Source organism: Aplidium turbinatum, chromosome 18 (assembly GCF_918807975.1).
Source record: "Aplidium turbinatum chromosome 18, kaAplTurb1.1, whole genome shotgun sequence".
In the NCBI taxonomy this organism is placed as follows: domain Eukaryota; kingdom Metazoa; phylum Chordata; class Ascidiacea; order Aplousobranchia; family Polyclinidae; genus Aplidium; species Aplidium turbinatum.
In genome coordinates, this window is record NC_137489.1 from 2027008 (window position 1) to 2171186 (window position 144179).

At 38.5% G+C, this 144179-nt stretch overlaps 9 protein-coding genes and 1 pseudogene across 10 annotated transcripts in view; 7 read left to right on the forward strand and 3 right to left on the reverse strand.

Annotated features, from left to right (window-relative positions):
- Nucleotides 1-6706, reverse strand: part of LOC145787619 (histone-lysine N-methyltransferase Smyd1-like) — a 6783-nt gene extending 77 nt beyond the window's left edge. The window contains exons 1-10 of the mRNA XM_082599392.1: nucleotides 6548-6706; nucleotides 4850-5077; nucleotides 4462-4619; nucleotides 3925-4042; nucleotides 3545-3683; nucleotides 2943-3061; nucleotides 2240-2339; nucleotides 1655-1785; nucleotides 653-730; nucleotides 1-73 (exon numbers count right to left, since the gene is read on the reverse strand). The exon at nucleotides 1-73 is cut by the window's left edge and continues 77 nt beyond it. Of these exons, the coding sequence (XP_082455518.1) occupies nucleotides 1-73; nucleotides 653-730; nucleotides 1655-1785; nucleotides 2240-2339; nucleotides 2943-3061; nucleotides 3545-3683; nucleotides 3925-4042; nucleotides 4462-4619; nucleotides 4850-5077; nucleotides 6548-6601 (1198 nt within the window). The 5' untranslated portion in view covers nucleotides 6602-6706. The remainder of the gene's footprint in view (nucleotides 74-652; nucleotides 731-1654; nucleotides 1786-2239; nucleotides 2340-2942; nucleotides 3062-3544; nucleotides 3684-3924; nucleotides 4043-4461; nucleotides 4620-4849; nucleotides 5078-6547) is intronic.
- Nucleotides 6707-10992: 4286 nt separating this feature from the next.
- LOC145787994 (uncharacterized) lies at nucleotides 10993-13007 on the forward strand. The gene is made up of 4 exons (XM_082599834.1): nucleotides 10993-11175; nucleotides 11507-11713; nucleotides 12048-12174; nucleotides 12775-13007. Exons 2-4 carry the CDS (start codon nucleotides 11570-11572, stop codon nucleotides 12807-12809), a joined length of 306 nt encoding a protein of 101 aa, XP_082455960.1. The 5' UTR covers nucleotides 10993-11175; nucleotides 11507-11569; the 3' UTR covers nucleotides 12810-13007.
- A 9885-nt stretch (nucleotides 13008-22892) lies between these two features.
- Nucleotides 22893-24982, forward strand: LOC145787662 (transmembrane protein 8B-like). Its single transcript, XM_082599455.1, has one exon. The coding sequence runs from the start codon at nucleotides 22920-22922 to the stop codon at nucleotides 24885-24887; it is 1968 nt and encodes a 655-aa protein (XP_082455581.1). The 5' UTR covers nucleotides 22893-22919; the 3' UTR covers nucleotides 24888-24982.
- Nucleotides 24983-40071: 15089 nt separating this feature from the next.
- On the forward strand, nucleotides 40072-43670 carry LOC145787106 (ubiquitin carboxyl-terminal hydrolase 30-like). Its single transcript, XM_082598830.1, has one exon. The coding sequence runs from the start codon at nucleotides 40126-40128 to the stop codon at nucleotides 41677-41679; it is 1554 nt and encodes a 517-aa protein (XP_082454956.1). The 5' UTR covers nucleotides 40072-40125; the 3' UTR covers nucleotides 41680-43670.
- Nucleotides 43671-43675: 5 nt separating this feature from the next.
- On the forward strand, nucleotides 43676-46046 carry LOC145787108 (uncharacterized). The gene is made up of 3 exons (XM_082598833.1): nucleotides 43676-43754; nucleotides 44271-44392; nucleotides 45917-46046. The coding sequence occupies exons 1-3, from the start codon at nucleotides 43737-43739 to the stop codon at nucleotides 46044-46046; spliced, it is 270 nt and encodes an 89-aa protein (XP_082454959.1). The 5' UTR covers nucleotides 43676-43736.
- Nucleotides 45930-53145, forward strand: LOC145787107 (molybdopterin synthase catalytic subunit-like). The gene is made up of 3 exons (XM_082598832.1): nucleotides 45930-46164; nucleotides 47701-47854; nucleotides 50623-53145. Exons 1-3 carry the CDS (start codon nucleotides 46059-46061, stop codon nucleotides 50867-50869), a joined length of 507 nt encoding a protein of 168 aa, XP_082454958.1. The 5' UTR covers nucleotides 45930-46058; the 3' UTR covers nucleotides 50870-53145.
- Nucleotides 53146-63217: 10072 nt separating this feature from the next.
- On the reverse strand, nucleotides 63218-63538 carry LOC145787908 (large ribosomal subunit protein P1 pseudogene; annotated as a pseudogene).
- Nucleotides 63539-74968: 11430 nt separating this feature from the next.
- Nucleotides 74969-101484, forward strand: LOC145787974 (structural maintenance of chromosomes protein 1A-like). Of its 2 annotated transcripts, XM_082599813.1 has the most exons (26): nucleotides 74969-75199; nucleotides 77974-78151; nucleotides 78465-78588; nucleotides 82269-82428; nucleotides 82610-82767; nucleotides 83156-83326; nucleotides 83733-83891; nucleotides 84214-84371; nucleotides 84834-85002; nucleotides 86769-86924; nucleotides 87392-87612; nucleotides 88018-88174; nucleotides 88574-88606; nucleotides 89923-90073; nucleotides 90913-91046; nucleotides 91284-91400; nucleotides 91983-92089; nucleotides 92497-92653; nucleotides 93425-93550; nucleotides 93852-94001; nucleotides 94804-94917; nucleotides 95562-95756; nucleotides 97816-97972; nucleotides 98367-98525; nucleotides 98837-98964; nucleotides 101257-101484. In XM_082599813.1, the coding sequence occupies exons 1-26, from the start codon at nucleotides 75091-75093 to the stop codon at nucleotides 101341-101343; spliced, it is 3735 nt and encodes a 1244-aa protein (XP_082455939.1). In that variant the 5' UTR covers nucleotides 74969-75090; the 3' UTR covers nucleotides 101344-101484. The 2 variants fall into 2 exon arrangements, with proteins under 2 accessions (XP_082455939.1, XP_082455940.1); XM_082599814.1 differs by lacking the exon at nucleotides 88574-88606.
- Nucleotides 101454-112705, reverse strand: LOC145787975 (adenylate kinase 8-like). Its single transcript, XM_082599815.1, has 12 exons — nucleotides 112544-112705; nucleotides 110573-110657; nucleotides 109870-109919; nucleotides 108218-108352; nucleotides 107649-107778; nucleotides 106718-106890; nucleotides 106155-106253; nucleotides 105391-105523; nucleotides 104659-104858; nucleotides 103300-103412; nucleotides 102332-102482; nucleotides 101454-101756 (listed from the first exon to the last, which is right to left on the reverse strand). The coding sequence occupies exons 1-12, from the start codon at nucleotides 112625-112627 to the stop codon at nucleotides 101658-101660; spliced, it is 1452 nt and encodes a 483-aa protein (XP_082455941.1). The 5' UTR covers nucleotides 112628-112705; the 3' UTR covers nucleotides 101454-101657.
- A 7365-nt stretch (nucleotides 112706-120070) lies between these two features.
- LOC145787094 (speckle-type POZ protein-like) lies at nucleotides 120071-130390 on the forward strand. Its single transcript, XM_082598815.1, has 8 exons — nucleotides 120071-120338; nucleotides 120690-120811; nucleotides 121295-121446; nucleotides 122533-122660; nucleotides 123679-123856; nucleotides 124627-124805; nucleotides 125864-126006; nucleotides 128273-130390. Exons 1-8 carry the CDS (start codon nucleotides 120225-120227, stop codon nucleotides 128418-128420), a joined length of 1164 nt encoding a protein of 387 aa, XP_082454941.1. The 5' UTR covers nucleotides 120071-120224; the 3' UTR covers nucleotides 128421-130390.
- Nucleotides 130391-144179: the final 13789 nt, after the last annotated feature.

Here is a 144179-nt window from a genome sequence, read left to right on the forward strand (position 1 = left end):
GCGCTTCTATGCGGCACTGTCGGATCAATCCAAGCAGCTCCTTGAAGATGGGGTGGTCTTCTCCGAATGTTTTCTGTCATAGACATCATTTACGTTGTTAGAGCAACCAATCGTGTCAAATTTGTTAATATTAACCCATTTAGTGTTCAACAATTGTTGTAATTTTAAGAACCTGAACATACTCGACACTTTACGTGCACAATTAAAGCCGTCAGAAAGTTTAGATTTTTTATTTTTATTTTTTTTCAGTCACGGCTCAAACCATGGCTCAAACCATGGCTCAAAATATCTATTGCTGCGATATTACCACTTCATTACTTCACAATGTAGATATTAACGACTTGTTTTAGCCTGATGCTGCTAGTTTGCTGTGGTAATAGCGAATTGCACTAGCTTTCGAAACACGGTTCCCTAGTCATGTGCTATGACGAATGGTCGTTAATATCTACATTGTGAAGTAAGGAACGAACATGCTGCTAAAAGCGAAACTCAATCTATTGCACCACCCCTTGATACCTGGTTCAGGTGAGGCAAGTTGCTGTCATTGATACCGGAAGCTCAACCAAACTGCATTCACAATAGGAATCTTCATTGTAAACAACAATTAGTATTTAGTAATAATAATATTTAATTATCAAACTAGGAATCTTACCGCCATAATGTTAGCGGATCGACCCAGTGTCTCAGTGGCTGCTTCATTCTTCTGTAATTGCCATTGCAGGATTCCAAGCTGATAACAAAGCACACATTCTTACTATGAGTTTCCTAAGTGGAAAATGTTGTTGTGATGTTAGTTTAGAGATCAATTCAACCGGCGTTCCAACTTACAAATTCGTCCTTTTTTGTATTGATTCAACTTCTCCAGACGTTGAATCAATGCAAAAAGGCTGATGGTAGGCTACTGGCTGAGGTTGGTGAGGGGCAAGCGTTTTGCTTCGCTGAGAAGTGATTTGATGAATTGCTGGCACTTTTCATTGGAGTTGATTTGATTTTACAATCCAGGCTTGATCACGTGCCAGGGCTTTCAAAGGTCTGGCAGTGTCAGTGCGAATTGTCAACGATAGTGAGGACAAGATAAAATGATAGATGAGCTGCAGGCCGTTTGTATTGTCTACTTTACCATGTCAACGTTAGCTAACTAATGTTGATGCTTTATTGAATGTATTGTAGATTCAAGCTTCTGGAAGTTGAATGAGCTGCTATAAGATGAACAAGAGTTTTTATTAAAATTTAAGGTTAATTCTCATCTTTGAAACCGTGTTAGTTTGATAATAATATTCTAACAGTTAGTGCTCTTCTTTTTGAGTTTGAAAATTTTCAAAGAAACTTTTATGCCAAAATGTATTTATTTTTTTAGGATCAACATCATTTGTGGCAGATTGTTATCTCAACATAAATTAAGCACCCAACTCAGGTCTTGCAAGTTTCGCTTTGCGCTTACTTTTACGTACGATAGTCTTGTGAGTTAAGTGGCCGCATAAATTAACGATTCTGATTTCTGGATACTGTTTTTTCGACGAATATTTGAACTTTTGATGCAACTTTTAGTTTTGCCGCCTTTTGGCAGTGTCAAATTGTATGGTGTACTATTTCATTTTCTTCATACTCAGAAAAGCCCAACAAAGCTTTCACATATAAAACCATACTTTCTTACTCTCATGAGATACATCCCTAAGGTTGGATGAACAGCAGGGAGGAGCAATTCATATGCGTTGGCTACTCTTTGGGCAAGCTCCAGAGCGCTCTCTTGCCTCTTCAGATAAGATTGGACTTCCACTGCTTGGTCTGCCGAGAAGAAAGTAAAACTTGTAGAAAAAGTGCTTGTAAGATTAATACAGCAAATGAGTATAGCTGACTGAACGAGATCACTGGTCTATGGGTAGAACAATGCTTCAGAGTTGGTAGATTAAAGTTCGATATTCTGTTGAGTCATGCTAAAGATTTTAAAAACATGACGCAACAATTTGGCACTGACATGTGCTTAGCAATAACTTTGGAAATTTTATCTTCCTAACTGCACCGAAACTGTCTGCGTTGAACCATCATCGGAGCGTTTGCTCGCTCAATAGTTACTTAATTAGCTACATGCTGTCATTTAACGCCCATAAGAAACATAACAATTTGCGCGTTTCAAGAATATTAAAACATAAAGGAAGTAGTAGAGCTGAAATTAAACTAAAAAATGTAAAATGTAGGTGCAAGGCAGAGACAAACTCATTATGACCTCATAAATACTCACTCAAAACTGAAATTTTGAGCACATTAGTGTCTGAGAGGAGGCAATCCTGTTGGGCTAAGGTTCCTAAAGCTTGGTTTGACATTCTTTCCCAGTTTTGCTTCTGCAAAATTTTTTTTCTAATTTTTGTTGAGTGTCAGTGAAGTTAAACAAAGTAGGCTACTAGTCACAGCATGCGATATATCATGAGTGTTAATGAACGAGAAAGTGACAAGGTTTTGGAGTGTTCTAAACACCCCTGAAGAAAGTTTAAATTAAGATACAGCCACAGGTCTACCAACACCCGTGGCTCAGTGGTTATCGGCTCTGGTGCTGGTAGCCCTGGGTTCGATTCCAGGTCGGGTCATACCGAAGACTTTAAAAGGGGTACCGATTGTGTTCTTTCTTGCATAACGCAGTGAGGATAAATCGGATAATAATCTGGTGACATATCACCCTCTTCCAATCTGCCTTGAGCCAGCATAGAGCAGTACGGCTCATTAAATCACATGGAACCCTGTCAAGTAACCCATGTTGATGCGCAATCTGCTGCAAGCGGAGATAGCGAATGATTATTAACAGGTCTATATCTAGGAAGATCACAAAGCTCTTTTAATATATGCACGGGGCAGATTAAACCGCAGGATGTAAAAGTATGAATTTGCTGTTTAAGTTTAATGAATGAATGATTTCAAATGCAAAGTTTGATTTCATTAAACAAACTGACATCTTTTGACGATTGAATTCGCTTGAGCATGTCTTTGCTGAACTGGTTGATGTATTTCAGACTCTCTTCTTTTGTATCTTCTTTCAAGAGTCCGTGCTTTAAAAACTCCAAGTCCTCTCCTGCAAACAAAACAATTTATAAACTTTATGATTTCTTAGACGAGATGCACATTCACATCGAACACACAAAACTGTCTTCAGAATACAAAAACGTCGCACGACAAATGGCGCGTGTTTGTTTCCTTTTACCATTCACACCAGAAATTGTATTCCTGGTAAAAGGAAACAAAAGAAATGATAAAAGGAAACAAAACATACGCATTTTTAGTGGGACGTTTTTGTATGCTAAAGACAGTTTTGTATGTTCGGTGTGCATCTCGCCAAGCTAAAGTTAGGCCATGTTATAATAATAATAATAACAACATTTATATAGCAAATATAATAAATATGAACCCTATTTCTGTCCAAGAAAAAATAAAATCAATTTATAATGAACAACGATTAGGCCTACTTGTTAATTAAAATCCTAAACAATGACACTTTGCGATATTGCTCGTGACTTCAGTGAAAATACTGTCACAAGAAACAATTAATTTGTCATACCGTTTTCGCAAGTGTTGCAATGACAATCGAAGTAATATTGCGTCATAAGTTTTTCTTTTCTCTTTTCTGTAGTCTCCAAGCAGTCGACATAACTGATACAAAGTTCCTCTTCCTTTTCTATTTTCCTCATCGCCCGAACCTGGAAATTGAAGTCATTGATATAAATTCTTCAGAAACAAGACATAAAGACAAGAATATTAAGCAATCATTGCTATTTTGTGGAATTAACTGTTTGTCAGTGGAATGCAGCCAAGATTTGGACATCAACGAAAACATGCTGATCCTACTCCAGAGGATGGTACAATGGAATTTCATTGTTTAAGCGATACCAACTGATGTTATTTATAACCAAGTTTTATAGGTTGGTACAACATTCGTACCTCCAGTTTATACCCGTTATTTGTGGCCACACAGTTTGGGCTACAGTCATGGTTAAGCAGGGCTGCCAGCGGGAAGATTGCAACTCCTGTCGTCTGCAAACCTTTGTCGTCGTTCAAGCTGCGATAAAAAGTTGCTTGTCATGAAGCAATTAGCACAATCTTGACACGGTGAAAGCTCATGACGTAACAATCGAGGAAACAAAATAGAGTTGCCAAGTGTTTTTATCAGTGATGTTGTTGCTACACCTCGCAGATATCAACGTAAAATAACGTTGTGTCTGAATCAAAAGTGTTTATTCTAAAAAACTACGCATGGCAATAATCATATAATTTATCAGAATCTTTCGCTGAAATACACGACAAAAAGTGCCGCAAAACAAGGGCAATATGGTGTAGATAAGACTTTTATGAAATTTCAAACTAGAATTAAAACATGTTCGAGATATTTGGGCAAAAGACTTAAGCATGTCGGTGGTGGTTGAAGATAATCGTTAAGTGTACTACCTAGCATTTTGAAGGAGTCATATAAGTTCTCACCCAATGGCGTTACAGTCTATGGTCGCGAACAGATGGATCATTTCATCATCGCTCTCTGGCATGTCACCATAAGTGAAATAGTCGCCAAAAGAAAAGACTTTCTCATCAAGAGCATCTTTCTCTTCTTTGGAACGCTTTTCAAGGTGGTCTTCCAGGCTCTGTGATGTCATAGTAGGATTAGTAGACAAACAGCAATGCTGTAGTGCAATAGTCTTATGAAGCCCATTTTAAGCCAAACCATTTGCCGTCAACTCGTTGGACAGGCTTCTAAAACTGGTTCACTGGTTTCTATAGTCATTTTTGGCCTTTGTTGGGTGTAGCTAGGTAACTAGCCCTACTAAAAGCGGAACAATATTAAGTCTAACCACGCTGACGTTTTGGCAGTTACCTCGATTTCCACCAACTCTTTAACCCTGTTTGCCTGATTCCTTTTACGTTTCCATAGCAACCTGGCCACCAATCGTGTTTGGTCTTCCGGCTGACCGGGGAATACCCTCTGAATGGCAGCGCATTCTGACTTGTGGTCCACCCAAACTTTCTTCTGGCATTCCTTGCTACAGTACCGAGCGTACTTGCAACCTGTGCACTTCGCAAGTGTCGGAGACGATTTTGCGAGCTGCAATGTTAAAGTAAATATCTTTTGTGTTATGGCTGCAAATAAATCAGAAAGGCTACTAGAGAGAAAATAATCTGGTCTCCACATCCAAGACACGCAGATCGTATGCTTCTTTTGATGGATGAAAGGTAGTAGAGTCCATTTGATTAATTTTTGGATTGATTGCTTGATTGTGAAAATCTTTATCCTCGGACTGAGACATCTTCTTTGAGAGCTTGATCCTGGTAGTTTCGCATTCTTGTGGAGGCTTTGAACCACTGACGCAGGCCTGGTCACCAAAAGTGACAGAGTAAAGTTTTCGATAGTTAAAGTTTGTTTTCTGCAAATTATTCTATCTACTTGGTGCCGCTGAATGGGGCACCAAGGGGTGCTGAATGGGGAACAGTCTTTGAAATGCGTTGCTCAAGCGCACACCCTGAGAGTTGAACCAGCTCCGCTTGATTAAGTCGAAAGCTTAAACAACTGAGCTATCGGGGCGGACAATTTATGTCATTGATGATGTGGTCCCCCATGTATTTCTCTGAGCCACACTAGAAGGAAGAAAAGATACTTTTTGATTGTTTGATAGTTGGTGAAAGCTTACTTGGTGATCTCGTAGTGTCTTTTACTTTCTTACTCTCTCGGTTTAATATGTAATGCACAGCACCAATGTATTATCGTGATATTTTGAGAAAAAATAAACCAGTGATTGACTGATTTCTTTGGAAACGTTGCAGCTTTTTCTAGCGATTGGAGGAAGCTGCTGGTGCATTGTACAGTCGGTGCCAAGCATTTCTCAAGACTATGTTCTTGGAACAAAACAAGGGAAAACGGAAACTCCAATTCGGTTTTATGTCTAGCGAACTATTTTATCTCTAATTGCCCTTGGGAAGAAAGTAGAAATTATGCTCAACCCATGAGGCAAATTGTTCTCTTTTTATTTTCTTCCAACGTGAACAGTTTTTTTTATATTGTTTGCTGTCCCTCCGTGATCCCGAAGCATTTGTGTAACTTGGCGAATTTGTTTTTGCAAAGTTTTCCTTTGTAGGATATGCATCTCGCTGACAGCTTGATTGATCCAGGCAGCAAATCAATCGTTTTTTTACGTCTGCAGACATTGAATTAATGTAAAAACGATTGATGTGCTGTCTAGGGAAGCATACAACAGCTGACGGGTCAATGATGATCAGACAAAAAAGACATCGCGTTTACAAATGCAAACGTCAGAAAGACGTAAAACAACGTTTGGCAAAACATTTTCAAAATCGTTTGGGAACTGTATTGTCAAGTTGGGAAAAGTCACCATAAGGGAATACAAATAAATGGAAATCTCGTTGTATTTCCATATATTCCCCTAAAATAACATTATTTTCATATGTAAGCTATTGATAAAGTTTACCTAATAGTAAATAGGCCTACTAACGATTTTAAGGCCAACATAGTTCAATAAAATTCGACTAAACCAATAAATTTGACTTTCCTTCTACTCACAGGATTACAGGATGACAAGCAGCAATGACAAACAGTTTCAACATGCTGAGTCATCACTACATAAGCGTGAGCTTCTTGCCTCAACACCAGTTGTCCAGGATCGAATTTCCTCGCCGCGATTAGGCCTCTACCTTTTGTTGCTATGTCCACTATTTCGACGCCGTCCGTACTCGAACTCATGTTCTCAGTTAAATATGCTTTGTTGGAATCTTGAGAGTTATGTCTCGTTAATATACAAAGAAACAACAATTCTGCAGTTAATATTTTTAGCAATGGCTACAAAATCTAAAAGTCAATCAAAAAAAATTAAAAAATGAAAAATACCAGTTTTATGTTCTCATTATACAAGGTGTAAAAGACAAATTTTCTTGACCAATTAAAAGCCCGTTGAGCATTACGTCGTTGCCAAAAGAAACTTCCCTGAAATCCTCAAATTGTAAATCTCCTTGAATGAGCTGAGCTTAACCTTTCTCTTTTCATACTTCAAAAAAACAACTTTTGGTACAAAAATATCTGCCGAAAGTTCCCTGAACAACATTAACCCCTTCGCTTTCTAGAAGTCTGGTTATTGCTGAGACCTGACGCTTATATCGCGCCACTGAAGTAACGACTTCATCACAGCTGCCGTCGAGAAACTTCGATAAGGTGGCGTTCAGATAACAGCTATCGACGGCGACGTCGGTTCAACGTGTCATCGACATCATAATTGTGACGCACACAAAGAACCAGAAGAACCACTCCATCCTATCCACTACTCATTCCCAATCAGCAGAAAACTTTACAAAGTACAGATGTTCAATTCAAGTCAGTTAAATTTGTTTTTATTTTTGACCATCACAACGAAAAACAATATAGTATTCCACATGTAGCAAAGGTCTAGAAAAAGGTAGAAACGACAAAACCGGACGCTATAGTGCAGTGGTTCCCAACCTGGGGGTAAATTACCCCCGGAGGGTAATTTGCCTGTTTTTGAGGGGTAACGAGACCCGATTTAGAAACAGTGAAGGTTGTGAACTTTATAAAAGCGAAGGAATTGAACAGCTGTCTTTTCAAGGAACTGTGCAAGAAGATGGAAGAAAGATACGAAGCATCACTGCACCACACAGATCGCCTTACCGATTACTGTACCACAAGTACGATGACTGTCTCGTGACAAAAGTGATAACCCGTCTGGTCGAACTTCGTGAGGCTGCCCATGTTTTTCGGATAAAAAAGAAGTCCGACTTGGCTGAATACTTCTCTAACCAACAATGGATTTCCCAGCTGTGCTATCTGCCTGGTATCTTTGGTGAATTGAACAAAGGCAATCTTTTAATTCAAGGCAAGAATGTAGCTAATTGTGATCGACACCAAAGTAACCGTAGCAGCATTTATCTCAAAGGTTAAATTGTGGAACAAGTGAGTTGGCAGAGGCACAGTGGCGCAGTTTCAGACGCTTGACATGTAGCCTACTTCGAAGGCAATGGACTTGATTTGACAGTGGCGTTGAAGGAGGACATAGCGCTGACCAGACCACTTAGGCCAGATAGCCAAGAAGATGGACAACTACTTTCCGAATTTGGACACGGCTAGTCTCCAATGGTGCACTGAGCCCTTCACATGTGATGACAGCCAGGTGGATGATGACGACTTTCCGACTACAGAAGAATTTATCACACTCCGAATGAACGAGGAGTTGAAACTTGATTTCAAGGGGAAAGGTTGGAACCCTTCTGGGTTAGCAGACTCAAGGACATACCAACATTAGCGACACAGGCATTAAATATTCTAACATCTTTTTCAACAACGTATGGTTATGAACAAAGATTTTCGACTATCTTGGGAATGAAGACAAAGAAGCGCAATCGCCTGGATGTCGAAAGCGACACAAGAATCGCCCTCAGTACCACAAAGCCCAGGATCACAAAGCTGGCATCTGAAGTCCAGGCCCAACCTTCCCATTGAATGTTTACCACGCATTTTTATCTTGTATTCAGTATTGTATTGCATTTTGATTGTCATAGTTAACCCTTTGAAACACATAGCAAATCCCTGATGACAATAAACACTTTTGTTTTTGAAAATTGATCATGAGGGTAATTGGCTCACTTCAGGGTGGAGATTAGGGTAACAGCCAAAAAAAGGTTGGGAACCATTGCTATAGTGTTTGTAAGAGTCAATGTCTGTAAAATCTATAGAATGCGAGTTTTAAATGTTGAATCATTGTAAAAAAAGGAGCCAATTTGCAAATTGAAAAAGCACACAAAGGGTATGCACTGTAAATGAAAAAGGTTCGTTTAGGGTTCTTTTAGGGTTCTTTTTTCAAGAAAAACCCTAGGCTTAGGGTTCTTTTAACAAAAAAGGTTCTTTATTGCAAAAAGAACCCTTTGCTTGCCAAAAGAACCCTAAGCCTAGGGTTCTTTTTCGGAACTTGTTTCGAAAAAGGTTCGTTTAGGGTTCTTTTTTCGAGAAAAACCCTAGGCTTAAGGTTCTTTTAACAAAAAAGGTTCTTTATTGCAAAAAGAACCCTTTGCTTGCCAAAAGAACCCTAAGCCTAGGGTTCTTTTTCGGAACTTGTTTCGAAAAAGGTTCGTTTAGGGTTCTTTTTTCGAGAAAAACCCTAGGCATAGGGTTCTTTTAACAACAAAGGTTCTTTATTGCAAAAAGAACCCTTTGCTTGCCAAAAGAACCCTAAGCCTAGGGTTCTTTTTCGGAACTTGTTTCGAAAAAGGTTTGTTTAGGGTTCTTTTTTCGAGAAAAACCCTAGGCTTAGGGTTCTTTTAACAAAAAAGGTTCTTTATTGCAAAAAGAACCCTTTGCTTGCCAAAAGAACCCTAAGCCTAGGGTTCTTTTAGGGTTCTTTTTTCGAGAAAAACCCTAGGCTTAGGGTTCTTTTAACAACAAAGGTTCTTTATTGCAAAAAGAACCCTTTGCTTGCCAAAAGAACCCTAAGCCTAGGGTTCTTTTTCGGAACTTGTTTCGAAAAGAACCCTGCAGAAAGGTTCTTTTCGAAACGTTTTTTTTAACCTTTTTTTGAGATTCTTTTAGCAACAACACTGTAAAGGAAGAAGGCTCGAAAAAGAACCTACTAGAGAGCTACTGGGAATGGGGGTTCTTTTTAAGAAAAAAAAACCTTTGGGGGTTCTTGAAAGAACCAATACAGGGTTCTTTCAATAACTTTTTGAGGTACTATTATGAACATTCGATAAAATACCTTTCAGGTTTTTTCTTATTTAATACCTTTTTGAGGTACTATTATGAACCTTCCGAACGTTCGATAAAATACCTTTCAGCATTTTTTTCTTATTTAATACCTTTTTGAGGTACCAACCTTAGAAAACGAAAAACGATGAAGCATCTTTATTCTTTACATAGGACGATAAAAAAATACAGACCACAACAACTACAAAAATTACATAGGATGATCGATAGCGTTTAAGGAGCACAGAAAACATGCTTGTAACAACGAGATACCGGTACACGTTTTCTGATCTCCTAAAAATCTTCCGAGCATCCTGTATAATCACTGCCCATTACAATTTATTCACAAAACGCAATACCTTGCTTGTTACCTCCACATCTAAATGTAAAATGTGGGTAGAGAAAAAAGACAAGGTATGCTTAGTGGATTTGGGGTACTGGATGTTAAACACCCAGTAAGTACTCAACAGCACGGCCACAGCATCCACTAAATTATCCATGCCAATTACTTGACACCCGTCAACCATGACAGTGAAGCCATCTTCTTCTTCAAACTGTATAACCGGATATGTTGATTCTGATATTGGTGCATTACATTTTGGTAAAGGCAAGACTGTACAGTTTGTGCATGGGCAATCCGATATTGATGCAGTAAGGTTTGATAAACGCAAAACTGTACAGCTGTGAAGAGAGAAGGCATATTGCGTGACCGACAATTCCAATTGACTGAACGAATGATGATGATGATTAAAACATAGTCTACAACATTTGTAAAATGAGATGAAACGACACACGATTTTTGATTTGGTTTTTGTTTGTGCTTTTAATATGCTTGATGTGCATTAATTTAGGCTACTTTAATGTGCGTGTTAGACAATTTCACTTGCGCTGTAACTTTTGAGCTTTCGATTTGTGACTGTCTTTGAAATTATGAAATAGGCTATTGAAATAAGCAATTTTAGAACGAATGCAATACAAACCGATTTGCCAATTACGAATCCTTTTTTCTTTTGGCGATCAGTGCGAGAGAGTGCAAAACAATAAAGAACGCATGACGAAATAAAGGAACACAAGTAGGCGAAACAAAAAACTAACGTAAAATTATCAAAACAACCTTGTGTTTTTATCGTTTTGTGTCGCTGTTCAGTCAAGCTTGAAGTCGTCGTTTAGAAAACTTTTTTTTCGTTTTCGTAAGCTGAAGGAAGCATTTGTGCGTCTCTTGACGTAATTTCTACTAGTTATCGTACGTTTACGGGTCAGACCAGTTTACCGGTCAAGCCAGTGTATGTGGTGACTACAACGCATTTCACAGTTTACGATAGTTAGATTAGTGTATAGACATAGAGTCAAGACATCTGCTGCTGCATATATAAGATAGTATCAGTAATTATGCCAACTATCGAAGTGCAGAAATCAACTCGTGAAGATCTGTATGCTACAATTAGTTGGTAAGATACTGTTCTTTATATTATTAATTATGTCGTACTTTGGCGATATACTGGTTAAAAGTTTGTATTCTAAGGATCCTCTCATGTCAGATTAATGTTTTCGTCTGTTGTTTTGTGATTACGCAACGTGGTCTTCTTTATACAATAGCAACAACTTTATACTTTGTAAAACAACAGTTAATCCTCTGTTTCTATTTACAATTTATAATATTGTCTTCAGAAACCGTCGCATCTGGATACCGTCAACTGTCAATGTCTACTCTACTATAAACCTTATTACTGCAAACCTTGTATCTATGGTTGTGTGCGTGCTAATTGTTGTGTTTTACAGTTGGTTGGCGAGGTAGAAGATGCTTTCAACATTGAGCGTCATTTGAAACAATTGAGAGGGGAGATGGCGAAGGGGGAGAGCTGTCGCAACAACGGCTTGATTCGCGACCGAATGTTGTGCACTCGATCCACGCGTTTGCACAATGGGAACGAAATGTCGGTTGCGGATCTGCAAGCGAAATATCTGTCGTTGGGAACCGCTGTTTGGGTATGTTGAACATTACGTTCATTTTTATATATATACGGCACTATTTAAAGACTAAAGCCAGTGTGACGTACTGGTTAGTAAGGTGACTGGGATCTAGCTGACATCAGATATATCAGGCGACAACTATCAGGCGATCGCTGCTGGAACTTGTTAGCTCAGTGCAGTAAACTCACAGTATAAACACAGAAGCCTGATTAATTGACAAATATATTTCGCCTTTAAGGATTATTATCCAACTGACCCTGTGTTTATACTATGAGTTTTAAAATATCCTATATAGTGACAGAAATCGTGGATGTATGTGAAGGTTTATTTGAGGTTTTTGTCTTTGCAGATGATCGAAGAAATGAACAGTCTGGTGCAAAAAGATTGTGTTGAACTGCTCTCAGAAACTAGCCACCACCGTTTTTATCAGGACGTTAAAAAGCAGAAATTGCCGGCGGACATTCTGAACTTAACAGGTAACATAACTAAACTTGCATTCTCATTATATCAAGTTAAGTTTAAACTATCTTTTTTTGCTTGAGGAGAAGGGTTTACAATTGACGTCACCCAGCTTTTCACCCCCTCCTCCAATATCAACTTTCAGGTACCCTCCCCAGTTACCGGTTGACGTTGAACGCTCCCTAATTTGTAGTTCGTACAGTATGTATAGCAACTATTAATTAATAGATAATAATAGATCATTTTTTAGAGAAGAACTAGTTTAATCCAATCTAGCTATACTCACGGTACCGTCACTCTTTCATGAGAGTTATCATGGCTACATCACAACCAATGCTATAAGCATCAATTTTCAATGCATGCTTTGTTACGGAAATTGGTGGTTATAATTAAGCTAATTAAGAATGTAAAAGTTGATTAAGAACATTACTGATGTCCTGCATGGCGAGCCATCGCACTTGATTGATAATCGCTAAATGTGATACCAAGTAAAAGGCTCTTGGTTGTGTGTCTCCCACCCATTGTAGGCTATTTGTTTGGTGAAGTGAATGTTGCTCAATGCCCGCACTTGTGCTGGCCATCGAGTTGATATATAATATGCTCATTGTTTGTTATAGAATCCAGAATCAACATATCCGGTTATACAGTTTGAAGAAGAAGATGGCTTCAATGTCATGGTTGACGGGTGTCAAGTAATTGGCATGGATAATTTAGTGGATGCTGTGGCCGTGCTGATGAGTACTTACTGGGTGTTTAACATCCAGTACCCCAAATCCATTAAGCATACCTTGTCTTTTTTCTCTACCCACATTTTACATTTAGATGTGGAGGTAACAAGCAAGGTATTGCGTTTTGTAAATAAATTGTAATGGGCAGTGATTATACAGGATGCTCGGAAGGTATTTAGGAGATCAGAAAACGTGTACCGGTATCTCGTTGTTGCAAGTACGTTTTCTGCGCTCTTTAAAAGCTATCGATCATCCTATATAATTTTTGTAGTTGTTGTGGTCTGTATTTTTTTATCGTCCTATATGTAAAGAATAAAGATGCTTCATTGTTTTTCGTTTTCTTTACACTTGTTCATTTCTACAAAACACGATTTCTTGATAATCGTGTTTTGTGAAGGTATTTGCTTTGTAACCGTCTTTTTCAATAAAACCTTAAGCATCAGTTATAGCACTGTAAGTTTATCTAAAGGTGTCTATTGGAACCATAGGAAGGTTGGTACCTCAAAAAAGTATTAAATACGAAAAAAACCGTGAAAGGTATTTTATCGAACCTTCAGAAGGTTCATAATAATACCTCAAAAAGGTACTAAATAAGAAAAAACCTAAAAGGTATTTTATCGAGAGTTCATAATAGTACCTCAAAAAGGTACTAAATAAAAAAAAAACCCTGAAAGATATTTTATCGAACGTTCAGAAGGTTCAGAATAGTACCTCAAAAAGGTACTAAATAAGAAAAAAACTCTGAAAGGTATTTTATCGAACGTTCAGAATAGTACCTCAAAAAGGTACTAAATAAAAAAAAACCCTGAAAGGTATTTTATCAAAGGTTCATAATAGTACCTCAAAAAGGTACTAAATAAGAAAAAAACCTGAAAGGTATTTTATCGAACGTTCAGAAGGTTCATAATAGTACCTCAAAAAGGTTCTTTTTAAGAAAAAAAACCGTTGGGGGTTATTGAAAGAACCCTGTATTGGTTCTTTCAAGAACCCCCTAAAGGGTTCTTTTCTTAAAAAGAACCCCATTCGCAGTAGCTTCCTTATAGGTTCTTTCAAGAACCCCCTAAAGGGTTCTTTTCTTAAAAAGAACCCCATTCGCAGTAGCTCCCTTATAGGTTCTTTCAAGAACCCCCTAAAAGGTTCTTTTCTTAAAAAGAATCCCATTCGCAGTAGCTCCCTTATAGGTTCTTTCAAGAACCCCCTAAAGGGTTCTTTTCTTAAAAAGAACCCCATTCGCAGTAGCTCCCTTATAGGTTCTTTTTCGAGCCTTTTTCGTTTACAGTGTGGCCTATGGAGAATTGTTGCAGAAGTCGAAAATAATTTAAATAGCGACAAACTTGTGAAAAGATGAATATAGCAAAGTTATTAGTTTATTTAATTTTTATTCTCGATCATCATGTGAGCATCGCTAGACGTTAAAACGATGTAAAAATGTAGGATCTAGTTCAGGGGTCGAGAACGCATGGCTCGAGATTCATATATGGCTCTTTTGATGACGCATCTGGCTCGCAGATAATTTTATAACTTTCTAAAGTTAAAAACGCGAGAGTTTTAAAAGTTTCATTTTAACTTTTCATCACAATTTTCAATTGAAAATACGCTCAGAATTCATCAAATTAAATGCAATTTTTCAATTTCTTGGGGGAGTTCCCCCACACATCACGCTACTTTTCTCGTCTTCAGCAAAGATGCCTTTCACTTTCATAACTCACCAGCTACAACTTAACTGTTAAAGCACTTCATGATCCTCAAGGAGATGTAGCTTTCATGACTCTCTTCCCTAAAAACATCCCCAACCCCTGATTCTATTTGAATAAGGCACTAATGATGCTCTACACCAGGGCTTCCCAGACTTTTTTGCTAGCGACCCCTTTTAATCTACTGAAATTTTTCGCGACCCCTTAGCCTACGATTAAAACGACGAACAGTGCGAAATATACATTTGTGATATTTATTGAAAAGCTTAAATCTAACGAAAACCAAAAACAATTTACCGGCACTCAGTTCAGCTTGTTTTTATTTATTTCGGACCATCACAACGAAGCCTATGGGTAACCTACACTGGAAACAAAACAAAAAGCAAACACAAAAAACATATTCAGTGTGATCGGTGTGACTGCTTTCTGGCACAAAGCAAGTCCAGTCGTGGCTCAGTGTTAGTTAACGCAGGTCTCAAGGCGGTTTCGATGTTGGTTAGGCTGGAACTGTTGGCGAAGTGAGAACATTTCAGATAAATCATATTGAAATTTTGGTTTCCAGATGTTCAATTTTTTGATGAACACATCAATTTTAGATTTCAATGCAAAATATTGATGTTTTCCCCTGGGAGGGCCAAATTAAATTCGTTTAGTTTTTCAAGCAAATCTGACATTTGACATAATTTCAAAAGCTAGATGTTATTGCGAAAATGGTGGACCAAGACTGAATTTTATTCTGTTGGAAAAATCACGATTTCGGTTTTAAACATTAATTGGCTGTAGCCAGGCCCGCAACCAGCAAATATTTTCGGGGGGGCATTTAATTTTTATCAAAGAACAAACATTAAAATGATGCATTGTGACATTTTTATGTTAATATCCACGCCCATTGATAGAGTGTGTATAGCACTACCATGTTACGGTTCAGTGGTCATAACTTATGTCAATCACGTTTTTGTTTAGTACAGCATTAAAGGAAACTAGCCTTTGTAACCTTTTCTCATTTAGCTATGACTACCCAAGGAAGAAAATTACGATAATACAGTAATGTGTTCAGTCGATTACAAATAAAATACAACATCTGTAACTGTAGGCTACAAACTGCATTGGCACCCACGACTGTGGTCATAAATTAATCAATAACATATATATTTACATCAACATAAACAAACAGATGCATAAACTCCATAATACATAAACTACATAAACATAAACTAAATTACAATCCTGAAACATTTTGTTGGCTCAACAAGTTTTATGTTTGTAGGCCCAAAGAAGTTGACTTTGCAAATGCAAAATGACAGTTCAGTTCAGTTGTTTTTATTTCTGACCATCATATCAAAACAATACACGTCAACATAGCAAAGGTCGAGAAAAGGGTAGAAGCGACAAAACGCGAACGTTAAAACGTGCTTGAGACCGAAGTAAGTTATTGATTTGAAAGAAATTTGGCACGGTCGCAACATCTTCAGAAAAATTTAAGATATAAAGAGAAAATAAAAAAGAATAGCTCAATAGCTCAATTGGTTAGCGCGTCACTTCTGGAACGAAGAAGCTTCAAGACCAAGCGGCGCTGGTTCGACTCTCGGGGTGTGCGCTTGAGCAACGCACGTTAAGGACTGCTCTCCATTCAGCGGCATCTAATGGATGGAATAGTTCCCCGGCAACAAGACTTCAACAATCGGAAACTTCACTCTGTCCATCTCGGTGACCGGGCCTGCGTCAGTGATTCAAAGCCTCTACAAGTAGGCTATGCGAAACTGCCAGGATTAAGCTCTGCAAGAAGCTTTCCCAGTCCGAGGATAAAAATTCAATCAATCAATCAAAATGTTACAAAAAAACAAACAAATAAACAACATATATTTAGGCTATAGCTTTATTAGCCCACATAGCTTTAGCTGATATATTTAAGATTTGTATGGACAGTTGCTATGATTCTACTTGTTTCGGCAAGTTCGTTTAACACCAATTCCGCGCTTGGAATTTGAGTACCGGTACGATGGATTTGCATGAGAGCTAGTCCAGAAATCCTGTCCTGCCCCATAGTGCTTCTAAGGTAACTTTTCAAGCGTCGTAGACAGCTAAATGTTCTTTCTGCAGAAGCAGTTGTGACTGGAAGTGTAGCCAAAATTATCAAGAGTTTGTAAATGTTTGGATAAAACTCTTTTTGGGATTCTATTGCTGACACCGCATCAATCACACTTGCTGGCCTTTCACTTTCAAGAATTCGTTCCCACTTAATTATCCACCTGGCAAGTTCATCTATCATGGCTTCGCAGTCAATGTCTCCTTTGTAAAATTGTACTGTATTGTCAATGTCACTATACCTCGTTGAAGCGACATTTCTAGACACAATGGGTTGAATTTGGGCAGCTGTTTTAAAATGCTCATGAAATCTTCCTTGCAGTTCTTGTAGAAGGCCATCTACATACGGTATGTATAGCCTACAGATTGACGATAGAAATCTTCCGAATCATTTGTCTCATAGTTTGCTCTCATTGATTGGCGACCAGCTTTCCTAGGTATTGTTATTGCATCTAGAGACAGCTCTTGGGCCTTAGAATATATTGTTTTTAAATCAGCAACTGCATTTTCTCTGCAATCAAGTACAACTGCTTAAACCTCCTGCGTAGCCTACTTTCGGTTTCGATAGTCTACACTCTACAGCAGGGGTCCGCAAATAGTGGGTCGCGACCCAAATTTGGGTCGCGAGACCATTCACAGTGGGTCGCAAAACGGTTTAAAATTACCATAAATATAACTTGTATGGCAAAAATAAATACAATCATATAGTCTTTGATGTGCTGAGTTTCGTACAATTTGGTAGGCTACAAGAAAATTTATACTTTCGATTGTAGTACAGTAGTTAAGCCCACGGTTATATATATAGCCTGGAAGACAGCTTGAGCCAGGGCATGAAAACTCTCTCAGCTTATCTCCAGAACTGGCGACTGAAACTTAGCGAAAACAAAACTTTGGCGGCAGCTTTCCACTTATACAATCGGGAAGCTGATCGTGAGCTACATGTTCAGAACAATGGAAAATCTCTGACCTTCTGCCCCGAACCAGAATATCTTGGGGGAGGACACTAGACAGATCGTACACATACCGCCACCATTTGGTGTCACTGCGCAAGAAAATGACAACCCACGCTGCACTACTCAAGCGCCTGGCAGGCCACAGCTGGGGGGCGAGGGCTGACACTTTGCGTATAGCAGCCTTAGCCCTTGTCTACTCTTCAGCAGAGCACTGTGCACCTGTTTGGTGCTGCAGTGCACACTGCCATAACATCGGCACTGCCATAAACAGCGCCCTGCGCACAGTTACCGGATGCCTGCGTCCCACACCATTGAATAATTTTGCCATTCTCGCTGGCATCCAACCTTCTGAGCTTCGTCAGGAAGAAGCTACTCTGTTTCTTGGCCGACGGGCACTAAAGCCTAACCATCTTCTCCACCACAAGATCTCTGCTTCCCCAAACCAGTACCCCAGTCGACTGAAGTCAAGACAACCATTCGTGCCAGCCGCTCAACTTCTGATCAACGCAGCAGATGAACTTCATCTCTGCGGCTACTTGGGCGGACTATAAATTAAATTCTGAAAGGAAGTCAAGTACCACCGGACTTCATTCGTTCATCCCCAACGCCGACACATGCCCCATCGGCCTGACACTACAAAGACAAGCATGGGTGTGCCTCTACTGTCTTCGTACGGGCGTCGGGCTTTTCCGGTCAACCATGCGCCATTGGGGAATTGGCCTCTTTCTCCTCCTGTGAATGTGGTGCCGAGGAACAGACTGCAGACCACATCATCAATAACTGTACCATCTTTAAGCCACCTAACGGAGTGGAAGGTCTGCGTGTCATGGATGATGAAACTAAATACTGGCTGCTCTCTAATAGCCTTTCAGTGTAGTCTGGGAACATCTTGAGTCTGGGCTGGTAACAGGATAGAGTAGACCCTCGGCCCCAGAGGCTTGCATGACGACGAAGCGCACGGTTAATAGGTCCATCCGCTTATGAAGCCCAATTTGGTCCATTCCGTAATTACTGAAGGTATAGGAGTGGTAGAAAATTGTCTCCCGCAGCCAAAATCGTCTGGTCCCGATGTGGCCTTAATAAGTGGGGACGACCGTATTGGAATTGATATTAATTTGCAAAGTGTTTTGCGCAAAATTATATGCTTCCGAAACGTTTGGGTCGCGAAGACTTCGAACGATTGCTTTTTGGGTCGCACCAAAAAGTATTTGCGGACCCCTGCTCTACAGTATGGCTGTACGTCTATTTCATACTGCATAGAACGCTTAAAAAATTTTCAAAAAATTTCGGGGGGGGCAAATGCCCCCAATGCCCCCCCCCTGGTTGCGGACTTGGCTATAGCCATTCACGATGCAGTAAAAGATTTTTTAACTCCGATTCCATTTCACCTCATAAATTTTCAAAAATATGGGCAGCCTAATGTGTGCGCGACTCTTTAATAAAGTTAATAACTGTCACAGCATCTCGCACAGAAGTGTTAATATGCAGTACCTTGTGCAAATTGGTACACTTTCTGCGACCCCTGAAGTTCGTTATGCGACCCCTTGGGGGGTCGCAACCCCCAGTTTGGGAAACCCTGAGTCTACACTACAGTATAGTAGAGAGAAATGCATATGCCATAAATAGGACTCGGCTGCTTCGCTATGCATTTTTAATAAGAACTACTGAACTGATAGTTGATGGAAAATCGCTGGTCTGCTGCTTCGCAGTCAAGAGATTCCCTATCTTTGGAAGGAACTCAATAAATGAAGTGGTAGACCTACATTGTACCGTCGGCTTTTATTTTCTAGTTTTGCAGCTGGAAGCAGCTGACTCGATGACTGATAGTCATTCGCTGCTTCCTGTCTGTTGTGGAATCTAGATTGTTATAGTGCTATTTTATTCATATTGTTTATAATTGTACCATACTACTCTTGCAACAGACAAAATAAAAGTTTTCTTTCTCACTCTCCAACTCATTTGGCAACTTAGCATAAAGGTTTGCGTTTGAAGCGTCATCAATTGTAACCTTGTGACGTAACATTTACTGGTTTATCATTGTATTTGGACAAATCCAGATGAATAAATTGCCAGCTTTTCAATATTAGAATAATAGAAAGCATCATTTCTTGTTTTTCTATGTTTTTCAGCAATTTGCAGAAGAAAAGTGAACAAGTTGTTGTCGACGAGGGAGTATGGCAAAACTTTTTAGGTTGAGGAGACTAAAGGATGTTTTCTTTTTTGTATTTAAGTTTTATTGGGCTGTTTGAGTTTTTCATGAAAAATCTTCTTTTGAGTTGAAAGTCTGATTAACTTTTACGATCCCAACTTGAAAGGCCACCAACAAATCTATAAATGTTGGTCTAACTTACCAATTGTCAGTAAGTTTATACACAATTGTAAGTGTGTAACTTAGAGCTATTTATAGCAGTAGGTTAACCCTACTGTAGGCGGTAGGCCTAATCTAGAGTCTAGACAGGCGTAGCAAGATTTTCTTCACATTACTGAAGAATTTTAAGAATTTGAGTAGGCTATTTCGTTTTTACGCAGTTGGACAAGTGATTGCTGACACGATTTAAAAGGTACGGTAATCTGCTCTTTCTTATGCAAGTATTCACTCATTTCTAAAAATTAAAACGTTAATTTCAAGGTTTTGTTCTTTGACTAAGAATCTTTGTTCTTTGACTCAGAAGCCTCACTTGGAAGCTTAATCTCGTTGCAGTTCCGCATACTTGTAGAGACCTACAGCGATTTCCAGAGTGAAGTCTCCGCTTACTGAAGTATTGTTGCCTGTAAACTGCTTCGTTGACAAGGTGCCGCTGCCTGGAGATCTGTCTTTAAAAGTGCGTTGCTCACACGCACCCCCCCCCCCCCCCCCCCGATAGTTAAACCAGCGTTGCTTGATTTTGTAATTTCTCTTTTCACGTCGTCAAGAGCCTACGGTATATATTGTTCCAATAAGCTATTAGAACGGTGTTCAGAGTTTTTGTTTTCCGAGTTTAGCAGTAAAAAATCTTGACTTCAGATTCGAAGTGGAAATTAAAACTATTAAAAGGTCCCGATCGAACGAAAATGGAAGACGCCATCTTCGAGTTTCACCCTTGTTTGAGATCACCAGTGATCACTACTGATGATCTCAAACAAGGGTGAAATTTAAATAAGCCTATGGCGTCTTCCATTTTCGTTTGATCGGAGTCTTAATAATTTTACAAATCCTCGCATCTCCATTATTACAACTAGGCTATACTGTATACTACTACTACAGTATCATAGCTGATGTGGCCTTTGATGAACTAGATCAGTGGTTCCCAACCTTTTTTATCCGGTGGACCCTTTTAGTCAATATTCAAATGTAAATTCCCCCCCTATAAATTTAGTTTGTTAAAAACTCGTTTACATTAATATTTTAATTTAAGCCTTGTAAGATAAACTAAACTTTCACTAGTTATAACCTTTTTAGCCTGTAATATTTCTTTTTATACTAAAATAATTTAATTAATGAAGAACGTTGCTAAAAAGTATTTTATTCAAAGAAAAAAAATGAGATACAAAGACCAGCTGAAAGTCTCCCTCAACCATGCAAACATTGATCTGGATTCATGGGAACAACTTGCTAGTGACAGATCCACTCTAGAGAAAAAGAACTAGGGAAGGCACGAAAATTTTCGAAGCAAAACCGGATGCAAAAAGCCCATGAAAAATGAAACACTAGAAAAGAAAATCTAAAACTACCACATCCCCCACCATCCATACAATGTGATTTTTTCCCACGTCCTTCCCATCATAGACTGGGCCTTCAAAGCCACATATGACATCACCATCCAAAGCCAAATTCGATCGGACACCAGCTGGAACCAACGACATTCAGTCTGTGTGAAGCTTGTGATTTTTTTGTTTCGACAACTCATGAATGTGGTGGAAGAGCATAACAAATATCATTCTCCACGTCTAATCTGTTTCTCTGCTTTCTTTTCATCTGGAAGAGTTGAAAAACCTGGTTTTCATAGATAAGTGGAAGCAAACGGAAGGATACTTTCAATAGCTTTCTCTGCCACTTTGGGATAGGAATTACACGTTAATGGCCAAAATCCAGTAATTGAGTTTTTCTCTGAATAAGTCTCTTTTGCATCCGTTTTGAGTTCTAAAAATTCATTCTGCAATTTATCGGGAAGTTTTTCCATCAACAATGTGAATGAATTTCGTATTAAATCAAGCTTCGTCATAAATTTCAGGAAAATATCGAATGAATTCTAGTTCTAATGCTGTGAGATGTTGCAAAATCAATCCTTTTTCCAACTCTGGAAGAATTTGTTCTTTTCCGTCAACAACCAGCACCGATGATAATTCTTTAAATATGGTGACATGTTTAATTGTTCATTCTAACTTTTCTCTTTCAATTATCAAGCTTGCTAGTGAAAGCTTCCAAAGCATCTTTAAATGCTGAGTGGTACTGGCATCTGCTCCTGGAAGGGCCACCCAAGCCAGACTGTTCGAAAGGTAAAGGCCAGACAAAACGTAGTCCCCCCGCAATCAGGTAAGCAGAGCCTTCTAGTAGGCTACCTTAAGACAATCTCCTAATGACAGTGATATAAATCAATCACTCTCTTTCAACCTGTCTTGAGCCAGCATGGAAGCAATACAGTTTGTAAATTCACATGGTATCAATATGTCAATGGCGCATGGATACAGATAACCCTTGTAGATGCGCAATCTGCTTCAAACGGAGATGGCGATTGAATATATACCGTATATTAGTGCTTTTCCCTTGCATTTTCAGATTCAGTTTGTTCAATGGACCAAACATATCAACCAAATAAGCAAGGAATCTAATCCATCTGTCATCATTTAGCAATGAAACAAATTCCAATTTTAATTCAAAGTCAAAAAATAATTTAAGCTTGTCTCTAAACTCAAACACTCGCTTAGTTACGTTTTCTCTTGAAAGCCATCGAGTATTAGGCTAGAATGAAAAAAGAAGTAAGCCTACGTGATGGTTTGCATCCATGTCAGTGCACGGTTTCTTAAATAATCGGGAGTTAAAGGCTCCTTCTTAACGTTTTAAAGCTCTGGTCTAGGCCAACTTACTAGGCTTAAAAAGCTTTACAATCCTAAAATCAAATTCCCCCCTGAAAATTGCAAAATTCCCCCCTAGTGGGGAATTCCCCCCCGGTTGGGAACCACTGATCTAGATGCTCAGTTCGTAAATTTTTCCAATGTTCGCTTTGTCGTGCAGTGTCCCAAAGTGTTCTTGGTTGGCTGATTGGTATAACAAAATACTTAATGTATCTGCAGTGTAAGGTATTTTCTATGTTATCTTGCTGAAATGTTTTGTAAAACATTATTCACGGGTCTGCACATTTGGAATTTGGTTCATTACGCCGCTGCTTTGGACGTCAATGGCAGTGAATTACTTGTGGAATTGGGACCCAAGCTGGTATCACCATTTAACAGCGTCGGAAACCAAGTCATTCTACATTGGCCAGCATCTCCATCAAGTTCTAAGTTTATATTACGCTTTAGTGGGACTGTCAACCAGTCAGGCGGTGGGATTTCAGTTCATTGTCCAGATCGTAATGTTTCCGCATTGGTCCGTCGACAAGCAATTCCTTTAGCTAACCCCCTTGGGGCTGCCGCACCTAACAACACCTTTATAAGTAACGATGGTGTGGTTTTTAATAGAAGTTTTACTGTGTCGGAACTGGTCCAGGGTTTACCGCACGACGTTGAAATCTTCGTAAATTCAAACAAAAATGAGCAATACTTTGCTGGTCTTTTTTTACCGTATGGCTCAGGACGTCTCGTAGTCGACGGGTTGACAAAAATATGTCTTTATTATGTCACGTTGAAAGTGTATGCCTTCCATGCAGCTAATTCGTCAGTCAGTTTTGGCACTGACTGTCAATCGCCTAACGTCAGTCGGAATGCCAGTAGGCCTATTGCAACAAAGTTAACAAGACAACAATCCAACATCTTTGTTGGAAATTACATGCCCTTGATCAATAGGTTTAACTTATCCGTTGACAATATGACGCGATTGACTTGGGATGTTTACGCAATCACTGACTCTGGTGGAACGCTGGAAATACAAATGATCGCTTTGAAGAATGACACGCTCGACCCTGACAGGGGGTTGACTATGAATGCAACCGTTTATGGTTGTTTAAAAAATGAATTTTCGCCCAAGCATTCTAACTGCTCGGGAGGATACTTGCTAAAACTGAATAATTCTCATTTTGGGAAAAATACACTGTGGAACATACCATTCCCTGTGGCAGGAGCTTGGACTTTAGATGTTTGGTTCAATTGCACATCTGCCAGTGGCAACTGCAGCGAGATTGTGCTACAGGTTGAAGCATCTGTTCGTATTGGAACTTGTATAGAAAACTGCCAGAGCCATTTAAGCCACGGTGGTTGTGGTTTGTACAGGACCATCGATGTTTTGTTGGTTGCTTGCGGTTGCACTATGGGATGGATAGGCCTTGCTTGCAACGATGGCCGGTTTGCTACTAACTATTCAACGCAGTTGTTGCGCAGTTTGCTGTTGACATTAAGCAACCTTATGTTTGTGCCTTGTGTTGCATTGGCATGTTACAGAAAATACTACACTGAGGCTTTGGTGTATTTCTCCGTTGCTTTTATGTCACTGTTTTACCACGCGTGCGACCAGCCAGGTGACGTGGCCTTTTGTCTCTTGCCGTTTGACATATTGCAATTCTGTGACTTTCTCAGTTCAATTTCAGCTATTTGGTTCACTTTGATAGCTCTCGCTGACTTACCAATTCACATGGAGTCATGGCTGCATGTTTTTGGATGTCTCAGTATTTCCGTCGCTGTTTCGTATAAAAGATTCAATTTATGGACAACAGTTGCACCTGCACTTGTAGGAATAGGAGTTGTGGTGTCAAGATGGGGAATTGAGCACCGTGAAAGAAATAAGTATTGTTACCCTGACCGCAAAAAGATTGTTTTTTCTATTGTGCCAGGACTGCTATGTGCAAGCGTAGGGTTGCTATTGTACGCTTTTGTGCAAACCAGCGAAAACTACTACATTGTTCACAGCATCTGGCACATTCTTATTGCAACTTCTGTTCTTTTTCTTCTTCCTGCAAACCAAAAGGATTATCTCAAGCAATCACGGCAACTTCTGAACAGTGGTATCAATGATGGGGGTGCATATGAAGTTCGTTCAGGAAACAAGGTGGACGTATTAAGCCCACCACAGCATCCGGGCAGTGGCTGTTATGCAAACCCAACTCTTATTCATGAAAGTGAACAATCTGTATGCCAATAATTGTATAGGCCTTATCCGCTGTGTGGGCGTTGTAAATCATGTAATGTAACTTTGTTTCGTTGATATTGTGTTAATATTTCTTGCTACCATAACGAAAACAATGTATGTCGTCATAGCAGAGGTCTAGAGAAGGGTAGAACAGTTCAATCGACAAAATACGAAATTTAAGTAGCTTACTCCCGGCCGAAACAAGGAAGTTAGTTGTCCGCCCCGTTAGCTCAGTGGTTACGCGTCCGGCTTAAGATCCCACGGCGCAAGTTCGACTCTTGGGGTGTGCGCTTGAGCAACACATTTCAGGACTGCTCTCCATTCAGCGGCAGCTAGTGAATGGAATAATTCCCCGGCAAGAACACTTTAACAATCGAAAAACTTCACTCTGCCAATCTCGGTAACCGACCCTGCGTCAAGAGCCTCTTCAAGTATGCGAATCTACCAGGAATAACCTATCAAGGCTTTGTCAGTCCGAGGATAAAGATTCAAAAACCAGGTAAACGATTTAATACAATCTAAATACTGTATCTTTGCTATCATAGATTTAGTTCATAAGTTTATTAGTGTAGCAATGTTGTGCGAAATAGATTATGGAGCAGGCTTCCATTCGATAAGCTAATTCCGCTACTACTTTGTCGATTAAATAGCCTATTGATTTGCTGTGATAAAATGAAAGTTGCGTCTGTACAAAATTGCGCACAATGGCGGAGTATAGCCTACGTGTTTTTTTTTTGTTTCTACCATAAATTGTTCTATAGTCACAACAAGAGAAAAGTTTAGACCGACATTTCTTTTTAATTAAAAAAAAAACTTTGTTATCGATTTAAAACTCTTGGCCAAGGTAAGCTATATGCTTTGTTTTATTTTCTAACAATTAGCCTACATTTTGCAAGCCGTGCTTTGAGAAACCTCTATTTTTATACCAAAGGTGAATTAGTCTATTGGGCTGCCGTACAAAAACCTCATCATGTTTGAATACGTTTTGATAAAATCATTGTGATTTTATCACTTTCTTTTTGTTGCATTTGCTCCAGCATTATTGTTCAGTTGTACTAGTAGGCTATTTGCATTTTTATTATTTTTGTGTTGTTTTTGAGTTTAGGGAAGTAGGGTGCGGTATTAATTGAAAACAGGTAAAAGCGATATATAATACTTAATTATATCGACAAATGAGCAACATAATTCAATAATAGGCTATGTAGATAGCCAATAGTGGCACGAAATCAACTATCGTGATTCGTGACTGCGTTCACTGATCATCCAATCACGTCTTTCAATCGCAAAACGCCAGTGATCTCAAACAAAACAAGCTTGTTAAAGATAGAGGAAAAATTGTTCAGAGAAGGATAGTTTCCAAACAGATTGCGCAAGATACCCCCGAGAACATAATAAAAGTACTAACACATATTTTTAACTTATCTTTTGGTACATGGTGAATTCATAAAAGCATTTAAAATCGGTAAAGTAGTACCAATCCATAAAAAAGGAGACCCAAGCAATTGCAGTAACTATAGACCAGTTAGTCTTTTGTCTTGCTTCTCAAAAATCTTAGAAAAAGTCATGTACCGGTTACTCAAGATTATAGCCTACTACTTCCTTGATCAGCGTAATTTCTTTTACACCCAGCAGTTTGGTTTTAGACATAACCACTCCACGAACCAGGCTACTACACTACTAACCAACAAGATCTACAAAGCAATGGAAAATAAAGAAGCAACCCTTGGCATCTTTCTAGATTTATCAAAGGCTTTTGACACAGTAAATGATGAAATACTTCTGACAAAACTTTATCACTATGGTAGCAGAGGAACACCCCTCCAGTGGTTTTGAAGCTACATAAATAATCGTTTTCAGACAGTAGAAATTTCTGGTAGTGTTTCAACTCCATTAGAGACAAAGTGTGGTGTGCCCCAAGGTTCTATTTTAGGCCCCCTATTATTTATAATTTACATTAACGACTTCCCAAATTGTTTAAATTGTTGCCTACTGATTCTATCATTTTTGCGGATGACACAAATCTTCTGATGTCAGGTAAGAGTGTGGATAAATTGCATGAAGCGGCCAATAGGCTACAGAAATGCACGAATTAAGTTGTCAAATGGCTTGTAGCAAATAAGTTATCACTCAATGTAAACAAAACAAAATACATGGTACGGCATTTGATACTAACAGTTTACGTGCGAATAAGTGTAAGCAAATCTTAAATATAAATGATCAACCAATTATGAGACTACAAAATATCAGTTTCCTTGGCCTGACTTTGAATAAAAATCTTTCATGGAAACCACACATGCAGTAGCGCACCCAGAAAAAAGTTAGGGGTGGGCTAATTCAGAAATGTCAGCCGAGTATTTGCGACAATAGTGACAGTGACAATAGACCAATTCCCATCCCTTTGATTAATATTTAAAGGCACTCACAGTCCACAACCCACCGGTTGCCGATACACCAGGATTCGTTCTCTCAATCAGATTATAGATGTTGGCCTATAATGAACCCCATGCTTTCTGCACCATCAGCATCTGCATCCTCATCCCTACGTCCACTCTTGCAATCTTCTATAGATTTAGACTTTTTCGTCATGTATAACAAAATAGAATTAGCTTTCCGTTTGTCAACACAAATAATTCAATTCAATTTATTTTTCTTTGTCGGAAAACAACAGCAATGATAAAGTTACAAATAGTGAACGGGAACAAAACCAGCAAAAGGAAAAGGTGGCAAAACTACAAAAGTTTAAAACGTGCATACGATGCAAATTTAAAGGTTAGGCTACGTACACGAAAGTAAATTAAGCACGGCCACCAAACCTAACAGTTTAAAGTAGATGAATTAGTTGGAAGAACCAGTTGGCTCCACATACCTAAAGCAACTGGCTGGAGGTGTGCCAATTGATGAAACCATGCGGGGACGACTGAACCTTTCAACCAATATAAAAAAGAAAAATCAACAACACGAGCATTCAAGAATAAACAATGAACATACGGCATATTATTACATACTAAACATATTACATATTATTTACATATTAAACATATTAGCCTACATATACAAAACACTATGTACAGTGCATCGTTTTAAGTAAAATGGAGTGTTTGCAGCAACGACAGTGGTGTGATATTGAATAGGAATTGATAACTGATGGGTACAGGAATTTAAATTAATTAACTTATTATTTGAGCATGATATTACACTGATGATCATGAATGATGAAAAATGTAGTGAAGATGATAATTAAAACAACAACTAGCACGAAAACAGTTTCAAACAAAACACTAATTTTGTAAACAATGAATTTGATGTGGACGTTTTTCCTACTTACAAAACATTCAAATTTAGTTTGTTTTTTTTTCAACTAAAGTCCCAGACGCCTTCGTCTTTCTGCTCAAATGTCGTAGCTTAGGCTATAAGCTTACAGTTTTACATGTCCGTGTGATTCGGCATTGACATACGGAACATCGGTATGTCCACCAGACATTTGACCACGAGAGTAGCCTACGTCTGGAATATCTGAACTTTATGGAGTTAAAGAAAAGTGCCTTCAAAGACCATATCATGGAGTGTTCTTTTTGCTCTGATCGAAAATTCTCTGCCGACTCATTTAAAATTTTACGCAAAGGCAAATCCCTATTTGACACCAAAATTCAGGAAGCGCTGTTAATGAAACGCTATAGCCTAACTCAAATTAGGGATATTAGACTAGTTAGTGTCTAGGTGTTAGTGTCGGGATGTTAGGGATGTCTAGGGATTCAATTCAATTCAATTTATTTTTCTTTGTCAGAATACAAAAGAAATGATATTGTGAAAAAGAAATACAGTAACAAAACCAACAAAAGGAAAAGGTGGCAAAACCATAATGGTTTAAGACGTGCATAAAAAGGTAAAAGGGTAGGGATGTTAGTGTCTAGGTATCCCTGCAAGAAACAATAACTTAAACTGGATATCAAACCTCAATCGTCTTAGGCTACTGTGTGATGTGCAGTCTGACCATAGAAAAAGCTCAACACCTGCTCTCCTGGGCCACATCGAAACGGGCTTTTGCCTGAGGATGGGTTTCTTTTATGTCCGGTTTTCTTTCTCCATCCTATTATTATTATTATGACTGCTCATCCACAGTCTCAGACTGTGGCTCATCCACATCAATATTGGAACTGGCAAATTCAATCCACGACACTTTTCATTAGGCTGTCATTCATTACTAGGCTACATGTGTGCTTCTCTCTGTTTTTGTTTTATTTTTTGCTACAGTAGGCTATTTGTTTTTTTGGGTTTTGTGGCCGTGCTAACTACTGATATAAAGCCTAGGCTACTACATAATTTTTCATTCAGCCACGTTTAAAACCTTTCAAGGTTTTGCCACCTTTTTCCGTTCATTAACGTGCTGGTAGGTCTATATCGATTTTTGTAGTCAGTATCTTTTTCGTCCCGGACGCGTTAATGACGAAAAATAAAATGATTGATTGATATACGGCAGCACAACACGAGATAATTGCACAAAACAAATTGGTGTCTCAAGGATCTATTTGGCTCCGGAACCAAATTATCTTTTCAACAGCCATGGGTGTCGCCGTTCTGCTGACGGCTATTGTATGAGCGGAGAGTTTACACTGCGCAGCACCCGCTACACCAACATTAAAATGGGGGGGGGGGACATCGACATGCTGACTATTTATTTTCATATGATTGTCACTTTCAATTTTTGATCCTGCAATTCCGCTATGAAAGTGATGCCAGTATTGTGAGATGGAAAATTTAAGATATTTCCGAATTAGAATATTAAAATTTTTCATGTCCTAAGATTAGGAATGCTGTATTTAGCTTAAGATCTGCGCAGAAAACCCAGTCAAACCGACGTCTCAAGCAAAAAGGAATGTTTTTTCAAGAATTTTTTAAAACTATATGGAAAAACTTTTGGAATCGATTTGTAATAAAAAAGTCTGGTGAAATGAGGTTACTTTTTGGTCTTTGCTTGGGCTGTTATAAAAATCACATTTTGCGGTGTTTGGCAACACTTCGAGATGCCAGTTGCCATCGATCATACTTTCACTGTGACCAGGGTTACCAGATTGGCCTTTTTAAGGCCAAATTTCTCGAATTTGGCTTTTTTTAAAGCCGTTTGGCCTTAGAAATTATACGTTTGGCCTTTTTCTAGATTTGGCCTTAAATTTGGCCTTTTTTAAATTTAATCTTTAAAATGTATAATAATCAATATTTCTTATATATCGTAACTTTACCAGATGAAAACCTAGTCACCATTGTTCAATACATGTTCTATACTTGTTAAACACTTGTAATGTGACGCCGAGTCAGACTGCGCTCCCCTCTAAGCCAGCCAGTGGTGCCAGATGTCACCACTGTAGCGGATTAAAACTCATCTGCTACAGTGCTACAGTCCTTTTATTATATACATATACTTGCTACTTTCAGAATTATTTTTGCTATAATTTATTAAAATCCGCTACAAGTCATAAGATATCGATAAATATGAATGTTATAGACATTATTTTGGAATTATAATGTTAACGCTCAAAAGTAGGTGGCCTACACAGAAATGTAACGACTAACGTGTTCACTTTTCAGAAGTTCAATTTATTTTTGTTTTGTTGGCAAAAGAGAAAGAAAAAAACAAAAATGTACAAAAACACAATAAACACAAATAATTCGCACAACAAGGATGGCAGCGAAAGACCAAAAGGTCATTAAAGTCAGCTGCATTTTCGATCGATCGGTAGTCCAACACAACCGCTGGCTTGCAAGCAGAGCATGCTTTCAGAAATTCAGTTGTTGAGCAATACAAGTGATTCGTGGTTGTGCAATTAAGTGCGTTTCAAATTACCATTATTGTGATGTTATAAATAAATTTGTGATGAGCAAATATATTATTGATCATAGACTTGTTACAAAAGAATCTTTTTTTAATAATTACTGTAGTAATGTTCACTTAAATGATACATACATCATTCATTCATTTATTTTTAGTCATTAACGCGTCCGGGACGAAAAAGATACTAACTAAGTATAGTAACTACAATAGTCGATATAGGCCTACCAGGACGTTAATGAACGGGAAATGGTGGCAAAACCTTGAAAGGTTTAAAACGTGCCTGAATAGTAAATCATGTAGTAGCCTGTATGTCTGTATAGTTAGCACGGCCACAAAACCCAAAAAACAAACAGAAGCACACATGTAGCAATAAATGATAGCCTAATAAAAAGTGTTGTGGTTCGCATTTGCCAGTTCCAATATTAATGTGGATGAGCACTGAGCAGTCATCATAATAAAAATAGGATGGAGAAAGAAAACCAGGCATAAAAGAAACCCATCCTTAGGCAAAAGCCCGTTTCGATGCGGCCCAGGAGAGCAAAGTGTTGAGCTCTTCCCATGGTCAGACTGCACATCACGCAGTAGCCTACGACGATTGAGGAATTTAGACGACATGAACATAAATTATTCAATTATGACGATATGAATTTAGCTTTATTCACTGACGACATTTTAATATTGATTGCCTTCATATTTGACCTTCTTATAAAAAGTGTTTAGGTCTGTTCGACACTACAGTAAGACTCTTTCCTGTTGGACCATTCCTTTCATACCTTGCTAAGGTATTGCCTTTGTAGCGGACGTCGAGTGGTCTGAACATCCTCCCATGCCTAGCTGTAGCTGCTACAACAACATCCCGGGTACTAGCGTGTAGTGGGGATGATCTTGAGAACAATACCTTGCTTCTTTTGCGAGTAGGAGTTTATTACAAAGAAATGAATGAACTTCCACGTCGGAACGTTGTAGCCAAATAATGCCTTGAATTCAAATAGAACGAGCTAAACTAATTCAGAACATGAAAAACTACACTACAACCATAATTAAACTAACACCGTGACTTCCGAGAAAGGCATCCGTGACAAACTGACTGAGAAAATAAGGCACCACACAACTGGCAGACAGAAACCATACTGGAAACTCACAAACTGACTGTGTTTATTTAACGCTGAACGATTGATTTAAAGGGGCTTATTGCTTCAAGCAATGCAGCATGCAGGGCCGTAGCCAGACCGCAGAGCAAGGGGGTCCAACTGTTTTTAGGGAGAGCCGAAAAATTTTAAATGGGCAAAATCATTATAATTGTGGCTGTTGCTCGAGAATGTTGGGATTTTGCCAGGGGGGGGGGAATTTTTTTTCAGGGGGGCGAGGTCTCCCTGGCCCCCGGCTGGCTACGGGCCTGGCAGCATGTGTCAAACGCGCAACACCTACAACAACGTAAAACTACGTATGTAAAATCAAACCCTGATAAGTGGTGAAAATTCCGAGGAAACGCCCTAATTTTCAGCCAGCGTTTCAAATTCCTACCAAGCACAAATTTTACAACGGCAATTAGACTGTCTAAAGCAAACATGAAAAAGACCGCAGGCGCTAGGCCTACACCTCCTAAGAAAATTTTCCATGGATTTTTCTTGTATTATTTTGGCATTGAGATCTTTTCACGGTCTGACAACCCTGATTACAATGCTTATTTTATCTTGTTTAAGTTTGGCTTATTTTTGGCCTTTTTTCTACCTATTTGGCCTCAATTTGGCCTTTTTTCTTGTTGAGTTTGGCCTTTTTTTCAAATTTCAGTCTGGCAACCCTGACTGTGACTTTGCTTTAAAGTTGCAAAACAACAGAATGTGTAGACGGGGTTTCTAGAGTGGTCACTGCAAAAATTTTTTGTCAGTCAAAAAGTATTGAATGATAAATCATCTGAAGTCTAAACTATGGATAGGTACCGGTATAAAAGATTGGTTCACATAACCTCACGTATTGTACTAACATGCGGCAGTTCAGTTGTTTCTATTTCTGATCATCGCAGTAAAAACAATAAACGTGAACCTAGCTATTCTGTAACACTTGATGGATAGAATAGTTCAGACAAAAACAATTGAAAGCTTCACTCTGTCAAACTCGGTAACCGGGTCAGTGGTTCAAAACTTTACAAGTATGCGAAACTGCCAGGATTAAACTTTTTCAGTCGGAAAATAGAGATTTTAATGAGTCAAAACGCATAGCCCACCATTAACATGGTTGGCGGTGCTGGATGAATGATGAGAGTCCTTGAATGACACTTCAAAGGACACTGGTTTAACACTGGTCAAGAGTACATCGTACCATTGGCAGGACACTTGCTTGGAGATTGGCTTTCTTGCCTTGCTGTATACATTTAGTTTCAATCTTCAACCTCCATCTGTGAGGTTGGATACAACACATAAAAAAGGTTGTTAAAAAATAAGCTATAATATGTATAAAGTGTGCATGATTTTTCAAAGATGTCTAAAACTTTTTGAAATTGACTTACTCGGACAGCACATAGAAGGTTTATTAGCCTACACTATTTTTCGTTGTGAACACTGTTTCTACTAAATCTCTATCTTGTTGATTTTGAGACTTGTATATTTTAAACCAACTAGGTCTAAAAAAGAGACAATAAGAAAAAAAGTTATCTCAGAGAGTTATAAAGGCCTAGGCCTAAAAACAGGCATGTTCATTGCAATAAATCAATTCATTACCCGGTATATAACATATGAGATGAGGGTTATGCAACCCAGAAGGGGCATGCTTCACTGAACACAGGCCCGTAGCCAGCCGGGGGCCAGGGGGGGCCTCGCCCCCCCTGAAAAAAATTTCGCCCCCCCTGGCAAAATCCCAACATTCTTGAGCAACAGCTGCAATTATAATGATTTTGCCCATTTTCCCGTTGCACAGCTCCAACTGGCCCAATTAACTACAATTGTTTTGTTTAGTTAACAGCTATGATGATTAAACAATTTTGCCCCCCCCCCCCCCCCTAACTCCTCCTTTGGCAACCTCAACAGGTTCAATTCAACCAAGGCCAACACGTGTTAGGTTGGTAAAAAAATTGTCAGAAACTGTGTAAAATAAAAATGTTTTGGGAAAGAATGATAACCTAACAAAGAGGAAATGGATTTCCAGCAGGCCTACAAACCGGTACAAATTAGGCTATACTTAATTCTTACCATTCTTAAATACTTACCATACTTAATTCATACCCATTACTTACCATACTTAATTCTAAGGGTCAGTGATAACCAATCTGTGCAGTGATAAACCAAATTTGTGCAGTTAAGCAGTGTTTATTTTTTTTCTTCAATCCAATCAGTGTAAATAAATTTTGTTTCTAGTTTTCTGATCTGTGAAGTGTTCAACCTTGCAGCAGATATTGCTACATTTGAATCTAGCACTGCCGTTTGTGAGTGTGGATTCTCAGTGTTAACAAGGGCTGACGCTCCCACTAGACGGAGCATGTTACAACCAAGACAGGCAAACTTAGTGCTTATGGCCTTTGAACATTCTGTATCGAAATCTATCGATTTAGACTTGTTTGTGAGACGGCTTGCATCCAAACATCCGCGACAGCAATTGCAATAGACTAGCTCATGGTTGTATAGGCGGAATGTAATCATATATATCAAAATCCTCGGCACTAGCTTCTTCGAGCCAGTTAAAGTTTTTGCTCGTAACGAGTACCGCTATTTATACAACAAGTCAACAATTGCTTTGTTATGTTGGTCATTGTAATATGGTTGTCGTGATAAGAGACCAGTGTTGGTCTTAACCAGTGGCGTAGCCAAGGGGGGGGGTTACAACCCCCCCCCCTTTGGCACGCGTGTGACGTCACGATATTGAGAATGATGCTTTCAGTCTCTGTATGCTTGAGCATGATGCTTTCAGTCTAAAAAAATTTGCCTAATTTTAAACAAAACTGCATTAAAAGAGCGAGTTGTGCCAATACCTAACATTCAAACATCTCAGCCAGGAATTAGCAACAAGAAAACATAGAGACTTAGCTTTATTTCCGAAAAATGCTGAAGAAAACATGATCTTATCCTTTTGCTATGCCACCTGACAGCACCATTTTACAGGAATATTCATACCCACATTTTTGTTGAAAATGCTCTCAGAATGCACCAAATTCAAATAGTGTTGGGCGATATTGAAAAAAACAAAACGATACGATATTTGAAAAAATACTCGATATTTCGATACTTTTCGATATTTTTGTTCTAATTAAGAAAAGAGTTTCCCAGTCTTCAAAATTAATATCGGCAATTGCCGAGATGATTGCCGACGCAGATGCATGAATGGCGCATTAGCGTCGGCAATAAAAATACCGAGGCCACACGAGCGCTTGTAAGGTTAGGGTTATAAATTCCTCCCAGGCAGGCCCGTAGCCAGCCGGAGGCCAGGGGGTCTTGCCCCCCCGAAAAAAATTTTGCCCCCCCCCCTGGCAAAATCCCAACATTCTCAAGCAACAGCTACAATTATAATGAATTAATTTTTTGGCCCTCCCTAAAAAAAGTTTGCCCCCCTTGCTCTGCGGTCTGGCTACGGCCCTGCTCCTAGTCGTTATGCCACAGATTTGCTCTTTATAGTCAACACCCGATGGAGCTCTGCGAAAGAGGCGTGTGGGTGGGTATCAAAGCACGAAAGCCACAAAACGTGGACACTTCATTGCGAACGGCAAAGACGGTGTAGATTTACAGCCAAGCGATGAGCCTCTTGATGTGTCCGATTCCAGTGATGACGCGACAACCTCATCCTCCGGTACAACATCTGATGATTCCGATTTTGACATCTAGTTCTTCATCAAACAGACTTTGTGTTGCTCGCAGTATCCCAATTGTGCCGAAATTATGTTAGTGCATACGTAAATCGAGGCAATCTTCTCGCAGGGAGCTATTAATTTGTTACCGGTACTTAGTTGAGCAATTCACGTTATTTTATGATAATTCAACGTCGCTAGATGTCCAATTAATGTAAAACAAACGTAAAATTCTTATTGGGCATTGTTGTTACGCAATACACCCGCCGGGAAAATTAAATCGATTTGTGCTGACTCTAACATTAAATCAACCCAAAATTAACGTACTTTTCCTCCCCATGAGTTATTCAACGTGAATTACCGCAACAGCGTGCGTAATCGTGTTGTTCGCTTTATTGCTACTTTCACAGCAATTGCCGAAACGTTCACAGCAATTGCCGAGGCAATTTCAACTTTTGCCGTTTGGCCTCGGCAACATTTTTGTAGGGGTTTGCAGTTACGAGTTAGGGCTGTAATAGTTAAAATATCGAACGATATTGAAATAAATATCGATATTGAAAAGATATCGTATCGTATCGAAAATTCGATATATCGCCCAACACTAAATTCAAAGTAATTTTTCAAAATTTTCTGGGGGAGGCCCCCCAGACCCCCGTCGCTGGGTGTCGTCTTAGGCGAACACGCCGTCGGGCTTCGCCTGCCGGTCGTCAAAACCTCTCCTTTCAAAATTCCTGGCTAAGCTACTGGTCTTAACACTAAACTGACATATTGCAAATTTTGTGGATACCGGTGTTTAAGAGGTTAAAATGCCAAAATCATTCAAATTTTTTCGGCCCCCCCTAACGAAAAGTTGCCCCCCCCCTTGCTCTGCGGTCTGGCTACGGCCCTGACTGAACAGCACTAGGAAGTTTATAAAACAAACTTACTGACTACATTTATAGCCTAGTGCCATGCTAGGTATATATATATATATAGAGCCGTTCCATAGCCTACAACATTTTTGTGTTCATCTCTCATTGCACTTTTGCGTAGATGAAGATATGCACACAATTGAAGAAGTGAGAACAAAAAATACTTAAGTCACGTTAGAAAAAAAAACAAATTCAGACCTCTGTGAGGAATTATATATATACTATTAAACTATAAATATCCTTACAAGATATCTACACCAGAAAAAGTGCCTTTGGAAACTTAGCTAGGGCCTACCAGTTTTAGGAACAGATATCTCAGCAACATGTTCATGGTACAGGCATTGGCGTAATTTTTTTAAAAAATTTGACGAAATTAGGGGTGCTCTAAGTTATCTTATGAAAATTGTCAATATAAGCTAATCAATTGAAAACCTGACCAATGGAAAATGTTAAAACAAATGACTCAATCTAATAGTAAATTCAACCATGTTTAACCTACGTCATGAAACGTCGAATCAACATAAAAGATAATTTTGTCGTATGTGTAATGGAATAGACTGCAGCGGTATGTCAAACGATCAGATAGAAATGAAAACAAGTATTACATGCGAGGGCAGCGAGGCGAAAGTGATCTTACATTGAATATTGAAATATATTCGACTTTAATTTGTTCACGTCTGCCTTATAATGCGGCTTGCTATAAATTAATCACATCCAAATTTGTTTCTGCGGGTCGTTGTCTTGGAAACAAACTCCGTGACAAGTTCTTCCATGTTTAATTTCTCCGCCAATTCGTGATGACTACCTATAATTGCCAAATACCTATAAGATGCCAAATTGTTCAGTCGTTGTTGCGTTTAAGTGCTGCGAAGGTAGGTCTTCAAGCGTCGTAATAACAAAAAGGAACGTTCGGCTTCACAGGAAGAAGTCGGCATAACATGTAAGTTACCAAAGCTGCATATATATTTGGTATTATTATCGACCATTGACGGCTGTGCAATGAATTTCTGACGTAGCGTATTCACTGTCACAATATCACCGTCACGTTTGCAACAAGCAAACCATTGTTTGCGTTCACGCAGCAAATCCTTGCGTTCCCAGTCACCATCATAAAATTTGCTTACTTTCGTAACATCGACTTCTTTCATTGTGGGATTCTCTAGCACAGTGGTTCCCAACCTTTTTGTTGTCACGGACCCCTTTAGACAAATTATTAATTCTGCGGACCCCTACCTAAATTTTGCCTGAAACTCAATTAACATACTATTGATTAATGCAAAGAAATTTATTTTCACGCGAGTCAGTTCAATCACAGTACTATTGACTATTGTAATTATGCTACTCAATTACTGTAGGTGACGGTGTCATATTGCATTGCCGCTGTGACTCCTGCGGCAAATATCAGGTTAAACAGTTGCTCAAATAAGAAAATGAATGGATTGTTCAAGAAATGTCAGCAGTAGGCTATTTGAATATTAAGGTGACCCAAAGTGCCATGCCGAAACTTTCAACGTAAGCAAATTTAATGAGAGGGCTGTTGTTGCCTTTCCTGAACTGAACTGCGGTTGAGTTTTTGACAATGCAACACGCATGTCATCTTGAACGTCCACTGTCCAGGCGATTTCGATGTTGTTTTTATTGTAACAAGAGCTGAGAATCCTACCTCGCAAATGTTAAGTGGTTTTGAATGGTAACAAAACAATAATCGCTTGCTTTGCCAAGAATGGGTAGGTTTGCAGTTGTGAGCACCAAAATTCTTTCACAGTTTTTGAATGAAACTCAATGCGTATTAACTCTTTTGATCTCAAATCAATTAGGTCATCTTTACTGAGATCGTCATCGCTAATGTTGTTCAAGTCAAAAAGAAAAGGATTTCGAATCCATGTTTCAACTTCGTTCGGCAGGTGTTCTAAATTAAAATAACGTTGAAATGAGATTTGCAGGGTTTCAAGTGTGCGCAAAATTTTTCTCTCATAGAGATCAAAAGAGTGCATTCTCTTTGAGTTTCATCCATCAAGATAAGATCTTCTAACATTGGAAAGTTAGCGTAGGCTAATTACCTGCTTCCAATCTGCGTTTCCAAACCGGCAACTTGGCTGAAAACGCTTTTTCAGTTGCATCAATTATTGTCACACCTGGTCCTTGAATGCCACGATTAACATTGTTAATATGACCGAAAATATCGGCTAAGTAGGTCATGCCGTATAGAAAACTTTTACTCTCGAACAATTTTGAGAGGGGATTTCCTTTTGCTTTTAAAAGAGTTGATGCCTCATTTTTTAGCTGCAGTCGTTTTAAAACTTCTCTAGATAACCAACGTACCTCAGAATGATACAAAAGTACTCCGTAATCTGACCCTACTTCTTGACAGAGCGCTTTAAAAGTACGGTGGTTTACAGCTCTGCTTTTGATGAAATTAACGATTTTCACGCAATTCGTCAGAATTTCTTTGAGACTTGCTAGTAAAGTTTTTGATGCTTTGCTAAGGCGTACCTGTGCAAGAAGCAATGGGTAACAACCACGCGAGGAGCTTCGTTTTTTACTAAACAACAAATCCGAATTTGTTCCCGAGCATAGCTGGTGCTCCATCCGTGCATATAGAACAAAGTTTTTTTTCCCCAAAATTCATCAAGGTAATCACGGACCCCCAAATGCTTTCTCACGGACCCCTAAGGGGTCCGCAAACCCCAGGTTGGGAACCACTGCTCTAGCAGCTCTCGTAGCAAGTCTGCCATTCGGTATGATGAAGAAGGGAAACGGCTAACGATTGCATCTGACGCCGTTTGCCGAATGTTTTTGTAGACGTTTGAGTAGAAAATAGCAATTTTCTTCGAGCCAGACAAATTGTTTTCTCTCGAACGGCACTTCTTGACGCAGTGCGCGTGTTTGTGCTTAATTGTTACGCAATAGTACAATCATGTCTGCCTTTGATATGTGTGGCGCTACTACGTGCCACACGCAAATGTAAAACACTGAAAATATTGCGCTTTGGTGAAACGACTTTCAAGAAAGAAAAAAAAACGATATTTAGGAATGCAAATTTCCATTTGAATCGGTGTATTTTGTATGCAAACCAGGGCCCAGGGGTGCTCTCGCATTTATGTTGTTACCTCAGATTTTCATTTTGGGGTGCTCAAGCACCCTTCGCACCCCTGAAATGACGCCTATGGGTACAGGTAAACGAAGTGCTCTGAGTTTATTTTATTCAAATAGGATTGTGTACTTTTTGTTCTCATCTCTTCAATTGTAACAAAGACTTTTCAGAGTTTAGCTTTAAAATGTAAATCGGAAAAGAAAAATTTTGCCTCTTGGCAATGTGTTTGCAAGTTTTAGTGTAGAGGAAAGTGATGGTTTTAATGTGTTCTAATCTAACTGATAGCTGAGAACGGGACTTTTATATATTATATGCTATCTTAAAGCATGAAATAGCCGAGAAATTTGTATATTTTTAAGTGTTATGCCTTTACACAATGCGTATCTTCTTGTATTTAGCATCTCCATTCAATATATCAATAGGTTTGGCCGCCATAGATTAAAAAGACTAGTATAGTCAATTACAAGATGACATTACAAAAATAATGCACACTATAAATTGCAATGTAGTAATTATGTAATTGTTTTATAATAGTGAAAGTTTTGTGTTGAAAATTTGAATTTATTGTTTTTTATGTTGCTTTAGGTTTGCAAATTATCTTTGTATGCTGCCTGCTGAGAATATATAATAATTATCAGTTGTGTATTATGTTACTTCAACAACTTCGTGCTCATAAATTATCATTGTGTTTAACTTCTGCTCTGCCTCTTGCTGGTTATATTGTTTGGAAGTTGTATAACTACAATAAAGGAACTGCTTCAAAGAAGTATAGAAAAAAGCTAAAACATTCCATCCCTGGTCTTGTGAATGATGGAAACGTGTGTTTTATGAACTCTCTTCTACAATGCATGGCTAGCCAGCCATCTTTTACAAAGTGGCTTGAATGTATTCGCGGAGCTTCGTATGTCAAAGGCCATGTATTGTTAGCTGAAACTCTTCATTGCCTGATGCAAGCATTATCTTCTGGTGAAGACATTAGTTATTTTGATTCAACCTATTTGTTGAAAGAATTGATGTTGAAAGGATGGCACATATCTCACGAAGAGCATGACTCTCATGAGTTTTTCCATTGCATCATGACTACACTTGATGAAGAATTGAGCTCAAGTAAATTGGATGTATCTTTGTCTTCTATTTCTGACCTAACTCAAAAATTGTCCTTTTCAAACAATGCAAGTGGTGAACACCTGTTTAGATTTCAGCCAAAAACAACAAACTATGATGCAGGCGACAAAGTGCCTAACCACTCAAAAAAGCAAAGTTTTCATGGAATGTTCTCTGTTAGATTACGTTGCTCTAAATGTGGGAACCAAAATCCAATAACTTACGAAAGCTTTGACAGCTTAAGTGTGTCACTTAATGTTTACCATCAGCATACCTTATTGAACTGTTTACAAAAATTTTTTTCTTGTGAGGTTCTTAACGATGTGAGATGTAACTCTTGTGCATCAAAAAAGATAAATGGAGACGGCAAAGGCTTTTTAAATAACAACCTGAAAAAATCAAAACAAGTAGCTAGGGGTAGACTAGGTGCTCATTCCTTATTTCCCACATTGACAACTATACAATTTGTAAGCAAGTTATCAAGCCTTGGTTTTAGTTTACCTAGAAAACAAAACTCGCCAGCTTCTCAAAGTTCACACATTGAAACAAGGTCATTTTATAAGCTTACTCATATTTCAAAGTATCCACCGTGTTTATGTATCCATTTACAAAGACTGGTTTGGAAACATGGTCACCCAACAAAGTTATCTCATCACATTGCTTTTTCAGAAGTTTTAGATATGGGAAAATTTTCATACAATTATGAAGACAAAAAACCAACTCAACCATTTATGTCATCAATTAATCCAATAATTAGTTCAATAATAACTAACCGACCTTACACCAATGCTAAGTTAAGGATGAATTTTGTTGCAAAATTTCGAGACCGCAACGGTTTGCGTGGTGGAAATTTTAAACGCAACTTGAGTAATGTTGCCAGTAAGAATTGCTTGTACCAACTAACAGGTGTCATTGTTCACATTGGAAACTGGAGTTTTAATGGTCATTTTGTAGCTTATCGAAGACATGTTTTAAAGGATAGTGATGGTAAAGCATCTGTTCAATGGTTTTATGCATCTGATACAACTATCCAAAAAGTATCAATTAAAAATGTTTTGAAAAGTCCAGCGTATATGTTGTTTTATGAAAGAATTTAAAAAGTTTTTTGATATGAAAATGATTCCATACTTTGACTTTAGATGTATACTTTTGTTCTTTTTTTTTAGAAGTGCTGCTGTTTCCCATTCAATAAACTTTTTTTGACTGTATCATATAAAAGCAGTGTGCATGACTTATTTCTTGTATGTCTTGCACAAAGATATTTTTTGTTAATGAACTCTGAGTGTTTGTATGTACATTGTACAAGTTGTTGCAAGCAAAACCCTCAGTTTTTTTTGTGTTATTAGTACATGGTTTCAAAGTGTTTCGTCAACGTTTGTGCTAAGATTACTCTTTTGTTCTTTACTCTGATAAACTGTGCTCAGTTTGTTAATTTAAAATGATTAGGCTATATTTTTTAATGTCAAACTATCGCGACCTTTATACACAGGCCATGTCAACATGCTGCTTCAATTTTGACTGGCTGATCTGTTAGTATCCAAAATCGCTAGTATAAGTTAATAGTGTGAGTAGTAGTTAATAAATATAGTCTTTGTGTGATGTGTAGCTATTTTTTCTGCTATTGTTACCATACAAATAATAGACTAGATTTTAGTACTTGTGCTCGAAATCAAAAAAAGCGTCTGGCAACACTAATATTAGGGATAGATTTGTCCCTCATGTAACATAATGTTAGGAGTTTTGCAGTGCTTTGAGCTTCAGTGATCACACTTTGGCAATTTGGATTCTCAAAGCTATGATTTTGAAGGGATATATTAGCCTATAAACTAAAGTAAGTAACTGAGAGTTCGAATTTACATGATCGGTCTTCAGTCCGCAGTTGTCTAGGCCTGTGTGTATAGATCACTATGTGTCGAACAGTGTAACTGTATCACTCATTGTAAAGCTCACGATTTCAGAAGCATTTCCCAAAAGTACTATTTATTTTACTTATACATGTATAATTGTATTGCTTGACTTTTTTTTGTGTGAACCAATTGACACATCATTTGTTTAGTGATACATTTCAGCTCAATAACATTGTGCGGTTGTGCCTTTTACTTATCTCTTCACTGATGAAACTTGTTGGTCACTTAATAGTCTTTGACTAATTGTTGTAATTCTGAAATGCAGATTATGTGCACTGGAGCATGGAAATTTCTTATTTGTTACCTGTCAGTCACTTCAAAGACTTTAATCTTCTTTCAAAAAACAAAGGAGTGATTTTCACTATTTTTTAGCAAATTGCTTGTAAAATGTCTAAACTACAGATAAAAAAATGGACACAAATTTGTTTGCTGTTTTTAAGTGACATAAGTGCAAACATTATTACTATGTTCAGTATGCTGGGTGGGTAAAACATTTCCCACAGACTTTACACAGATTGTGAGATCCCTGACAAGTTAAGTGATTGATTACTCTGTTGTTATTCATAAAAACAAATGGATAAATGAAGTGAAACGTTCATGATTATATCCCAGACAGCAAGTCAGTCGTTTTTACATTGATTCAACATCAACAGACATAGAATCAATGTAAAAAGCAACTGATTTTCTGTCTGGGTAGGTACCATTCTCAGTAAAAATCTAAGTTTGCAATCTTTATGAGGATAGAACTTCTTGTCACATCAAACTGATAAAGTTGAGACAGAGAAAAATTGCTTTAACTGTTATGTTAAAATTTTACAACAAAAGCATTGTAGAAGTACCACCATGACTTTGCTCAAGGTGTCATTGTTACAGCATTTAGAGACAGCCGTATGCCTAATTTGCTTGATATGGTAACCAGAATGATTGGTATTATAGCACTGTGGTAAATGTTACATCATATTCTAGTTGCTTCAAGGATCGTAACTCAGCGCTTATCAAGGCAATGCTCAGTGAATATAGTTTTAACATTGACTTAACTTGGCCATAAAATGGAATAGTTTCTGATAGAAAAAGCTATTTAGAAAATACAGCATAGCCTATTGGAAGTGTGTTGTTATTTGTTCAACGGCTTAAAATGTGTGATTTATTTATGTGAATTATGTTTTGTCATCTATCATAAGGCTGTTGGTAACAATACATAAATATAAATATATGGAACCGAACAACTGTTGTGCACTTGTTGGAGCATGGGAAGCATTGTGAATGTAAGTGCTATTATTAACCTTAGTTTGTAACAATTACCTAACTTCAAAATGGTTAGTGTGATAGAGATAGCAACTTGCTATGTTACCTTTAGATCAATTGTTGGTCTTGAAGCTCAACACCTTTTTCAGTGAACATTTAAATTATTTTCAGCTCTGGTATTTTCTAAGCTTTCTGAGAAACTATAGCTGTGACAATGGAAATTGATTGATTAAAACTCGACTTCTCTCAATTGCAGTATTTTAATCATCTGCTCAATAGAGCATATTAAGTTCCAATCAATCAAAATCAATTTTTGTAACTGCATTGAAATTATATACTTTAGATGTTTTTTTATAAGATTCAATTCTAATACAGTAGCCCCGTTTATTTAATCCACCTTGGGACCGGACGATTTCGGGCTTAAATGGGCGGGCCTATTAAGCGAGGGACGATTTTCTGCCGCTCGTATCCAGTCATTCCAGACCGGACCAAATTGGGCTTGATGCGATTGGTGACAGTAGTTTTTGTTTTTGCAGGTAACAATTTATTTCTTTGCTAAAAGTCGTGATTTATTGGGTGAAAGCAAAAGTACACTTGAAGTTCCCCAGGAAACAACCACCGTGAACTTGTTCTCCTTGGTACACTCTGCGTTTCCTAGGTAAGAACTAACATACTATTGTCAACCGCATTGCTTATGTAACCCGATTTTGAATTTATATGCACCTTTAAACCTTTATAAATTGTCACCTTAAAATTATTTCTGAATTGAGTTCTTTGAAAGTGCGGTAGATTAACTTTCTATTCTTCGATTGAAATCCAGTGTTACAGTAAACAGAACTCTTCTTGCTCCCGCGAGGTTTGCAAGGCTGACTATAGTAATCTCTTCTTGGAAGCAATATTTGTGGTACACGAAGCGATTTGTTTATACTTTATCGACCGGTTTCAACTTGTGTACATTCTGGCAATAACAAATCCGTTCACTCCTGAATCCCCAAACTGAAAATAAGTCCACCAACGTGAAGTTAAACATCAGTCTGTTAAGTTTTATACCTGCATCTTTACACGTTTATTATGACGTTGCCCGAGTACAACCGTTCGAAAATTTGTCGCGTCATTGCGGAGTTTACTTCTGTGAAGACCAACCCATCTACCTTCTCAGAAGTGTCGAGTGGAAGGAGTGCTAATGTATGGTCGCTGCTTTATCAAGACCGTTACTTAAACTAATGTGTTCATTGAGATATTCATTTAACTTTAAATTGTTGTTCAAAAATGTATTTTTTGAGAAATGAATTTATCTGACTTGTCGACGGCGACTATGTCAAATATTTCAATTTTTATGAAGTAATTGAACTTTTAATTAAATGTAGTTTTGGAACACTAATTTTGTAATTATCTCCTGCAGTCTTACCCCGGGTAAAGTGGCTGCCATCTTTTCATGTTATTCATCCAATCATGTTACACAGCATTTTGGATAACCAGCTTGATGCTTTTGAAACTTTTATTAATGTTTTATTTTGATTAACATTCCTTTAATCTACGTGTTAGTAAACTGGGTATTGTTGCTGCTTCCTGTTATTCGTACTGGCCACGTTTGTGACAATGAATGAAGCGACTTGATGTATTATAACAGCACTAAAAGGTGATTTCTATTGAGAAAATACATGAAATACTTGTTAGATCATTACTTACGATTTCAAATAAAGCCGGTTATAGTCGGTGCGAAATATCGAGATAAAAATGTTTTATCTTACACAAGAAGAGGTATAAAAAGTTGAAATTCGCTGGTAAGCGTATGTCTAAATTCAGACAAAATATTTGGATACATAAGGTTTCTAGTGATTAGTTAAGACAAGAACTTGCTGAAATAACAAAGAAGTCATTTCAAGTATGATACATTAGTACCAATCCAATCTGCAAATCAATCTTATTGTCCATTGATTGAGCGTGTTCAGAGTTAATGCAAGAACTGATTTGCCGGTTGAAGCCACGTTGTGTTTGCTTCGTTATCCAAACAACGTTTCCACCGACGCCATGGCACAGTGGTTTGGTTTGTTGGCTCCTTTCATTCAAGCTTTGTGCACTTGGTTTAGCAAGAAATATGCCGGGTCGCATGAAAGACAAACAAACGTTTGTCTATTCTTTATTTTATATACCTCGTAGTTTTGAACAACTGTTTTTGTAGATTAAAGGAACTTCGAGGCTGCTTTGCGCTGTCTGTGAATGAAGAATACGTCAACTTCGGTGAAAGCGTCAATCTAAAGTTGTCAAACAACGACGAGATAGCCGTCATACCTCCTCTGAGTGGTGGCTAATTGGATTCAGAGATGGATAAAATAACCGACATTGTGTTCACTCATGATGAGCTTCGAGTCCAGGACGCCGCTGATAAAGTATCCTCAGAATATTGCGGGGCAACCTCTATGTTCATTGGTAAGTTAAACTTTAAAACTGTTAAGCTCGTCCACCAACTAAGTATGCTGCGATTTCTCTCAGCTTAACTTGAGTTCATGGAACTTCGCTGAAACGACCATAGTCGTCTTGATCGTGTTGCTGTCATGCATGGTAATCATGAGGGGGTTTGGGGTTAGGGGTTTTAATTAGGCTACGGTACCCGATAATTTTCAAACAAAAATTCAAAAAAAAAACACAAAAACCCCCAACCCCAAAAACCCCCTAACCCCTATCCCCCAACCCCTATCCCCTAACCCTATAACGGCAATGATAATTAGGCTACGGCGCGCAATAATTAAAAAAAAAACTCACCGAATAGGGCTCTCACCGAAAAAGGCTCTCACCGAAAAAGGCTCTCACCGAATCGGACTCACCGAATCGGACTCACCGAATAGTAGCAGACCCGAATTGACAGTGATAGACACCGTGTTTCGCCCATGAAGCTGGACTTGTCAGTATCGCACCACTAACGACACGAGTATTCACATGAGCTATCATGTTAGAATCATAACAACAATTTATATTTGTGTCCAGTCCTGCAATACGCACTAAAGCAATTTAATAGATATAATACCTGCTGAATTTTACTTTATGTGTTGAATTTTATTTGTCATCATTGCATTCGCTGGAGCATACTGCAGTGCAGTGGTCTTATGCTGTTGATATCATAGTCTGGTGATAAGCTACTACTTTAAGATGGCGTTTATTTTATACGCATTTTGTTTGTTTTGGTTATTACCTTTTAAGATGCTGGTAAACAAGCGTGATGACTTGCATTAGTGTTACACGCAAAAGGATTGCTGGGTTGGTTTACTGGAAAAAATGTTTCTAGTAGGCTCATGGCTTGTTGATTATTTTAAAACTTGCTTTGCTATTGGCAGGCTGCTTTTAAATCATTTATCAACCCTGCCAGAAAGATGAATCATAAATGCATCCAAAAAGTGTTTTAATATTTAATAAACGAAAAATTCTTATTAATTGTCTGTTTTAAACGTGGCTCTTGATTCTACAAATAGAATCGTTATATGGTGATCATATGCTGCGCCGATTAAGCCGCCCACGTCCGTAACCTGATCATTAAACAATAAACATTCATTTTTTATATAGAAATAGCTTGTGAACCGCTAGAGCCCCAGCTAGAAAATGTCGGTGGCCTATTAGGGGACCAAAAACGAAGTTTCCTTGTGTTGAGGCGAAGTTGCTCTTTCCATGGATTTGTTAAAATTTACATGTTTGGTCTAAAAAACGTTTCCTGCTACAAACAGCAAATCATATTTATGGAAAGTTGGTGGTTTCCTTCATTTGGATCCTTTCTTATGATTTGCACTGAATGGATTTGTCAGGTTAATGTTAATACAATATTGATTGTAGGAGTATTGATTGAATTGCACAAGGTCATCTCGTATAGGGATGCTTTATTTTTCAGTGGAAAAATGCATCTTCAGTGATAATCTTGACAGAAATTTGTTTCTTTGTTTTATTTTTCTGATAATGGATTTCGTTTGTTCTTTCCAGGCACCACCAGGGACATAAAGAACGGTCGTCATATAGTGAAGTTAGAATACGAATGCTACATTGAAATGGCCAAGAAAGAAGTTGCAAAGATATGCAAACAAGTCCGCTCCGAATTGGAAGATATAAAGCATGTCGTCATCTGGCACCGTCTGGGGTGAGTTGTCACAAGTATTGTGATGTCAGAGCTGTCTGACTGAGGTTTACATCTCGCGTAAAGGAAGCTTGTGGTTGCAATGTTAAATTTAATTTTACATAGAATTGCTGAGAATCGACTTAAATTCAATCACTGACATCTTTATCCCCATTCTCTCGCTATAATTGATATGAAAGTTTTAGTCACACACTTCACGACAGTTTTTGCCACTGTATGATTCAATTTTGCTTAAACAAGTGCTTGATTCGAGGAATAAAGAAAAGTGGGTAACGGAAAGTTCTTTCACTTGTTACAGTTTATTCCTTGTGCTACTGCTCGTTGTGGCAGTGCTATAGTTTATGTCGTTATAATGTTGCTATTCTAGTTCAGTCACGCTGTTAGTGAAACGATTCGAGGTGATGTAGCACAGCTGGTTTCAGTGATTCAGGGAGAAGAAGACAAGACAAATGCCAAAAGAAGGAAGCCTACAGTAACTAGATAGTGATATTGAGAAGTACTTGCGTGGTGATCGTCTGAGATAGGTTGGACATCTCGAACCAATGGATGAGAATAATTTGACCGAGCGAGCTAGAATCAAGTGGTGATGGAAAAAGTTAGATAAGAAGAACCAAAGAAAACATGGGCGGACACCGTAACACCAGGGACCAGGGTGATCTCTGACTAAAAAGAGCCTAAAAATTGAGGACGTCATCACTCATCAATGAAGGGAAGGGAGGTGGGGAATCACTGCAGACAACTGGTCGACCTATGATTTCGAGACAAGGAAACAGGAATAATAGCCAATAGACTACTTAGTGAACAGCACGTACCAGTGCACAAGCATTGCATGTAAGAGGGCTCTACGCAGCAATAGATGCCCACACTGTGGATCAACTATTCAATGTATTGATCATTTAATTGTGAGTTTAAAATAATTGTGCTTGATCTAGTAGCGTTACTTTGCTTATTTAATGAACCAATGGCGGCTACGGATCGGTCTGCACATGCTTTTCTTTCAAACCCTGACTGAAACATTTAAGAGACCATGAGATGAATAAATAATAGGAGATGTTCTACTGGTGCAAATTGAGCTAAACTATCACAAGATGTATACAGTGACAATTTGCTTTTATTCCGACGTTTCGTCAATCAGACACGACTGACTTCTTCAGGGGCTAGACCAGGTAGTGACTACCTGTCTAGCATGGCAAAACACAGGACCATGTTGTTGAAACCAACTAAACACGCAAAATGAAAATTTAACTCTAGACAAAATTATCGCGCGCAAAGTTTGAATTAAGTTAGAAAAAAGGAAAGATTTAAATTTTAACAATAAACAACCCAGACAAAAATCTGTCATTTTTACATCTACCCAACGTCCGCAGACGTTGAATCAATGTAAAAATGATGGATTCTGCTGTCAGGGAAAAAACTGAAATACTGACAAGAGAGGAGAATGAACGGCATGAGTCATGATGAAACGAGTTTAAAAAACAAATATCAACGCCCGGAACATTCTGCTCCTTGCATGCATGCCATAACTTCAGACCATAGAATAACTTGGAGCAATTCTAAAATTCTAAAAGTTGAAAGTGATTATAGAAAGCGAATGTTTTCTGAAAGTTGGTTCATCAATCAAAAGCCTCATGTAATGAATCGCAATGATGGCATCTCTTTTTCTGCTATCTACAAAAAACTATTGTAAGTGGTTATTTTACGTTTTTTAAATTGGTTTCACGCTGATTGTAAAACTGTGCAGTGTCGTATGTGGTGACAGAGTGGAGGTGAAGAATTCATCGCCGGATTGTTGCATCGAAAGTTGCTTATTATCATTGCCTCGGGTGGGATTTGTCACAAGTAACGAGTTTAATTTGATCTTTTCAAATCAACATGTTCTTTGTTTAACCACGTTTAACTTTTGACTCTGTTCTATGGTTGTGGTTTTGGCTTACGCAGCTTCGAAATTTTAATGCGGAGTCATAATGTTGCGTTTTATTTATATAACAATGATCACTGCAAAAAGAAAAATCTAAGCATCTGTTTTGTCACTTCGCCAAACTTCTCTTCGTCATTATCATCCGTCTTCGAAGTAAAAAAAAGAAAATTTGAGCTCACGCCCCGCTGCTCGCTAGCTGCCCTACAGCCACCAAAAACAAATGGCCAAACAAGCTGAGAAGCACAATTGAAGACCTGAGTTGCAGAACTACTGACTGAAGTCACGTTTTGTTGAAATCAAGTTATCACCAAAAGCATATTTTATGATGGTCAATGCATGTCTTTGTGCAAAATCTGCTCTAAAAACGGTTTATTTTCTATTGTTTGCATAGAAATAAAAGGTCTTAAAAGTTGTATTTTGGACTTCATCAAAAGTTTTCAATTCTAAACCACACTTGGCAACACAGTCGCCGCCACGTGCTTCCGTGTTCCCAAGAGGCTCTGCATCGCTGTCTGCATATTCTGCAACCAACCTGCGAATTCCGTTTATTTTACATTGAATCAATGTGAAAGGAACGGATTGATGAGATTAGGAAAATATACGCTGACAACATTATTCTTATTGGGTGATGTATTTTGTGGGGTGGAGTTAGTTGAACTAGTTTAAAGTTAGAATATGAAATCATGAGTTGCTGATTTCAATTTTGTTAAACTTTGTGCTTGGACAATGTCTAAACGAGAGCAGTCTCAACAATGTTAACATTTCTCTGTGTTTTGCAATTGTAAGTACTTGAACAATGTATAATTGTACATGCTCTTGATCCCACAAAGTAACAAGTGTTCCAACCCCGCAGGGCTGTCCCGGTGAAAGAGATAAGCGTCATAATCGCCGTATCTGCCCCTCACCGCGTCGACGCGATGAACGCCACGCAACAATGCATAGACAGGCTCAAAGCTTTCGTGCCAATATGGAAGAAAGAAATCTACAACGATGGCTCCTCTGAATGGATGGAGAACAAGGAATGCTCGTGGAATGAACGAAACAGCCAGAAAGCGACCACTTCATCCCAACACCCCCCTGGCAATGACGTCACCACGTAGTCGGCCATATTTGGACCAAGCGATTGTTACGCCACGGTCTTGTTATTGTTCAAACATGTCTTGTCTTTTTATTTAAGTCGTCGCAACGGGCAACCATCGCGATTTGGTTGACCATTGGTTAATTTGCATTCAGCTGGAAGCATTGTTTTGTTGGCTCTTCCAACATTGCTATCCATATCATACCTTTTATGTTGATGTGGTGTTCCAGCATCGCTGTATTGCCAATGATTTGTGTACCCTCCCTCCTAGGGACGCTTTGGAAAGAATTCGTTGTTTCTTTGCCATGGTGCCGAGTAGGAACTATTTTTTGAACTGAATTAATGGGCGCCTCTGGTGTGTTGAGTCTGATATGAACGGAAGATGTAAACGGCCGTGGTAGTTTGGTACAGGATGGTGTTTCAACTCTGCAGCACAACACAGCGTTTGTTCGCTAACCTTCACCTGTTTGATACGGCTATATATGAAGTGAGTAAGCTTAAAGAGAAGTACTGGGTTCGCCGGTAAACGCATTACTTTAATTATACACTATGTTTGCTCAATCCTCACCATGAATAGCGCAAAAGATTTGCGAATTATATTTACACTGATATCTTCATGATAGTCGAAATGTCAGTAGAGTGTATTTAAACAATTGGAAATCTTTTGCTTTTACTGTTACTACAACAGTTAACTCGCTTTTCTTGAAAAGTGAAAAGCATGGCCGTGGTTCAATGTTCTTCTTCTGCTTCTTGACCGTCATGTTACTTGATTGCGATGCCGACATTTGTTCATTCAAATCTTATTGTCTTGGGGCAATATTTCTATTTATAACTGAAGACATTAGAATGTTGACATTGGTTTGTGATATATTTAGTGTGGTTGCCTTATGCCACGAACTTTGACTTTTGCGGTCCAATTCTTTTGTAGAGCGATGCTACTCGTGGCGATGGGATAGCGCAGCGGATAAGGCGCTGGCTTTCCTATCATGCAATCCAGGTTCGACTCCCCGCTTAAGCTGGTTGACATTGACAAACATCGCTCACCTCTACCCAGGGTGTAATAAATTGGGTGGGCAACTGGGCGTAGTTGCCACAGGAAAGGCGGCCGAGAGAAAGGAACTGGCCACCCTACTCTCGTTGGTGCCGATTGCTTAATATAATGAGAACTTTATCGTCTCATTCCTTAAATCTCAGTAACTGAGTAAGGGACCTTTACTTCTACTAGTCTACTACTGCGTGGGATAACGATATGCAGCAAGCTAACACAGCAACGTATGCTTGCCTGTCGCGGCTGTGCTGCTTTTCTGAAGCTATGTACGGGCGCGGAAGCGCAGCAGTTGCAACAATGTCGCTCCTAATCCCACAAGGAGTGTTTATGGGAACGATTTTCAATTCTTCTTAGCTTGTCAGTGGTGATACTCTTGTAGAGTGTGAAGAATGTCATCGCTTTAGACAGGACACTCATTTCCTCTTATGTAAGGGAAGAACATAAGCGTACCCTAGTACTGTCCGGCATCAACTAACTTGGGGCTTCTGAAGCTTTTTATTGTGCGACCCCATTTCAGAAAAGAATTCTCTATGCGACCTCTTGGTGGGCAGTTGACAGTGTAAACTACCCACTGTAGGCCCGTTTTTAATATGTTTGGCGACCCTAAAATTACGATTTGTGACCTCATTTGGGGTCTTGGCCCATAATTTTAGAAGCCCTGTACTAACTGCCGACTAATGGTCGCGTGTGTATTTTGTGTACTTCATCGCTCAACGCACACCTCAATCTAAGAAGTGACATTATTGTTATTTTGATGAAATCATGCACACTTTTAAGTATGCCGTGGCAACAGCAGTGATTAACTTTCATTCTTTCGCATTTCTCTGTGTTGCAACGTGCTGCAGGGGACACGTGCAATGGTATTTGCATATTAGTTTATTTCTTCCTCTCTTTAATAAGAGGGTTCAATCTTTGGTTGGCTACATGCTGATAGAGTAAAATTAAGATTGTACCCAAAGTACTCTCATCCAACTCGCCTTAGAAGTACTTTAACCCTATTTCCTGTGGGGGGGGGGTCGGTGGGGACTTGCTCCTTTTCAAAGCAATATCATTAAAGAACTACGCGATCCACAGCTTTAAAATTTCTTGACTTTTCCTAAAAATTATTCAAGTATTTATTCCGCTTTAAATGACGTTGCTATTGTCTATAGTTTTAGAGATATGGCATGATTTTCATAACATACTCTGATATTTTAGCTAGCTACTAGCTAGCCCTTTTGTTTTCAAATTATACGGATTAATAGGATTACTGAGCGCCGCCGTGCGTGGAACTGCGACGCAGATATCTCATGAATTGGCTTTGTTGTAAAGCATTCAACCGTAATGAGTCCGCCTTTTGTTTGCAAACTCGAGTTTTGAGTTGCTTTGATTAATCTTTTAATTACATCTGAGTTGCTTTGAAATTATCAGAGAGCATCCGATCAGCTATACTGAAAAAATGTAATTTTACGTTGTTTTCTATGGCGAATACATTTTGTTTCTAACTTATAACAAGAAGCAATAGGAAAATTCTTGCCAAAACTCTGTTTATCTCATAAAACAAACAGACTGATGTGGTAAGTTTCTTGATTTCTTGTCGGAAAGCAAGGAGTGCGTTCTTGACCAGCCAATAAACTTTTCCATGTACCTGTACACTTATATTCACATGAATGTTGTGAAAATGTTTTATGAAAACGAGAGATTGATGGATATTGAAAAGAACTTGACACAGACTATCTAAACTGCTTGGCTTTTGTGGAAAAACACGCGCAGCTAAATTATTGTGTTTTGACAAGCATTGTGCATATTGTATCATCACTGAATCTTTACCTAAATGGTAATTTTGCAGTTGCTTGAGAGATTACAAAATTATTTTTTTATACAAGGATTGAAAACTTTTGATATATCTCAGCAGAAACACTATTAGGACCAACTCAATAATTTCAAACTTTTCATTCAAATGTTGGTCTTCAAAAGCTTATTTTCACAAAACGGTGTAGGCCTATATCTTTTTCTCCATAAATTTGGACGTTTGTGTCATTTGGAGCAAAGTTGTTTGTTGGGTTGAAAGAATCTGAAATCAATGCCTCGTTTTTGTAACGTATCGTAACGTAATCTATCAGTCAGCGCTTTTGTGCCTTTTTGTTTTCGAATACATTTCCGTGACAAAAGATTGGCTTTTGTAATAACGCCATCAACCACAGAGTTGTAGCCTATTCTCTGACTGCATCTCAAACGCTATGCCATACTCAGCAATTTTTCTAAAGCATTGTTACACAAAATGCATATCTGACAAAAGAAGGGAAATATGTTGAATTGAATTATATTTTATACGGATCGTTTTCCTTGTCCTTGAAAAAATGAAAGAACGATTTTTATCGTTTGGCATAAAAATATGTATATTGAGGTTCACCTTGGTTTGCATAATGAAAATCACCCCAAAGAATTGCTTGAAGTGATTTTTGCAGCTATTTGATCCTTCGCGATGATATCAATTATAGTTTCTATCAGATGAAACCTGTTCAAACTATTTTTTTAAAACTATGGTTCATTCAAGAATATAATACTTTGTAAATATAGCTTACTTCATTTTTGCGTTTTTACTTCGATTTTTTCACAAGCAAGACTTTACACAAAACAAGTTATTTGCAACGTGCGTTGATTGACCATAGTAGCCTAAATGGACCAAAATGCTGTGGCCAAAACTTGATTACTTTTTATCAAAATGTTTGCACATTGGAAACAGCAATCACTTTGTTTCAAATCAGCAAATCACTTTTTGTCATTGGTTCAACGTCTGCAGACGTCTAATCTAATATACGACAAAATTGGTTTTCTGGGTCTTCGGTTCGAAAAACATCATTATGATGTATTGTGACGTGGTCTATCAGCCAGCAGTAGTTTATGCGTCTTTTGTTTTTGGATGTGTGTCAATTACAAAAGAAGGTTTTTGCAGTAACGCCATCAACCGCAAACTGCATCTAAAATGCTATTTCAAAATTTGAACAGAAAGAAATCTTCTAATGCGTAATAAATAACTTGACACAAAATGCATGTCCAACAAATCAGAAAAAAAATGTAGAAAACGTTATTTTGCAAATCTAGTTAACAACATGAAAAAAAACACTTCAATCATATTGACACAAACGTGCATTTTTAAAATATCAATAACCTTCAATTTTTCCCAAGGAAAAAGTCAACACTTTAGTGATTTTTTGTTTTTTTGCGACAATAGCACTCGGCCTGAAAAATAATTTTTTTCTATTTTTCGTATCGTTATGCCACGACTTTGAGTTTGTCACGCAGAACGGGAGTTCCATTTGGCAAACGACCTGTTCTATAGCCTACCAACACGATTTGACTAAACGATTACTATCACTACATTTTGTCACAACTGTTTGCAAAATTGTTTCATTCAAAGTGATCATTGTTGGTAAGTATTGAAACATTTCACTTTGGAATGCATCGTGACATAGTTTATCAGTAAGGAGTTTTAGACGCTCTTTGTTTTTGGAGTGCATGATATCCTAAAATGGAACAAGCTCCTATCGAAGCAAGTCACTACCTTTGGATAGGTTGTTGTTCAAATACCACGTGACACCACAGGCTACCTTACTTTTCTGTATTCAACCGCTACCCAGACAGCAAATCAGACACTTTTTACATCGATTCAACGTCTTTAGACGTTGAAATAATGTTAAAAACGAATAAATAGCTTCCTGAGATGTGCTGTGAAATACAAAGTGCTTCTTGATCATGCATAACCAAATTCGACAGTGTGAATGTGAAAAAAAATTTGCTTGATTTAGTTCCAATATCAAGTAATGACAGTACGGTTGAAAAAGTGTAGACTATAAACATGTGACTCAAAAAGAACTTGAAATAGTTTTTTTGTGGTGATTTTGTCTCATTCTCTGCAAATGTTGAAACAAAGCAAATTGTTTTTACAATGCCTCCGGCAAAACAACAAGCAAACGCGAGTCGGACGCCAATTACGATTTCATTGAAGCGTGGACGACGTCTCCGCGTAAGAGATTAAAATCTACACAATGGAATTAACCCGTCACACTCAATTATAAGTTAATTACGAAGCAATTTCTCAAGTCAAATAAAAAAATATGACCAACCATCAAATTATTTGATTTTTTAAGTTGCGCTGTTGAACAAATTGCAAAAGAGTTTCGATGTTATGTTGTCAGATAAATTATCTACACCATGTGAAAATTTGATTGATCTATCTTGCGTAGTTTTTGAGTTACACGAGCTCAAAGTGATAGTGTCGAACCGACCCCCCCGTCCGCAAGTCAACTGGCCGAAATACGTCACAGGATAAAGGGTTAACGTTTTTGTGAAATCTATTTCTTTTTTGCTCAAAGCGTCGAGCTTTTCAAAATGATGAAACTGAAATACCAGACTATTCCAAGTGTTCAAAATAAATATATGACAAAGTCCAATTTGAATTTCTTCTGTTACAGATCGCGATTTTGGGTATTGAACCTTCTTCAGTACAACTTTATAAACAGCATAGTACAGTAAAATTATCAGAAGAATTTCAAATTAGATTTTGTCATACATTTATTTTGAACATTGAATTTCCAGGCAATGTATCTTTTGATCCGTAATTGGGCTTCTCTCTTGCACCAGCTTGACTGGGCGTGTAGTTCTTCTCTAATATTTATGTTAAATTGCCTACCCCATTTTTTGCTTAATTTAACCCAAAAACACGTATTTTTTGATTTTTTTGTGGTGAAAGCTTGGGAGGTTGTGTTGCATCGTGGCGGTTGAGGGGCATTTGGGGTTGGGGACATTGGGGGGTAAGAAGGATTACAACGACTCGTAACTTGACCCCAACCGTCCGGGATTTTCATCGAATTTTTTGATTGGCGTTTTAATTTATCTGCTGAACGTAACTTAATTATCCCAGATAGTAAAATCCGTCATTTTTACATTGATTCAACGTCAGCAGACGTTGAATCAATGTAAAAATGACGGATTGTGCTATCTGGGTATGCTTTGTGCTACCCTACTTGAACATTCCGAATCGTATTTTGTGTTCATTTTTGCGCCTTAATTTACGCCTTTGTCTTTCGTGAATTCATCAGGTACTTTTACAGTCGTCAAACTTCACTTTTCTGTGTTTTGCCAAAAGTTTGAATTCTGCGTAGCTTTCATGACTTCAACGTTATAGCCTCACACATCCAAAAAGTTATGAAGTTTATTTTAAGACAATTCACGCATAATCAGCAGAATTGTCGAGCCCCTGACAGCAAATCCGTTGTAACGGTCCAGGAGTTACTGCGGTTCACAAGTTACCGTGCTGCTGCAGCGTGGCAGTCTAGAAGTGACGTCAGACCACAAATAACCAGAGCTGCCTCTCAGACCACAAATGACCAGAGCTCCATGGAATGGCGTCCTTGCCAATGGAAGCAAAATTCTAAGCCCTTCTGCCCATATCATATCCCATTCAGCAGATTCTGGGTGGCACTATGGGTCTTTTTCTCATGGTTCTTAATGCGCTTGGTTCCATAGTAAATTCCATTCAGCTCGTATTTGGTCGCACCAATTAATGTGGGCGACACCATTGAATCGTATGTTTGGGATGTATGATATACGTTGTTGAGATGTAAATTAATGCAATGTGCGCTGAATAAAATAATGTTGATGGCAAAACGTCGTCAAATTCCGTTTATTTTATTTATTACATTTCGGATGGTAATTTTCTGCTTAAGAAAAAAAGTCTCCAACTTTTCATTATGACGCACAAATCCATTGTTTGGTCTTCAGTGTGGTTGCAAGAATGCAAGGTCAACTATTTCTTGAGATTAAGCCGCTAACATTTCAAGCAAACAACTTCAAGCCAGCTTGACCTGCCTGGGGTTATATAAGCAGGCGCGCGTCACGCTTGGCTGGTCGAAGGGTTTGAATAGTCTACCGCTATCATTTGCATATTGTGACATCAGCAAAGAAATAGCGTTGACAACTCCCAATGACACACGATACCTGCAGGAAAGATTGTTGGTCTTGATTCCACACCGATATATTTTCCTTTCAAAGTGAAAACGGAATAAACTAAAAGTTGCAGAGAAAATCAACCAAAGGATGTCTAAAGTGTTTTAACCTACCCCCCGTCTAGCCTTAGCTGGACATCGATGGCCTCGTGTGGTGGACACTTAGGCTACTCCACGTTACTGTTAAATTTGAATTAGGGGTAATCGTTTCCAGTAGCGTTGACGGGGTTCAGGGAGTAGCTACTTTTAGATTCGGGCTCTGATGAGTTTGAGGCCCGTAGGCTAACCTTTCTAAGGAGCCAGGAAACCATAGCGTTTCTCTAAAAGGTGTCTTAATTTAGAGTCCAAAGATCTTATTGGTCGGCTACCGGGCCTAAAATATCCTCTCAACGGCCCTGTTCGTTTCTCGAATTTATTCAGATATGTTTACCGGCGTTTGCAATCATCCCATCAGTTTATCCCGTGAAACACGTTTGCTTCCTTGTCAGATGACCTAGAAAAGAAGGTGTTTTCACTTAATTTGAGAGTCATGCTAACATAATGAAAGCGAAATTTCTCGAACACTCTTCCGTTTGTGCATGTCGGGCATTCCCACAGCCGGAAGATCCTTCTAATTAAAATCAGGATTAGAATTTGCAGAGAACCATGTTTAAAGTTAGCCGCTGAATTCGTGACTGCAACTCGGCTGTGCGTTGACATCTAAGTCGAAAATATTCTGACATTAATATTTATGCGAGTGCTGTCGAGAAAAGTTGTATTGTCTTCTAAATTCTTTTCTTAATTTTATGCCAGTTGGTTGATCAGGCTAGGGACGGTACATTACGGGACGCACAACTCCGTTGTTCCTTCAACATTAGAAGGGTCAAGTGCCAATTTGACATTTTTTTTACGCTTTACTGCAGGCTTGCTTTCAACTAAAAACCTTAAATTACTTTAAAACCAACTTCACTTTTCTTATATAACCCATAAAAAGAAAAATATTTTGTAAATTACAAAAAAACGTAACCCTTCTAGTGTTGCGGATAAGCCATAATCAGATGAAGTTTCGCATCCCTATGATCTACAATCCCTAGATCAGGCCCATAATTGATGTCGTAAATGTATACCTGGGCATTAGTTTCGGATTGCCACTCATTTAAAAAAAGCAATTCAATGTTCACCGACTCAAAGTTTTCTGACGATGGTTCAATGTAAATTGCACTGATGGTGTCAACTTAATTGTTTGTGTTCATAGCACAACTTTTGTATCGAAGATTTATTAATTTATGATTATACCTGGGAGGTGTAGCCTAATTTTAATCTTCTATGCTCAGGTGACTGATCACAGAGACTTTTTGTAATATATTATTCAAACTACAAAGAAAATAAGTTCAAGTAATACTTGTTGAAGTGACTTTCACTTACTAATTCACATCATATGCTGATAAGAATAGGGATGGAAAATCTCAGTAAAATGTTGCATGTTAAGAAGTGTAACCTGCATTTATCGCCTCACGCATGGTCTCAATTTTGTGTTGGTGTCTGAGAACCAACTAGGTTTTGGATTAGATCTCTACCTTCCAAGCTGGTAGTTGGTTTAAGTTTAAGGGTTATTCGAAAGCAGAGTGGCATATCGTAAATAGTTTAGCTTTTCATTCGCAAAGTCGGTATAATAAACAACGGTAGGCCTATATGACGGGATTATCTTCCTTGCTAGAATAAGACTTGTAGTAAGCAGATTAGTGGCGAAAACTCTTCACGTTTTTCTGCGTTGAATTTACAAAAAATAGTCAGATTTTTCACCTCAAGCTTGTTATTTTGCTAAACCGTAAATGTGACCTTTTCTTACAAAGGTCACATAGAGTTATGTATAATTTAAAGATATGAGCATCCAGCAAACTTCAAAATGCTTGTGCCTGTGTCTGATGGAAAGATGAAAGATTGTTTTTGGATTGTTTCGAAAAGTTTGATCTGTAAGTGATCGTAGCTTGTGTGATAAAAAGTAATTAATCTCTGTAGAAACGTTCAAAACCTTAATTGCTAGATTCGCATTTGTCGTGAAACGTGGTTACTATGACTTTCGTCAATGTATAGCGAGATGGGCAACCCCTGAGGCGATCGAGTCACCGCTATGCTGGCAGCTCGATAGAAGCATTTTTATAAATGCGTTAAAATTATTAGAAGAATGCCGTTCATAGTGTCTTTCCGTTATCAAAACCTGCTACGTTCAACTGTCACACCACTTTAAACGTGGCCTTCTCTTGGATAAAAAGTGAAAATTTGCTCATCAGATAAACCCACATTAATTTTCTCTGACCTTCAAACTACACCTCACAATAAAATTTTGCTGCTCTTTGTAAAACCTAGTGAAGATTACGTCATCGTGTTCTTATGCAACTTATTTTCGCGGTTATGTGACCTAGTGACGCACTTCATTCACTGAGTAGTCTTGATAAAATCGATCATTTATGCCTGAGGAATGTCAACAACCTTCGAAAAAAAGCAAATTAAACCTGATAACTTGAGCCGTTACTGTTGGCTATTTAGCCAACGTCAAGTGCATCATGGTAACCAACATGTGCAATGCGTTAAATGCAGTTATTCCGTTAGTCCGACCCGTTAGCTCAGTGGTTACGCGCCCGGTTCAAGATCACGCGGCGCTGGTTCGACTCTTGGGGATCGCGCTTAAGCAACGCATTTCAGGACTGCTCTCCATTCAGCGGCACCTAGTGAATGGAATAAATTCCCGACAAGAACACTTCAACAATCGGAAAACTTCACTGTTAATCTCGGTAACCGGCCCTGCGTCAAGAGCCTCTACAAGTATGCGAAACTACCAGGAATAACCAATCAAGGCTTTGTCAGTCCGAGGATAAAGATTCAAAACCAACCAACTAACCAGCTATTCATGACGCAACGTTTCAAAATTAGATTTGTCGTTTAATTAGTCTAATTCTAAAAGTGACAAATAAAAAATAGCTAAATAATTGCAAGCAATTCATTTAAGTCTATCCTACGAAAATGATTTGTAGCCTATGCTTATTTTACGTTTAGGCTATACTTAGAAAGAATTTATCCCAATCAAAGTTGACGTTTCAAGCTTTTGACGTGACAGAAACTTAGTTTTGATGCTCAGGCCAATCGGCAAGCCCAAGGTTTGGATAAATTGTGGTCTTACCGTACTTTAAGTTGCGATTCAAAAAGATGTATTTTTTGATACAGCATTTAGACTTGCGTTAGAAGCATCCCACACTTACAGTTACAGGCTAAACGAAACGGCCTATCTCTGTTAATTGAAAGTATTTAAAAGTAAAAGCAGTGCTGCTTGCCAAATAATACGGTCTATTGATGCAGCTTAAAAGCCCAATGAGCTGAGCTGAGGTCGCTTGGTCATTTGGCTGCCACACCAAAACGACAGAAAATTAAGCTATAGGCCTAGGCCCCAATTATGATTTCAAAACAAAAATGCGTTAAATTAGGCTTTCACCACAATCAATAGAGAGATATGAAAGCTGTCTTTATAAAGCAGGAGGCGATGTTGTTGAAAATTACACTCCGGCAGTCAAACCATTGGTCTTGCTGTGTCGATAAGGTCGGGCACTTGTTCAACTGATCGAGCAAATGGAAATTGACCGAGCAATCGGTCTGTTGACTTATAATTGATTATGGGAATCTTAGGCTACCGTATCCTCTGTCTGATGAAGTTTCTTTGAAAGCTCCTGGCAGTTTCACATAGCTTACTAGTTGAGGTTTTCAAACACTGACGCAGAGTCGGGTGGCAAGTTTGACAGAATGAGACTGTTGAGGTATAGGCTATGGTTGTCTGTGAATTATTTTATTCACTAGTAGCCGCTCAATAAAGAGTCGAAATGCATTGCGCAAGCGACCACCCCCCAGAGTCGAACCAGCGCGGCTTGATGTTGCAATTTCTTTGTTTGATAAATAAGGGGGTTGACCAACTAAACAATCGGGCTTATAGGGAGAGTTAGTTTAGGCCTATTAATTATAAATGCTCGGCTCTTGTTAGGTAGATTGTTCTGCATGCTTACTGACATTGGCAAGATCAAGCAATGCTAATTAGGTTTTGGGAGTTTGCACTTGAGCTACACATTTGGTTTGGTTTTAAATCTTTATCCTCGGACTGAAAAAGCCTTAATAGGTTATTCCTGGTAGTTTCGCATAGGCTACTTGTAAAGGCTTTTGACGCACGGCTGGTTACCGAGATTGACAGAGTGAAGTTTCCGATTGTGGAAGTGCTGTCGCAGGGAAATTATTCCATTCATTAGGTGCCGCGGAATGGAGAGCAGTCCTTAACGTACGTTACTCAAGCGCACACCCCAGCACACCCGAGGTGCGAGCCAGCGCCGCTTGATCTTGAAGCTTCTTCCATGGACTTCTAAATAGTAGAATCTGGACTGGAAACGCAGTGGGCAACAGTAGGCCAAACAGTTGGTACAACAGTTGGCCAACTAACTAACCCTGTTGGCCAACTGTTTGGCCTACTGCGTTTCCAGTCCAGATGCTACTATTTAGAAGTCCATGCTTCTTTGTTCACAAAATCACGCGCTAACCAACTGAGCTATCGGGGCAGCAATTAACTCCTCTCCATTTAGAGGCACTTAGTGGATGGAATAATTCGCAGACAACAACACTTAACAAGCAAAAACTTAGCAGTTTTGGGTCTATGTAGGCTAAGTGGTGGATTGATTGAAGCTTTATCTTCGGCACGCACGCCCTGAGAGTCGAACCAGCGCCTCTTGATCTTGAAGCTTCTTCGTTCCAGAAGTGATGCGCTAACCAATTGAGCTATCGGGGCGGAGTTTAAAGCCTCTTTGATTGAAAAAGTGTCATGATTATTGATTACGCTCTCAGAAAACTTTCTTAGTCCGAAGATGAAGATTTCCATCATCAATTATTTAGCATTAAAGAAATAAATTTGGGGTAGCCTAATGGCGAAAACAGTTACGTCTTCATATAGCTGTGCTTAATAGGCTATACACTGTGACTGTCTCATGAAGTCTGAGAGCAACGCATATGTGTGATTAAACACACTAGGCTAATAGCCTGCATGTTACATGGCTATCCCAAAATGCGCGCATCAGTAGCCTAACAATATTATGAAACATTTATTTAGTTTTTCACCTCATGTTTTATCAAAGACGTACAAAATATCTATCAAGTTGGAAGTTCGATACTCGCCCAAGACACATGGTTGTGCACCACTGAGTGATGATCCCAAACAAGGGCGAAACTCGAGTTTGGCGTCTTCCATTTTCATTCAATCGGGGTCATAATTTTTTTTTAAGCGAAATCCATTTATTTGCTTAAAACTTCATCAAAAGTGACAGTTTGAACTTTAATCAAAAAGACCAAAACCTATGTCATCATCAGATTCTTCCTCGGATTCCTCTTTCACCTCTTCATTGGCTTCGTCTTTTGCTTCTTCAACAGCTCCGACACCACCACCAGCTGGGGCACCGCTTCTTACACCAACGTTGCAAAGAAGGCTCTTGATCTCAACTCCTTCTAGAGCTTTACCAAAAAAAACAGGCCAGTAAGAGTCAACTTCAACCTTGGCAGCAGACAGGAGAGTCTTAATCTTTTCTGCCGTAATTTCAACTTGATCGTCGTGCAAGATAAAGGCTGCGTAAACACAAGCAACTTCGTTGGATGCCATGACTATAGATTTAGAGGGAAAATAAAGTGCAAGTCGCCGAAATAGGCCTTAGCAATATTGAACAATGCACTTTTTTCGCCCGTTGAAATATTTTCTTTATGAAGTTGTCTGGCGCCATCTTCAGACGAAAATAATCATTATACACAAGGTTACCAGATTAGCCTTTTTACGGCCAAATATGTCAAATTTGGCCTCTTTTGAAGTGTTTGGTCGACAAGTTTTTGTTTGGCCTTTTGGCTTTTTTTGGCCTTTTTTAAATTTCCTGATTGCCACAATCAATTTGTTTAGATATTCTGTGAAAACTGCAAGAAAAATACAGTTCAGTTCAGTTGTTTTTATTTCTGACCATCATATCAAAACAATACACGTCAACATAGCAAAGGTCGAGAAAAGGGTAGAAGCGACAAAACGCGAACGTTAAAACGTGCTTGAGACCGAAGTAAGTTATTGATTTGAAAGAAATTTCCCAGCTAGAAAGCTACGTATATTACACGTTGATTTTTGGTTGATTTTAAGTAGTATGGTATCTTAGGTAGAATTCAGGTGTTATTAAGGAGTTTGTGTACACCAACAAAAATTCACTTGTTTAAAAAACATTTTTTTAGAGACATATTTTAGCTATCATTTAGTATGACTAGTGTGTAAATATGATTCTAGAAGTTTTATCAGGGATTATTTTGTGAATATAACTCTTGCAAAAATAACACGTGTTTTCCACGTATATTACACGTGTTCAAAATCCTATGATTATTTGACTAATTTTTAAGGTATATAAGGTAAAATCACACCCAGAAGAGGGCATACAAAAGAGAAAAAATGTTTACCCCAGCAGAAGGATGTTTTACCGGAATTTTTTGTATGTTGATTATATGTTGTTTCCACGTGTATTGCACGTTTCCATCTGTTGAAAAGTAACACGTGTTTTCCACGTATATTAAACGTTTTGAAGTTCTTTCGTTCATTTGGGCAATTTTTAATCTGTGTTGATTGATTGATTGATTGATTGAATCTTTATCCTCGGACTGGGAAAGCTTCTTGCAGAGCTTAATCCTGGCAGTTTCGCATACTTGTAGAGGCTTTGAATCACTGACGCAGGCCCGGTCACCGAGATTGACAGAGTGAAGTTTCCGATTGTTGAAGTCTTGTTGCCGGGGAACTATTCCATCCATTAGATGCCGCTGAATGGAGAGCAGTCCTTAACGTGCGTTGCTCAAGCGCACACCCCGAGAGTCGAACCAGCGCCGCTTGATCTTGAAGCTTCTTCGTTCCAGAAGTGACGCGCTAACCAATTGAACTACCTCCCAAGGACGGTATAAACAGAAAGAATTCTCCACTCAAGTGGATTGGTGTCAACCACGCTCCTCCGCATTTTTTAGGATATAAGTTAGATTATGTGTTTTTGTAGGTGTCTTTACACGTTTTTATTACGTTATGTAAAAAGGAAATTTCATGACATTTTTTAGTCGCAAATTAATGTGATCTTTTAACGATAGTTCTTAGTGTAAATTTAAGTGGTCTCGCTTACTGATATTAAACAATTACAGTACTTACTAAGGTTTGGTACGGCAGCCACTTTAACAAGTCGAAATTCTGCCACTAAAAATGACTAGAATGAAACCGCCAACCAATCATAAGCTCCGGTTTAAGTGACGTAAAAATGGCGAAAAGAAGATGATAGAAAGCAAATTAAGTGATGGATTTTTTGTCAGCTGGTTGGCTTAGGGGTTAAGGTTAGGGCTAGAAAGTAGTCATTTCATTGACGCGGGTTCGATTCCCACCACTGCTATTTCTCTTTTTCTTCTCTAATTAAAAACAAGCATTAACTCTCCGAATGAGTGCTAGAAGGGTCACAATTGGACAGTAGCCTCTTATAACAATATGTGTTATACAAATGTGTTAAATAAATACAAATGTGTCAAATTGTTGATTTCAGATACGGTACGCGGAAATTAGGTAGAGTGTGGGTGTAAAAACACGTAAAATCCACCACCAAATATACGTGTAATACACGTGAAATAGTGTCGACACTTATACGTGTATTATACGTGAAAATTAACCTATAATACACGACCCAAGGAACGTAGAATCTACGTGTCAGATACGAGGAAATTAGGTGTAATGTGGGTGTAAAACACGTAAAATCCACCACCAAATATACGTGAAATAGTGTCGACACTTATACGTGTATTATACGTGAAAATTAACCTATAACACACGACCCAAGGAACGTAGAATCTACGTGTCAGATACGAGGAAATTAGGTGCAATGCGGGTGTAAACCACGTAAAATCCACCACCAAATATACGTGTAATTCACGTGAAATAGTGTCGACACATATGCGTGTATTATACGTGAAAATTAACGTATAATGCACGACCCAAGGAACGTAGAATCTACGTGTCAGATACGAGGAAATTAGGTGTAATGTGGGTGTAAAACACGTAAAATCCACCACCAAATATACGTGTAATACACGTGAAATAGTGTCGACACATATGCGTGTATTATACGTAAAAATTAACGTATAATACACGACCCAAGGAACGTAGAATCTACGTGTCAGATACGAGGAAATTAGGTGTAATGTGGGTGTAAAACACGTAAAATCCACCACCAAATATACGTGTAATACACGTGAAATAGTGTCGACACATATGCGTGTATTATACGTGAAAATTAACGTATAATACACGACCCAAGGAACGTAGAATCTACGTGTCAAATACGAGGAAATTAGGTGTAATGCGGGTGTAAAACACGTAAAATCCACCACCAAATATACGTGTAATACAAGTGAAATAGTGTCGACACATATGCGTGTATTATACGTGAAAATTAACGTATAATACACGACCCAAGGTACATAGAATCTATGTGTCAGATACGAGGAAATTAGGTGTAATGCGGGTGTAAAACACGTAAAATCCACCACCAAATATAAGTGGAAAATACGTGTATTAGTGTTGTCAGATACGAGGAAATTAGGTGTAATGCGGGCGTAAAACACGTAAAATCCACCACCAAATATACGTGTAATACACGTGAAATAGTGTCGACACATATGCGTGTATTATACGTGAAAATTAACGTATAATATACGACCCAAGGTACGTAGAATCTACGTGTAATACACGTGAAATTTCTAGCTGGGTTGGCACGGTCGCCACACCTTCAGAAAAATTTAAGATATAACGGGAAAATAAAAAAAGAAAATGTTACAAAAAAACAAAAAACAAATAAACAACATATATTTAGGCTATAGCTTTATTAGCCCACATAGCTTTAGCTGATATATTTAAGAATTGTATGGACAGTTGCTATGAAGATCGGCCATGGTGCGTTATCAAGAGTGCTGATGGTCGTAAGGGGAACACGTCTTGATGCGTTTAGCTCATAGCAAAGAAGAGCAAGGCAGGCAAAGAAAACCCCACAAAGAAATCCTACCACGGGCAAAGCCATTTCAAGCGCAACGCACCATAGGCTTTGCACGACTCACAAAATAGATAGGCTATAACTTGACGACAGGAAAACAATGACAAAAACAAATAAAACAAACTTGCAAAAACAACATCATCATCTTGCAGAAATTCAATTATACCCAGGGAAGTTATATCTTTAAGATATCAAGCGTGCTTTGATAAAACTTGCGTTGATAAAGCGATAATTTTAGACATAATTTTAGATAATTTTATACACAGGCAATAGGTGTGCTAGAGAGAGTTAGCACTTAGCAGCCCGCTGTGGTGCCATGACATAAAAATGATAACAAATAGGACCCTAACAGGTTCTATTTGATAGGAATAATGGCAAAAAAACTATATTATTGCAGTTTGAAATAGATTAGCACATTTGTCTTATACTTTGGTAGATCTGTACTTCAGCTAAACTTTTATACAGTATAAGATGCCGCCTAAAAAGTGGAAGACCAGTTATGACAGTGGCCGTATGCAGGGGCGCCGGAACGATTTTTGACTAGGGAGCAGGATTATGAAAAAGGGCACTTTTGTAGCTGAAAGGCCAATTTTTTTTTAAGTTATAAGATAAGCTATTGCAATAATGTTCATCTATCAGCTCATTATAACTACGGCCAGGGGCATCGAAAAGGGAAGCCTGAGGATGGGCGGGGGGGGGGGGGGGGGGCAGAGAAGGCAGTAGTGCCCTTTTAAGGTCATGTAAGCTAACTTTTTGTCCCGCGGACGCTTTGATGACGAAAAATAAAATGATTGATTGATTATTATCGACTATCGAGTAATGTTACAAGTGTCTGGTATACAAAGAACAATGGCACGGGAGGGCATCATGCTATGTTATAATGGTGTAACCTACTGTGGTACAGAATTTTGTGTCGTGAATATTATTTTGAGACAAAAAAGAAAGATTATAATTAGGCTAATAGAGAATAGCAGAAATTGTTATATTGCAAAATGTTCTGTAGCTTACATGACCTTAAAAGGGCATTATTGCCTTCTCTGTTCTGCAAATGATCTGATAACTTTTGTAAAATTTTGCCAAAAATCTTTGTTGATGATGTTACTGGATCTTTTCTTGTGCATGTTTGCAAGTCTTTGATAGTATGTGATAATACTGTTTTCAAATTGGGTCATTTATAGACCTACCATACGTCCCGGTTTGGCCGGGACAGTCCCGGTTTAAACGTCTGTCCCGGTGTCCCGTCCCGGTTAGCAAAATGTCCCGGAATTTTTCTTTAGTGAAGTTTTCAAAATTAACTCCAACCTGATGCAAAATTATGAAATAATTCCGTCCCAAAAGGCATAACTTTGCTTTAACTCGAGGCTTATTTTAATATCTTAATTTTTTAGCTTATTAGGTTGAGTGAAATATCGCGCATAGCTTGAGAAATCCTTTAGTTAGGGAATAATGAGGACGTTTATTGCGTCATTATTTTATTGACTTCAATGAAACGATGAAGCCAATGGTTTCTGAATGCATCCCCCTATAAATGTTTGATTTGTGAGTTAGTTAGTGTTATTTCTTTGTTCTCAGTGTTTTTTTTTTTTTTTTTTTTTATAAATGTCTGATTAGTGACTTAGTGTTGCTTAAATTAACATGTATTTTCCTTTAAATAAAGTAATAAAAATTTTTATTCAATCTAAGTAGAATACTTTATTATGCAATATTAAAGCTTATAAATATAAACATGGAATAAAAATTTGCCAAGTTCAGGCCTTCGGCCTTTCGTCCAGTTATTTCATTCATAGTTTTGAGTTTGTCCCGGATTATGCCCAAGAAATTATGGCAAGTCTAGTTATTTACTTCACAAATACTGTTACAATGCTTATGTTATCTTGTTTGAGTTTGTTTTGTTTTTTTGGCCTTTTTTCTAACTAGGCTTATTTGGCTTCAAGTTGGCCTATTTTTTACTGAGTTGGCCTTTTTTGCAAATTTTAGTCTGGCAACCCTGATTATACATTGTCTTGTCAGCTTCTTCTCAAAGATTGGAGTTGGCGGGAAGGCGCTGTTTGTCACTTGCTGAAAAAAGTTTTTAGGTTAAAGAGTAGGAAAAAAGGTGTTAGCAAGTAGCAACAACGTAAATTACAATGCAACTTAAAGCAATAACATGTCAGGTTCATTGGGGCACTTGTTAGGGTCGTCTGCTGACTGCCAGGCTGATACATTTTGGATTCCTAGAAGGTTGTGTTCAACCAGTGGCAGATCAAATTATCAACAGTGCCGCTACACTATCCATTGCTGAGAATTAATTCTGCCTTTAATAAGTCAAGTGTTTTCGTATCCAGGCTTGCACCTGGTGGTTAAAGATTTAGATTAAGTGGACGGGAAGGCAAGGAAGCCAATCTTCATGTCCACCTTCAGGCATGCCTTTAAGTGTCCTGCCACAGACACAGCCGCATGCTCTTGAGCGGTGTCGAACCGGCGCCCTTTCGAGTGCTGTTCCAGTGTTCTCACCACTCGGCTATGCAGCCGAATAGTAGTAGCCTAAATCAAGTGATCAGCCTCAAAGGTGAAATCGTTGTTTGCAGTCTAGCAGTATGAATTTGTTATGTTTAGCTTGAAGTAACAGTTTTGGGTGCTGGTTTAGGATCGGCCGCCTTGGTTAGTGACGTCACAAAAATCTGTGACGTCATGCAAAAAAACGCAACTACTTTTAGGAAGGGTGCAAAAACGCGGAATAGAAGTAAAAGCGGAATGCCTATTGATTTTTAAATATTTGTAGGCATTATTATTGATCTAGCGCTAACTTAAACTGTTACTATTTTGTACCAATTCTCAGCAATTCATTTTTGCAATAAAAATACTTGCTTTATTAAGGTAACAACTTTCACGTTATATGTTATCTACACAGTGGCGTAGCCAAGGGGGGGTTTTGGGGGTTACAACCCCCCCCTTTGGCACGCGTGTGACGTCACGATATTGAGAATGATGCTTTCAGTCTAAAAAAAATTTGCCTAATTTTAAACAAAATTGCATTAAAAGAGCGAGTTTAGCCAATACCAAACATTCAAACATCTCAGCCAGGAATTAGCAACAAGAAAACACAGAGACTTAGCTTTTTTTTTGACAAATGCCGAAGAAAACATGATCTTATCCTTTGCTATGCTACCGGACAGCACCATTTTACAGGAATATTCGTACCCACATTTTTGTTGAAAATGCTCTCAGAATGCACTAAATTCAAAGTAATTTTTTAAAATTTTCTGGGGGAGGCCCCCCAGACCCCCCGCCGTTGGGTGGTTAAAACCCCCCCCCTTTCAAAATTCCTGGCTACGCTACTGTATCTACAAAACGAGCAATCGTGGTTCAGTATAAGCCGCCCACAGTTTGCTGTGATCGATGAATACTGCCTCCACCAAATATGCTGTAGCTTTCTCATTTCTGCTTGGATTTTAACAATTTTACTATCGTTGGATGGCATTATGCTTCATCTACCCGAATGGATTAATTGCCAATCTAAAGTAGGCACTATATTTATGTAGCGCTAACTTAAACTTTATTATTTTGTAACAATTCTCAGCAATTCAATTTTTACAATAAAAATACCAAACCAACACAAATTAAAAGAGTATGTCTTGTTTTATTAACCTAACAACTTTCACGTTTATATGTTATCTACAAAACGAGAAATCGTTGTTCAAACGTAACCGCTCGACGAAGCTTTTTTCCAATGCATTTTTCAAGGCGATTCGATCGTGGTTCAGTATAAGCCGCCCACAGTTTGCTGTGATCGATGAATACTGCCTCCACCAAATATGCTGTAGCTTTCTCATTTCTGCTCGGATTCTAACAATTTTACTATCGTTGGATGGCATTATGCTTCATCTACTCGAATGGATTAATTGCCAATCTAAAGTAGGCATTATATTTATGTAGCGCTAACTTAAACTTTACTATTTTGTACCAATTCTCAGCAATTCATTTTTTACAATAAAAATACCAAACCAACACAAATTAAAAGAGTATGTCATGCTTTAGTCAAATGTTAACTTTCACATTTATATCTAATCCACAAAACGAGCAATCGTTGTTCAAACGTAACCGCTCGAAGAAGCTTTTCACCAAAACAATGCAAACACAAAGCGATCAGTTTTCAGTGTTCATTACAAGCCGCCCACAGTTTGCTGTGATCGATGAATACTGCCTCCACCAAATGTGCTGTAGCTTTCTCATTTCTGCTCGGATTTGAGAAATTTTACCATCGTTGGAAAGCACGATACTGCATCTATCCGAATAGATTAATTGCCAATCTAAAGTAGGCATTACATTGATCTAGCGCTAACTTAAACTTTACTATTTTGTACCAATTCTCAGCAATTCATTTATTACAATAAAAATACCAAACCAACACAAATTAAAAGAGTATGTCTTGCTTTATTTACCTAACAACTTTCACATTTATATCTAATCCACAAAGCGAGCAATCGTTGTTCAAACGTAACCGCTCGACGAAGCTTTTTACCAAAACAATGCAAACACAAAGCGATCAGTTTCGAGTGTTCAATACAAGCCGCCCACAGTTTGATGCGATCGGTGAATAGTGCCTCCACCAAATATGCTGTAGCTTTCTCATTTCTGCTCGGATTTTAACAATTTTCCTATCGTTGGATGGCATTATGCTTCATCTACCCGAATGGATTAATTGCCAATCTAAAGTAGGGATTATATTTATGTAGCGGGTAACTTAAACTTTACTATTTTGTACCAATTCTCAGCAATTCAATTTTTACAATAAAAATACCAAACCAACACAAATTAAAAGAGTATGTCTTATTGTCTTGTTTTATTAACCTAACAACTTTCACGTTTATATGTTATCTACAAAACGAGAAATCGTTGTTCAAACGTAACCGCTCGACGAAGCTTTTTTCCAATGCATTTTTCAAGGCGATTCGATCGTGGTTCAGTATAAGCCGCCCACAGTTTGCTGTGATCGATGAATACTGCCTCCACCAAATATGCTGTAGCTTTCTCATTTCTGCTCGGATTCTAACAATTTTACTATCGTTGGATGGCATTATGCTTCATCTACTCGAATGGATTAATTGCCAATCTAAAGTAGGCATTACATTTATGTAGCGCTAACTTAAACTTTACTATTTTGTACCAATTCTCAGCAATTCATTTTTTACAATAAAAATACCAAACCAACACAAATTAAAAGAGTATATCTTGCTTTAGTCAAATGTTAACTTTCACATTTATATCTAATCCACAAAACGAGCAATCGTTGTTCAAACGTAACCGCTCGAAGAAGCTTTTTACCAAAACAATGCAAACACAAAGCGATCAGTTTCCAGTGTTCATTACAAGCCGCCCACAGTTTGCTGTGATCGATGAATACTGCCTCCACCAAATATGCTGTAGCTTTCTCATTTCTGCTCGGATTTTAACAATTTTCCTATCGTTGGATGGCATTATGTTTCATCTACCCGAATGGATTAATTGCCAGTCTAAAGTATGCATTATATTTATGTAGCGCTAACTTAAACTTTATTATTTTGTAACAATTCTCAGCAATTCAATTTTTACAATAAAAATACCAAATCAACACAAATTAAAAGAGTATGTCTTGCTTTATTCACCTAACAACTTTCACGTTGATATGTTATCTAAAAAACGAGAAATCGTTGTTCAAACGTAACCGCTCGATGAATGAACCTTTTTTGACAATTTTACTGACGTTGTTAGCGCTAGATCAATATAATGCATACTTTAAACTTGCAACTAATGAATTCGGATAGATGCAGTATCGTGCATTCCAACGATGGTAAAATTTCTCAAATCCGAGCAGAAATGAGAAAACTACAGCACATTTGGTGGAAGCAGTATTCACTGATCACAGCAAACTGTGGGCGGCTTGTAATGAACACTGGAAACTGATCGCTTTGTGTTTGCATTGTTTTGGTAAAAAGCTTCGTCGAGCGGTTACGTTTGAACAACGATTGCTCGTTTTGTGGATTAGATATAAATGTGAAAGTTAACATTTGAATAAACCAAGACATACTCTTTTAATTTGTGTTGGTTTGGTATTTTTATTGTAAAAAATGAATTGCTGAGAATTGGTACAAAATAGTAAAGTTTAAACCATCAGTTAATGGCTCCAGTACTGATTTGTATAGATGAAGCATAATGCCATCCAACGATAGTAAAATTGTTAGAATCCGAGCAGAAATGAGAAAGCTACAGCATATTTGGTGGAGGCAGTATTCATCGATCACAGCAAACTGTGGGCGGCTTATACTGAACCACGATTGAATCGCCTTGAAAAATGCATTGGAAAAAAGCTTCGTCGAGCGGTTACGTTTGAACAACGATTTCTCGTTTTGTAGATAACATATAAACGTGAAAGTTGTTAGGTTAATAAAGCAAAACATACTCTTTTAATTTGTGTTGGCTTGGTATTTTTATTGTAAAAATTGAATTGCTGAGAATTGGTACAAAATAGTAAAGTTTAAGTTAGCGCTACATAAATATAATGCCTACTTAAGATTGGCAATTAATCCATTCGGGTAGATGAAGCATAATGCCATCCAACGATATTAAAATTGTTAAAATCCGAGCAGAAATGAGAAAGCTACAGCATATTTGGTGGAGGCACTATTCACCGATCGCGTGAAACTGTGGGCGGCTTGTAATAAACACTCGAAACTGATGGCTTTGTGTTTGCATTGTTTTGGTAATAAGCTTCGTCGAGCGGTTACGTTTGAACAACGATTGCTCGTTTTGTGGATTAGATATAAATGTGAAAGTTAACATATGAATAAAGCAAGACATACTCTTTTAATTTGTGTTGGTTTGGTATTTTTATTGTAAAAAATGAATTGCTGAGAATTGGTACAAAATAGTAAAGTTTAAGTCTATTTAGCCACTTCTGTTACAAATGTAATGCCTACTTTAGACTGGCAATTAATCCATTCGAGTAGATGAATCATAATGCCATCCAACGATAGTAAAATTGTTAGAATCCGAGCAGAAATGAGAAAGCTACAGCATATTTGGTGGAGGCAGTATTCATCGATCACAGCAAACTGTGGGCGGCTTATACTGAACCACGATTGCTCGTTTTGTAGATAACATATAACGTGAAAGTTGTTACGTTAATAAAGCAAGTATTTTTATTGTAAAAATTCAAATTGGTACAAAATAGTAACAGTTTAAGTTAGCTCTAGATCACTAATAATGCCTACAAATATTTAAAAATCAATAGGCTTTCCGCTTTTACTTCTATTCCGCGTTTTTGCACCCTTCCTACAAGTAGTTGCGTTTTTTTGCATGACGTCACAGATTTTTGTGACGTCACTAACCAAGGCGGCCGATCCTAAACCAGCACCCAGTTTTGGTGTCTTAGTAGGCCAAAATTTGTAAGTAGTTAGCCTAAAACTAGAGGTAATCTCGGCCTATATACGGTAGGTAGGTTACAGTACTGGTATTCTACTGCACTAACCTACCAGTATAACTTAATTTATCAATGTGGTGTTGCAACCGGGGTCTGCTACTATTCGGTGAGTCCGATTCGGTGAGTCCGATTCGGTGAGTCCGATTCGGTGAGTCTGATTTGGTGAGTTCCTAACCTCTAACCCCTAACCCTAAAACGGCAATGATAATAAGGCTACGGTACCCGATAATTTAAAAAAAAAATTAAAAAAATTCCCCGTTAAGGGATCGGACTCACCAAAACGGGCCATTCCGTTGCAACCGTGCCTTATTTTGAACTTATTGTCCTGCTTTGGTATCATGCACGTTATAACGTCTGCGTTTTGTCACTTCTACCTTTTTCTAGACCCCTGCCATGCTTGGCATGTATTGTTTTTTGGTGTGATAGTCAGGAATAAAAACAAACTGAACTTATCTGATGCACCATAATAGGTATGACATGGTTGATAAATGACATCAAGTTAAGCAGGATGGTGATTCCATTAGGCTACTGTATAATTTATCAATTTTTGTGTAGTTGACATGAGGTAGGATAGTTACCGTACTGTTAAAACACACTGTTGTGCTTTGTGTGGAAGCTTTCCACACTTTTCTGTTGTGAAGTGGTTTAAATTCATCTTGTGGTTTGAAGTAAAAGGCAATCATGAGTGGATACTTGGAAAGCATTGAAGTGGAAAACTTTAAATCTTATCGCGGAAAGATTCTTATTCCTTTTAAAAGGTTCACTGCCATTATCGGACCTAATGGATCAGGTTGTACTTTTTTTGTTCTCAAGTTTACTTAACTGTTTATACGGTGGCCTATTGCTTTTTAGAATTTTAGATTTCACTAGATTATAATAATTTTTAGTTTATTAATTTTCAAGGGTGATGTGGGGATTTGCAAAGTCATTGAAGCTCTAATCGAATGGAAATAGAAGACATCATACTCCATTTTCACCCTTGTTTGGAATCATCAACGATTAGTTAAAAGATCAACGATGATTCCAAACAAGGGTAAAACTCGAGTATGGCATCTTCCATTTTCATTCTGTCGGGGCTTCAATGACTGTATTTTTTCCCCTAAAACAATATGTTTCTATATGACTGCAATTGTTAGCATAGTCTACATAGACTTTGTACAGTGGAACATATTTGACCATCACTTTTCACCAGTGTGCTAAAAAATAGGGGTGCAACTTAATTCGTATCATGAACAATTCGTACTGTCAGTTCGTACCTTGAAAAGATCGAGAAAAAAAAGAAAAAAAAGCCGAAGTCGTTGATCGCAGTTTCCGCAAACATTTAAAAAAGGTTAGGGTATCGGAGTGTCGGTCAGAGAAGATCGAGAGAAAAAATAGAACATCACTGATCGCAGTTTTCGTTTTTCCGCAGTTTCCGCAAACATTTTAAAATTTCTGGTAATGATCCTAAGAGTTTGCCGAAGTCGCTGATCACAGTTTCCGCAAACAGTTTGAAAGGGTTAAGGTTGATCGGAGTTTCCGCAAGCAATTTAAAAGGGTTAGGGTGTTTTCGCAAACAATCAAACTAAAAAGATCGAGAGAAAAAAATAGAACAAAGCCGAAGTCGCTGACCGCAGTTTCCGTTTTTCCGCAGTTTCCGCAAACATTTTAAAATTTTCGGTAATGATTCTAAGAGTTTGCCGAAGTTGCAGATTGCAGTTTCGGCAAACATTTTAAAAGGTTTAGGGTTGATCGGAGTTTCCGCAAACATTTTAAAAGGGTTAGGGTTGATCAGAGTTACCGCAAACATTTTAAAATTTCTGGTAATGATCCTAAGAGTTTTTGTTGTTTGCGGAAAATTTTAAAATGTTAGCGGAAAATGCAATTAGCGACTTCGGCTTTTTTTAATTTTTTCTCTCGATCTTTACAAGGTACGAACTAACGGTACGAATTGTTCATGGTACGAATTAGGTTGCATCCAAAAAATAGTCTTTTTCTTTATTGTTCTACATATAGTAGTTGTGTTTGTTCCTTTCATTCTGTCAAGTTTCAACTGATGAATGTATCAGCATCTATATATAAGGCGATATGATATTGAGTTTAGTTTTACAGCAATGTCTCAACACAATTTTTTGTAACTAGACGGAGCAATCTACCTGGCAATCAGTCAGTCAGCACAAGGCTGGGTAGTGGGTTAGTGGGTACTCATTAAAACAGTGAGCATTGCATTTCGCTAACCGTAATGACGTAGTGTTCATGTGTGCCAAGCTAATCCAATCTACAAAATCCTTTGTTGAAGCCGATTGTACATTGATACATAGCCAAAATTACCATTGATAAGCACTGCTACGTAGATCACTTCTGCTATATAATGTATAATTGTATATTCCTAGGCCTTAACACTTGCTGGTTTAGTTATTTGCTTTTCACAATGATAAGAATTCAATTGACTGGCCAAAAGCTTATAGCTTGAGAGTGATAATTAAGGCGATTTTTTGTCACTAAAGTTACTTTTTTTTCTGTTGTAATATACCAATTAACAAAAGAAAGGTAGAACCAAAATTTCATGGTTGTGGGGTCAATATTTAAGAAGTTAGAAAGTTACCAAAAGTCACTTTTTGTGCTTTTAGGTTACTTTTCATTTTTAGGTCACTTTATTTTGCATACTTTTTTGCCTAATACCCCTATTTATTTATCTTTCATTGCTACTGGAGAGATGAATTTACATTCTATGTAATTGTAGGCCCATGGTAGGCCTAATGCCAAGACTTTTAATATATCTTGTATGATATCATACTATGGCACGGATTTTAGGTATGCACAAGCCCATGCTTGTTCATATCGCGTGTATTTCCAAAAACTCGTAAACGTAAAGTAATTTTTTCGATGAAACAAATTGTGTTAAATGTTAATTATATTTAACCACTTGTTTTTCCTGCAACAGCTAAAGTGTTTGATTGACAGAGACTTCCTGCCAGAGAATGTAAAACATTACATAAAAACAATTAAAACTATTAATACTACAAAAAGTGCTCAATGCTAAGCAAAAAGGCAAAGCAGAGCGAATTAAATCAAATATAGTTATTACTATCTGAAGCCTTTACAAATTGTTTCACCTAACGGATCATCAGAAGGTCTTATTCAAATAGATTCTATTACTGAGAATTCAAATAGATTCTATTTGAATAAGACCTTCTGATGATCCGTTAGGTGAAACAATTTGTAAAGGCTTCAGATAATATATAATAACTATATTTGATTTAAAACATTACATACGGTATGCGTAATTTGAATGTGGAATTATGATTCGAGTACAAATTAAAACTAATTTAGAAGCTTTTTTATGTTGAATTGCTGCCATTTCTTTCACTTTCTTGGTTTTGTTAAATAAAGTTACTACTTACTTTTTGGTTACTTTTTCACAAAATTAAAGTTACCGTACTTTTTTGTGTTTTTTAGGTTACATAAAAATCACCCTAGTGATAATGCAATACTGAAAAGCCCTGACTCATAAAGAAAACATGCGTCTGTCACCATCAATTTTTGCTCTCGTACTGAGAATTAATTTTTGTTTGAAAAATTTAGGAAAATCCAACCTGATGGATGCCATCAGTTTTGTCCTTGGAGAGAAAACAAGCAGCCTTCGTGTCAAAAAGCTTTCAGATCTCATCCACGGTGCTCCAATTGGGCGGCCTATTGCCAATCGCGCAAGAGTTTCTGCAACCTATTGCCATGAGAATGGAGAAAAAACAGAATTTTCAAGGTTTGTTAGGTTGCTGTGTGATCATGGACTTTATATTTTGCTGTTGCTGCTTTACTTAACAAATTAGGTGATTTGGTGTTTGCAATGTTTTGCCAAAACTATCAAGGTGTAAACCATTTGAGAACTAATTATGAGCTTGGCTCTGTTGTATATACTAACCCATACACAAACCTAAGAGAAATGTCTCTTTTAATTTAATTTAACTCAACTTTATAGTGGCTTCGCTAGGGAAAAACTACAATTTTAGTGTTGGTGGATAAAAACTTTGCTATCCTGAATGATTTTTAATCAATTGAATATTGTTGCATCTTAGAATCATCAAAGGTTCATCTGCTGAACATCGGATCAATGATAAAGTTGTTTCACATGCAGATTACAATAAAGAAATGGAAAAAATTAATATTTTTATCAAGGTCAAGAATTTCTTGGTTTTCCAGGTACAGCTTAATCGAATCAGAAAAATGCATTATTATTTTTCCTAATTTTTATGTGTTCTTTGAAGTGATGATTCAGTTAATCCAGAAATACAGAGCACAACTTATAAAATCAGACAATGGGGTATTCACAGCACATTTAAGCTAGTTATTCACCCTGTGGTGTCGAACGATTTAAACGTTATTCTGAGTAAAGTGTATTACCAACACCTCACCTCGGACTATTTTACTTGCTGTGAGCACTCACGCAGTCTTCAAAATTAGCATATTTTTACTTCGCGAAAACGTTGACAAGGCCAAACGGCAAAAGTTGAAATTGCCTCGGCAATTGCTGTGAACGTTTATTACGAAAAAATTGTACCAAAACATGTAAAACGAGAAGAGAAAAATATAATCCAAAAATCTATCACGACCGCACTGTTTGATTTGTTGTGATGTAATAATACCAAAAGTAGCGAGATACGCGATACGCACGCTGTTACGGTGATTCACGTGAAATAACTCATTGGGGGAAAAAAAGTAAGTTAATTTTGGGTTGATTAAACGTTCGGGCCAGCACAAATCGATTTAATTTTCCCGGCGGGTTATATCGCGTAACAACAATGCCAATAAGAAATTTACGTTTGTTTTACATTGATTCAACATCTAGCGACGTTGAATTATCATGAAATAACGTTAATTGCTCAATCAGGTAACGGTCCAGGAGTTACTGCGGTCTGAAAGTTACCGTAACTTCTGGACCGCGTATACGCGGTCTGAAAGTTACTGCCAGTCCAGAAGTTACTAAAACAGGTTTGTCAGATTTGACGCTTGCAGGAGATTTGTATAAATGATTTCAACATTGGAAACATGTTGAACTTGAAGACTTATCCACCATTGCATCTTAACAACATGGTTTACAGCAGAAACGTAATTGGGAATGAAGCGAAAATAAGATGAAAGTTAAAAGATGAGTTTTGTACCAGAAATTGTTGCTGTGTTGGAATGAAATTTTAATTTGTAACCCAACAATTTGCGTAGGCTATCATTTTGACCTGATTTGTTTGTATTATCATTTGCGGTTGTGTCCGTGCCTTACGTGCGTTGGCAAATAAACTTGCATGGGGAGGTGATTGACTAGATGACCACTTGGCCTATAGTCTTTTGCTTTCATCCTGATTGTGCTATAATGCAACCTACGATTCACAATTTAGTGTTATGAGTGTTATATTGACTCATTGTAGGCTATATGGCGCTGTTGAAACAAATAATTAAATTGATTATCGCTCCAAACATTTCAAAGTTTGAATCTTGGCTATACGTGAATCGGTGGCATTTAATAAGCTACAGGCCTTAATATATCGTACAAAGTTTGCATTTGAACGCTGACTTGTTATAGCCGCTGGTCTTGAGTTGTAGTTGACGAACATAGTTTGTGACTATAGTATACATATATTTAATATATTTCATGAAAGTTGAAACCAAAATTTTCTAGTGAATGAAGCACTGAGCCTATTTTTGGTCTGGTTTTTCATAACTACCGTTTTGAAGAAATATAAAGTAACTTAGGCTACATGTAGGCCAACCGGTAGTCGACACGCCATCAACCTTCAGTGAGTAGGCTATCACAGTCTCACACGCGGGGGAGGCTTTAACTTTTACGAAATTGTTGAACACTTTGACATTCCAATGAATTTCCGTTGGACTCCCATCGAAAACACGTGGCACGAAACTTAAAGTCAAGAATAATGGTTTCGTGGTGAGATTATTTATCGTTGGGATTCATCTTTCGCATACTTGCAGAGGGTTTAATCTACTGACCAAGTGAAGTTTCAGTCCATTTACAAGTTTTCCCAAACGAATTACGAAAAAGCACACCCACTTACAATAGCAGTAACTTTTGGACTGCTTCTGCGGCGTTGCAGTCTGAAAGTTCCTGTCAGTCCAAAAGTTACCAGGGGTGCCCAGCGTTTTCGCAATCGATAGAAAAGCGAAAATTGTTTTAACTAAGTGTAATGAATTCATTGCTCTCAAACTAATGCAAGCTTTTCGGTTAACATTACAAAATACTTATAATTATTAATCTGACCTTTTGAGAGGTTAAAAATTTAATTATTTTTCAAAACAAAATTAAATAAAATTTAAATGAAATATTTGGCAACCCTTGTAACTTTTGGCCTGTAGTAACTTTTGGACTGCTACACCGGTAACAAATCAATAGAAGATTGCCTCGATTTACGTATACAGTACACTAACATAATTTCGGCACAATTAGGATACTGCGAGCAACACAAAGTTTGTTGGATAAAGAACTAGTCGGAATCGGAATCATCGGATGCTGTATCGGAGGAAGAGGTTGTCGCGTCGTCACTGGAATACTTGTAGACGCAAAACTGCCTGTTCATGAACGCGCGATGCCATATGATCGGAAGCATTACTTTACTGCCAAAGAACCATTTATACAATTTTGTACCACTTTTTATATTCGCAACGACACCGGTAAAAAATAAGCACTCGATGAAAGAATAACTTTTGCGTAACAATCCAGCCAGTAGCCTATTTATAAGGTTGCAAACTTTTTACACTTCACAAGAGCATTGTCAGCGCATAAAATAGCTTGCGTGATGCTCTGGGCTACCGCCGTGTGACACACGATGAAGAAGAAGCGCATAAAATTTCGTTTGATTAAAGCATACGGCAATTGCCGCCGCAATCCAACGTTTGTTGATTTGGCGACGGCAATGTTTTTGCCGTCGTAGATGGAAGCTAATTTCGAGGGCTGTATTTCATTGAGTGCTTGATGGTTATTATAACGTATATTTTGTAGATTTTAACACTAACTGCTATTTTGTCCAAAATATCAATTTTGTTTTTCAGCCTAATAGGTCAATGCCTTCCAATTGGCAGTTTGTATTAAGCAGTAAAAAAATATAAAGTTGTCCTGCAATCATAAATTGCAATTAAAAGAGTAAAAAAGTTTATATAAGTAGTTGTGCAGCACCTAAACCACTCTGCACCATGTGCCCACCAGTTGCAAGTTGCACCACACTATGCCAATTGTGGACTACAGAAATGAACATAAAATCCACATAGTCAATTCATCAAGCTTTTTAATGCTTTGCTGAACTAATGTAACAAATTGTAACATGTTATTATTTGAGTACGATAAGCATTTTACCATGTAAATTGTTTTAAAAATTAAAGCAAATAACTTCTAGTTCAGCAATTACCCCCATTTGCAGTTTGAGAACAGTAGTGTTGACAAGTGACACAGCTTGCCCTCTAAGAGGTTTGAGGTCTGCTTTTCACGGTCATAAAAGGAATTATCCAGAAAAAGATAAATTTGTTTGATAGCCTATCGTAACAAAAATTGATTGTAACATAATGCACATAGCACACTACATTCTTTTCATGCAGCATGAGTCCTCTATTCTGCATTACAAGTCTACAATAACATTTCTCTGTGAACAGCTTGGAAAGAAAGTTTTACAGCTGTTTTTGTTTTCTTTGTTGTGATAAAACTCAACCAAGATTTACTGTAATTGAAAACATTAACCGATTTGTTGATTCTCCGATTTCGTTTTTAATTTTTCTTTTAGAGTTTGGCAGAACTGGGCGTATTTTAGTTTAAAGATGTACAGTCAGACACTGTTGTGAACTAATTAGTTCAAACCATGCTTGTGCTTAATGCCACGTTGCCACAGGGGCAAGTCGAATCAATTGCCATGAAAAACCCAAAGGAAAGGACGTCCCTATTTGAGGAGATAAGCGGTTCCAATGAGTTCAAGGAGGACTATGATAAAGCTAAAACTGAAATGACAAAAGCTGAACAGGAAACGCAGTATTCCTACCATAGAAAAAAGGGTTTGTACATATTGTTTTTTTGTAGAGAAGTTTCAAACTTTTAATTTAAAGGTTAGCTCCTCTAATTTTTTTTTATGGTTTTGAGGAAGAGATGTGAGTCTATATTTGCTTGGATATTAACATCTGTGGAAATCTAGCTCTAGGGCCAATTAATTTTATTTTTGTAAATCGTTTTCACCAGGAATTGCTGCTGAAAGAAAAGAAGCAAAGCAAGAAAAAGACGAAGCTGAAAAGTACAAGAAACTCCGAGAAGATTTTAGTTCCTACCGACTTCAGTCAATGCTTTTCAAGCTTTTCCACAATGACAGAGAGATAGACGAGATCAAAGCTGAAACAGAGGTATCAAATAGAGATTTACTGGTTTCTAAACAACACAATCCTTTACGCATCATCTGCATTTGTCAAACACATTGGGCGGCAGTTTGGTGCGTTTATAAACTTTGTACTCCACAAAATTCTTCATTTCGTTTAATATGCTCCTATGTTGTACCATTTGCTGCTAAACAGGTAGTTTTACCTGTTTCAGCCCCTTTGATGAAGTTAGTCGTACTGACTGACGAAACGTCTAAAATAAAAAGCTGGTTATCATTTCAACATCTTGTGATAGTCTAACTCTAGTCTACAGTCGACGGAAGAGCAATTTTCACAACATTAATCTATAATGAATTCAAAGTTTGAATGTCAGTTTGCATTGTTTATTTGTTTATTTCGGGAGTTGTTTTGAAAGGGGAAGAACAAAGAGATCCGACATCACACCAAGAAGAAGGAAAGATATGAGGAGGAAGTTAAAAAGAAGAAACAGGAGCAGGGAAAGATCATGAGAGAACTCTCTTCTATGGAAAAGAAAATCCAGGAAAAAGAAACGGAGCTAAATAAGAAGCGCCCGATGTACATCAAGGTAATGAATTGTTGCGTCATCGGTTACGCATATCATCGGATGCTCACGTCATTTGCTGCGTGTAACCTTTAAATTTGTAGCAGTTTTAACCAGTAGCTACACGGTGGTTACGTTTGTAAAATTGTGAAGCTTCCGTTATCTTGAGGTCTTCTGTCATTGAGTGAACGCAATACAACCAGTATTGCTCGGCTCGGGTGTGGCAAGCTTTGCTTCGCCTATCTTTTTTTCTAGAAGATATGGTACTGGCGGGAGAGACCACGAGAAGGTGCTTGTTCTTCCCCCCCTCATACGCCGATGATGAACCAGTCTTCTGTCATTGTGTGAACGCAATAGTATTTGCCAGTGCAATGAAGTAAAGTTTTGTGAATTAGTTTCTGAATTGGAATTTTGTGTATGAAAATTTAAGGCGAAAGAGAACACCAACTTCGTGATGAAGAAGCTAGAATCCGCCAAAAAGTCGCTCCGGACATCGGAGAACCGCCATGAGAGCCACATGCATGTGATCAGAGATCTGGAGAAACAATTGGAAGAGATCGAACAAAAGCGGCGTGAATTCGATGGGCAGGTGAAAACTGTTGATGGGATGGAATCACATTTTAAAAAACATCTTTAAATAAACATTTATTTATATAAATAAACATGAAAAACCTTAATTGACTGTTATTTAAACAAAACCGAAAAATCAATATAAAATTAAGAAATTTTGTTTTTGCAAACATAAAACAAAATTATTTGCTAAACTCGTTTACTTTTGTCACATCCACGCTTATGCCCAATTGTTAAGATTTAGAATCAGCGATCGGGAAGGCTGGATGGGAATACAAGAAAATTATTTTTGTTTGACGTGCTGTCCAAAGCTTCTATATATAATTTGTAATACTCGTTAGGTGGAGATAGAGAGTCAGAGCGAAGGTCGTGATCTGGAGCTTGAAGAGTCGCAAATCCACGAATATAATCGTCTCAAGGAGGAAGCTGCTAAGCGATCCGCGGCTTTGAACACGGAGATCGAGAAGCTGCAGCGGGAGCAGCAGAATGATCAAGAGAAGTGAGCAGAGATTCATTTGTCTGCAGTTTGTCAATAATGTTAGAGTGGTTAGACCAACTAAAATTGAGCTGGGTAATTTTTTTATAGATCCACAAAGAATGAAACAAATTTTTTTTTTTTAAATGTTAGTTTGAAGTTTGGTTGTTTTTGAAAGAGTAGCATCGTTGTGTTGTAACTTCATAGCACTAATCTCATCAGAACATGCATTTTCATCATCAGATTGTGTTGTTTCATGCATAAATTCAAAGCAAAATGTTCGGTAACATTGAGTAATTGAGATTCGTATTGTGCAAATGTAGGACGATTACTATCTTGTAATAAGATGTTTTAATTTATTTCTACTTAAAAGTTGTCCCTGCATGATTTGTAGTTTGTCGTTTTGCAGTTCTATAAAATCTCCATTTAGTCACGAAACATTAAGGCATTCTTTCATCACAATGAAGTCGCTGTTCAAACTTTCAGACTCGATGCCGAGCGTCGGAAGAAAAACGAATTGTGGGCGCAGCAACGTCAGAAGAGCAAAGAACTCGAAGAATCTACGGGGAGGGTTGATAAACTGAGGGATTATATTGAAACCAGCAGGAAGACCTTGGCAGAGCACAAGAAGCTGAAGCAAGATCTTGAAAGACAGGTACAGAGGACTGTGGCGGGGGTCTACGTCTTTTAGGCGCTGACAGTTAGGCGCTGGTCTAATAGGCGCGCACACTGTGGCGTCTGGATATTTAGGTGCGGAGCACTGTGGTGCCCGGTCATTTAGGTGCTATTCCTAGTAAAGTCTGTAGATTGTATCAGCTTGGCAGGTAGGGGCGTAGGGCAATGCATTTCACACAAAATATTATATTGAACAGAAAAATACGTTGTTTTGTTAATGCGTGTGCGTTGTTGGTCATGGCTTCAGTGAGTGAAGCTGCTTAAACCGGCAATGCTTTTTCACACAAAATGTTATATTAAACATCTCATGTGATCGACGTAGACGCACAATCTTGACATCAAATGAAAGCATACATCTTCAGCTATCCGAAGATGCAAAGCTTTGCAATAAAATTTAAAATATTCAATGTACAACTAGCAACTTTCCATACGGTATTTTTTCTAATTTCTAAAAAAATTAAAAATTGGCAGAAAAGTGTACTTCATTATAATCTTTACTACCCAAGCATGATACAATAATATGAAAATATATGTAGTTTAATCGAATGCCAAAACAATTCTGCACATGAGAAAAATTTTACTTTGTTTCTGCGCGCAATGCTTTAGGAGGTACAGCAGAATGATTATAGAGAAACTTGGAAAATTTTAATCAAAAAGTTTACGTAATTTAGCCTACAGTCTTTTTGATCGAGAAAGTCCAAAGTAAGGGGTTGCCTAGCCAGTTTTGACTGCCAATTCCAATGAGTGAAGGAAAAAAAATCCACTGTGTCCACATCTTTAAGAAGTCCTCATCTGATAACTGCACCGCCAAAATATTTTTTTTTTAATTAGCCAAAAAAGGACCGGCAAAGACTATGGATCTGTCATCATTTAAGTAACATTTTTTTGCTTGAAATAGGCTACCTTTTAACCTTGGACGTAGGGATACTTCCTTGGTCATCATGGCAAAAATCCAAAGGCGTGTGTATACGTCCGTGGTCGCGAAAGAGTTAACTAATAATGAACTCAATAATGTTCGGAAGCTTGAATAATTTATTGATAAAGCTTTCACCAATGCAAACCTGGACTAACAACAAATAAAACAATAATAAATCAATAAAACAACAATATATTTTTCTGTTCAATATAACATTTTGTGTGAAAAGCATTGCCGATTTAAGCAGCTTCACTCACGGAAGCCATGATATAATTTTCTGGCAAGCTGCCAAGCTGAAACAATCTACAGACTTTACTAGGAATAGCACCTAAATGACCGGGCGCCACAGTGCTCCGCACCTAAATATCCAGACGCCACAGTGTACGCGCCTATTAGACCAGCGCCTAACTGTCAGCGCCTAAAAGACTTGCTCCCTGTGGCGGTGATTTGATTGCATCTTGAATCTTCATGTTCAACAATGCTTATTGGCTGTCATTAGCTATCGTGTAATTCAATGGTTCTCAACCAGGGGTAAATGACTAAAGAAAAGTCAGGTCACGTAATCAATACCGGTACCCAAATTCTTTTCTGAAAAAAGCTTATGGGTTAATATATCCTTAATCTGTCAGCAAGGGGTGAACTAAACTAAAAACAGTTTTTGCCACCCCATTATGCAATTCATTGTTTTTTGAGTATTAGCTAATTGGAACGTTTTTTTTGGTAGAATCGCGCTGTCTGAAGTTTTCAGTTTTGTTAAGTTTTCTATAATTTTAAATACTTTTTTACATGATATTATCTTGGTATAGTTTGAATGCAAATTCCAATTTTAGGTTCAAAGCTCGTTTGAGCGAATTCGTGAGATTAATATCGAGCTGGAGGAAGTGATGCGGAAGCAGGGAGACGCTAAGGTGGATCGGACAGAGAGCTCTCGTCAGAAGAGGAGGATGGAACTTCTGGAAACTTTGAAAAGACTTTTCCCTGGAGTGGTGAGCATCTCAAGGTTTATCTCACCCATCAATCGATTGATGATTTGACTGGAGATAGCAGCAATTGGAAAGATCATTATTCCAAGCAAAACAGTAGAGTCCGCTTAATAAATCTATTTCGGTCTTAAAGCAAATGTGGTTTTAATAAGCGATGAATAACATATTTTAAATTATTAAAAATTTCATTCCAAAGCAAATAGGATTTAATACGCAGATGGGTTGATTATCCGTAGACGTATATTTTTCTTTATCTCTAGTCAAAGCATCTTAACCATTTGCTTTCTTGAGTGATAATCACTAATCAGCCATTACTTAACAACTTACTAACTTCGTATGCCTATGGTTCAACTCACTAACTTCTGGATAAATTGACAAAATGGCTCCGAGACGTCCTACCAATTGCAAACTTCCTTCTTCAACCGGCGAAGCGAGTGGATAAAGTACATTGGCTTTGTTCTATCACGCAGCATGGCAGGGTGTTGGACTTGTGCGAGCCCGTACACAACCGGTACAAGATAGCGATCACCAAGGTACTGGGGAAATACATGTACGCCATGATATGCGACACTGAGAAGACCGCCAGGGATTGCATCCAGTACATGAAGGAGCAGTGCGCCGAACCAGAGACGTTCCTACCTCTTGATTACATAGATGCCAAGCCAGTAAACGAGCAATTGAGGGAAATCAAGTGAGTTAATTTGTCTGAATTTCACACTTTGGCTTATATATCTTTGTCAATGATACATTTCCTGAGTAGCTGCATTAATGGGTCAATACTTTGTTGAACCAAAAATTGAGCTTCTTGTTTAGTGTGTGATCCAAGGCAACGATTGGTAAATTACAAATGAACTTGAATCTCTGCCACATTGTTTCTTTGTGCCACGGCCTTGAGACATTTAATCATTTGACCAACATACGACAGTTAATTCCTGTGTGACTGATGATATTCATCTAAAAGTTTAACATACGAAGTTCGATGTTTCACGTGGCTTTGTTACTTCGATTATTATCAAAAATTGTCTGAGTGGCCCACTGTGATAAATTGTCACGTGATAACTACCGAGTTTGCTTTATCTCGATTGTTCCCGCGTAGAGAGCCGCGCGGTGTCAAGCTGGTGATTGACGTCATAAAGTACGAGCTGCCCACGATAAAGCGCGCCCTCCAATTCACGTGCGGCAACTCGTTGGTCTGTGAATCGGCTGACGACGCGAGGAAGGTCGCCTTCGGACAAGTGCAGACCAGGAGGAAGGTGTGCCAGCGTTTCCATTAATTTTATTCAAAACAGTTAGTACCGTAGGTTTATATCTTTCTGAAATTAAGGATTGGGAATCTCTTGGAATTGTTTTTCGGGCAAAAAATAATGACTTTAAGTGAGTGTTTTTTAATCAAATTTGAAGCTTAATGTTGAGTATGACGAAACGAAAAAAAGTCTGGAGAGTTGCTCCAAACAATGTTGGAAAATTTTGTTTTGTTGTGATCGCTATTTGTGCATTTTGTGGCCCCGTAGTGTTTTATTATTCAAAACGCACATTTAGTATTTGCCAAAACTTAATCCAGCTATAACTGGAGTTCTGTAAAAGATGTAGTTACCCTACAAAAATAAGTTTCCATCATTACATTACATTTCATATTGTATGAAATTGCTCAGGATTTTCAAGACTCTGCTGCAAGGAGAAATCAGGTTAAACTAATCGTGTGGTGTTGCATGCTGCTTGGGCTTGTCATTGCATGCGCAAACTGAAAGTGTCCAACGTACATTGTGCAAGCTTAACTAACGATTCTTTAAGCAGTGGTTCTTACCCTTGGGTGCTCATGGACCCTTGTCGGATTTGTGGACACTTTTAAGGGGGTCTGCAAATGCATTAATTTTAAGAAAAAATACTAAATGTAAGCACTAAATTTCATTACGTCAGAATAGCTTAGGGGAGTTATCACTGATATTTATTACGCATAGAAGTTAAGTAACCGCATGCTTGATCATACTTTGACAAGGGTCTATGGCCTCGAAGAGGTTGAGAACTGCTGAATGCCAGAACGCTGAACACGGTATCGGCCGTAATTACGGTTTGTTGGTTTCCAAAGCACCATTCAATGCGGCTACTAGTTGAAATACCAACGCACAAGACTATTTGAATTGCCGGCTTTCTCTGCAAACGGAGTATGGCGAATGTCCCAAACTTATGCTACAAGTTATCCACAACACGACAAGCCAACAATAATTTTCTTCTATGTTCAATTGTTCATTCACCTCATACTTTTATCTAATCCAGTGATGCTGTGGTTATCGCAAGTAATCGCATGAATTAATTATCTTTGTCCTCCTCATCGTTTCACTTCTGCATGCTCGTCACCATATAATCCAATCCCAAATAGCAAAATCCGTTTGATTCTGCAGACGTAGAATCAATGTAAAAAGAACGGATTTTGTTGGATAAGAATTAAGATACTTGCTTGTAACATAGCATACGCAATTGCATTGCAAGTAGTGGTAGACTAGAGGGATTTCAATGTTGTATTAGTTAAAGTAGTTGGCTACTCTTACCTCCGATACATGACTTGCTTTGCGTGGTAGAACCGTGCACTTGTCATCATGTTCACTTGCTTATTATCTCGTGTGTTGAGTTGAAACATTAATTCAAAATATGACCTTGCACGCGCGTGGTGAAATGCCACATTACATTGTTTCTAGCTATCGCTTTCTTTTTGTTCCTATGAAGTTAAAATGCCACAAAAGGTTATTGAATGCTGATGTCATGGTGCAGCAATTGATGAAAGTTGGTAGATGTGACGTGTGATCGCTTTTATTCGCGCGGTGTGTCATAAAAGTTGGCACGTCATGGCGATCATAACCACCGAAATGTGAACGACACTGATTGATAGCTGCTTGTTTGTGACGGAAAAGTGTCCGCCTCGTGCAATGTTTATTGATTCTTCAAGCGCTTATAAAGACACAATCATCATCATCATAGTCATTATCATCATCATCATCACTTTCAGGCAGTGGCATTGGACGGAACTCTCTTCCAGAAGTCCGGTGTGATTTCTGGAGGAACCATGGATTTGAAAAAGAAGGCGCAAAGATGGGATGAAAAGGTCCTGGATCAGCTTCAGTCGCGGAAGGAGAAACTTACAGAGGAATTAAAGCAAGGTGACATTATCTGAAGACGTTTCAAACCATCAGACTCAAGTCTAAAAAATTATAATTTTGTATTTTCTGGTTCATGAATCCATGTCCTTCAATGACCTCCATGTCCTTCAATTCAACAACGACTTCCTAGATTTTTTTTCGTTCTATTCCAATTGCCAACCCAATAGCGGTGCTGCGTGAGTTACATGCAGAAGTTGGGTTTGTTGCCATAGCTTGCCACTTGCTACAATTCGTCGAGCGGTGTTCTCGTCTATATTCTAAGGTAGATGTGCAAATGTAAGTCTTCAATGTATCACAGTGTCTCCCTCTCTCCATTTCACTTCAAAGAAGCCTGGGGTTTATTCTGAAACATTAAGGTCGACCAGTTGTCTGCAGCGACTCTTTCATCTCTTTCTATTGTTGATATATTCCATTTTTAAGTTTCTCTTTGTCAAATCATCCTTCACTGTGTCCTTTTTTGGCCTTTTCTGATTTTTTGTTACTACCATGTTCCAAACTCGCTTTTGTTACACAGAGGTACACGTAATAACAATGTGAGCTATCCTTCGCCACGAGTAAGGACTTATTCAAATATAATGTGAGAAAGCTTGGACTTTGTTGGATTCTATTTGAATAAGTGTGCAATAGTTGCGCAACCTAAAACCTTCTGGATAACACCAACTTCAGTGGGTTAGTTTTTGAATAATTTTACACCTGTACAAAATCTTTCTGTGACTCTGCTAATTTGGATTGATCGCAACAGTTTGGGATGATTGCATTTGCATAAGGATCTAGTCTCTGCTTGTTGTATAATTTTGACGTTTTCTCGCTCAACTTGCTCTAAAAGTGTTCATCATCAGAAATGAAGAAGAAAAGAAAGGAATCAGACTTAAAGAACATCATCAGTCAGATTGGAGGATTGGAGAACAGGATCAAATACTCCCAGAGTGACCTCGACAACACTGAGAAGAGGAGTATGAACGATCACAAAGAGGTAAATGTTGTACTTCACATTGTTCCTGGTGCTAATTTCATCTTGTTAAACAGTTGCTTTGAATCTTGCTGTTGAGCATTGCGTCTTGTCAAATAGTCTCCTCTGGAGTACATTCAAATGGCTGTCATGGGTTTGGTGTTTGTTTGTAAACAATTGGTCACAATCAAGCATTGATCTCTTTAAAACCCCGCGCGAGCTTGCCTCCATCACGTTGCGAACAATATGCTTGTGACGTAGAAAATCGAGGAGCTGGAGCTGGTTCTTCAAAACTTTGAGCCGCGATTCATGGAGATTGAGGAAAGGATGCGCTCGCGTGAGGCCGAAATCGGGAACTACAAGTCTTCTATGAACGAGGTGGGTGGAGAACCAACGTCTTGACGTTGTGCGTCAATGCGTATAATTTTCATTGATGACGCGTATTTTATGATTGCGTAAATGCCAGTACGCACGTAACGTGCTTGTACGTTGGCATCCCATATGTCAAGTTGCAGCAGACCACTTGTCCACAACTTATAGATGAAATGCACGGTTGGTAATCTCACAGCACTAGCAGTCAATACGATCACAGCCAATCTGATGTTTTCTGTAATGTGCTTTGTCTCTTTTGGCTGTCACCACTGCACAAAAGAACCTAGATTTGTATTGTTGATATTTCTTCTAGATTTGATTCTAGAATTTAGAATAAAGTTTCTATACCTTTCGTAGTCTACCACTCCCTAATTATCGTTAGCATCCGACTACTACCTGCAGTGCATGTGTTTCAATAAATTCATTTATGGCATTAGACTTCCAGCACTTTTCAACATCCCTTGAATGTGATTCAAGTACCTCTGGTTGAGAATCTCTGATCCGGATTAGTTCTGCCCATGTTTTCATCCTAATAATTGATTTGTTCACAACGAGAATTTATGTTTTTCTTCCGTCACGCTTGCGTAGGTAGAGGATGACGTATTTCGCACGTTCTGCGTTCAAATTGGTGTTCCCAACATCCGGGTCTATGAGGAGCGGGAGCTTAGGAGGCAGCAGGAGACCCTGAAGAAGAGGTAGGTTGGAACATGAGTCTTTGTTTCAGCTGATCAAACATTGCTAGAATATTCTATTATTCAGCGTTATCATGTTTCACTTGTTTTTGTTTATTTTGTGTGTGGGTTTACCATTTCAACTAGAAGTGGAAGCTTTAAACTGTCACCCTCGGTGACCGCCCAGCCAGCAAAACTGGTTCTTTTTACATTGATTCATCGTCTGCAGACATTGAATCAATGTAAAATGGACCAGCTTTGCTGACTGGGCGGCATGCGTTGATGGTTCAAAGCAACTGAATGCAACGAAAAAAATTTAAATAAATTTTAGATGCTTTGGTTTCAAATTGGCTTGTCTGGTGTAATCGTGATCTCTCTCGCTCATTGTCACCGAAGATTGGTTTCGAGAAGAGTTGTTTGTAACTTTGCAGATTAGACTTCGACAATCAAAAGTCACGCTTGAGTAATCAGCTGGAGTACGAGAACTCCTTGGACACTCATCAGAACGTGATGAAGTGGAAAGAAATGATCAAGAATGATGAAAACAACATCAAGAACCACAGGGATGAGGAGAAGAGAGCGATCAAGGTATAGAAGATGAGGAAAGCTTTAATAGTATCCAACCATGTAGGAGCTTTGACGTAGAGGTTACTTAGCTGAGCTACAAGGAATTCGTTCATGTCGATATGTTGCTATGATGAAATGTCGCGAAGTGTTTTGAGATGTTATTCTTTGCGTGATTGAAAGTCTTGCTGCTACCATTGCGGCCTTATGACCGAGACACTGTTTCGACCACTTTTCTTGTCTCATACACTCGATTGCCGAACAAATTGTAATAAAATCAGTAAATAAAACAATCAGGTTTAGCTTTCGCCGCCGTAAAAAAGGAAAAATCTCTACTAATAAATCTCGCTTGGTTGCCAAACCTGATTGTTTTATTTACCGATTTTATCCTTCAACATGGATCGTAATAAGATTTAAATCTGCAATTCTCCCAACAACGAGAAACCAGAACGGAGGCTTAAGAGACACCAGAACCACTTTATTACTCAAATTGTCATAGGCCGCTTATGGGGTGATGTGAGTGACGTGCCATCAGCTGCTTATTACATGTGGTGGTCACAGGTTCGAATCTCACCGCAAACATGTTTGATGACCTAAAGCAAGTCTCTAAGGTTTAGTCAACGAGTTTATGATACATGGATAGCAAAAATTGTCATTTTTACATTGATTCAGCGGTTACAGACGTCTGTAGACATTGAATCAATGTAAAAATGAGAGATTTTGCTGTTTGAAAAGTTTCACTTTCCGTGAATAGCTGTCAATTCGGAACAAATAATCCATCTATTGCTCCTCCAGATGATACAAGAGACTGAGGATGAGCTCCAAGATCTGAAGACTCAAAAGATTCAGAAGCGAAGAGAGACGGATGACAAGACATCAGAGGTGGAGGAGATTCGAAAGGAGCTTGGGAAGATAAATAAGGTGAGAGAGGCTTCCATCTTGAGCATGAGGAAGGTTGAATGAAGAATATTATTCTTCATTGCGACGACTCACTCTCTACGTGTGGTTTTCAATTCCGTGCTGATTGAATTGGAATTCAAAATATATTTAACGTTAATGCTATTCTGTCTGAAGAGTTCAGTGCTGCTAGCTGACAAAACGTTAAAAATTCTGCATTTACTTTCAGTCTTTTGTGACAGCATATTCAGGTGTCACCATGGAAACCATTATGACTTCACATGAAGTCTTCTATTTATCGGTTGATTTTTAATCTCTTGTGCAGGAAATATCACACTTCCAGAAGTCAATCACCGCCCATGAGTTAAAACTCGAACAGAAGAAAGAGCAGAAGCACTCGCTGCTGCAGCAATGCAAGATGGAGGACATACCGTTACCGTTCAAAAGGGGAGCTATATCCGATATTGAACAGTCGGTGGGTCGTGTGTCTTGAAAACATCAAATCATTAATAGGAACAGAGGAACATCTGTAGATAGAATGGTAAAGGTGGCCCCCTACACCTGATGCCAGCAACGGGGGATGAAACAATAAAGTTCTCATTGTACTAGAATCGACTCACCCATTTTGTTACACCCGGGGTAAAGATGACCTGTGTTTTTCCACAACCCTCTTAAGCCGGGAGTCGAATGATTGGGAATTAAACGCTTTATCCGCTGCCCCAACCCATCACCGAGGCATCCTTTGCATTAACACTGCTTTAAGGCATCGGATCACATCATCCTGTCGTGTTCTTCAAGGGGCTTTCCTTACTTCAGGCATGTTTCCAACTTGCCCTTCCCACATTATACCCTCATTAGGCCTGCTACCCTAACACGTAAGAAAAAATGCATATGGTTTTTGCAACATTACATTAGAAAAACGTGGTTTTACATTGAAATAATGCTGACTACCGATTTACCTAACGGAGCAAAGAAATTATGATTTCATTCGCTTTGTTTGACTGTACTTGGATTGAGCATTTTTTTGTTGTGCTGATAATATTGAACTACAATGAAATGCTTGTTGTGGTGCAGTCCTTATGAACAAGGTAGATGCTCACCGGGGTGGCGAGCTCGCTGTCTTTCAACGATACCGACATGAACGTCACACAGCTCACTTCGTCACTTGGGATGCTGGTTTGTTTCATTATGCCTGAGACGTAACACTGACCCACCCCTGCCTCGAAGACGATAATGGTGGTTCCCAGATCTTACATAAATTCTTGTCCATCCCACAGGACACCGGCATGTCGGAGGTATCCAGCCAAGGACAGAGCCAGAACACGAGCGCTATCTATGAGCGGGAGGCCAGGATGGAAGTCGATTATAAGAAGCTGCCCTCCGACCTCAGGGTAACGTATAATCAACTGATTTCAACGTTGATTCAACGACCATTTGTTGCTATCATACTGTTTTTAATTTGTTGAGTAAAGTGCTTCGAATGAGCTGATTTTGAATCGTTCTCTCGAACTTGAAAAGGCTCTTTCGGAGCTTGATCCTTCTGTTACTTATTCTTGTAAAGGCTTTGAACTAATGACACAGACTCGGTTTCAGGGATTAAAAACTTTGTTAAAATGTTGCCGCAGAAGTATCTGACTGGGATGATCAAGGCTTGAATAAATTTCTGTTTTATGTTTGTAATGCATTTCATAATCTAAATCTTTTTTGTAATTTCTGGGCTGTTCGTTTCTTAAAACGTTAATTGTTTGCAATGGTAAAATCTAGGGTTGCTCTGCCTGAAGACGACTGAGTCTCATTGTTGGCTTTGCTTGAAGAATGGGTCAAAACCACATCTGGGAAATATACAGTAGACGTATGACGTAATAAATTGACTTTCAATTGCAATCCAGAGGATCGCTTCCTCATTAGCGTCGCAGTTCGGTGTTGACTTGTGAACAACCTTCAACGACTTTTGAAGCATTTTGCTTTTGTTGCCCGTTTGTGATGTCATTGTACGCATTGTCACAAATCCAACCAATCGACTGACGGTTTTCAGCACCTCGACTCGGATGAAGTGAAGCGTGAAGGAGAGAGACTCCAGTCACGCTTGAACGAGCTCTCTTCAACCATCCAGAGGATAGCAGCCCCCAACATGAAAGCGGTCTCCCACCTTGATGAAGTGAAGAACAGATATCACGAATCGAAGGATCAGTTCGATAGCGTACGTAAGAGGGCGAAGAAAGCAAAGCAGGTTGGTTGTCCTGTCCAGACGTATGCTCCGTATCCTCGGTTAATAAGGGGTTTAATTTTTACTTTGTGTGAAGCTTCATCTTCTTCAGAGGTTGCTGGTCTTTTTTTTCACTCTTACCCAGTAGTTGAAGATGCCATTCATTTATTTCGTCTTTGGTTGTTAGTCTTTTCCATCAATTTTTTACCGTAGCAAGAGTGAAACGTTTTTCATTCTTTCGCATCTTCATCATTTGATTTTTGTGCTGTTTCCTTTCAGCTCAACTGAAGATGATCTATCTTCTAGTTCAGTGGTTCCCAACTCATGGGTCGCGACCCAAAGTTGGGTTGCCTGATAATTTTTTTGGGTCGCTTGTTTTTCAGGCATATTGTATCTTGGGCTACAAAAATAACAATAAAAAAAAAATTTAAAACGTGATGAGATCGATCACAAAACTGGAAAATATAAACACAAGTCATGATGCGTTTCATGTCGAGACATCGGAAAGCTTTGTAGCATGATCGTAGTGCAAGAAGTTTTAACAATTTTCGCTTTTATTATTGTTATTATTATTATTAAATGTAAACCCAACAAAAATTCCAGTCTCAAACATAAATTAACTTGACAAAGTTACGGGATATATATTGTAACGTGCACTATATGTCACGAACGCTATGTCGGACAAACTATGATAAAGTTTTCCACACGTTGGACTACGCATAGTCTGGTGTGGTAAAACGCATCAAAGACAAAGCCCCAAGTGCTGTATGGACTTATTGCTTTCTCTGCACGAAGTGTTGAATGATGTGAAGTGTGTAAACTTCATCAAAACAAGTCCACTAAATCGGCATTTGTTTTCGTCTTTGTGGATTCTGATTATTATCAAGCATTGCTGTTGCTGCACACAGAAGTGCGATAGTTGTCACAAGGTTGAGTTCTGAAGCGAGTTTGTAATTTGCGAGAGGAGATTGCTATCTTCCTGAAGCAACAGAACTGTGTGAGATTAGCCGAGAAGTTTTTGCAATAAGATTTCAACGCAAAAGTTGCTTACCTTGCCGATATATTTGACTCTCTGAATTCTCTAAATTTATCTATGCAAGGCAACGGTTTTACGGTGATTGATCGCGCCGCAAATATTTCTGCTTAACACAAAAAACTCATATTCTGGAAAAGTTATGTCACCAGAGATGAGTACGATATATTTCCTCAGCTAACGCAATATATCTGTGGCAATGAAGTTGATATTAAGCAAACGATAATTAGACACCTGGAACAGTTTGCCAAAAAGTTTGTGCACTACTATAGAGAATCTCTAACACTTAATAACCAAAATGATTGGATAATTGATCCATTTGTTGGAAAAGATCTGCCTCAACTTTCCATCCATGTTGCAGAACAGTTTATGGACATAACGACAGAAGTAGCAAACCGTATTTCTTTTGCGTCCTTCAAAGACAAATACCCCAAAGATTCTGCAAACATCCACTTTTGGGCTTCCATGTACAAAGTGTATCCCACAGTTTCACAATTAGGGATTCAAAAACAGATTCCATTTGCAACAACTTGGCTTTGTAAGATTGGATTTAGCGCCATGTGTGTATTGAAAACTGAACAGCGAAACCGGCTGGAAGTTAAAGCCGACATGCGGCTATGCCTAAGCAAAATAACGCCTCGATTTCAAAAACTCACTGACAGCAAGCCAGCACAGCTATCTCATTAGTGATTTGATAAACATATTATTGTCGGAAAAAGTTACTGCTTTTGTAGTGCTGTTTGTTTGCAACACAATCTTGTATGGCTTTTAAAATATTACGACAATTTGCTTGGGTCGCAAGATTTTACCGAACTGAATTTTTTTTTAAATGGGTCGCCTTAAAAACGAGTTGGGAACCATTGTAATCTAGTTGATTGAAATCGGTTTTTAGCTGTTTATGATTGAACTGACTCGTGTGAAAACAATTCGTTTGTATTAGGCCTATATTCATTTGAAGACGAATTGGAGAATTATTAGGTATTAATGTATAAAGTTATTACGTATTAATGTGTTATATTGTTACGTATTGTCACACGTATTATATTCCAGGACTTTGAAATGGTCAAGAAGAAACGTTTCGAGCATTTCAACCAGTGCTTTGACTATGTTGCCACAAAGATAGATGATATCTACAAGGACCTGTCGCGGAACAACAGCGCTCAGGCTTTCCTGGGGCCAGAGAACCCAGAGGAACCGTACTTGGAAGGTGATACTATGTCTGATTCCCTTGTGGTTGCATTAGACCGGCTCGCTGTATTGGATTTTTTATATTGCTAAGACTTTCAACGAGTTGCTTTAGTACATTTTTTAAATCAATTACCTCTGCACTGCAGTTTACCTGTAAGTTCGTTTAACGATCACTTGTTGTATATTCAAGTCTTAGCTTAGTATGAAGTGTCTGCATTTTTTCATGTCCTAGGCACAATATTTATGATTTTGCAGCCATTGAGCGGGCCAAGATGGCTGAGCCAAAAAATCTATGGATGAATTTTTTTTTATAAACTGAAAAAGTAACAGCTTTGGCAACAAGAACGTTTCTCGATCTATTTATAACAAAAATTTTCCAATTATATTAATTTTTGCTTCATCTCTATCCCCAGGAACTACCTACAACTGTGTGGCTCCCGGTAAGAGGTTTCGGCCCATGGACAACCTGTCCGGGGGAGAAAAGACCGTGGCCGCCCTGGCCCTGATATTCGCCATCCACGACTACCAACCCTCACCGTTCTTCGTCCTTGATGAAATTGATGCTGCTCTGGGTGCGTGAAATTAAACTGTAGCGTTTTTATGGATCAATTGGATAACAGGCTCCTTTGATTTGTACGAAATATTGTAAATTGCGTGTGTTATTATTTTTTTACTCTGGACACTCCGTCGTCAACGCGGTTTTGCTGCCGGACTCATAGAAGATTGTTTCCTCGCGTACGTTGTCGGTAAAGGAACGAATTTAATTTGAAGCGTCACTTGTGGCTAAACAAAAGCCCAACGCAAGAGCAGCAGACTCATCGAGAGACTGAGAACTGTGCTGTTGCTGCTAAAGTTTGTCAATTTTTTACAAGTTTCCTTGCAGACAACACAAACATCGGCAAAGTGGCCGAATACATCAAGCAGATGTCGAAGAAGGTTCAGTGCATCGTCATATCGCTCAAGGAGGAATTCTACAACAAAGTCGAGGCATTGGTGGGGATCTACCCAGAGGTAAGTGACGTCACTCCTGTGTTGCATCCTTTTCTTTTTGTGCCCATTGCGACAACATACAGCAGGCTAGACTGCGATCATAGATATAACAACTGACAACTGCAAGCAGCACGTATTCATTGCTGCTCCCAACTATTTTTATCTGTTTGATGGAAAGGAACCAATCGATGACGTATCCAGTGACGTATCGTAACCATTTTTTGGATGTTCACTTTTTTTTATCAAACTTTAAGTAAACAGTCTGATGATTATGTGCCTGATCTGATACAGACGTTGGCGATCATGGTCTTCCAAACTTCTCTGTCATTTGCCATTCGTATAAAATTGTTCGTTTTGACTGTTGTGTTTGTGGCCCATTGATTCAAGCTGTTTAAATAAGTTAATCTTTGTCGACCTCTGCTTCTTTTTCCCTGTATCATCCCCAATAGAGCTAACTTTTTCAAATCTCCATGTCTGTGAATATGACCTACAAATTGCATCTGACGCCTTCTAACTGTTGTTATTAATCTCCTTTCTGCATTTGCCAATTTCATAACTTCGTCATTAGCCTACTCTTCTTTTTTCAGTCCAAGATATCCTCAACATCCTTCTGAGAAACCACATCTCAGCAGCCTCTAGTATTTTCTTTAATCTTTACTTATTGTCCAGCATTCACATCCGTAGGTTAGAATTGATTCTACATATACTTTTAAAACTTTAATTTTGGTCTTTATTGTCATGTTGCGATTCCTGAAGACTGTGCTCATTTTACCGAAATTATCCTTTGCTATGGCGATTCTCTTTTTAATTTCAGTGTCACTTTTGCCATCGGAAGTTATAGTGTATCCAAGATATTTAAATTTTTCAATTTGCTTCACTGTAACACCATTGAGTGTTAGGTTGCAATTTGGATAAGTTTTCTTTTTTGATACCGTCATGCATTCTGTTTTTCTTGAATTTAACTCTAAACCCATTGCTTTACTGTTATTGACAACAGAATTTAATAAGTCCTGTAGATTGTTTGCAGATTCTGCTATCAAGACTGTATCATCAGCGTATCTTAAGTTTGTTATATTTTGTCCTCCAACCTTTACTCCATTCATATTTTCGATGTCTCTCAAAATTATCTCACTGTAAACGTTGAAAAGGTCTGGAGATAGGACACATCCTTGTCTGACGCCACGTTGTATCGGTTTGAATTCGCTAAGATCGTTATTTATACGTATTGCAGCCGTTTGTTCCCAATAGAGGTTTCGTATGACTCTGAGGTCTTTACCGTCGATATCTAAAGAATGCAGTATATGGAATAATTTGGCATGTTGAACCTTATCAAAAGCTTTAGAAAAGTCTATGAAACATAGATAAAGATCCTTGTTTTTTTCTATACATCTCTCTGTTAACATTTTTAATGTAAAAATTCCATTTCTGGTCCCTTTGTCTGGGACAAACCCAAACTGTGCTGTTGAAATTTCCGGTTTTGGTCTCAATCTCATCATCACGATTCGGCGTAGGATCTTTGTTAAGTGACTCATAAGGCTAATTGTTCTGTGGAGTGAGCATTCTGTTGCTCCGGTTTTCTTTGGTAAAGTTATGAATATGGAACGTACCATATCACTAGGGATGTTTCCGGTGTCATAAATATGATTTAAGATCTCAGTGGTAAGGTCTAAACCCCACTCATCTAAAGCTTCGATAATTTCAACTGAGATATTATCTGGTCCAACTGCTCTTCCATATTTTGTTTTGTTCATAGCTATTCTTACTTCTTCTTTCATAATAGCAGGACCTTCCATGGGTTTGGAGATGCCTGGCTTGTTTCCGCGTTCGTCGAAAAACAGCTCTTCAATGTATTCACACCAACGCTGCAGAATATCTTTTTGGTCCATCAGAATAGTTCCATCATTTGCCTTGATGCATCCTGCTTGTGAGCAAAACAGTCTACTTGTATTTAAAAAACAAAAACGCAATGGATGTGCCTCGGTTAACCCGAGGCTGAAAATGGTCACGCTACACCACTGGGAGTATCCCTTTGATTTCAATGTGTTTTATTGAGCTTGCTAGTCGCATTTATTTTGACATATCATCAAGTGTCTTTGCCGAGACACAGCCGCGTGCTTTGGAGCGGGGTCGAACCCACGCCCTTTCAAACGTCACGTAGGCTTCCTCACCCCTCGGCTACGCAGCAGACAAGCCCCGACCCTCAAATAAATCCTTTAAGCGTCCGGAAGAAGGTTGATAGACTGAAGGTTTTTTGTTCACTGTTGCTCATATAGCGAACAATAATTAAAGGCCTTACTACTTAATGTCTTCCAGCAAATCGATGGCTGCATCGCGAGCAAGGTGATCAGCATGGATCTCACCTGTTATCCTGAAATAACTGAAGCCGGAACCAACCCATGAGGATGTTGCAGAAGACAAGGATCGTGTACAGGACGTTTGTTTGTTGTTGATGTTGAATTGACTTTTTGTGATGCCGGTTCCAGATTTGGACCAATCATAGCAATTTCAAATGTCGCTTGTAATGTTGTATTAAAGTTTACGAAGGAACTCAGTAGTGAAAACAATACAAAGTACATCGCGAGTCGTCGGCGTGTGTTGGCCCCTATGTTAATTTTCTGTGGGGTTCAGTCACCATCTTAGAAGGGTTCTAAAATATGTGGCCACCAAACCCCAGCAGAGAAATAAACAAGGGACGACCCGCTGCAAATATCAGTTCAGTTGTCATCCGGTCGATTCGGGAGAGGGTTCACTAAGATGTCCTCAACATATTCGAATACGGTTTGCGGGTCTTGGTCAGCGTTGATGCGGACTGCCTGGAACAGGAGAAGAACTCGTCAACTATTTGTATGTTAGGCATGACTATAAAGTAGATCGACTTTCGCTATCAGCAACGTAAACGATATTTCACAAACATAGATACAAGCGACATGTTTTAGCCTAATGCTGCACTGTCAGGCTAAAACAGGTCGCTTGCGTCTACACTTGTGAAATGATCATAAAAGTTACGACAAAAGTTTGAATCAAACAAGAATGAATTTCAAAGCGATAAAATTGAGTTGAGCTTCTTGGTGGCTACGAGTGAACTTGTCCAGCAACCACCGATGTAACAAAAAATTGTCTCGGTTAATTGCAAACATGTCGTTTCTGGCATTATTCCTTGAACAGTTTTGAACTTGAAACCTTGTCCTCAATTCATTTATTCATAATTATTAAGATACATTGAAAGCGAAATCGATCCAGTTGTGGTAACTGATTTAATGAGAATTGTGTCTGTATTTCAATCCAAACATTCAACTCAGTCAGTTTTTACATTGATTCAATGTCTGTACACTGTACAGTGTGCACGTTTAACCAATATAAAAGACTGACTTGCTATCGAGGTACTTACCCCTTCATCTAGGTAATACTCCGTCAGTTCATCAGAGAAGCTGCGATAAGCGTCGAGGGCGTTATGTACCGCCTCTTCACTGTCCGACGGATGACATTGGCATCTCTGCTTTACTTCCGCCGAACGTGGGGGATTGTAGAGTGTGTGGTATCTGGAAGTGTTCAATTTATTTGTTCATTTCACAAACTTGCAGAAGTCGGCACCTCGCCGATCACCTAGGTAAACAGTCAGGTTCCACATAATGACAGGTCTGCTGTGAGGTGGAACGTGATTAAGTTCAACTTCAAGCCATTGCTGGTGACTGAACAAATGTATAATTTACTGTCTTCCGAAAATTTTCAGTCAGGCTGTTAATCGCTTTTTAGCAGTCTAATTGAGCGCTTTTCAGCTTAATTTTTCTCTTTTTCCACTGCTTCCCCTAGGAAACAAATAGCCTAGTTTTTAGGCCTGTATTATGTGTCAGCAAAAAGTAAATAAATTTTTGAAAATTTCAGACACTAGCAGTAGCGTGTGTTTCTCGGCAGTCCAGTGTAGCAACAATTGACAGCGAAAGCTTGCTGCTCTCGACTGCCGAGAAACACATGTTTTTGGAAAAGTCTTGATGGCTTGTGTGGAGGCTACACCGGTATGGTCAGCGAAACACAATGCTCGCTGTTCTATAGTGAGTAGTCAGGTAGTAGCTTACTGACGCCAGGAAGATCGCTCCTTCTCAACACTACCAGTACCGTAACGGTAATCAAAACGTGACAAATCAGGCCGCATCTCTAGGTGGCCATGGACTTGATCTTAAATATCACTAGTGATCTTGAAATTATTCATATAAGGAAAAGACATCACGAAAGGACAAGAACGTCGTCCCATTTTTGTTTAATTTGGTGACCTAAAACCTTTTCTGGGTTCAAAGGCACCACTGTGTAAGCTAGTTCCCCTTACGATATTTGAGCTGCCCCAAAGCAGACGAGCCCCACCTTTCCCCGCTAATCGGGTCGGTCAGCCGGTAACAGAGACGCTCGATGACGCAATCGTCCGGGATATCCAGGAAGAAGACACGATTGGGCTTGATGCCAGCATCTGCCAGACCCTGCATGACAAAGGTATTTGATACGTCACAGAAAGATCAGTAAAACCAGCACATGAAGGCCACACGCAGAAAGTCTTTTAAAACTATTAAAAAAGATATAAATGAAGTAAGTCTATTGAGGATTTCACAATGAAGCAGGATTTCTGTACCGATTTGACATCACATCAACAACTTGCCAATAACGAATGCTCAGTTATGTTGCGAAGCACAAAACAACCCTCAGTCAACTGTGTTTAACTGTTTAGATAGCACTCTAAGGAAAAAGCTCATCACAAAAGGACAAGAATCAACCTAAAAATGATAGATTTTGCTGTCCAGGTCGCGAATTTTTTGTCTCATTTGCCTATTTCTGTAAGTGTAGCTATTACTGGTTACCGCGAGGCGCGCGTAACTGTTTTTACCGATTCATTTTATCGCGCGGTTTTCAAAGTCAGCAGCCGATTTTCGCCCTCCAGATCCAAATCTAAACATTGAACTTGAAAAATAACGTAGCCTGGAGACACACCTAGTCTAGTCAAGTTTAAGAAAAGAAATTGATTCTGGTCACTCTAAAAGTAAGATTTTCCGAATTGATTAAGAATTAACCCTAACCTTACTTTTTATGAAAAGCTTTTGTGCACGCAAAAATTAATTTAAAGAAAAAAAAATTGACTCCGATGGGCGTCGAACCGTTGTTCTCACAAACATAAGGCAAAAGATGAAACCACTGAACCAAACACGCCAACGAAAAATGTTAGCCTAAATGCAAACTCTATGCGAAGTCACAAAGAGTTCGTGGGAAAAAAATTCGCGTCCGGGTCGTGGTTTACTTTCCTGTGTTGCCAGTCTGATGGCACAAAGAATAACTTGGTGCAACAGGACCAAGTCCAGTTAAGGGCTTCGCCATGCGATGTAAGCATCAGACTGGTAGGCTACAAGAAGGAAAGCCCCCTAGCGATTAACAAACTCTTAGCGGAGATCGTTAGTTCCTTCCGCGGTAAACTAGTTTTCATTTCTAATTGTCACAGCGAAAACAACATAGAAAAGTTCTAAAAAGGTAGAAGCGACAAAACAGGAACTATAGACGTGTTTGAGACCAAGATACGTAAAAAAAAATTTGGCACGGTCCGCAACATCTGCAAAAAATTAAGAGAGAAAATAACGCTGGCACTGAAACAGAGATGGCTAGGCGTACGTTCCGAAAACCGGCTCTATCTGACTCGTGCAATAGACCCAGGGAATAGACCTAACTACTGTAGTTACTTACATCGGCTTGATCCCTCGACAATGGGAATCCATGAAGAACCCATCCTCTTGTGGAGGCGTCCAGCTCCGTCAGTCTGTCCACAATTATCTTGTTGACCAAGGTGTTCGGAACCAACTCATCCTTAAGGACAAACTCCTTAACCGCCTGTCCCAGTCTTGAACTGTTGGCGACGTGTTCTTTGATGAGAGTCCCACACGACACTGAAAGACGAACGAACATTACAGAAAAAACTAAAATATTTGATTTATTCCCCAAACAAGATGCCGAACAATCTATAGGGAAGGTAGCCGTCTGAACATTTGAAGAGCTTTGCTTTTATCTAGCCAAGCGGAAACGTTTGTTTTTGAAGTTTCCAGGGGTTTGTTGCATTTTTTTGTTCCCAACAACTAGCCTACGTACTTGGAAAAGACAAAAGCCACAAAACATGGACGTCCATTGATGCTGACGTATTGCACCACGATCGTACTAGGAAAGCCCAAGCAAAAATTTATATATCTACGGAAACTTCTCGGATAGCTACAAAAACTAAAATGATGGTCAGACTAGAAACAAAAAATTACTTCAAACTCATCATGATCTTAGAATACTCTTCATTTTAATAGAGCATACAATATTTAACACCATGGCTACTCGTTAAAGCTACTAGCTAGCAAAAACAAACTTAGTAACAAACTAGAAAATGAACTAGCGAAAACATTTTTGCAAAATGTTTTTGTTAATGTGGAATCTTACCATTGACAAGTTTGTACTTTTGTGCAAGTTTTTGAACGATGGTGGACCTTCCACATCCAGTTGGCCCAATCAGAACAATCCTGGGGGTATGGGGGGCCTCAGAGCGGGGGCGTGAGCTGATAAAGGTCATTGTCTGAAACAGTGGCCGATAAATGATTACGCGGCGGCAGCAACGATTCAATTCAGGAACGTAGTGTCAAGCTTCATCGGAAGGATAAAGACGGGTTGGGTTTCAATAAAGGGCGCTCCTGTTGTCGGGAGTTCCCTAACCACGTCAAACTCTCTATTTAGTCACAAACAACGCTTGTGTAGCCGAAACAACGTCTGCGTTATGTTATGCCCAGAAGACGCTCGGTCGCTGTTTCCCGCCACAAATCGTCCACACATCGACGCCCTTGCTGAACAACATCAAACCAGTGCTAAAAGTGAAGCGGTGAGACCTCCTCGCGATGGTCGAATAATGACACCAATCTCGAGCACAAACTTGTGTTGATGATAAAAGACACTTAAAATATATGCTGGAAGGTGAACAACGAAGTCGGCCTTCCCGCCCATTAAGCCTGGATACGACTTCAAACTTGCAAAACGCACGCGACTGTCGTAAGTGATTCGTCAAGTCGATCACGAATACCGCATCGGCAACGAAAGTGACATCTCCGCTTTTCTCTTGAGGAATGAAACTTTTCGACTGCTTCCTTGAACCACTCTTCAAGTTTTCATTCTTTAAATGAATCTAAAAATCGCGTGGTCATGACGAGACCTACCTGGGCCAGTACATCGGCTTTCGGTTGGTCAGCATTCACCATCTTCGTAATGGCTGGGTATGAGGCAACAACGCCATGGGCGTGTCGCGCGTATTCGTTCTGAAAGAAAGCAATGGTCGTTTTCAACGAGGGTGTGGAAGATTTGAATCACACTAAAGTGATGTCACGAGTAGACTAGAAGACGCAAAGCAGTCGGTGAAAACAACAATCTCTGCTGACTTCTGTTTCCTGTTTGCTTATGTTGGTTTACGACGGATATTGGAAAATCAGTAACGGAACCTACTTCGAAAGTTGTCAAAATATTCACCAAAAATGTCATTTCCCGTAAGAAAAAGCAAATGTTTAACGTGCGCATTGGCCCGCCAATAAGCACGGGCATAGTTATTACGATATCCGGTTATTCGAAGCGATTCTGTGCAAGACGTTGGGCCTGGCTGAGGATCTTATTAAACTGCAAACAGACAATGGACAAGAAATTAATTGGTTGGATAAAGGAATTAAAAAGCAGACTGAATTCAAACGATTCCGGCGCACGGATGCGCCCTTGTTATTCTTAACCTCACCAACTTCATCCTCGTCTCAGCTTCCGAAATCCCCTCTGGCTCCACCAGCCGGGCCTGCACAGTGGGCTCTTGCGGCCAGTCAAAGGTAGTGTGGTAGACATCCCCCGTGATCCGGTCCACACGCTTGCCGGACTGCCGCTCGACTAGGACGGTGTCAGGGGCGTTCAGAAGGACTACACAAAGAGAGGCAACTTTGTCACATTTTTGTTTCAATACTAAACTATAACCACACAAAGCCGAATAACGTAATCAACATAACAACATATTTAAGATTAACATATTAACATATTCTATTTTTAACATATGCTAAATGTGATTGCGTTATCCGGCTCCGTATGTTTATGGCACAATAAGACCAACTCTCTATCAATACCAAATTTCCAGTAAATTGGCGTAGTGGGGGCTGCTGCATTATATATTGCTTCATTATGACGAGAGGGGTGAAAGAGACCAGCGGTGGGTTTAAAAATAGGTTCAGGACCTACCACAAAGTCTGGAGTGACGTAATAGAGATTTTACAAAAAGTGAAGGAGCAAAAATGTAGGTGGTTGAAATAACAACTTTTATATAATACTTGAGAGCACGTGAGTTCTACTCCTAGGCCCGCTACTAGTTAAGGCGACCAACCAACGATCTGAAGGTTGTAGGTTCACACCCCATCGAGATCACATGATTGGATCTTGCCAAGACAATAAGTTTCAGTGACTGCAAGATAGGCTACAGTCTTTTCCTAACTCCTGCTCTTTGTTGCTACAACGCACGCAAAATGTGCCGTTATTCATAAGTGTTTACAAACAAAACAATGTAGGCTACATTTTACAATGTTGTCAAGATACATAAAAAACGCGTGCATACCAGAGTACCATACATACCAATTACCAACACGATTTCACTCAAACTAAATTTTGTATAACGCATAATCTTCCCTCACCGACGTGTTTCAGTATAATTCCCTTCGCTTGGAGTTCTCTGGCTTGGTAACGATTCTGAGGAAAATCCTCCAGCACATATCCACGCCTCATACAGTCCTTACGTGTGAGCCTCTCGTGTATTAATTGCACCTGACAAGAAAACTGGTATTTGATCACGCTTGATATGACTTTTTTTCAACAGAGTAGTACCATGGTACAGTATGTCACTGTTAGATACAACGATACATCATGTCAGAAAGCAGGCTACAAGAAGCAATAAGCTTTTAATCAGCGATGATGATGATTCAGCGGCATCTAATGGATGGAATAGTTCCCGGCAACAAGACTTCAACAATCGGAAACTTCACTCTGTCAATCTCGGTAACTGGGCCTGCGTCAGTGATTCAAAGCCTCTACAAGTATGGGAAACTGCCAGGATTAAGCTCTGCAAGAAGCTTTCCCAGTCCGAGGATAAAGATTCAATCAATCAATGATGCGGCCTACATGAAAAAGACAGCACGGTTCGGTGCAATTACGTGACAGAAGCATGGAATAATAAACATCATATGAAAAAGATTAAAAATCCCACCCAAAGAGCATCAGAAACAGGAATGTCATTTTCAATCTGCTTGTTGGCTTTGTTTGCAGCATCGGACAAGTCGTCGTCGAGCAGCACAGATTTGTCGACGTGCACTGCATTTATTCTACCGGACAGGACCGTACTCTGCAAAAACGTGAAACATCATCATACTTTGACATAAGTTTGTCTGGTTTATAACGGCTTCACACCACATATCAAAAGTGGAGCTGATGGAAAAACATGATCAGATTTTCGCATTCAGCGCCTCAAAAGGCCTAAGTTCCAGGTACCAAATCACGTGTTGAATGGTGGCATTTTTTAATATTTTGGCACAATAGAGAAAAATATTGTTTGGTGACACTCGTCTTCAAATGTGAGTAAAATGTCGAGTTTTACCACTTCTAACCAGTGGCGTAGGAGCATATGCTGCCGCCCCTGGCTTTCGTTGAAAATGCCGCCCTCAGTAGACTGTAGCAAATTTCGAAATAGTTTCATGGTCAAGCAATCTTTTCAATAAAAATAATTACAAATAACGTCTCAGAAGTTCTATATTGCTTGAGAAAGAAGCCTCACTGTCTCAGCGTTGAGACCAAAAATAAAAAGACAACAAATGGACAACAAATGTATTAGGTAGGCAAATAAAAGATTAATAGCCGCCTTAAAATTGAACTTTTCGAGCTTTTGCAGAAGCAAAATCAGCCATAATATCTTCAAAATCAAGTTTTTGAACGTAAGTAGTCTCTTTCTATAGAAAGAATCCATAGAGCTGGTAGCCGATCATCATTCATGGTAGAACGTAAATACGAATTGAGAATAAGTACGAAAATAAATACGAAATGAGAAACTCTTCTCACAGCTCGCAATTGAAACACCAATGGTAAGATAAAGTTTCAGACACAAGCATAAATATGGTGTCTAATCAAGTAGGTGTGATTTAGCTAACCACTGTAAAACATGAAACGCTGTTGCATTACGATCAAACGTGGTTTCACTTTGATTGTTTTTAATTGCTTCACAGGCTACAGCTACCCAACATCACGCAAGAAGCAACTCGAGCTTTATAGCTGTTGTTCTATCCTCAAATTTTTTAAGGTGTGCTAGCTGTCTCTTTGTACAGTAAATCATTTTCTTGTTTTATAACCTTTTTATTTATTTTTGCATTACTTCATTTCTCGTGCTGTGTGCACTGTGCAGCCTCATTTTGCCGCCCCCTTGCAGCCTGCCGCCCCTGGCGCAGAGCCAGAACCGCCAGGTGGCTGCTACGCCACTGCTTCTAACTCTGCTAGGTTTAGCATATGTTGTTTTTTCGTTTGATGGTCAGAAATAAAAAGAAACTACCCGTAGACAGTCGTTGTTTTAACTTTCAAATGCAAGCATAATGAAAGGATGTGCAACCGCAATCACAGCATCCTGAGATGAATAAAAAAGCACCATAATTAAAAAGAAAACTATTCACTTGATAACCAAGTAGTTGGGACTACACATCAGCAGTCCAATCCTATAAAAAGCTAAAAGTATGTAAATTGCATGAATGGACTCAAAGACTTTCTCAGGGTATGTATTTCTGGGAGTCAATCAAATGCTTCCATCGATTCAAAGCAATTTATATTTTTGCAATGACAGGCCAACAAAGCAATAGCCTATCATAATCATTCACTTACAATGCTGCTCTTGCCACTTGCTGTTGGTCCAAGAATTGCTATTTGTGGAACTAAAATATACATATCACAATGATTTATAATTAGAAAAAAAAAACTTTCACTTTTGCAACTCCATTTTCTTTGTCTAGTTTATAAAAATTTCAAAGAATAAATATTGATCATATTATTATCCAATATATCAACTATATGATCTAAATGGAATTTAGCATTAATATTATTAAATCATTAACATTGCTATAACATTATTCATTTGAAAGTAACGTGGTTGTAGCAGATAAAGTAATTTATTGTAGGGATCTTAATCCATTTGCATTGATAAAGCTTCATTTCTAATGCACAAGAAAACAATTTGCAACAGAACTAAATAGCCTGCAACATTGTATGCCAATGCCATGGTAGCACACAAGACAGAGACACAAGTACATACATAACTTATTGATAACTTTTAACTTTTTGATAAGTACACTGTGTGGTAGCCTACTACAAATTATAATAATAACATATGAGATGCTGCAAAGCAAAATGCTTATTCATCTTTTAATCACATACGGTACGGTAGGCTACAGTTAACAAACTACCGTAATAAAGATGATAACAATATTAAAGTCAACAGTGATACACACACACACACAAAAGTAAACAGCTATGCAAATTACTTCTATCAAACTATTTTGCACCAACTTATCGTTAAATGAACCCTTACCATTGTTATTGTCCCTTTTAAGCCATTCAATCGTGAACTGAATAGGATCGAAAGGCTGGTCTATGATTAACTGACTCAATAACCGCTGAAAAATAGAACAGCTTAGAATTAGAAATCAGTAAAGCAGTACAGGAATAATATAGCTGGTTATAGGCATGATATCAGGGATATGCTAATTATCTTTTGATATTATAATTACTAGCCTACTATATAGATTAATCTAAATCAAAACAAGGGTTATCAGAAGATTTTAGCATAGGCCTACAAGATAAATGTTGCTATCAATCAATCAATTGTTTAGTTATGAAAAACAAAATACAAAAGTGACATAAAACAAAAAATATACACAATGATTAAAATTTTGTTTTTGGTAGGGAGACAACGACATGACCATAAAAGATAGGTATCATAGGCTACTAGTCAGTTACAATCCTGAAAAAATAAGTATATATTCAGTATTCAACAATTTAACCAAATCGGTTACAACCAAAAAAGTGCCACAATTACATAAATTACACATCAAACAGCTTTTGTGTTCAGGTATTAAATTATCTAATAATATATGATACAAATCTGGGATATCTACAGTATAACTAGGCTATACATTCAATTTTTTTGTATTTAAAACTGTTGTTAAAACTGTTGTTATTTAAAACTGTTATTTCAAGAAAACTTTCGCAAGTGCTGTAGCCTATTATAGCACACAATCACTTATTGGTCGTTAGTTAATTCTTGGTCGCTGGTTTGAATCTTCATCCTCGGCTTACTCAGTTTGAGGATGCAGATTCAAACCAACAGCAGTTGTTTTTCAATCTCAGTGGCGAACCTTTTTATTCAATGAAGTAGTGTGCCTGCCTCTGCACACTATTGTGTATGAATGTGTAGTTAGATTTACTGTGACGGGGTGGTGGCTGACTAGATGACTGCTTATGGTCTTTCGCTACCATCCTGATTGCGCCATAATCTAACCAACAGTTGTACAATGCATTGTTTTGACAACTACATTTTACTCTGATTGTTTGTTAATATATGGCGCTGTTAAAACAAAATAAATTGACTTGACTTGACTTGGTGTATGCTTGACCTACATCAGCTGTATATTGTGTATAACTAGTTTTAGTGCGCTGTCATGTCCCAAAAATAACCTCAAACAATTGAACACTAAACCATTGATAGTTAGCCTTCCGTGACAAGACAATTTATCGAAAGACAGTTTATCTAACGACAATTCATCGAAACGATAGTTCATCGAACCGACTGTTTATCGAAACGACAGTTCATCAACCGACTGTTTATCGAAAGGACAGTTTATCGAACGACGTATCTCCCGAAACAAATTTTATCTAAAATTTTAATGCACATATGCAATGGAATACTCAAGGGTTAGGGTTAGGTTTTCGATTAACTGTCGTTCGATTAATTGTCTTTCGGTGAACGGTCGTTTCGATAAACAGTCATTTCGATTAACCGTCGTTCGATTAATTGTCGTTCCATAAACTGTCGTTTCAATTAACTGTTGTTCGATCAATAGTTGTTCGATAAACTATTGTAGTACCATAGCTTTAGCCATTGCACTGCTAATGCAGACAAATTGAAAACACATGACAATCATGAACAAGGGATGAACAGATATGAGGTAGGTTACACTTGAACTCTTTTGCAATTTTTTTGGTAGCCTCAGAGGCTATTTGTTTTAGGCATAAAATCTATCCTTCTATACTGTATTATACCTTTGTAATTTATTTTTTGTGCCAACTGAGATTTGGTAACCTTTTATGAAAGAGTATTTAGTACAATCTTTAGTGATTATAATCAATATTTTAGTTCATTAAACCTTGTGTGCTCTTAATAACATGAGTAACGTGGTGAACCTTATGATGTTTGTAGACAACACATTAGAGTTTTCTATCTCATAGTTGTTGACATTCCTGCAGCAAGCAGTCTATCATAGCTATACATATTATTACACACCTTATACATATCAAATACATTGTGTTCTTCAGCATAAATTGAGAACTCTGGTGGAATACGCAATGGCTTCTTTGTTGCATCCATTTTATTGATTTAAAGTTTACTTCATCAATACAACAAGCAATCTACCGTAATAATTGATTTATCAAGTCTTCACTCAAATATAGCTAAAATATAGGTTGAATTGAATTTTATCCATATAACAATCTATTAATAATTGCTTTTTTAAGCCTTTATTTGAATTGAGTTAAAAATAGAACAACAGTTCAAAAATCCACTAGCCTAAGGTATATAGCTTAACTACATACATTTTTATAAGTTCTATTTCAATGCCCAACAATGGTAAACTAAAAGCAGCATCTACTAAAATCTTTTTTTGAGTAATAAACATGAGTAATAAGAAGAAAGAAATGAATAAAAATAGTTGAAAAGTTTAAAAAAGTATTTTAACAAACTAACCAAACCAAACCAAAAACAATCACTTTCTTTTCTCACGAAACAAATCGTATTCCTGTTACTTAGCTGTTGCTAAGTTAATATTATTTTATTCATTAGTAACTACATTAATGGTAACCTGGTGCTAAAAAAAACAAATGCAAAGGGGGCAAACTAAATTTCGGTTTGGAATGAAATAACTCATTGCAACTATCTTAACTTGTTGATCAATTTATGAATAGTTATTATGTATCTACAAAAATACATTTTTACTTGTAAAAAAAATAGTATAAATTTTTAACTCGAAGAAAATCAAAGATGTAATCAAAACGAAAGAGCAGTATGATTGGAAGTTTGCTTTCAACAAACTAAGATGGGTAGTAGATTTAATTAAAATCAATCAATTGAGGATATTTTTCACCATGGAAACCTCATTGATTGAAAAAACAACCGTTTATTTTAAATATTGTTGTTTTCACGAATTACTGACAAATCTTACTTAAGGGATATCTTACTTGATAAAGATGGCAAAAAAACGTCAAAATGAACTTTCAATAAGCATCTTAGAGGGGCATGGTTCTGTTATTACGAATATCGGGGAATAAACTGCTATTGACGACAAAATGCTGGTCGACTCTGCTACAATTGAAGTTGGTTTTGAATCTATAATATATTCTTTTTCGAAACTGGCACACCCAATTTGAAATCTGCAAACGACATTTTTTCTAGCAACTTTGTGTTTGTGGACGTACTGTGACGCGATTTTATTTTAATTTTGGTGCTCCATAAAGTGGGTAGGCCAAGTTTGAGAACCACTGCCTGTGCTATTGAGAAAATGCGTTGTTGATTTGTCTCATTGGTTACTTTACACATAGTCACGCTCTCGATTAACTGGCAAAATGTCTTCCCCAAATCAATACATAATATAATAATAATATTTATTTGCATCAGACAAAGCTGTCCATATCCAAAACAACGAAATACTACACAAACTGCAAATGCACAAATAACAAACAACAACAACAACAACGAAATAACAATGTAAAATAACGAAATAATACACAAACTGCAAATGCACAAAATCTCACTAAATAGGCTATCTAGTGTTACAAGTTTACAGACAATGGTACAGTAGTGTTACAAGTTAGAAGAACTGAAAGTATATCAGAACGATAAAAACAATCAGATGACATGGCAGCCATCAAAACTAGATAACAGCATACATAGAATTATTATAATGAATACGGTAATTTGATATACGATGACAATCAGACCTCATCAGGGAGGCAACTATAGAGTTAGACGATACTTCGCATCTTCCAACAAAAGAAAAAACATATTTACGAAGTAATGCATCAAATGTTATGATGTTGCACAAGACTTGATGTTTACGTACGCTATAGTGTTTAGGCAAATTATGTATAATTCTAAATGCATTATTGAAGGCAACACGCAGGCGATTAATGTCACGTTGATGATAATTTTCCCACAGATGACATGCATACATTGGAGTACAATATGAACATAAATAAAATGTTGTTTAGCAGACAAATCGAATCGGTACGTTGTCGCAATTGGCAATTTATTACTGAAAATTCAACTCTGATCGTTTTAAAACTTTTAAATAGAAAGTTAAACACTTTTGTCAATCAAAATCTTTTTATAGTAAGATTTTTTCCGATTTGATCCTTTAACTTGTCCGTTGTCCGTTAATCCTAAAAAAACTGATAGAAAAAACTCCTCTTTCTGTCTTCTTTCCTCTGGTAAAGAATCAAAAGTTTTTTTTTAGGAAGTTGGCTACATTTACTTTTACTTACATTTGCTACATTTGCATTTTTTTTTAACCCAAGATCTAGAGAAAATGAAAACACCATTTTGCTAGGATTATCATATTTTATCACCCAAAAGGAGGGTACAGCTATCCTGCTGCCGGTACTTGTGCTGCATCGCCTGTATTCTACAGGCTACTACACAAAAAAGATGCAACAAATATTTTAGGCAAAACTCAAATTCCACACATTTATTTTAAATAATCACAAAAATTTAATAAGGTTGAAGTTTTTGGCAACTAAGAAAACACATGAAAAATATTATATGATTTACCGGTAAGTAGGCCTACTTAACCCATAAATATTTCACTGTTTTCTTGACATTTGTAGAGTTACACTTTGAATTATGCAAGTGTGAAAATTTCCAAGACTACTGGTATTCTAACAAAGTTTAACAAGTTTTGTAGGCAAGTATGCTTTTGTTGAATCAGACACAAAAATGACAGATTAGCTGTCTGGGTGACAACATTGAGTCAAACAAAAATTGAAATGTAACTATAGAATTAAAAGGTTAACTATGTTGGGTTACCGCCCGGTACAGCTATGTATATTGTATAACAAAGAAAACAGTTTGGTTTTTGGTTACTGTACTCAGCCTAATGTGATATAAGATGGGTGCAACCTAGTTCGTACCCTCAGTTCGTACCCTAAAAAGATCGAGAGAAAAAATTAAAAAAGCCGAAGTCGCTGATCGGAGTTTCCGCAAACAACTCGAAGGTTAGGGTTAGCAGAAACTGCGATCAACGAGGGTTAGGGTTAGAGAGCATACATTACTTGATGGTTAAGATAAGCTGAAACTGTTGAAAAATGTTTGCGGAAACTGCAATCAGCGAGGGTTACGGTTTAGAACTAGGAATGAATATGGTTAGAGCATAGTCAATCAGCGACTTCGGCTTTGTGCTATCTAAAATTTTAAAATGTTTGCGGAAACGGCAATCAGCGACTTCCGCTTTTTTTAATTTTTTCTCTCGATCTTTTCAGGGTACGAACTGAGGGTACGAACTGTTCAGGGTACGAACTAGGTTGCATCCATATAAGATACCGTAGCTTTGTTAGAGATTTTGCTATGTTGTTGTGTCTGTTTAGCCTAATCTAAAGAAAATAATTGCTGAAGGTGCAAAACTACAAGAATGCAGAAATCACTACGGTAGCCTACTAACATTATATATATTTTTATTTTTTTTCAAAAATTTTTGTGGTTCTGCTTTTGTGATTAATAGCTTTTTTGAATCTGCATTTTATTATGTTTTAAATTCAAAAAAGTTATTATTTTCTTTTTATTTGTCATCACTTGCAGAGCCAGGATCAAGTGTAGCTAGTGCTTCAGCTGCTTCTGCATGCTACTTTTGTTTAGAGTTAACACTTGATGGCTCTATTCAAGTACCTTGTGAATGTGAAGTCAAATTGACTTTGAGAACTTAGAAATATAAAATTTGCATCATGTGAAAAATCAAGATTTCTAAAACTGTAAAACCAACAGCTAGTTTCGTAGTTTGACCAGTGATGTACGCGCATACAAAAAATATTGACGCCATCAGCATAAACGCAAACGTTTGAAAAACCATACGCCGTATGCATCAACGTAACTTGTAAAAAAAGTTGTCAGCATCAGCACATACACTAGCGTAAACTCATTTTGTTTGCTAGGTGCCAAACATTCACACTGTATAAACCACTCGAAACAAACAAGTTTTATTTTGAATTTCCACGAAGAAACACAAGCATCTGAAAGTGTTCATGTGACATTTTGCTGTGTTTTGGTTTCAATATGTCTTTGCCTATAAAAACATTCTTTCAACTATAAAATTAAAATGCAAACAACACTCTAAGACATTAAAAAGTATATGTTGTCGCTATGCGCTATAAAACCGCGAAAACTTTACGGCGTAGCCTCAAGCGACAACTATCCAAAAAAATGTGGCCGTAAGCTTTAGCTTAAACAAAAGTTTACGGCATAGAATTTGCGGCGTATATGACACGTACATCTCTTAGTTTGACCATGACATTATTTCCATCAAAAATCTGAAAAATGATTCTCTTTTTTTCGCTTTAAATTGAAAAGTAACAGAACTACAACTAAAGCAAATGTAGCACATATCTGCTTTAACAAAGATGTTACGGCGCCATTGCTGCCAAACAAGTAGTGCACTGCTGCCTATTTCTAATCACTTGTCGATAAAGAAGCAGCACAAGCAGGGTTGATTGGTTTAAACTGGGGCGGTTTAAACCGCCTGATTAAAACCGGTTAAAACCTGGTTTAAACCGGGCAGTTTTGACCACCTATTGCTGGTCAAAACCCCTTTAGTGTATGCATCAAGTTGCTTTTCAATTGAATTAAAAATATTACCCTCCATGTTTAGTAATGATGTTCAACTATATTTTGTTTTGATCAACAATAACCTAAATGCTGGATTTGGAACAAAAAATATTCAATTTCTCTGTTTATTTTTAATATTTCAATCAGTTGGTTACCGTATTTTGCGGACCATAAAGCGCATCCGATTATAAGGCGCACTGTCAATAAATTGCTTTTATTAGTTGTTTGTTCAGACATAAGGCACACCGGGCTATAGAACGCAAAGTATTTTAAGGAGTATGGGTTACCGTATAAAGCTCATTAAACAAAAATGCGTAATAAATGTAAGCAAGTCACAATAGTACAATGTGCAAAAGAAAAATTGGGCCTGTAGTGAATAGCACAGTTGCTAGTTGCTTTTACCGTAGTTTATTGTGTAAGACGGTGGTTTATTTATATAATAATAGTATCGGAACTGGTTTTGAGTGAAGGCAATAATCCACTACTTGATCCATACATTAGGCGCACTGCCTTATAAGGCGCACAATCAATTTATGAGGAAAAAAAAGGATTTAAATTGCGCCTTATGGTCCGTAAAATACGGGTATTTTAATTATTGAGAAAATTCAAATTCTAAAAATAAGTTTCTGATGAACCAAAAAATGCTTGGTAGAACGATGAACAATTAGCACAGCCAACTGAAGTACAAGAATTTATTCGAAAAATTTTTTTTTTATGAAAAACATTTGCCATCAAATTTTGCCTGACAGGTTGGTATTGGCGGCAATTAATGAAAGTTCAGGCGGCAATAGCCCAGGTAGCCGACCATTCACTACATAAAAATATTTTTTTGGGTTTTGACCAGTTTAAACCTAGTTTTGACCGGTTAAAACCAGGTTTAACTATATTATATTATAGTTCTCTCCTTGAACCCTCCTCCTGAAACCCTCCTTAAAATTAAAGGTTAGGGTTAAAAAATAGTGAAGTAAAGGGAAACCAGTAAAGACATAAACAGCTTTTGCTTAGTTGAATGCTCGCTCTCGTCACCCGATATGTCTTGGTCGATTCTGCGCTTTGACGTATATCACATCATACCATTTATTACCAAGTTGGAGATTGGTATACCAGCTCCCAATTATGTTCATGTTTTCAATGTAAGCAATAACTCGTATGGAGCAGCTTCATTCCTAATAATGTGTATTATATATATTAGCGGTAGCCTCTGAGATTATGATTATAACAAACATGAAGTTTGCCCTTTTTCCTCAAGTGCTGGTTTTTCAAAAACAAAGAAAAGTCATCATATGTTGCCATTTTCTGTGTCAACAGATTGATAGGTTGGTACTGAGCCTGTGCAAAGTACTTGACAGCACCATGGTTCAACGCAGTTTAGAAGCACTTTTTTGTAAAAACTAGATGACATATTTTATTTTGATGACATATTATAGTTTGTGAGCAGTCAATTTTTAAACAAGTTGAGTGTTCTATTTAATTATATGTCTCCACGAGTGTATCGCTTTATTAGCAATACCACTTCGTATGAGGAAGCTAAGCTTCAAGTTGAATTATTCAATTCATTCATGAGCTACATAAATATGTAAATTGTGATATCATCAACAAGCAATAATGTAAATTGTGATGTCATAGACAAAAATCTTGAACTATGAGTGTAAAAAAGTAAAAAAATTGCAAGTCAGAAAATCTAGCTTTTATCATAGAGTTTTCAAAATTAATTCATATTTTTTATTTCACATGAAAGAGTACGGTATTGGTATAAGTATAAAACTTGTTAATTTCAGTTTTTAATTTTTATACCCATTTTTTATAGGCCCCCAAAGTTTGGCCTCCGAAAAATGCATGTGTCAAATTGAAACCTCTATAATCATATCAAGCATTTCTCTGGCGACTTTTTAATCTATATTTTTGGATTCCTTGGGTCTTAAAATCTCTGTCTAGCAATTTTCAGCCATATTGTATGATCGTAGGTTAAGAAATTAGAAATATGACAAGAAATTGGACAAAATCACTGAAGTGGAACAGGCAAAAATGGTGATTTTTCTAATGCCCATAACTCCACCAATGTTTAAAATTTTTCAATTTTTTTTGCATTCTTCATATTTCTTTGACATCTACAAGTATTCCAAATTTCCATAAAATCTGTGATGAGTGGAGGGTCGTAGAAAACAAGGAAGACCCAAGAAAACGTGGAAAAGGCAAGTTGAGGAAGAAAGCAGCAAGGTGGGCTTAACAAGAGAGGACGCGTTAGACAGATCGATGTGGAGGCAGGGTGTGAAGGCGATTGCGGCATTTGGAGGTGAATCCGGCCACCCTCGGTATCGGGGACATCACCAGATTAAAACTGGACTACTACTACATGTAATGTAATTTTTCCAAAAAAATTGCTCATTTAGCATGGAATGACTCATCAGCGACTTCAGCGCTTCTGCATTTTTTCTCTCGATCTTCTCAAAGGAAAAATTTTGAAATGTTTGCAGCAACTCCGATCAACGACTTCAGCTCTGTTGTATTATTTTTCTCAACCTTTTCAAAGGAAAAATTTTGAAACGTTTGCGGCAACTTCGTTTTAAGCAACTTCAGCTCTGTTGTATTTTTTCTCGATCTTTTCAGGGGACACAATCGGGGGATGGAGTGTTCAGGGGGCGGAATAGTTTGCACCCTCCACAACTGCTGAACCAAATTGCATACAATCTTTATTGTAGAAGTGTTTTTTTTCCTTGTGTAACTTTGGAACTCATAAGCATTTTCCAGCTCTTTTGCTTCATTGCACTACTGTGCAGCTGGGGTAAAACTCACAATTATCAAAGCAAAATGTTTTTAATCATTTTATTGGAAACAGGCTGTATGTACGGTATATAAAATAAGGAACATTTTTGAACATATCAAATTACTGGGTGTTAAGCACCAAGCCATCATTGTGGAAAGCTTGGCATTACATGATTGCCCATCTTTACCTGATGCAGCTGGTTTAGGTAAAGATCTTTGCCTATGACTTGCATTTGAAACTCGTGATGTAAGAAAAATTGTAATGGCTTGAATATGTTAAGAGTTTATTTTTATATCTCCATAGGCTATGTTTAATATAGTAAAATATTGGTAAAAAATGATGTCATCGTCATCTCGTATTGCCCCTGCTGTCTCCTCTCGCCCAGCAAGTCCATCGCCACCTAGTGATATGATGGGAACCCCTGTTGCCGAGAATTGGTGCTATACTCAGGTGAGAAGTCAGTTGATACCGCTACTATTTTGCTCTTTCTAGAAAAGATTATTGCAGAGTGAGGTATCTTGTTTTTAATGTCAAGTTTTTTCAAGGCATATGCTCTGCTTTGTCTTCAGCCATTTTCACTCTTCAACCATTCAGCTGACAAATACATTAATCATGTTTGATTAACTGCAAATTATTCAAATAGATGTATCTTTGTCATTGTGCTACATTACTACACCAACTGCTGCTAGCCAATAAACTTAAGGTTGCATTTCAGTTCTCATGTCACAACTACATTGTTTTGATTCAACTTTAGCTCCGATAGTTAGAAGTTGTGTGCATGATGCCAAGTGTTTTGTGCAGGTTAAAGTGGTGAAGTTCTCCTACATGTGGACTATCAATAACTTCAGTTTTTGTCGAGAAGAAATGGGAGAAGTGTTGAGAAGTTCCACATTTTCTTCTGGAGCAAATGACAAGATGAAATGGTACAAGTTTTATTAATTTAATATAACCAATTAACCAGCCAGGTCTTGATAATTACACAAACTGGGGTACCATCAACAGTTTAACAATTCTTTTTTCAGTTACCGGTATGTAATTTTCACTACAATGTAGGCTACATTTGTGCACTTAAACCACATCAACTCCTCTTTATTACTATCATTTGCTTTAGTCAAGCCTGATTGAGTGGTTAATGTTTATTAGAACCATATTATTACCTGGTTTCAAATTCATTTTTTGCACTTTTTTTTGTTTAACTGTTCTACTCATTTAATTGATTTATTGATGTGCAAAGTAGATATGAAATGTCTTATCACGTTTCTTATTTTATGCTTTGAAAGTTTGTTTTGCAAATACAGTAATAATTTATGCATTTGTAGTGGTTGCACTCATCATCATTTTGTTCCTTCCTCGTATTGAGGGTTGGATACAGTGCGCCATTGTTCTACTCTTAATTTTATTACCAGGTGTTTGCGTGTTAACCCGAAAGGACTGGATGAAGAATCAAAAGATTATTTATCTCTGTACTTGTTGCTAGTCTCCTGTCACAAAAGCGAAGTTCGTGCCAAGTTTAAGTTTTCGATATTGAACAGCAAAAGAGAGGAAACAAAGGCAATGGGTGAGACAAGTGTAACAGACAAAGCAACCTACTTCTCGAATTTAGGTCAAAATTAGTCACTCATGTTCGTTAACTGGATCCATGCTGGCCTTGCAATTCTCAAGTAGTTCCCTCACGTTGCATTTAAGCATTATTTTAAGTTTCTTCGACAATAATCCGATGTGAGCATGACATGGGATTGCAACTTCGTAACTTCTTGTTGATTATGGACGGTGTTTTTTACTCCATTCTCACAGTAGGCTAACTTCGTTTCGCCTCTCAGCGGAAAATATCGTTTCATGTCGAATGTTGCGCCGTGCAGTAGTAACATTTCAAACAACATATGTTTCCTACAGCACGGACTGGCGATGGAATGAACAAATGCTGTGGTGCCGCCAAGTTGCGATCAACTTGATTTTCTTTTTTATGGCACTTGCAATTGGTTTCTTCTGAGGTTAATTTGTTTTGCTGGCTTGCTGCTTTGTTCACCCCTAATCATTAATCAAGCATTCAAAGAGTTTGTGTTCAACTGTTTATTCATTAAATTACGCGTTTATTCTTGCCAATTTGGAAGTGAAATCTTACAGTTGCTGAGCAATGAGCATTGAGCAGCCACAAAATAGCTTGCGTATCATGTTGTATGCTAGTAACGGTTGTTAGTATGCCATTGCTTATGGTAACAATTGCATTGATTAAATGGAGACGCATGCACAAACAATCACATAATGCTATATCGTCAGCCTTGTTAACACACATATGTAGTGTTCCAGAACAATCACAATGTGCTTCTTAATCCATTAGTCATCAGCAGATTTTCCTCTTGTACATATACATTGCACCGCACGTGCATGTATCAATTATATGCAGAAGAAAAGGAAGCTCATTTCTAAATTGATGGAGTTTTTTTTATAATTTGTAACAATTTTAATAAAAAAATAATGTATGTGTTTCTAACTATATTGCCGAAACTGTTAAATAATATCCAGCTGCAGAAAACGCTTTAACGGTCAATTCATTAAAGTAGGTTGGCCTCAAAAGTGGTGATCAAATCAAAATCTATGATCATCCTTGTTTCCGCGCAAATATTAACTTTTGAGTTCTTTGCAGAGAGTCAAAGAGCGTACAGATTCGTTCAGGGGAAGGACTGGGGTTTTAAGAAGTTCATCCGACGAGACTTTCTAATGGATGAAAGCAACGGACTATTGCCTGATGATAAGCTGACTTTGTTTTGCGAAGTAAGAGATATTATATTTTCTTTTTTATTTTCAATATCGTGAGATGCTCTTCTCATCTAAATTATATTGAACTATCACAAAGTGTTTCAGATAACAACCCGCATTTGTTTCAACGTTTCGTCCGCGACTGATCTCTTTAGGGAGCCAGGACTACGTCACAAAAGGCCTCTTTGTTTTTAGCTCAACGATGAGAGCGTATTTTGGGAGCCATCTTGATCCATCACTTCACCATTGTAGATATGGTGCGGTCTGCGCCTTTTTGCAGTCGGTTTCGTGTATTTCAGTTAATGCATTTATGGCGTACGGTATAATTCACGTAGCATCCAATTTACGTGCCGTCAGTGTAACAAGCACAAAAAGTGTTCACTGCTATGCAGAGAAAATTCAGGAAGGTATCACCAATGTGATATTGATAATAGCAGTTCCATTTACTTGGTTCTTTATTGTAGAGTTTATTTATTCACATGCTTGGAAGTTTTACATGGCATAACTAAAACAAGTATGTTTGCCCGCGCACATATCGGCACGTAACGATGAGTTGCGTTGAAACCAACGTGAATACTTCGCGCGTTTGTAAACGTAGCAATGCAAGCATCAGCGTTTAGCCGACAATGATGTACAGCTCAGATACTTCCATTAAACAGTTCTGTTGTTAGTGCAATTCAAACCATTCCTCTGCAAACTCATTGTCTACGTGCATGATTCAGCATTATTGTCTGCTGCATAGAGTTATGAGAACCCTGGCATGACGCTTGAAAGGGCACCGGTTCGACACCGCTCAAGAGCATGCAGCTATGTCTTTCGCAGGCACCTGATGACACGCCTGAAGGTGGACACAACTGTTCACTTGCTCTAATATTTTAACTTTTCCACATAAAGCTTGTATTATTTATATATATATAACGTATACCAAACCATACTTTACCACAATGTTAGGATAAAAGCTACCGGTGACCTACCTACATGAAGTTACCCATCTTAGATATGTAGTTTGTGACTACATGTGCTTTCTGAATAGGTGAGTGTGGTTCAGGACTCTGTGAACATATCAGGACAGTCCAAGATGAACCAACTCAAAGTCCCAGAGTGCAGACTGGCCAAGGATTTCCAAGCCTTGCTGGACGAGGCGCATTTCACCGACTGCACATTCGCCATTGCAGGCAAAGAATATAAAGCGCATAAGGCGGTAGTTGCAGGTCAGTACAGTAGGAAGTTGCTGGATGTGTGGGTATGTGCGTGCGCCGTGCGTGTTTGGAAGTGCGCATGCGGGATTGTGTGTGTGTGTGTGTGTGTGTGTGATGATAATAAAGCAATTATTAAGCAGCATACAGTAGAACTTACAATAGAGCAAGAAAATTAACTATTGAGTGTGTAGGCTTGTATGATATATACCTCGCGTTGCGTGTAAACTCTATACATGGCCTCACCAAAAGTCGCGTTTGCTCTTGCATTGTGCCGTCATCTTTAATCATCAAATTCAACAAACCATCTCGTGAAAACAGACGATGGGACTTGTGTGCTGGGTAGAGTCAAACGCTATTACCACAGCGAACCCGCAGAATTGGACTGAAACGGATGCATCTAAATAGTAAATACCCATTGTCGGGCATAGTCAGTGTTGCAGGATGTTTTCAAGTAAAAATGGTATTTATTCTATTAAAGTTGATTCGAAATAAAAGAAAATCAAGAATACCACAACTCGCAACTACTAAAACTTTTTTGCAACTGGGAAATAAAACTAGCCCAGCTTCGCGGGCAAAACCGTGGAAATGGCAACACTGCAACCAAACCGCGTTAATCGGAATTCCTCGCTTTTAGACATCAGTTTACTAAACCAGATTTCTCCCAGTGATTTTAGTTGTTTTTAATGGACAACTCCGTTAAACCGATGATACTGGACGAAACAACCTAGATCGGATTAACGAGGTCTATAGATGTGTGGTCACGAAGTCCTATTCTCTTGCAGCGCGTTCGCCTGTCTTCCGTGCCATGTTCGAGCACGAGATGGAGGAAAGCAAACTGAACCGAGTTGAAATCTCCGATATCTCTCATGACGTATTTAAGGAGATGCTCAGCTTTCTCTACACTGGGAAATCTCCCAATCTTGATCAAATGGCCGCCGAGTTGCTGGCAGCAGCTGACAAGGTAATTTTCTTGTGTGATTCTTGAGATGCAATGACAATAGAAATTACAATACGAATAGAAATCGTTACGTTTTTGTATCAGATGATATTGCGTCGTATTTCGAGGCGTCATGTCACATTGCTGTTGTTTTCAAGAATTGTATTCCCTGCTTGTACACGCAGCATTGTGATGTCATTTGACGCCCCATGATATCACAATGCCTGCTTATTAAGCCGCCTCGGGACCGGGCGATTTTCTGACACTCAGTAATTTCGATACGTTCAATAATTTCGGGCCGGACCAAATTCGGCTTAATAAGCGGCTACTACTTTAGACCACTCGAAGCCAGGTGACGTACTTGACATATTTACGTTTGTTTTTGATACTTTAATACTTATAAAAAAAACTACACTGAAACAAACTTTATGTCGAACGTTTTTGACATTCGTTTTTTTCCTGTAAGTGTTAAAATAATCGTAAAAGTGTTAAATCTGGCTGCTGCGTTGCTCGGCTTCGTGAGCTTATGGTACAAGACAAACTCTCTATCCAAGCTCAATGATTCAAGTATGTATCATATCTGTGTACATGATGCATTGAGGGCGAAGTCATGTGTCATGCAATGCATCGAAGCTCAGTCTTTAGCAAACATAAGGTTGCACGTCAGCAGTCCTTGATTTGATACTTTGTATGTCAACGGCGCTGAATGTATTTGTGAGATCAAAGCCACCAAATGTTAGACTACTGTATTAAGCACCTTCTTGCTCGCTTGCTCATATTTACGTGGAAGGTGCAATTTTGAACATGGTGCATTTATTTACATCTGACTGCCGCTCATTGGCCACATGCATTGTAATACTATGAATGGACGACGCCCTGGACGACGTCTTCTAGCATCATATTTTACTAGGGGGGCATGCTTTTATAAATATGAACGTGTTGATAAGTTGATACACTGCAATTAAATACCGTCTTTGTGCTGCTTTACAACGTATAGTAACGTTGAAAAAGCGTTAATTGAAGACCAACTGTGGTTTTCGTTCTATGACGCTCCAGAAAATAACCAGCCCATCTTATTGCAGTACGCGCTCGAAAGGTTAAAGGTCATGTGCGAAGAGTCCCTCTGTTCCAACCTATCCGTGGAGAATGCCGCCGAAATCCTCATTCTTGCTGATCTTCACAACGCATCCCAGCTCAAAGAGATGGCCATAGATTTCATCAACAAGTATGATTGCGTTCATTCGTTTTTTCATCTAGTAGTTGTAAAAACTTCGATGCTACGCTTCTATGCACTTTTCAAATGTTTTAAAACAAATCATTAATGTTTCGACTAGAGATGTACCGATATATCGGTATCGGTGATATCGGCCATTTTTTGAGTATCGGTATCGGCATCGGTATCGGCAAAATTTGGCCGATACTGTGGCCGATACTAAACGTGTAAAAAAAGGCGTTTTCTGCGGATTTTCTGCAGAAGCAAAGATATAGATTTTTTAAATTAGTAACTAACGTCAATGTCGTCACATTGAAGTAGAAAAATAACAACCTGATCAAATTTTTGATACCTCACACTCCCATGACTTCATGGGCGCACCTTTTGGCATTGTTTGCTTACAGTGATTCTTTCACTCAAACAAAACGTTTTGTTTCAGCAGTTTTGAGTTGTTCGATTCTTAAGTTGTGAAGGAGACTCAATTTCTCCAATGTATATCATTTGTGTTTCTTTTTTACTCTCAGCAGAGGATAAAACCAGGCCAAGACTACCCAGTACCCAGGTGGCGGGAATGTGTAGTTTTGCATCGTTTTTGCATTGCTGGACGTTTGAGGGACCCGTGTGGCTTGGTTATTTTGGTGGGCTGGTTCTGTCAGTTTGTGATTTGGTTTCCGCCTTTCGTTGTGGTGGACTCACCAGGCTTGAACAATGTCGTGGCGGATTGGGTGGGCTCGGGGTGGGGGCGGTGGGACTGCGAATCCTCACTGAACTAATCAATAAGTGGTCTTGTTGCGCTTGGGATGGCGGCCTCATTGTGGGGGGAAGTGTCCTTCCCTGCTGTCGGCACGGGGCTGGGCGCTTACTGGTGCGGCGGGCTGTTGCGATTCGCTGGCCATAACGGTGTGGCTTCCACACTAGCCATTTAGACCATCCAATCAACTATATGTTTCTCGGCAGCCGTTTTGTAGCAACAATTGACATCGACAAGAATTGAAATGGCTAGTGTGGAAGCTGCACCGTTGTGGTTGGCGGGTCGCGGCAGCTCGCTGTGCTGGTGAGTGCTCAGCCTTGTGCTGGTGGCCGGGGGGGACGCTCCTTTCTTCACAATGATGTTGTCATCTTGGGCGCAACGGGACCATTTTGATTGGTTTTTTGAGGATTTGTGGCCCCATTGCTTTCTTTTTGGGCCTACTTATTCTGCTGTGACATTGTTTGGGCTTGGTGATTTTGTTGCGGCTAAGGGTGCAAGTTGAATTGCCGACTGATGGAGCCGGCTTGCTGGGGGCAGCCGAGTTGCACAGGTTTTTTGAGCGTTTGGCGGGGTGGGAGCGATGCAGAATTGTGCATTTTTGCTACCTGGGTAGTCTTGGCCTGGCAAAAGCTTTTCAACCAAACGTCCTTAGGTTGCACATTACTTGTCGAGTAGTTTTTGTACGACTACACAAATCACTTGGTTTACATTTTACATCTTATTATCAATTATGATAGCCTTATTTGGAGAGTTTGCGCAAACATTTTATTAATTTTTCAGAAACCCCAATTATGATGTAATGTTTCATCCCTTATACCCCAGTCCTCAATTACGGTGGCCTTTCATTACTAAAACCTACTATTATGAAACAACAATGTGATTGAGATTGGATTCTTGAATCTTTAATAAATTATGCCAATCCAAAGTTTTTTTTAATAGTTTTATGCAAATAAGGTAAAACTTAGCATTTGATATATTTCCTTGCAAATACCAAAATTGCTTCTTTTTGTAACACTAAAGTATCGGCCAAAATATCGGTATCAGTATCGGTATCGGCCTAAAAACGTGATATCGGTATCGGGATCGGTATCGGCCAAAATATTGGTATCGGTACATCTCTAGTTTCGACATATAGCATCACAGCGAGGTTGTGAGGCAGGTGTGGGTAGTATGCCTTTTATTGTCTTTATGGCCCATGCAATTCATGATCAGCGGTATGTTAGTTGAAAACATTCAAAAGAGTTATTTCTATTGGATCTGAAAAGGTTTCTTAAATCTTTATATCTTGTAAATAAATGAAACTTTACATCTATCTTGCAACATACGGAATCTCACGACGCTTTATGTGGGGACTTGTACGCAAATCATAACTTTGACCGCAATGAATGTTTTACTCTACCCTTGATCCCAGATTAGTAATAGTTTTCCATCAACAGCTGTGTTTCGCCGTTTCGAGGGTAGAGTTGTGTTACTTTTCGTCCGTATCTTTGTGTTTTGTCGTGTTCATCGATCATCTTTTGTTTTCAGCCATGCACTGGACGCCGTGGAAACCGATGGCTTCAAAGTGATGGTGAGGTCACACTCCCATCTGGTGTTCGACGCCTTTCGGGCTCTCGTTGCCATCCAATCCCCCCCGGGAGGACCCCCTAGGAAGAGATTAAAATCGTCAAACTGAGTTCTACTGCAACCGGCCGACCAATGTTGGTTCAAAGGTTCTCGCCAGTGACGCAGGATCGTCCTGCAAGGAGATAGAGTCACAATGCGTTCACTCCATGTGGATTAATATTGACAATGCTGAACACGTTGGATTCGCCTATTATTGTTCTTTAAGGAACAACAAGATTGTCGCCTGCAGCTATTTTCTCTCAATGATCTGACTACAAACTTGAGTCCAACAAAACCAGACTTACAACTGATATGTTTGCACTCTTGATCTTGAACAACCTCAATTTTTTTTATCTGTAGCGAATCCAGGAAGACCTGGTCGCTTGCCTCTCCCGCAAACCAATAACAAAACGCAAGTTTTTCGGTTTTCATAAAAAAAAATTTGCTCCGCTCACTCAATCACATTACTCGCATTAACGATTTACCTAACCACCTGCATGAGGGCATGTGTATTCAAGCCACTAGCGGATATAAAGAAAATTGGGAGAATTGAGGTTGCAAGTCCCTTAAAAACAAAAATAATCCTAATTTCGCTAGTAAAGCAATTCCAACTCAACTACGTAAAGTTTATAGGCTAGAAAAAAATATTGAAGAAGATTATTCAAATGCCGGTACTTCAGTTGTCATTTGAAAGAAATGGTTCTAACTTTTTTAATTCGATTTTTGACATCTCCAAAAACATAGCTTTGATGGATGATTTTGGTTAAATACAAAGTTAGCGCTTTAAACACGAAGCGTTTGTGGTCAAAATATATTCGAAAAGCAGACTTCAAGAGGCAAATTGTGTCAAGAGTTTTTGGAGGCAAGCTCCCAGACCTGGCCTTTTTGATGTTATTCTACCCTCAACTATTATAATATATTGTTTATTTCATCATAGGCATTTTTGCTTTTACTGAGCTCTGGTGCCCCTCAGATTCATTCTAGATTCGCTACTGCTCTGCAAATTAAACCAGGGGTGGCAACGACAGCACTGACAACTGTCTCGAGAGATCCGTTATTTCAATCGATCGGTCTTTAGATCATTGTAGATTAATAAAGAAGGAAATGGAGCAACAGAAATTTTTGCGAGTAAATATAACACAATCCCGTCCACCTCGATATTATGAAAGGATGATCCCTTTATGTGGTCCCATGGTGAATGCGTCACGGACCAGTACCAGACTACAAGTGGTTTCCCGCCCCTGGATTAAATGATAAAATGAATTTACTAGATCGCCGTAATATTGATACTACGGAAGCTTATTGCGCAGTTACTTTAAGAGTCTTCTCCACTGCCGCCGTGTCGTTCTTTATTTTGATATTGTTTGATCAAGAGGTTCTTTTATTTAATCGTCAGTTTCTTCCTCACCTGAGTTCACTTGGCTGACTTGTTTGGGCGATTGAAAATCCCAAGGCCGGCAGGTTCGAACCCCGGTCTAGGCGAACTTTGATGCCCTGATTAAGTCGGTCAAAGGTTCACAGTTTGGTTATGTTTTGTTCTTTAATGTTTGGCGGCAACTTACGGTTCTTTGTAGCTTTACAAAGGTTTGTTATGCATGAATTTTCAGGCAATGTATCTTTTGATCCGTAATTGGGCTTCTCTCTTGCACCAGCTTGACTGGGCGTGTAGTTGTTCTCGAATACGTTAAATTGCCTCCCCCATTTTTTGCAAAGGTTTGTTATGTATCTTTGTTTGTTTTATATTTTAAACTTGTTACCCAGATTCCAGAGAAATAATCTTGTTCAGTGCTGCTTGGCAACAAGACTTTTCGTAAATGAACAAAAGATATTAACAAAATTATACAAATCTTTCGTGTCGAAATGTTTTCCTTGTGGACAGTTTCATTTCGAACCGGTTGCCATACAGAATTTTTTAATTCCAAACAACAGTTTCGTTGCGAAGAGCATTCTGTTCTACCTGGTTGTTTTTGGAGCGTAAGTTTATCTGCTCCTTGCCAAGCATGCGAGGCATTCTAAGCTTGAGATAGTTTGAATATATTTGCATTGCAAGACCTTGTTGTTGTTGTTTGCCACTGTCTAGAAAGGGTTGCCATATCTAGAAAACCGTTGTATGGGGTTTGCTGCCTTTATAAAGGATGCCTACAACTACAACAACATGGTTCTTGTGGTGATACAATTGGTAGGCACTTTAACGTGCCCCACTGTCCGAAAGACATAACGCAATCATGCGTGACGTATATGACATCAGTGGTGTTTTAGTCACAATTTTTCTTGTAAACTCAATTGATTGCAGTCATTAAGATTCTTCTTGCACTCAGTTCAGTTCCAGATGAAAAAATAATATGACTATTCCTTTTCCCTAACCTATTATGCCACGCTGGTTGCGGCGATGTATTCACTTAAATTTCTTTGCATCAAAAATCTTTCCGAGAAGAACGATTAGAATATCACATGACTGAAATCAGCTGATTCGCATATACGTTACGCATGATTGCGTTATTGTTTTCAAATAGTGGAATACGTTAAAGTGCCTACCGATACAAATTGGGTCTTTCACACGGCTCATAGCCACCAGCAAAATTTACGCAACTCGAAGGTAAATCTCTTTCTAGATTTTTAACGACGATGCTTTATATTGTGCAGTAGGGTGGGTCAAAAAAAACTTTTTCTTTCAAAACATGGCGGCAACCCCTTCAGATTATGAGGTTGGTCCTAGAAACTCCCCCAAAAAAATTTGAGCAGGTTTGTTCAAGTATTCGCCAAGCAATGGCCCTTTGAAATTTTCAGTATGGGCCATATGGGAAAACGTATGGTAAAAAAAAATTTTTTTTGGGGGGAGTTTTTAAGTGATTTTTTTATCTCTATGCCCTTGCTAACATCTAAAATAATTCATTTCTGACTGAAATCACCACATATCTGGTATCAATCGATGTTTAAAAGATACAAGAAAAGTTTAATTTGATCAAAAATAGTAGCAATATTATGCCTATTTTTGTAAGGGAAATCTTAGTTGAAAGCCTTAACACTGCGTCAAGGTGTCGCCCATCATCCAGGTTTCTCTTATTTGCTGTTAGATCAGGCAAACGAAACTGAACTAAACTCCCAATACGCCAACAATTAAGTTACATCTTGAAGAATGACAACGTGGCTTTTGAAATCTGGATAATCCCGCCTTGCCCTTTCTACGCAATGAAGAATTACATAATTTCTTTCTTCTGCACCATGAGTTAAAATCCCTTTGTACTCTTCCATAATTCTCACTTCTCGGTCTGTCACATCGTTTACAACTTGTCTTTGATACTCTTTATCACTTTTTCCAATCTTTTATAATTCTGAAACTCCGGCCATCTTTCTACTGCATACTTCAAGAAACCAATGTCTCCCATACTGAATTGCAGCCTATGAAACAATAAAGCAGATCTTGCACCAATAAATTCATGCAGTTTTGTGTCTACAGAGACCGAAGGAAACACTGGCTTTTGTGGAGCCAAATGAACATCATGATTTTTTTGTTAGTTGTGTGGATGTCAACACCTATTTACGCATTGAAGATGCTGTTGTTGCGAAACCAACTAGACTTGGAGCCACACATTTTGCAAGGTCTTTAACAATTCGGAAAATTTGTTGCTATTTTTTATGGTCCTTATTGGTTCCAGTGTCCCATTGCTTCTGAAGCGGCTGTCAATGATTTACCTTTTTATTAGAAAATGATGGAGTATACATTTGTAACTGAATGTTCAGGAACTGCAAATGTCGCCGTACAAGCCTTCACGGGCCACATGTGGTATTTGACAGGAGAGCTGGTGATATTCGCTTTATGCTCACATCAGCTTTCCACAGAGGATAAAGAAATACTTGCTTAATGCTTACAAGCTGTATCACAACTACCACAAAAATCATGGTGTTCATTTGGCTCCACAAAAGCCAGTGTTTCCTTCGGTCTCTGCTGACACAAAATTGCATGAATTTGTTGGTGCAAGATCTGCTTTATTGTTTCATAGGCTGCAATTCAGTATGGGAGACATTGGTTTCTTGAAGTATGCAGTAGAAAGATGGCCGGAGTTTCAGAATTATAAAAGATTGGAAAATGTGATAAAGATTATCAAAGTTGTAAACGATGTGGCAGACCGAGAAGTGAGAATTACGAAAGAGTACAAAGGGATTTTAACCCATGATGCAGAAGAAAGAAATTATGTAATTCTTCATTGCGTAGAAAGGGCAAGGCGCGATTATCTAGATTTCAAAAAAGCCACATTGTCATCCTCCAAGATGTAATTATTGACGTATTGGGAGTTTAGTTCAGTTTCGTTTGCCTGATCTAACAGCAAATAAGAGAAACCTGGATGATGGGCGACACCTTGACGCGGTGTTCAGGCTTTCAACTAAGATTTCCCTTACAAAAATAGGCATAATATTGCTACTATTTTTGATCAAATTAAACTTTTCTTGTATCTTTTAAACATCGATCGATACCAGATATGTGGTGATTTCAGTCAGAAATGATTATTTTAGATGTTAGCAAGGGCATAGAGATAAAAAATTCACTTAAAAACCCCCCCAAAAAAAATTTTTTTTTTTACCATACGTTTTCCCATATGGCCCATACTGAAAATTTCAAAGGGCCATTGCTTGGCGAATACTTGAACAAACCTGCTCAATTTTTTTTGGGGAGTTTCTAGGACCAACCTCATAATCTAAAGGGGTTGCCGCCATGTTTTGGAAAAAAAAGTTTTTTTTTGACCCACCCTATTGTGCAGTCACAATTAGAAGCGATACGACGGCGATAGCATGCAAAACACGAAATACGGTTTCTTTATTGTAAGGTTTGCGCTGTGCACGCCTGACGCAATGCGTCACTAAGAGGGAGCGAGGGACGTCACGTGACTTGACGCGAACTTTATTTTTCCCGCCACGTTTGAAGGATCAATTCCCAATAGGTAGTTTTTTCACCTTGTTACAAAGTTGTTTCCAGTAAAAAACAGTAAAACAACTTCATTATTTGCATACAATATTTTGCAATTAAAAAAACGTAACCCTTCTAGTGCGGCGGATAAGTCAAGAGCGGGTGCAATTTTGTATCCACTTGACCTAATATCCTCAACGGTGACCTATTGGAGTGCATCACTATTTTGCATAGCTTCTGGGCACACACGTTTACACTTGGCTTCATACACTCACAACTTGTACAGACTTTAAACCACTAATGCAGACTCGGCCACCGAGATTGAGAGTTGGTAGTTTTCATTTGCTTGTTTATATAAATTGATTATTATTAGTGTATTATTTTATTCACTACGTGTCTTTCAAAGCGCCCACCCTGAGAGTTGAATTAGCGGTAGGCACTTTTTCATCACCCACTCGTCGAAGAGCGCCTGCTTTTCAATGTGAAATTGCTTTGTGTTTTGTTTAGTCACAATTTTCTTTGTATCAAAATTTTTCGATCAGAATATCACGTGTCGAGTCACATGACTGAAATCAGCTGAATCGCGAGTGAACATGTCACGCATGATTGAGTACCTCTTCGACGAGTGGGTAATGTTAAAGTGCCTACCTGAATTAGTTGCCTTAGCGTTTGTTTAACTGAACTATTGTTGTGGACACTTGGTGGCGCTCTTGACTTGTATAAGCAAGATTGATGGTTGATTGATAAAAATAGCAAAGGAAGCTCAGAGGCAAACTTTAAAATAATGGAATTTAAAAGAAAGTAGGCTACAACGCATTCATAAACATGTGAAATCAACTTTATAATTTGTACTGTTTACTGCTGGGCTAGCTATATGCCGTCAAAGCAAAACTTCGTTTCACCTCAACAGTAAAGTTTCTGAGAATACTAAAAACTTTTCAAGCCTTTACGTCTTTTCAACTTAATTTTATTTTCAAATCTATCTTTATTTTTTTGTTGAAACAACCAAATAGGCCTACAATTTGTTCTGCGCCACCTATCGTTTCCGCATTGACTTGCGAGCAAGCCACACATGAAGACCATGTGATGATGCTTCTCAACCAGAAGGCAATATTGACCGCATTGCCTGCCCCGGGTTGTGGGAGGTCCTGTCGTCGAAGGAATCTACTTAATTTTAGGATGTCCAACGTTTTGTAGGCTAAATGTTTAAAACGTAAAACATACCTATGCTGCCACAGAAACTCGGTATTCAATAATGGGTAGGCTGCAGTATGGGCAGGGCCGACGCGTCCATGAGGCCAACCGGACAGCAGCCTTCAGTGGGTATAAAACTTTCTTCTTAACACTTTCCAATGTTTTTTCTAAATTAGTTTTGTTTGTATGGAAATGTTATGACTGTGGTGTGAGTGCAGCATGCAGTACTGCAGTAACGTTGGCAGGGGGCACTTTATACCTCTCCGGGAATAATTTTAGAGATCCAGGATCTTTGCAAGGGGCCTGGAAGCGTGAGAAACCACCCCGTGCTCTTCGGATATAATGCGGTTTTTCTTAGAGGTGTCTTGAAGCCAGAGAATCTCATCGGTACCGGGTCCAAATTAACCTCTTGATGGGCCTGGCAACACGAAAGATAATAATAATCATGCTTTTATTTGCGCCCATTGCGTTAACATACAGTACACTGCGATCACAGATGATGCAACAGACGACAGGAAGCAGCGAAGTGACATATAGCCTTCGAGTTAGCTGTTCCCCTTGGTTTGGCTTGCCATTAAGTGTCTTTGCCGAGACACAGCCGCGTGCTCTGGAGGGGTGTCGAACCCACGTCCTTTCGAACGTCGCGCAGACGTTCTCACCACTCGGCAACGCAGCCGACGAACCAAGTGGATAGGCTCTAAATTGCGCACTTTAACACGCAGATATCCAGCACAAACCAATCAGAAGCCACGCTGTTCATGACGTCATCAAGGTTGCGTTTGGGAAGAATAAAGGAAAAACGCAAATTCTAGCTAAATTAAATCATCGCTTTGCCATCGATTGGGTTAGGGCGGTAGTAGTCATTACATTGACGTGGGTTTGATTCCCACCTCTGCTATAGCTCTTTTTTCTTCTGTAATTACCAAACAAAGTTTAAAGTAATAATTAATTCTCTGGCTGAATGCTGGGCTGGAATGGTCACAATAACAGATAACGTAGCATCTCATTGGTTCGTGGTTGGATTGGATACGTTCGTGGATTATTAGAAATCTGCTTGTTAAAGTGCCTACCGGATAGGCTAGGCTACTAACCTTTTTCTGTTTAATATAAAACAAAGTAGGCTAATTATTTCTTCTTCGCTATAGGAAAAGCTTATTGTAAACGCAGAGACGACAAAACGATTTCAGCCGCGTTCTCAGCTGAACACGTTGCTACCATGGACACTCCTTCAATACGGAGTGCTAAGCAACAACGGCATCCGGTATCGGTCTTAAGTATGACCGACAGAACCCACGTCTGCCGATTGAGAAGCGGTAGCCTACACGGACCACTGCGTCACGAAACCTATATTGTTGCATTTGCATACTGTAAACATATTCTTTTTGGGGGACTTTCATGACGCTTGCGCTAAAAAGCACAAACTGAAAGAGATTAAAAATAAGTCAACTAAAATTAAGCACAAAGCGTTCATAAACATAAAGATGTATTTTTAAGCTTGTGATATTCGCTGACTGGGTTATTAGCCGTCAATCAAAGTGATGAATCAAAAACTTGCCAAAGCATATTTGTGAAACAGACCATACTAGTGAGTTAGGGCACTCAAGCCGTGGGGTAGCATCATATTACAAAAAATTGTGTCTCAAAATATAAATAGCCTACCGTTTTCGACAATTTTCTAGTTTCAAAATCCTCAGCAACAACTTCATTTTACCTAAGTCCTTTATTTTTAAAGAAATCGTGGCTTTCACCACGGTATGTTCATGTTTTGACTGTAGATGCCTTTGCATTTTAGCCAATGTCTTACTTCATTAAAAACAAAACATTAATCATTTTCAAGTTTCGAAATCCTCAGCAACGACTTCATTTTACCTCAAGTCCTTTATTTTTAGAGATATCATGGCTTCTATCAAGGTATGTGCAATGTGCATGTTTTGACTGTAGATGCCGTCGAAGTTTCGCTTCTTTCGAAGAACGGTGAGCTAAGACTTTTAAACACAACACGCGCTGCGGTCTGATTCCACCACTTACTTCAACGGAAGTGAGTCTAAGTTTCAAGTAGACGATTGTTATAGCCTATGCAGGAGTGAGAATCTGTCTAGTCTAATTCACACAGATGGGAAAATGGTTTCTGTTGGCCACGACAATTTAAATGCAACACAGCAAACATAATAGGCCTAAATAATAATTGCCTGTTCCAATTAGCCTACACAACAGTGGCGTATTCTCCATGCATGCAAGGCATGCACTGCATGCAAGGCATGCACTGCATGCCTTACAATTCTGATGAAATCAGAGATCTTTCAGAAGCAACGAATTTATACGTAGAAATTGAAAATGTTAATAGCAAAACCACCTCGCCCTCTTAATTTCAATATTCGAAACAACTGTTCGTTTTCAAAATATGGAAACTTTGCTGACCCTGGCAACTCTGCATGCTCAGACGAGCTCAGCATGCGTTTATAATACAATTTGCCTATTCGCCGCTCTTTTACAACAGCGTGGCGCAAATGGAGCCAAGGCATGCAGATTTGAAATTGCATGCAAACCAAAAATCACGATCTCGAGACAGGGTTGCCAGATTGGTCTTTTTAAGGCTAAATCTCGGAAATTCAGAGTTTTTAAAAAGTGTTTGGCCCGACTATTTTTGTTTGAACGCTTGGTCTTTTTAGTTTTCCGATTGGCATTTGTTTGGCCTTTTTTCTTTTGGTCCTCATAGTTTAAGTCCTTGCGGTTTTCTACTGTTGATAGTATGATATAAACTTACTTGAGACCTAAGCACAGTAGTTTAAAAGATCATCAAGGAAACGGGTCGGGTGTATGCTGAAGGCTGTCCCTGGCTGAAGGCCATACACCGCTGCATAACGCTTCAAGTCTGCTTAAAAGCTGCTTTAACATTTCCAATCTTAACATTACGCACAGGAACTCTGGCACGAGCATCATCTTTCCCAACCGAATCCAGAGAATCACGTGACGTCACATAAAAATCATGCAGAAGAAAATAGTGTTTCCTATCGTTGTTAGGCCCACACTTACGACAGTTATTTGCATGAACGCAATCCCTAACCATATGCTGGCGCAAACAATTCAAGCATTTGCCAGCTTTCACAATGACATCTCTCCGATCTTTAGGTGTCAAGCGCAAAAATTCTTTACAATTGGACAAAAAAATGATATTCAAATTGACCACGTGACGAACAACAAATGCATGCCGGCATGTCTCTACGTCTGGCCACACCACCGCGCGGTGCGCCAACAGCAGTCGAGTACTGCGAACTCCCTGACATCACATCATCATGGGGTTTTACCGACGTCTGCCTAACCGGACATGAAGGCAATTTTCCTTTGCCAAACTTTTTAAAATGCTGCGACTCACCAGAATCGCCCATTAGCATAATGCTAAAATCAGTCGACTTACGCGTTTCCTCTCGTACAACAAAATCGAACAAACTCTGAAAAGTGGGCTCATTAGTGCCACCATACTGATCACCTAAAAAGTCAAGATAACGCTGCTTAGCGTCAAACGGGAGTCGCTTAGCCAAATCCAAAACAAAACGTCCTTCCAATTTGTCACGCTGACCATATAGTCTGGTCAGTTATGCACGTTTTAGGGCTGTTTTGTGCAAATTTGGGTAGACATTTTCCATATGCATTTTTAAGTTCCTTAGACACTGTAGACTCAAAATCCGTCTGGAGCCCGAAAATTTCGGGGGTGGAAAGTCCCCAAAATGCCGCTCCCGTTTGGGGGTAGTGATGGCTAGAGCGCATGTAGAAAATTTTTTTTATTTTTTTAACATGGCATATGAGTACTTGTTTGGGGGTAATTTGGCCTGAAAAATCGTTTGGAAGCATCAGTTTTAACCCAAAACAATCATTGAACTAGATAATGGACATCAGTTGTCCAAAACACTAAAACTGTATGGATAAAATGATCGTTTTTGTGTAGGCTACGTGCCAATACGTGAAAGCGGGAGTCAAGTTTACAGTAATCTGGGCAGTGAAAGGGGTGCGAATTTAGTTTTGAATTGCAATTGCACCAAACAGATTAACTTTTGAGTTTTAAGAGTAGAATTGTTAAGCAGTCAGTCAGTCTTAGGGAAACATTGAGATTGGTCAGTCACAAAGAGAAATCCAACTATACTATTCCCTACAGGGAATATAAAAATTTGATTCCTCTTTTATTCAGTCTATTCCCAGCAGGGAATAGAAAAGTTTGACTTCTCTTTATTCAGTCAATAGACACACATTGTAACAATTTTAATCTTTTTGAGTTTCAGTACGGTACGGTACATCTTTGTTTGTCTCCTATGACCGAATATTGGTACAAACCAGGCAGTGTTAGAATTGTGCAATAGGCTATCAAAACCGATTAGTGTTTGAATAAACAAGCTATCAGTTTTGTGGTTCTGACTTGCTTCAAGTGTAGCCTAGGTGAATTGTACTACAGTTGTCAACGTTGTTTCACCATTTCAAGCTGTCATTGGTAAGTAAAAATTGGTAGATATTTTGCATGTTTCTAAATAGGTAGTGGATTTATCATACCCGTTTACTACTTTATTGTAGTCACGTCACAGTTCTGGTACATAAAAAGGCAGATCTCAGGTTTTCATTAGTCCTGCTCTTTTGCTCTAACCTTAGTCATAATCCAAAACCCCAACCTAAAGTTTATATTATATCATTGCCCTAACACCCCACCAAACCCCAACTTCATCTATCACCCATGAACTCCACAAAAACCAAGGTTTAAATCATTTTGCTCATGTGAGACCATCCACTGCTAAGTTGCTGGTTGGAAACTATAAAAAATGACTGAAGTTCTGCATCAACTACATTACAGATTCCACTCTACCTAATAAATTACTTCTGCACTGCATGGAATGCAGCACACTTCTGACAGTTTATGAAAGGCAGTATGAGTACCACACCACTTGTGGACGAGAAACAACTAACATGTGTTATCTGTCAGGTAACATATAACATTGTAGGCTACGGTACTGTATTTCTCTCTACTTCTTGTGAATTACCTGGTCATAACTTCATAAGTTTATTTACAAACTCTCACAGAGTAACAGCTGTTCATCTTGTATTGTTTAGGAGCGTTTTCTTGGGAATTCCAGAAAAATAACCTTTTCAAAAGCAACCAGCTTGACATTTGTTGAACAATTGTACAAATTTTATAATCATGAACTGCTACAAAATGATACAGACAAGAGGTATGAGATTGAACAACGACTCCTTGCTATTGGTAAAGAAAATCTTGTCCTTGAACTTCAACAAGAGTACAAAGCACATAAAACCTGTTATGATCGGTACAATAAAAGCAAACTGGAACGTGCTTTGAAGACAAAGCGCACAAAAACAATTCGTTCAGCTGCAGCTCCACTGTCAACCAGAGCACAAACATCCAAATCCTTGTCATTTGGCGCTGAAGTATGTCTTTTTTGTGAAAAATCTGGGCACAATAATCCAAAGAAACCTCAACTGAACAATCCTTTGCATGCTGCAGCCTCAAAAGAAGCGTCCAGTAACTATGTTGAGGACTTTACTAACAAAATGAGGGTAATGGCAGCAAAGCTGGAAGACAGCCGAATTCTTACACTTCTGGGCACTGATGTTAGGTCTGCCGAGCTGTACTGCCATCTTCCTTGCTACAATTTGTTTGTTAAAAGGTACGTAGCAAATTTTAAAACTTGATTGCATATTATGGGTCAGGCAAATTTGATATTATAATAATATTTCTTTAGGTACAACAAAGACATTTCCACCAAGTCCTGCAAAGATGACAGAGAAAGTAGCAAGGTTCTAGCAGAATTTGTCTCCTTTGCTGCAGTGAAACAGTTTGTAAATTCCACCGAGGAACGTAGCTTTCCATTGTCTACTTTGGAGAACATTTTTCTGTTAAAGATGAAGGAACTTGGGTATGTGTACCAACGCCACAGTACGCGGTTTTCCAAAAAGTTAAATGCTGCCAACATTGGAGTGAAGGTAGTTCAAAAAGACCAAGCTTGTGGATATGTTGCTGTAAAGAGGAAAGAGCTTAAATCACTGCTGGGTGATAGTGATTGAGTTGCCCTGTTGAAACAAGTTTTTGAGCCCATTCGTCAGGAGATCGTTGAAACGATTGACTCCGGATATCCTGCTGCCTCTGAATTAGTCACAACCCCTGATGATCTAAAAAGTTCGACAAAACTTAAAATCCTGATTACACTAATTTGTCAGAAGCAGCCAGAATATGACAAAATTTGTTTGCCTTATCAAACTATTTGTGGGTTGATTGTAAAGAACACCAAAACTTTCACTCGTCCCTGCCGCACCCCTGCAACTCAGTCACAGCTGTCTCATGGACGCACAAAGGACAAGGCTGGTTTTATCAACTGCCACCTTACGATCAAGCTGTACTCTATCATTAGGTCTAAAAACTTGATGCAAGCCTTGTTCCATCATGGGATAACCCTATCTTACTATAGCACTCTTCGCTTCATTGAAGAACTCTCAGTTACAGTAAAAGATCTTTACTGCAGATCAGGTGGAAGAGTATTGCCAACTGCCCTTCGACATGGTGTATTCACTGTGGTAGTTGATGACAACATCGACCAAAACAGCTCCAGTTCTGCTGCAACTCATCACCTGCATGGAACATCCGTTTCAATCATGCAGTTTCAATGGCATAATGATCAAGGTGAACAGCGGGTCAGAAGAAAGTATGCAGACATGGCCACAGACGAGTTACACCAACTGAAGTCAAATAACACATGTTTGCTTGATACATTCCTTAATGTATCACTTGCAAATCTGCCTAAACATGCACAACGCCCCCAATACACTATGCATGACTTTGAAGAATCATTTAAAAAGAATATTCAACTGGTACTCCAACAACAAAACAGTGAAAAAGATGACTGGATGCTGTCAGCAATTAATGCAATGCAAAGGGAAGAAGGAGATGACAGTACCGATACTTCTCCTTCATGGGTTGCATACCATACAACTAAAGCAAGAGATCAAACTGCAAACATCACAACAATCAATAGCATTCTTCCAATAATTGACCATGTGAGTCATAGCTGGGATTTGCAACTGCACATTATGAGCATTGCCAAAGATTATACGTCATTTCTGAATCCAAGCCAGGTCACTGTTGGTTGTTCAGATCAACCGCTGTACGCAATGAAGAAACAGATACAGTGGTTATGTCCAAACCAGTTCAAAGACGATTACTTCTGTTTCCTGGGTGGATTGCATATTGAACATACTGCTCTACTTTGTGTTGGACAGCTGCTGAAAGGCACTGGTCTTGATACGATTATCAACTCGACTGCTTTGCATACTGTGGGATTGGCCAATGCCGTATGTGATGTGAATCACATTAAAAAAGCAAGATACACTTTGCAAGTGACAGCAGTATGCTTGAAAAAACTTTTAAAGGATGCTTACAAACTATCAGAACATGAAGACGGACAACAATCATTCCAAGATTGGCTGTCTAAAAGTAATGAAAATACGATGTTCAAGTATTGGTTCAACATTCTGCAAATCATAAAAACAGTTCTACTATACGTGAGATCCTTGCGCGAGGCCAACCTTCCACTTTTCATAGGCACAATGGAAGAATTAATACCTCTATTTTTTGCATTGGATCACATCAATTATGCTCGGTGGTCGTCAGTTTTCATACAAGACTTAAAGGAAATCCAAGTGTCACACAGTCCATTGTTTGAACACTTTATGGCTGGTCACTTCGTTGTAAATTCTGTGGGACAGCAATTCTCCAAAGTAGCGTTTGACCAGCGCCACGAGCAAAACAACAAACAAGTAAAAGCATCCCAAGGAGGATATATCAATCTGGTCAACAAGGAAGATCTAGACTTTCTACGCAAGATCGAGATATCTCTTCCAGAGATGCTTCACTACCTGGAGAAAGTCGATGGTAAGAATATGGCCAAGCAACACAAAGAATGTTCAGCGGCATTTATCGAGCAGTTTGTGCAGAACTGTAAAAAGCTATACAGAAAGCTCCACATCAACCCATTCAGCAGTCAACAACAGTTTACAAAGCTGAACTCGTCGGCCATTTTTTCAGCAGAGGTTACTGTTGATTGTAAGAAAATCTTCGACTTGGGAAAGGCACAGTACAACAACTTCAAGAAGACCCGTTTTGTTGAAGGGATAGATGATGCAATAAAAACACCAATCAGAAAAAACGCTTTGAAGTTGCCAAGCACTGCTGGGAAAATTCAAATAGAATGCTCTGATATTTCACCTCTGATATTTGGTATTGTGGTTGACGTTGTAACTGAAGGAGTGAGGGAGGGCTTATTGAGTGAAATTTGTATGCAGACGACCTGGTCTTGACAAGTAATAGTATGGAGGGAATGGAGAGAAAGTTTGAGAAATGGAAAGAAGCATTTGAAACCAAGGGTATGAAGGTGAATCTTGAATAAACAAAAGTGATGGTGAGTGGAGCAGAAGGAACAGTTGTTGAGAGCAAAGTAGATCCCTGTGGAATATGTGGCAAGAGAGTGATGAGAAATTCAATGCAATGCAAGGAATGTGGAAAGTGGGTACATGCAAGATGTGCTAATGTCAAGAGAGCCGCAACAAGATTGGCGAAGTGTTTTGTTTGTGGGAAATGCAGTAAAGGAAGGAATGAAGTGGAAGGCCATGATGATGAGTTCTGCCATGGCATCGAAACAGTGACAGACTTCTGTTATCTGGGTGATCGGATAAATGGAAGTGGTGGATGTGAAGCAGCGGTGACAACAAGGGCAAGATTGGGCTGGGCAAAGTTCAGGGAATGTGGGGAAATGTTGTGTAATGAAATTGCGCTCTTCTGATTTGCGTGTGTGACGTCATTATTATTTTGTTTCGGACGCAGGCATTCTTTCTTTATTGGTACACGCGGTGTTTTGTGTTTTCAACTCGTTGCAGTCTTGAGTTTGTTAGCCGGTGTTAGGTTCCTATGTTTACAGAGTAATGATGTTCTTTTCTGTTTACGTATGTATTTATGTTCTGTATTTAGATACCATACTTTTAAGTTAATTAAAACTTCAGTAAGTGAAATGTCTGGTTATTGTAACAGAACAATTTAATTAACTTATTTGAAAATGGAAAGCAAGTTTTATAAAACTAACGTCTTCAAGGCTGATCCAAGTTCTGCGCAATCCAAGAAAACTTGGCTACATTGGTACAAACAATTCACGGGATTCTTAGAAGGTACACCGGATGCGACTGATGTGGACAAGCTAAGATGCCTGATTGCGCATGTAGATGCCGACGTTTATGACTATATTAGTGAGTGCGACACGTTCGACAATGCAATCGCTACACTACGTGCTCTTTATGAGAAACCTATCAACAGTAGTTTCTCACGTTACCAATTGAAAACTTGCAAACAAGAAATACGTCAATCGCTAGATGACTATCTACAAAAGCTAAAAACGTTAGCCAAAGATTGTGATTATAGGCAGGTGACGGCAATAGAATATCGAAACGAAGCTATATGCGAAACGTTCATTTCTGGTATTGTCTCTCACGAGATTCGACAGCGTCTTTTGGAAAACAGCACGCCAGAGACCACAACGCTAGAAGCTATTTTCAAGCAAGCTCGTTCCCTAGAAATTGCTCATCGAAACTCCGAACAATATGACAGGCCGCTTGTGTCAAAGCCGATTTCTGAGTATCATGATGAACCTAGTACTGCTGCTATTCCAAACCAACTTGCGGGTAGTTCCAATC

Coding starts and splice junctions, on each gene's coding strand:
- LOC145787994 (XM_082599834.1), top strand. CDS start 11,570: ATGGCGAAGGGGGAGAGCTGTCGCAACAACGGCTTGATTCGCGACCGA. Junction 11,714..12,047: donor CGTTGGGAACCGCTGTTTGG/GTATGTTGAACA, acceptor TTGTCTTTGCAG/ATGATCGAAGAAATGAACAG. Junction 12,175..12,774: donor GGACATTCTGAACTTAACAG/GTAACATAACTA, acceptor TGTTTGTTATAG/AATCCAGAATCAACATATCC.
- LOC145787662 (XM_082599455.1), top strand. CDS start 22,920: ATGTTTTGTAAAACATTATTCACGGGTCTGCACATTTGGAATTTGGTT.
- LOC145787106 (XM_082598830.1), top strand. CDS start 40,126: ATGTTACTTCAACAACTTCGTGCTCATAAATTATCATTGTGTTTAACT.
- LOC145787108 (XM_082598833.1), top strand. Junction 44,393..45,916: donor GTACACTCTGCGTTTCCTAG/GTAAGAACTAAC, acceptor CTGTTTTTGTAG/ATTAAAGGAACTTCGAGGCT.
- LOC145787107 (XM_082598832.1), top strand. CDS start 46,059: ATGGATAAAATAACCGACATTGTGTTCACTCATGATGAGCTTCGAGTC. Junction 46,165..47,700: donor GGCAACCTCTATGTTCATTG/GTAAGTTAAACT, acceptor TGTTCTTTCCAG/GCACCACCAGGGACATAAAG. Junction 47,855..50,622: donor GTCATCTGGCACCGTCTGGG/GTGAGTTGTCAC, acceptor CCAACCCCGCAG/GGCTGTCCCGGTGAAAGAGA.
- LOC145787974 (XM_082599813.1), top strand. CDS start 75,091: ATGAGTGGATACTTGGAAAGCATTGAAGTGGAAAACTTTAAATCTTAT. Junction 84,372..84,833: donor CAGCAGAATGATCAAGAGAA/GTGAGCAGAGAT, acceptor TCAAACTTTCAG/ACTCGATGCCGAGCGTCGGA. Junction 87,613..88,017: donor GAGCAATTGAGGGAAATCAA/GTGAGTTAATTT, acceptor GTTCCCGCGTAG/AGAGCCGCGCGGTGTCAAGC.
- LOC145787975 (XM_082599815.1), bottom strand. CDS start 112,627: ATGGATGCAACAAAGAAGCCATTGCGTATTCCACCAGAGTTCTCAATT. Junction 109,920..110,572: donor TAAAAGGGACAATAACAATG/GTAAGGGTTCAT, acceptor TGTATATTTTAG/TTCCACAAATAGCAATTCTT. Junction 108,353..109,869: donor CAAGTGGCAAGAGCAGCATT/GTAAGTGAATGA, acceptor ACGTTTTTGCAG/AGTACGGTCCTGTCCGGTAG.
- LOC145787094 (XM_082598815.1), top strand. CDS start 120,225: ATGATGTCATCGTCATCTCGTATTGCCCCTGCTGTCTCCTCTCGCCCA. Junction 121,447..122,532: donor AGAGGAAACAAAGGCAATGG/GTGAGACAAGTG, acceptor AGTTCTTTGCAG/AGAGTCAAAGAGCGTACAGA. Junction 122,661..123,678: donor AGCTGACTTTGTTTTGCGAA/GTAAGAGATATT, acceptor CTTTCTGAATAG/GTGAGTGTGGTTCAGGACTC.